The 144,179-nt window shown below is 43.6% G+C and overlaps 6 protein-coding genes and 1 pseudogene across 7 annotated transcripts; all 7 read left to right on the forward strand.

The window, feature by feature from the left end:
• Positions 1 to 2,614: 2,614 nt before the first annotated feature.
• On the forward strand, positions 2,615 to 9,224 carry LOC311128979 (ATP synthase subunit O, mitochondrial-like). Its single transcript, XM_084161207.1, has 7 exons — positions 2,615 to 2,678; positions 3,149 to 3,193; positions 3,389 to 3,499; positions 4,991 to 5,120; positions 7,355 to 7,467; positions 7,576 to 7,662; positions 8,996 to 9,224. Exons 1-7 carry the CDS (start codon positions 2,652 to 2,654, stop codon positions 9,104 to 9,106), a joined length of 624 nt encoding a protein of 207 aa, XP_084017333.1. The 5' UTR covers positions 2,615 to 2,651; the 3' UTR covers positions 9,107 to 9,224.
• A 4,987-nt stretch (positions 9,225 to 14,211) lies between these two features.
• LOC311129206 (carbonyl reductase [NADPH] 1-like) lies at positions 14,212 to 15,127 on the forward strand (annotated as a pseudogene). The gene is made up of 2 exons: positions 14,212 to 14,496; positions 14,749 to 15,127. The product of its transcript is annotated as a carbonyl reductase [NADPH] 1-like (transcript).
• A 547-nt stretch (positions 15,128 to 15,674) lies between these two features.
• On the forward strand, positions 15,675 to 66,417 carry LOC311129441 (protein DOP1B-like). Its single transcript, XM_084161724.1, has 36 exons — positions 15,675 to 15,993; positions 29,914 to 30,088; positions 31,245 to 31,426; positions 31,616 to 31,786; positions 31,937 to 32,126; positions 32,230 to 32,328; positions 32,570 to 32,693; positions 34,431 to 34,540; positions 34,744 to 34,855; positions 40,008 to 40,128; positions 43,840 to 43,959; positions 44,077 to 44,146; positions 44,583 to 44,819; positions 45,326 to 45,669; positions 45,906 to 46,321; positions 46,523 to 46,794; positions 47,096 to 47,248; positions 49,639 to 49,739; positions 50,046 to 50,236; positions 50,339 to 52,041; positions 52,165 to 52,356; positions 52,478 to 52,603; positions 54,217 to 54,351; positions 54,458 to 54,513; positions 54,640 to 54,744; positions 55,681 to 55,747; positions 55,971 to 56,127; positions 56,952 to 57,034; positions 58,729 to 58,988; positions 59,107 to 59,168; positions 59,259 to 59,387; positions 63,168 to 63,304; positions 63,474 to 63,529; positions 63,683 to 63,823; positions 63,931 to 64,063; positions 65,086 to 66,417. The coding sequence occupies exons 2-36, from the start codon at positions 29,951 to 29,953 to the stop codon at positions 65,326 to 65,328; spliced, it is 6,936 nt and encodes a 2,311-aa protein (XP_084017850.1). The 5' UTR covers positions 15,675 to 15,993; positions 29,914 to 29,950; the 3' UTR covers positions 65,329 to 66,417.
• A 741-nt stretch (positions 66,418 to 67,158) lies between these two features.
• LOC311129632 (uncharacterized protein) lies at positions 67,159 to 90,213 on the forward strand (the record flags this gene model as incomplete). The annotated part of the gene is made up of 18 exons (XM_084161981.1): positions 67,159 to 67,191; positions 69,878 to 69,950; positions 71,469 to 71,601; positions 72,015 to 72,247; positions 72,442 to 72,589; positions 72,853 to 72,994; positions 79,348 to 79,476; positions 79,829 to 79,948; positions 83,222 to 83,319; positions 83,522 to 83,629; positions 83,715 to 83,843; positions 84,577 to 84,651; positions 85,398 to 85,425; positions 86,759 to 86,855; positions 87,019 to 87,100; positions 87,273 to 88,071; positions 88,301 to 88,509; positions 88,617 to 90,213. 18 exons carry the CDS (start codon positions 67,159 to 67,161, stop codon positions 88,762 to 88,764), a joined length of 2,784 nt encoding a protein of 927 aa, XP_084018107.1. The 3' UTR covers positions 88,765 to 90,213.
• A 1,686-nt stretch (positions 90,214 to 91,899) lies between these two features.
• Positions 91,900 to 99,173, forward strand: LOC311129633 (chromatin assembly factor 1 subunit B-like). Its single transcript, XM_084161982.1, has 14 exons — positions 91,900 to 91,985; positions 92,476 to 92,608; positions 92,916 to 93,048; positions 94,270 to 94,390; positions 94,507 to 94,610; positions 94,755 to 94,851; positions 95,051 to 95,135; positions 95,253 to 95,346; positions 95,717 to 95,786; positions 95,920 to 96,011; positions 96,131 to 96,290; positions 96,529 to 97,113; positions 98,269 to 98,348; positions 98,602 to 99,173. Exons 2-14 carry the CDS (start codon positions 92,483 to 92,485, stop codon positions 98,721 to 98,723), a joined length of 1,869 nt encoding a protein of 622 aa, XP_084018108.1. The 5' UTR covers positions 91,900 to 91,985; positions 92,476 to 92,482; the 3' UTR covers positions 98,724 to 99,173.
• Positions 99,174 to 121,842: 22,669 nt separating this feature from the next.
• On the forward strand, positions 121,843 to 127,727 carry LOC311129207 (zinc finger and BTB domain-containing protein 11-like; the record flags this gene model as incomplete). The annotated part of the gene is made up of 5 exons (XM_084161512.1): positions 121,843 to 123,495; positions 124,307 to 124,380; positions 124,621 to 124,855; positions 127,361 to 127,648; positions 127,720 to 127,727. Exons 1-5 carry the CDS (start codon positions 123,156 to 123,158, stop codon positions 127,725 to 127,727), a joined length of 945 nt encoding a protein of 314 aa, XP_084017638.1. The 5' UTR covers positions 121,843 to 123,155.
• A 78-nt stretch (positions 127,728 to 127,805) lies between these two features.
• LOC311128953 (uncharacterized protein) lies at positions 127,806 to 135,682 on the forward strand. The gene is made up of 4 exons (XM_084161187.1): positions 127,806 to 129,489; positions 130,265 to 130,474; positions 133,133 to 133,253; positions 133,625 to 135,682. The coding sequence occupies exons 1-3, from the start codon at positions 127,831 to 127,833 to the stop codon at positions 133,232 to 133,234; spliced, it is 1,971 nt and encodes a 656-aa protein (XP_084017313.1). The 5' UTR covers positions 127,806 to 127,830; the 3' UTR covers positions 133,235 to 133,253; positions 133,625 to 135,682.
• The last annotated feature ends 8,497 nt before the right edge of the window (positions 135,683 to 144,179 follow it).

The raw sequence follows: 144,179 nt of genomic DNA on the forward strand, positions 1-144,179 counted from the left end.
CCACTATGGCTGTGTCACTGCGCATCTGTGAGAATGAAAGACGAATTGCTTAAACAATGTGGATCAATCTACACTCAGAACCTAAACTACATACTGACACAGTCTGACAGTATCTTCATACAGGTGATGTTGGGACAACTAGGCCTGTATCAATACATTCTTGAGGTTATATCAGCAAGAATGCACTTATAAGCTTTGTATAAAACTGTCTGAGAACCTGATAAGTAGCCTATTATATGGCCTTGATGAGAAAATATTATTGCCCCACACGTTTACATTTCAGTCATTTAGCAGACGCTCTTCTCCAGAGCGACTTCATACATTTTCGCACTGGTTCCAAACGCCATGCTCTACCAACTGAGCCACACTGCGTAAACGCATTTCAGTTGATTGCTTGTCTGCCAACCTGTGTCTGCTGACGAGGACAGTGAATTTCCACTTGCTATTTATTTTAGATCTGGGAAGAAAATTATTATTATTCTTCTCTGGATTTTAAATGGCGGTTGGCAACCAACTTTAAGGTGCATTACCGCCACCAACTGGACTGGAGTGTGGACCAGAGACAGGGAAGGTCTAAATCCTACCCAATATTCTCGTCTACCTAAGGAAACGAAATACATCATTAAATACTACATCCCCTGAAGATTTCCCCAGCAGTTCACTTAATGTTGGCTCTTCAACCCCATTACTCCTTAAATCTAATAACAATCGCTCCCTTTCCCTCCCATATTGCTGGTACTGAAATAGAACGTGTTCCACTGTCTCCATCTACTCCTGACAATGATCACACCTCCCAGTCTGATGTTTTCCTACCAATTTCAATGTACTATTGAGCCTTGTGATTACACACTCTCCCTTCTCTCTTGACCTGAGGACCTCCCTGCCCCCACCTTTTCCTGGATCTTATACAGGTGTCTTCCCTTTCCCTCCCTTTTCCACAACTGTTGGCATTAGTTTTTTTTAAACTACTGTTTTTATCAACCACTTGGCATCTGCTTTATTGATTGACAATTCCATCTCAACATTAGGATGTTTAAGAGCCTGCTTGGCAAGCATATCCACCTCCTTATTCTCCTCTACTCCCACATGAGCTGGTACCCAGAGGAACATCACAAATACCCCCATCTGTCTCACCCTATACAAGCACTGCAAAACCTCAAACAACACATCCTGTCTGCTCTGAGACACACATGAATTTAAGCTAATCAGTGCTGCAAAGGAGTCAGAGCAGATGACTACCCTGTCTGGCCTCACCTCCTCTGCAGCCAAGAGTATGGCCAGCAACGCCATTGTGTAAACAGATAAATGATCCTTTGCTCTTTTTGTCACTGCCACCTTAAACTCAGGAACACTAAAAGCTGCACCTGTCCTCCATGTTTTAGGGTCCTTAGATCCATCTGTGAATATATTCAAGAAAGCATAGTACTGTGTTCTTAAATGTTCACTTACAACTGAATCTACTCCTTCCTCAACAGCTCTTACCCTCTCAAGCAACCTAGATCTATCGCTGGCTGAGGGAGCAACCAAGCAGTGGAGGCTGCTGAGGGGATGACGGCTCATAGTAATGTCTGGAACGGAGCAAATGGAATGGCATCAAACAAATTCTGCTCCAGTCATTATCACGAGCCCATCCTCTCCAATTAAGGTGCCACCAACCTCCTGTGCAACCAAGGTGGGATAGCAGGAAGACCCACAAAGGGGCTAAACTCCTTCCCAAACAACCCCATCTCTCTCATTGCCTATCCACCCAAAACTTGTGTTCCGATTTCGTTCATGTTCCCATTACTCTAGGACAGGACTGCCCAACCCTGTTCCTGGAGAGCTACCGTCCTGTAGGTTTTTGAACCAACCCTAATCTAGCACACCTGATTCTAATAATTAGCAGGTTGATAAGATGAATCAGGTTAGTAACACCTAGTGTTGGAGGGAAAACCAACAGGAGGGTAGTTGTCCAGCAACAGGGTTGGGCAACCCTGCTCTAGGAGTACCTTTTTTGTAGGATGTGTAACCTTATGACCTTGTAGATTTACATTTAAGTCATTTAGCAGACGCTCTTATCCAGAGCGACTTACAGTTAGTGAATACATATTTCTTCTTTTTTTTAGTCTTTTTTTTTTATACTGCCCCCCCTGTGGGAATCAAACCCACAACCCTGGCGTTGCAAACGCCATGCTCTATCAACTGAGCTACATCCCTGCCGGCCATTCCCTCCCCTACCCTGGACGACGCTGGGCCAATTGTGCGCCGCCCACGAGTCTCCCGGTCGCGGCCGGCTGCCACTAGAGATCCTGGATTCGAACCAGGATCTCTAGTGGCACAGTTAGCACTGCGATGCAGTGCCTTAGACCACTGTGCCACTCAGGAGTACTATTTACCCAATTTGTCATGGTTAGTTGTTGTCTTCTTAACTTTAACGGCATCTCTCCCAACTCTACCTGCATTGCTGCCACCGGGGAGGTTCTGAGTGCTCCACAACATATTCTTAGGGCTTGTCTGAGCTGCTTATCCATATTCTCCACTTCTAGGAAGTACATTTCCAATACATCGACATATGAACTACGTTTCCCATAATGAATATCGCTTCAGAGTGTACGTATTTCTTTTGCGACAGGCTTTCATGCGCAGAAGTTGACCTACAGTCGCAGAAGAAAATGGCAGCATTAGGACTGGGGCTGCAGGTATGACTTTCGGATAAACATGAATGTTATGCGATTTATGGCTGTGTTTTTAATTTGAGAATGTATTTAGGTTATTAATAGGCACAAAATGGATCAATGTGCATTGTTTTGATGCCGCGCAGAATGTGTCTTCAACGCACAACACGCGAGGCCTTTCATGAACTTGACAAGCCCGCTACCGTTAACGTTAGCTAGCTAATGACAGCCCTCTAGCTTGTTGAAAATAGCTGGCTATGCTTATTTGTCACTTTGTTACGGAGCAATGACATTACTGTTAAATGTTTTCCAAAGTCCATAAGACAGGCGAATGACATTGTAGTTTTATTGCAGAAAATTGTGGTCATGATTTTTGATAGTTCAAACCGATTTTGGTAACTAGCAAGCTGACTAGCAGTTAGCTACTGCACTCCAGACTCCAGACGTAATCATTGGCTGATTATGAAGCCTTTATAATCTCTTTCCTTCTGCAGGTGCGTCAATTCAGCACGTCGGTTCTGCGACAAGCTTTGATCAGGGTAAGAATTAAGAAGTCAAACTTGAAATTACCCTTGTTCTCTGATCAGTGCAATATTCCGTCGATGACGGCTCATGTCCTTTGGTAATATGATGTTCACGAACGCCACAGCTTGAGCAATGTAAGTGGTCATTGGCTCTGTGGTTCAAGTTCATGGTTGGTTATTGCTTATGTTTGCGTCCGTTTTCTATTTTAGCCCCCCATCGACGTGTATGGGGTCGGAGGCCGCTATGCCACAGCCCTGTTCTCTGCTGCCAGCAAGCAGAAGAAACTGGAACAAGTAGAAAAGGAGATGGGGACGTTGTCGGTGAGTTATCCAATACACATCTCGCTCCTGTCTTAGTACTCTCTGTCCACTAGTGTGTAATGTGTACAGTGGGGGGAAAAAAGTATTTAGTCAGCCACCAATTGTGCAAGTTCTCCCACTTAAAAAGATGAGAGGCCTGTAATTTTCATCATAGGTACACGTCAACTATGACAGACAAAATGAGGAAAAAAATTCCAGAAAATCACATTGTAGGATTTTTAATGAATTTATTTGCAAATTATGGTGGAAAATAAGTATTTGGTCACCTACAAAAGTTTCTCAATACTTTGTTATATACCCTTTGTTGGCAATGACACAGGTCAAACGTTTTCTGTAAGTCTTCACAAGGTTTTCACACACTGTTGCTGGTATTTTGGCCCATTCCTCCATGCAGATCTCCTCTAGAGCAGTGAAGTTTTGGGGCTGTCGCTGGGCAACACGGACTTTCAACTCCCTCCAACGATTTTCTATGGGGTTGAGATCTGGAGACTGGCTAGGCCACTCCAGGACCTTGAAATGCTTCTTACGAAGCCACTCCTTCGTTGCCCGGGCGGTGTGTTTGGGATCATTGTCATGCTGAAAGACCCAGCCACGTTTCATCTTCAATGCCCTTGCTGATGGAAGGAGGTTTTCACTCAAAATCTCACGATACATGGCCCCATTCTTTCTTTTACACTGATCAGTCGTCCCTGGCAGCGTAGTGTGTTACTGATGGTAGGCTTTGTTACTTTGGTCCCAGCTCTCTGCAGGTCATTCACTAGGTCCCCCCGTGTGGTTCTGGGATTTTTGCTCACCGTTCTTGTGATCATTTTGAGCCCACTGGGTGAGATCTTGCGTGGAGCCCCAGATCGAGGGAGATTATCAGTGGTCTTGTATGTCTTCCATTTCCTAATAATTGCTCCCACAGTTGATTTCTTCAAACCAAGCTGCTTACCTATTGCAGATTCAGTCTTCCCAGCCTGGTGCAGGTCTACAATTTAGTTTCTGGTGTCCTTTGACAGCTCTTTGGTCTTGGCCATAGTGGAGTTTGGAGTGTGACTGTTTGAGGTTGTGGACAGGTGTCTTTTATACTGATAACAAGTTCAAACAGGTGCCATTAATACAGGTAACGAGTGAAGGACAGAGGAGCCTCTTAAAGAAGTTGTTACAGGTCTGTGAGAGCCAGAAATCTTGCTTGGTTGTAGGTGACCAAATACTTATTTTCCACCATAATTTGCAAATAAATTCATTAAATCCTACAATGTGATTTTCTGGATTGTTTTTTTCTCAATTTGTCTGTCATAGTTGACGTGTACCTATGATGAAAATTACAGGCCTCTCATCTTTTTAAGTGGGAGAACTTGCACAATTGGTGGCTGACTAAATACTTTTCCCCCACTGTATATACACTGTCTCTATTAACTAGGGAAACATTAGTTTGTTAGGCACTGTCTGTGGCCACTCATTTTTGACCAGCTCTCTTTCTCTCCATCTTTTCATTCTCTCCACCAGGCTCTGATCAAGGACCCCAAGCTGTCCAGTATTGTGATGAACCCCCATGTCAAGCGCAGCCTCAAGCTGAAGTTCTTTGGTGACGCCATGACTAAGGCGAATCTCTCCCCAATAACAGTTAACCTCATCAGTGAGTCGCCCAGCCTAACTAAGTCATACTGCACAGTGCACTCTTGTTCTGGAAACCGCTGTTGTGTAAGGAAAATAAATGGGGCAGGTTTGGGGAGGATAACATTGTTATTCTGCTGTCAAGAGCCTCATCTACCAAACTACTGCTTCATTTCCTTGTCTTCTGACCCTCTGAAATGTTGAAATGGAAAAAGCTAAATGGATGTCACTCCATACAGTGAGGGTAAAAAGTATTTGATCCCCTGCTGATTTTGTACGTTTGCCCACTGACAAAGACATGATCAGTCTATAATTTTAATGATAGGTTTATTTGAGCAGTGAGAGACACAACAAAAAAATCCAGAGAAACACATGTCAAATGTTATTTCCTCATTAAAATGCAAATCAATGTATAAGTATTTGACCCCTCTGCAAAACATGACTTAGTACTTGGTGGCAAAACCCTTGTTGGCAATCAGAGGTCAGACGTTTCTTGCAGTTGGCCACCAGGTTTGCACACATCTCAGGAGGGATTTTGTTCCACTCGTCTTTGCAGATCTTCTCCTTAAGGTTTCGAGCCTGACGTTTGGCAACTCGAACCTTCAGCTCCCTCCACAGATTTTCTATGGGATTAAGGTCTGGAGACTGGCTAGGCCACTCCAGGACCTTAATGAGCTTCTTCTTGAGCCACTCCTTTGTTGCCTTGGCCGTGTGTTTTGGGTCAATGTCATGCTTGAATACCCATCACGACCCATTTTCAATGCCCTGGCTGAGGGAAGGTGGTTCTCACCCAAGATTTGACGGTACATGGCCCCGTCCCTTTTGATGCGGTGAAGTTGTCCTGTCCCCTTAGCAGAAAAACACCCCCAAAGCATAATGTTTCCACCTCCATGTTTGACGGTGGGGATGGTGTTCTTGGGGTCAAAGGCAGCATTCCTCCTCCAAACATGGCGAGTTGAGTTGATGCCAAAGAGCTCGATTTTGGTCTCATCTGACCACAACACTTTTACCCAGTTCTCCTCTGAATCATTCAGATGTTCATTAGCAAACTTCAGACGGGCCTGTATATGTGCTTTCTTGAGCAGGGGGACATTGCGGGCGCTGCAGGATTTCAGTCCTTCGCGGTGTAGTGTGTTACCAATTGTTTTCTTGGTGACTATGGTCCCAGCTGCCTTGAGATCATTGACAAGATCCTCCCGTGTAGTTCTGGGCTGATTCCTCACCGTTCTCATGATCATTGCAACTCCACGAGGTGAGATCTTGCATGGAGCCCCAGGCCGAGGGAGATTGACAGTTCTTTTGTGTTTCTTCCATTTGCGAATAATCGCACCAACTGTTGTCACCTTCTCACCAAGCTGCTTGGCGATGGTCTTGTAGCCCATTCCAGCCTTGTGTAGGTCTACAATCTTGTCCCTGACATCCTTGGAGAGCTCTTTGGTCTTGGCCATGGTGGAGAGTTTGGAATCTGATTGATTGCTTCTGTGGACAGGTGTCTTTTTATACAGGTAACAAACTGAGATTAGGATCACTCCCTTTAAGATTGTGTGCTCCTAATCTCAGCTCGTTACCTGTATAAAAGACACCTGGGAGCCAGAAATCTTTCTGATTGAGAGGGGGTCATACTTATTTCCCTGATTAAAATGCAAATCAATTTATAACATTTTTGACATGCGTTTTTCTGGATTTTTTTGTTATTCTGTCTCTCACTGTTCAAATAAACCTACCATTATAATTATAGACTGATCATTTCTTTGTCAGTGGGCAAACGTACAAAATCAGCAGGGGATCAAATACTTTTTTTCCCTCACTGTACCTTTTTGGTTTCAACTAGTTACCACAGACAAAGAGAAATTGCGTAAAAATGAATGAAAACCAAAATGTGATTTTTGGTCAATTTAATGTTTGGGTTGGGCATAAGGTTAGCAGTGTGGTTAAAGTTAGGTTTAAAATCACATTTTAAGAGATTGTAGAAATGACTTTGGCAAGTAGTGGCAACCTACCTTTTTTGGTTGGCTAGTTGTAATCATGACTATAAAGTAAATGTCAGCTAAGAGCAATGCTTGCTACTCCCTAATCTTAATTAACTAGTGCTAAAAAGGAGAGATTAGGAGAATTAGAGTATTTTGGCTTTTGTTATGAGAACATCCTCACCCTTATTAATGTTACTGAATGAAAATGCAGTTAGTGCAAATGTTAGTTAATTGTGGCTACTGGCTAGGCCACTGAAGTTTCATTGTGCCCCTCTCTCCTGCTCAGCTGTGTTGGCAGATAATGGCCGCCTGACCGTGACCGCAGATGTCGTTGGCGCCTTTGCAAAAATGATGAGTGCTCATCGTGGCGAGGTCATCTGCACTGTCACCACCGCACATGTACGTAACACCACCATACAAACACTGTTGTGTGTGTATATAGTTGTCAACCCAAGTGCCATATTAGTTATTGTAGTGTTTGATTTGATCTTTGTGTGTGTGACACAGCCTCTGGATGAGGCTAACCTGGCAGATCTGAAGGTGGCTCTGAACGGCTTCCTGGCAAAGGGAGAGACTCTCATACTCGAGACCAAGGTGAGACCCTTTGTGGCACAATAAGGATTTTTTATTTATCTGCCGTCAACTCCTGGCTGGGCTGTAAACTGTAAGAAAAGAAAACGATATACTGGTATTTATTCACAGACTGGTTTTTTTCCCTCCAGAGATGTTTAAATCAAATTGACTTGTTGCGGCTAAAAGGCAGTGAGTGATGACGTAGTGCACATAAATAACTTTTGCGGTTAAATTCCCATGTACTGAATAGAAAATACAAGTTAAATAGGTTTCCATCGCATTTTAAACTCTACTGATGGTTTTGTCACTTTTTTATTTATTTAATTTTTTTATATTAAAGTGCCCACTTTGGTCTTGGCACATGCGCTTTAGCCAACAGCTGATGAGATTATTACTACTTTTTTTGTGAAGCATTTCACTGTTAGTCTACACCTGTTGTTTTACAAAGCATTTGACAAATAACATTTGATTTTATATTATGGACAAAAGAGCAAGATTTTTATTTGTAAACTGCAGTCAAGCATCGATCATCATATCACCAGAATAAGGCCCACGATATTTATCACCCTGTGAAGTTAATTATAATTGATTTCATCTGTAGCCTAATAAACTGCATCCTTGCCGGAGTCAGTCGGAGGACCACACAACAAAGTTTATTTCAATATGATGGTTATTATATCAATAGTTGCGCATAAAAGCGTTTCAACCACCATTTCTCGCGTTATTAATTTTAGACACAAAAAGATCCCACCTTGTCTAGTGTATTTTGTTTTGTTGACATTTATTTATTTATTCTGCCTTAAAGTATTCACACCCCTTGACGTTTTCCATATTTTGTTGTTACAAAGTGGGATTCAAATGAATTTGTCATTTTTGGTCAACGATCGACACTAAATACTTGTCAGTGGAAGAAAAATTCTAACATTTTCAAAAGATTTATGGAAAATAAAACTACACTGAACTAAAATATAAACGCTACAATTTCAAAGATTTTACCTAGTTACAGTTCATATAAGGAAATCAATCAATTGAAATAAATTAATTAGGCCCTAATCTATGGATTTCACATGACTGGGTATACAGATATGCATCTGTTGGTCACAGATGCCTTAAAAACAAAAGTAGGGGTGACCATTTATTTATTTAGGCTAGAACTCTTATTATTCAGAAACATCAAATACTGTCAAACATGAGAAAAATACTGTATGATATTATGTCCATATCGCCAAGCCCTATCTAACACCTGGTATAAACTAAGGATTAGGAGTGTCAGGCTAGCACTAATCTGGAACATGCTGATATGCCTATGGTTTGACTGGTGCTTTAACTTGTATTACTTTTCTCTTCCCTCCAGTCTGATGCCTCCATCCTGGGTGGTATGATTGTCAGTATAGGAGATAAGTATGTGGACATGTCCACCAAGACAAAGATCCACAAACTGACCAAGATCATCAGAGATAGTTAAGTCCATTGCCCCGTCCAGAGAGGCATGGGGATGTTTCTCTGCTTTCTGCCACCTATACAGCGCTATGTCCGCTAAAATCTTGTCTAGTTGTGTTCGTAATAAAATATTGTGTAACATACTTTGTATTTGTAATGTCTTTATTTCTGTGTCCATGTAGACTGGTTGTTGCTGGTGGAGGGAATATAAAATGCCTTTATCAGCTTGGATCATTTATGATGCACTTGATGTACCAGACTATTAGTGACATAATCTCAATTATAAACTGGGTGGGTCGAGCCCTGAAAGCTGTGGTATATCAGACCGTATACCACGGGTATGACTAAACATTAAAATTTTTACTGCTTACACTGGTAACCAGTTCATAATAGCAATAAGGCTCTTCAGAGGGTTGTCATATGGTTCATATACCACGGTTAAGGGTTGTGTCCAGGCACTCAATTTTGCGTCTTTCCTAAGAACAGCCCTTAGTCATGGTATATTAGCCATATACCACACCACCTCAGGTCTTATTGCTTAATTATAAACTGGGTAGTTTGACTCCTGGATGCTGGTATGATGCAAATTTATTTGTTTACTGTTTCTAATTACGACGCTAACCAGTTTATAATAGCAATTAGGCTCCCTGGGGGGTTGTGGTAAATGGCCAATATAAAGTACCACGGCTAAGGGCGGTGTCCAGGCACTCCGTGTTGTGAGAACAGCCCTTAGCTTTGGTACAGTGGTGAGAACAAGTATTTGATACACTGCCGATTTTGCAGGTTTTACTACTTACAAAGCATGTAGAGGTCTGTAATTTTTATCATAGGTACACTTCAACTGTGAGAGACGGAATCTAAAACAAAAATCCAGAAAATCACATTGTATGATTTTTAAGTAATTAATTTGCATTGTATTGCATGACATAAGTATTTGATCACCTACCAACCAGTAAGAATTCCGGCTCTCACAGACCTGTTAGTTTTTCTTTAAGAAGTCCTCCTGTTCTCCACTCATTACCTGTATTAACTGCACCTGTTTGAACTCGTTACCTGTATAAAAGACACCTGTCCACACACTCAAACAGACTCCAACCCCTCTACAATGTCCAAGACCAGAGAGCTGTGTAAGGACATCAGGGATAAAATTGTAGACCTGCACAAGGCTGGGATGGGCTACAGGACAATAGGCAAGCAGCTTGGTGAGAAGGCAACAACTGTTGGCGCAATTATTAGAAAATGGAAGAAGTTCAAGATGACGGTCAATCACTCTCGGTCTGGGGCTCCATGCAAGATCTCACCTCGTGAGGGATCAGCCCAGAACTACACGGCAGGACCTGGAAAATGACTTGAAGAGAGCTGGGACCACAGTCTCAAAGAAAACCATTAGTAACACACTACGCCATCATGGATAAAAATACTGCAGCGCACGCAAGGTCCCCCTGCTCAAGCCAGCGCATGTCCATGCCAGTCTGAAGTTTGCCAATGACCATCTGGATGATCCAGAGGAGGAATGGGAGAAGGTCATGTGGTCTGATGAGACAAAAATCGAGCTTTTTGGTCTAAACTCCACTCGCCGTGTTTGGAGGAAGAAGAAGGATGAGTACAACCCCAAGAACACCATCCCAACCGTGAAGCATGGAGGTGGAAACATCATTCTTTGGGGATGCTTTTCTGCAAAGGGGACAGGACGACTGCACCATATTGAGGGGAGGATGGATGGGGCCATGTATCGCGAGATCTTGGCCAACAACCTCCTTCCCTCAGTAAGAGCATTGAAGATGGGTCGTGGCTGGGTCTTCCAGCATGACAACGACCCGAAACACACAGCCAGGGCAACTAAGGAGTGGCTCCGTAAGAAGCATCTCAAGGTCCTGGAGTGGCCTAACCAGTCTCCAGACCTGAACCCAATAGAACATCTTTGGAGGGAGCTGAAAGTCCCGAAACCTGAAGGATCTGGAGAAGGTCTGTATGGATGAGTGGCCCAAAATCCCTGCTGCAGTGTGTGCAAACCTGGTCAAGACCTACAGGAAACGTATGATCTCTGTAATTGCAAACAAAGGTTCCTGTACCAAATATTAAGTTCTGCTTTTCTGATGTATCAAATACTTATGTCATGCAATAAAATGCAAATTAATTACTTAATCATACAATGTGATTTTCTGGAGTTTTGTTTTAGATTCCGTCTCTCACAGTTGAAGTGTACCTATGATAAAAAATTACAGACCTCTACATGCTTTGTAAGTAGGAAAACCTGCAAAATCGGCAGTGTATCAAATACTTGTTCTCCCCATATATCAAACCCCCTCGGCCTTATTGCTTAAATGTATTCGCTCTTTTGACCTCAACAGATATTAATGCCAGAATGTAGAAATTATTGTTCTCTCTCCTCCGCTCATTCATGGGAATATGCTCTGCCACTTCTTGGTATATCAGTCCATACTATGCGCTCTGCATAGCCAGTGGTGTGCTCCATACTACTTTGTAACAACTTTACATCCACACTGGGAAGTGATATTGTGCATTTGGAAAGTATTCAGACCCCTTGACATTTTCCACGTTTTGTTACGTTACAGCCTTATTCTAAAATTGATTAAATTGTGTTTTTCCCCACAATCTACAAACCCCATCCAACCTGACAGAGCTTGAGAGGATCTGCAGTGAAAAATAGAAGAAACTCGCCAAGCTTGCAGAGTCATACCCAAGAAGACTCAAGGTTGCCAAAGGTGCTTCAAAGTACTGAGTAAAGGGTCTGAATACTAAATTAAATGTGATATTTCAGTTTATTTTTAATACATTTGCAAACATTTCTAAAAACCTGTTTTTGCTTTGTCATTATGGGGTGTGTAGATTGAGGGGGGGGGGGACAATTTAATTAATTTTAGAATAAGGCTGTAACGTAACGTCATTTGAATGAAAAGGATTCTTTATTCACTAGTGACCACAAGGTCATGTGACTGCGTATGACCTGACACAAATTGTTCTGTAAGTTATTTGTAGCCTAGACTTTAGGGGTCACCATACTCCTACAACAGCCTACTGCTTAAATTGCTCAGGTAATTCCATTTTAATGTATGTTTAGATTATTCATATTTTACTCCATACCAGCATACCCCAACAAGTCCTGTCGAGTTTCAGGGCATGCCGGCTAATGTTCTAGGCCAGCACTAAAACAACTGATTAAACTACCATGAACCTTGATTCAAGTTTCAACGTTTATTCACGACGTGCACAGGATACAACCGGTGTAAAACAAAACAGTTTGATTCTTACCTTGAGAGCTCTTTCCCAACAATGCAGTTCGATTCTTACCTTGAGAGCTCTTTCCCAACAAAACAGTTTGATTCTTACCTTGAGAGCTCTTTCCCAACAATACAGTTTGATTCTTACCTTGAGAGCTCTTTCCCAACAACGCAGTGATGATGATAATATAAATAGCAATAGAAAAATAAATACATTTTGTAATTAAAATAAAACCACAAGAACTACAAATTGAGTTAGAAACACGAGAATGCAAGTATATACAGGTCAATGCCAGTACCTTATTCAATATTCAGGGGAACTGGTGTGGTTGAGGTGGGTTTATACATAAAAGTGACTGGTAGTTGGATATACATGTAAAGCGGCTGAAGAGTGACTGGTAGCGGGAATATATACAGTAAATACTTATGGTAATATACTAATGGTAATATATACTGCACATGTAAACAGGAGTAATAGTGACCAGTAGCGGGATAAATACGAATGGCAATCAATAATCAATGGACAGCAGTGTAATGGAGTAATACATGTAATCAATAGTAATTTTAGCAGCAGCGTAGGTTGCGTCTGAGTGGGTAGAGACCTATGGATGGGCATAGAGTCAGTGTGGATAGTCTGAGGGGGAGAGCAGTAGATGTTAGCCATTAACAGTCTTATGGCCAGGGGATAGACACTGTTTAGGAGTCTGTTTGTCTGAGCCTTGATGCACCGGTATGGCCTGCCGGACAGTAGAATAGAGAACAGTCCATGTCTTGGGTGGCTGGAGTTAGTTGAATAAGGTATGCTATCTCAGGGCTGGAGCAACAGCTGACAAACTAGCTCTCTGGATTTGTGATCACTGCTATAAAGTGTTTCATACCTTTAATTAATATTGAGGACATGTAAGTTAAACATATGGTAATGTGTTTTGGGAATTCTACAGCTGCACCATCGAGAGCATCCTGACTGGTTGCATCACCGCCTGGTATGGCAACTGCTTGGCCTCCGACCGCAAGGCACTACAGAGGGTAGTGCGTACGGCCCAGTACATCACTGGGGCAAAGCTTCCTGCCATCCAGGACCTCTATACCAGGCGGTGTCAGAGGAAGGCCCTCAAAATTGTCAAAGACTCCAGCCACCCTAGTCATAGACTGTTCTCTCTGCTACCGCACGGCAAGCGGTACCGGAGTGCCAAGTCTAGGTCCAAAAGACTTCTCAACAGCTTCTACCCCCAAGCCATAAGACTCCTGAACAGCTAATCATGGCTACCCGGACTATTTGCACTGCCCCCCCCACCCCATCCTTTTTACGCTGCTGCTACTCTGTTAAGTATTTATGCATAGTCACTTTAACTCTACCCACATGTACATATTACCTCAACTACCTCAACTAGCCGGTGCCCCCGCACATTGACTCTGCAACGGTACCCCCCTGTATATATAGTCTCCCTACTGTCACTTTATTTTACTTCTGCTCTTTTTTTTCTCAACACTTTTTTTGTTGTTGTTTTATTCTTACTTTTTTTGTTTAAAATAAATGCACTGTTGGTTAAGGGCTGTAAGTAAGCATTTCACTGTAATGTCTGCACCTGTTGTATTTGGCGCATGTGACCAATAAAATCTGATTTGATTTGATTTGATTTGAATTGTATGTTTACCGGTAGCTCAGACTATAGCCCTCAAATTCAAATCTGGACCTTGAAGCCAGTTCCACAGTTTTTTTATATATATTTCTAATCAGGGAAGGGTTTAGAACTGGGACACCAAGGTGTGTGCAATGAATTATCAGGTAGAACAGAAGTCTGAACCTTATAGGGAAATATTTGAATACCCTGCTCTGTAGCTTTCAGAATCTATAGCTTTAGATTTCTCTCTCTGTCTCTCTGAGGTGATGTCTGGCCCACAGGTGGCTCTGGTCACTGGTTCCACGCTGGGCCTGTGGTTAGCCATAGTGCAGGCACTGTGCCAGGGCTTTAAAGGGGATGTGTATCTGAGGGCCTGGGACGTCCAGAGGTGGGCCATGGTTGTGGAGGATCTGCAGAGGGAGGGACTCAAGCCCAGACTCCTCCAGCTGGACATTACAGACCCGGCCAGCATCCAGGCTGCACGGCAGCATTTCATGAAGGAGTACGGGGTCTGGATGTGCTAATCAACAACGCACGCATCGCCCCAAGACAGAACTAGACATTATTATTAATGCGTTAACATTCACTCACACAGTCTATGACACACTGGCTGCCCAATTCTGATATTTTTCCCACATCAGATATTTTTCAGAGCTAATTTGAATGGTCAAAATACCAATTAGTAAAGAAAGAACAAAATTGGGCTGCCTGTCCACACGCAGCCATAGTGCAATAGTTATTGCGTGTTAGCTGGCCTGGGATACAGTGGCATTTAGTGAACGAATAGCTCCCTCTATGTCCAGAAGGTGACCCTGCATCCTTCGGCAGCCAAGTAGAGCACATTCTCTAAACCAACTTCTTCGCCACCAGAGACATCCGCAATGAATTTATTCCTCTCTGTATGTGTTCTCCGGACCTCCAGGCCCTGCAGCAATGACATCGCAGAGGAGGAGCTAATGGCTCTGATGAAGCGCTTTGTTGCCGAGGCTAAAGCTGGAGACCACGTCAGCAAGGGCTGACCAAACTCTGGCTATGGGTTGTCCAACATAGGCGTAATGACTCTTGGTGAAGTCTGACGTTACCTATTCCAACGGGACAAGGACGCCCGCGGAGGGGTTTGACACACCTGTACACCTTATTACAGGTGCAGTGAAATATGTTGTTTTACAGGGCCAGCCATAGTAGTACTGAGCCCCTGGAGCAAATTAGATTTTTCACCTTGTCGGCTCAAGTATTCGAACCAGCGACCTTAGTTACTGGCCCAACGCTCTAACCACTAGGCTACTTGCCACCCTACATTAAACAACCATTTTAATTTGTCTCTCTTTTGTTTGCAGGGCCAGAGTTTAGGTTGTGCACTGAATAGTTAGTATTATTATAGTCTTATCTTTGATTAAACACAAGTCACTTCATTGTCTCAAAAATTACTGTTCAATGTAATAAATGATTGCCAGATAACAAATAAACAGATACAACATACAGAATGTTTGCAGTTATTTTCTTAATCCTCTTTACCCCAGCTTTGACCAAATATCTGACAGTGAAGTGAGAGGTTTGTAAACGTCGCACATCCTGGAATGTACCAACGCCGGGGGTGCCAGTGAGACAAGATAAATCATTTCTGATTTAAACGCCGAACTCAAGAAACAGGTTTACCTAGCACGGCTGAATCGCTTATTCATTAATTGTGAAGACTTTTAACTGACATTGTGAGGGGCGTTTAGCTTGTGAAGATAAATACTGCTCCTAAACTGTCAAGTAGCTCCACACCCCACCGAAGATCAGGAAGTGCGCTCTCCGTGCTCTGGTCGCTCGCTGTGAATCAGCGGAGTTTGGGGATTCCACCTCGTTGCGTTTAGCATGATCTGCTCGACAGAGATGGGAAACGCACCCTTCACCGAACGGTTGGTTGACGGTTTCTCAAAGTTTCAGTTGCAGAACGGACGCTACACTCAGAACCGTTAACCGTCGCCGTTTTGCCGGGATTTAGTGAAATTTGTTGGACGCATTCGAATGGTCAGCTCAAACCTGAGCTTGTTTTTCAGTTGGTGAGTCATTGATGCACCCATATGATGCACCTTGTGTTTTTTGTTTACCGCAACATTAGGTGTCGGTATGGTGAGAAAAAAATTGACGGGGTATAGCCAATGATGTAAGCCTATAAGTCACTGGATATAGCACATTGAAATCACCATATTTACATTTTAATTGGATGTGTTTTCTCCCCAGTTCACGTTTTCCTGTTGTGAATCAATATGATCTAAATATACTGCTAGCCTAATTCCTTTCAGTGTTGCCAACTCCTCAGTAAGGAAAGTAGCTATTGGCTGTCCTAAAAGTCTCTAAATGACGTCATCACCTAATTTGCATAATTGGCCATTTGCATGTAATTGTGATGGAAGCTGTAGGAGAGAGAAATAATGTCGTGGGAGAGACAAAAAGTGAGTAAAAAACAACCTACATTTACATCCCGCCCTGAATGTAAGCCAGGGCGGGATCAGCCAGCGGCGGCTTCCCGCATGCGCGATTCATTTGCAGTCTGGACGCGGAGGGGTGAACATCGCCTGCTCTGACTGCAGCTGGGAGGGACTGCTGCGCGAGGACTGGGTCGCCTGTGAGTGCTTTGGGACGGGGTAACAAGCACCCACTGCTCATTGAGAAGAGTAAGAACAATGCGTGCTTTCATGTCAGAGTCTCCAAAAGTCTCCAATAACACCAGAAAAAGTCGCTAGATTTGTCGCTTTTTTTAAAATGTGTCGCTAGAGGGGTCTAAACTCGCTAAATATAGCGACAAAGTCACTAAGTTTGCAAAACTGATTCCTTTGACTCGGTGGACAACAGGGACATGATGCAGTGCTGCGTTCACGCTATTTTAATTGTTTCTCTGGAACATCAACAACCATTCAATCTGTTATTGCAACATTGTTGCACTGAGTCTGGAGCTGTATAAACAACATTGGAAAGATGAGGAAACAGCAGAATGTTGGGTGGGCCGGGCCACCCACTGGGGAGCCAGACCCAGCCAATCAGAGTGAGTTTTCCCCCACAAAAGGGCTTTATTACAGGCAGAAATACTTGTCAGTATCATCAGCTGTCCAGGTGGCTGGTCTCAGACCATCCAACAGGTGAAGAAGCCAGATGTGGAGGTCCTGGGCTGGCGTTGTTACACGTGGTCTGCGGTTGTGAGGCCGGTTGGATGTACTGCCAATTTCTCTAATTACAATGTTGGAGGCAGCTTATGATCTGGCAACAGTTCTCATGGACATTCCTGCAATCAGCATGCCAATTGCACACTCCCTCAAAACTTGAGACATCTGTGGCATTGTGTTGGGTGACAAAACTGGACATTTTAGAGTAGCCTTTTATTGTCCCCAGCACAAGGTGCACCTGTGTAATGATCATGCTCTTTAATCATTTTCTTGATATGCCACACCTGTCAGGTGGATAGATTATATTGGCAAAGGAGAAATGCTCACTAACATGGATGTAAACAAATTTGTGCATCAAATATGAGAGAGTTAAGCTTTTTGCGCGTATGGAACATTTCTGGGATCTTTTATTTCAGCTCATGAAACATGGGACCAACACTTTACATGTTGCGTTTATATTTTTGTTCAGTATACATTGCCAACAACATATAATTGGATGAAATCCTTTCTCCTTCTTGCTCTCTTTCTCACACACAGACTGAGATGAAATCCCTGATTTGCTCTTTGACCAGGCCATCTTACATAATGCAGTCAGGTCTATAGAGTCACATTCAGAGCCATAGCGCTGCCATGACTCAGTCTTTAACAGCAGTGTCTGTCTCATCCTAGCAGTTCTGGCCTGTCCTATTCATTTAATAGGCCTAGTCTCACAAGGCATAGTCATATGCCATAGTGCTATATGATAATCAGTTTCATAGTGTCACAATCAGGTGACCGATATCTCTGCATTTCCTATTGGGTTTGTCCCCCTAAATCAGCCGGTAGTGAGTCCACCCTCTAAGCAGACAGTCTCCTTTCCCCTTCAGGAGCAAACGTTGCAGGCCTACAAGCAGCACTCCCAGCATGTTCATGAGATGGAGAATGAGTGTCAGATTTTTATTTTTTATTTATTTTACCTTTATTTAACTAGGCAAGTCAGTTAAGAACAAATTATTATTTACAATGACGGCTTACACAGGCCAAACCCGGACGACGCTGGGCCAATTGTGCGCCGCCCTATGGGACTCCAATCACGGCCGGTTGTGATACAGCCTGGAATCAAACCAGGGGGTCTGCAGTGACGCCTCAAGCACTGAGATGCAGTGCCTTAGACCGCTGCGCCACTCGGGAGCCCGATTCTGATAGGCCGCTCCAGGAATTATTTTGTGTTGAAGTGCAACTTTGGGCTACACTGCAATGCATTTGAGTATTTACACGATGTAGCCCTAGGCCTAAATCTCTAAATTTCCTTGTTTGAATTCAAACATTTAGTTTATGACAAGATAAATATTCCAGGATGCTAACTAAACCAGTTTTGTGAAAGATATGTGTATCCACAAAGTTATGTGTTTGCAGAGGGTTTTAGTAGGTCACTTGACAGGCTTGAGGTTGTCCTATGCAAGGCAGCCTGTATTTCTGCACCTGACCTGTTCACATTGCCTAACTACTTGTCTGTCAGGAGAGAACATACCACATTAGCAGAAGGTGGGAGAGTGAGACCGAAAGGAAAGAAAAGAGAATCTGACTGTAGATGTGTGGATGCGTCAGCAGCTGTTATGAGACTGGCCTTTTCAGTAAGTTTTTTCTTTAAGGCAAAGTACTGACCCAGTCTCTTAAAGGAGAGGTTCTGATCCAGGATCTGTATTAAAGTTGAGCTCGTATTATAGGTAGGTCCAAAGTAGGACTGTCCCCGACTAAAACAAATCTTGATTGACCGAAAGTGGTCTGTTCTTTCGACCAATTGATTGGTCTAAAATGTTAAGCGTGTATTTTTCCATATATAGACACACCCTATATGTTTTAATAAAATCAACTATATGCATTGAGCTTGTCTGATGCTTTAAGCTTACTGTTTGATGAAATAAGACACAAATGACTCAAGAGGGAGCCAGAGATCTTGGTCACCAGAAGAAAAATAGATTGTGCGCTCTGCAAACAATGTGTCCGCTCCGACAACGAGAACAGTAAAAGGAATAATAATATATTGAATGCATTAACAGAAATTACAATAACCAAACAAGCATTGTAGATTAGAAATGATAGGAATTAACGGTAAAGACAGCGCCGGAGAAGATGGCTGCCGTTTTACAGCCCTCTAACCAATTGTACTATTATGTGTGTTTTTCCGCGTTATTTGTAATTTATTTTGTACATAATGTTTCTGCCATCGTCTCTTATAACCAAAAAGAGCTTCTGGATATCAGGACAGCGATTACTCACCTCGTATTGGACGAAGATTTTTTCTTCAACGAGGCGGCCGCGAAGGATATCATACAGACACCCGACAAGGCCCAAATCCCCGTCATTCGCATGAGAAAGAGACAGAGATATCGTGGACGTAGGTCGGGGTGCCTTGTAAGGATCCGACGGCGAACGAGTAAACTGCCACTTCCATCAACCCTATTAGCCAATCTTCAATCATTGGAGAACAAATTGGATGACCTAAGATTACGGTTATCCTACCAACGGGACATTAAAAACTGTAATATCTTATGTTTCACCGAGTCGGGGCTGAACGACGACATGGATAACATACAGCTAGCGGGCTATACGCTACATCGGCAGGATAGAACGGCTGACTCCGGTAAGACAAGGGGTGGCAGTCTGTGTATATTTGTAAACAACAGCTGGTGCACAAAATCAAATACTAAGGAAGTCTCGAGGTTTTGCTCGCCTGAGGTAGAGTATCTTATGATAAGCTGTAGACCACACTATTTACCAAGAGAGTTTTCATCTATATTTTTCATAGCTGTCTATTAACCACCACAAACCGATGCTGGTATTAAGATTGCACTGAATGAGCTGTATAAGGCCATAAATCAACAGGAAAACGCTCATCCAGATGCAGCGCTCCTAGTGGCCGGGGACTTTAATGCAGGGAAACTTAAATCCGTTCTACCTCATTTCTACCAGCATGTTAAATGTGCAACCAGAGGAAAAAAAAACTCTAGACCACCTTTACTCCACACACAGAGACGCATACAAAGCTCTCCCTCGCCCTCCATTTGGCAAATCTGACCATAACTCTATCCTCCTGATTCCTGCTTATAAGCAAAAACTAAAGCAGGAAGCACCAGTGACTCGGTTAATAAAAAAGTGGTCAGATGACGCAGATGCTAAGCTACAGGACTGTTTTGCTAGCACAGACTGGAACATGTTCCGGGATTCTTCAGATAGCATTGAGGAGTACACCACATCAGTCACTGGCTTCATCAATAAGTGCATCGATGATGTCGTCCCCACAGTGACCGTACGTACATACCCCAACTAGAAGCCATGGATTACAGGAAACATCCGCACTGAGCTAAAGGGTAGAGCTGCCGCTTTCAAGGAGCGGGACTCTAACCCGGACGCTGATAAGAAATCCCGCTATGCCCTCCGACGAACCATCAAACAGGCAAATAGTCAATACAGGACTAAGATTGAATCGTACTACACTGGCTCTGACGCTCGTCGGATGTGGCAGGGCTTGAAAACTATTACAGACTACAAAGGGAAGCACAGCCGCGAGCTGCCCAGTGACACAAGCCTACCAGACGAGCTAAACCACTTCTATGCTCGCTTCGAGGCAAGCAACACTGAAGCATGCATGAGAGCACCAGCTGTTCCGGATGATTATGTGATCACGCTCTCCGTAGCCGATGTGAGTAAGACTTTTAAGCAGGTCAACATTCACAAGGCCGCAGGGCCAGACGGATTACCAGGACGTGTACTCCGAGCATGTGCTGACCAACTGGCAAGTGTCTTCACTGACATTTTCAACATGTCCCTGTCTGAGTCTGTAATACCAACATGTTTCAAGCAGACCACCATAGTCCCCGTGCCCAAGGACTCTAAGATAACCTGCCTAAATGACTACCGACCCGTGGTACTGACGTCTGTAGCCATGAAGTGCTTTGAAAGGCTGGTCATGGCTCACATCAACAGCATTATCCCAGAAACCCTAGACCCACTCCAATTTGCATACCACCCAAACAGATCCACAGATGATGCAATCTCTATTGCACTCCACACTGCACTTTCCCACCTGGACAAGAGGAACACCTATGTGAGAATGCTATTCATTGACTACAGCTCAGCATTCAACACCATAGTGCCCTCAAAGCTCATCACTAAGCTAATGATCCTGAGACTAAACACCTCCCTCTGCAACTGGATCCTGGACTTCCTGACGGGCCGCCCCCAGGTGGTAAGGGTAGGTAACAACACATCTGCCACACTGATCCTCAACACGGGGGCCCCTCAGGGGTGCGTGCTCAGTCCCCTCCTGTACTCCCTGTTCACCCATGACTGCATGGCCAGGCACGACTCCAACACCATCATTAAGTTTGCCGACGACACAACAGTGGTAGGCCTGATCACCGACAACGATGAGACAGCCTATAGGGAGGAGGTCAGAGACCTGACCGTGTGGTGCCAGGACAACAACCTCTCCCTCAACGTGACCAAGACAAAGGAGATGATTGTGGACTACAGGAAAAAAAAGAGGACTGAGCACGCCCCCATTCTCATCGACGGGGCTGTAGTGGAACAGGTTGAGAGCTTCAAGTTCCTTGGTGTCCACATCACCAACAAACTATCATGGTCCAAACACACCAAGACAGTCGTGAAGAGGGCACAACAAAGCCTATTCCCCCTCAGGAGACTGAAAAGATTTGGCATGGGTCCTCAGATCCTCAAAAAATTCTACAGCTGCACCATCGAGAGCATCCTGACTGGTTGCATCACCGCCTGGTATGGCAACTGCTTGGCCTCCGACCGCAAGGCACTACAGAGGGTAGTGCGTACGGCCCAGTACATCACTGGGGCCAAGCTTCCTGCCATCCAGGACCTCTATACCAGGCGGTGTCAGAGGAAGGCCCTCAAAATTGTCAGACTCCAGCCACCCTAGTCATAGACTGTTCTCTCTGCTACCGCACGGTAAGCGGTACCGGAGTGCCAAGTCTAGGTCCAAAAGACTTCTCAACAGCTTCTACCCCCAAGCCATAAGACTCCTGAACAGCTAATCATGGCTACCTGGACTATTTGCACTGCCCCCCCACCCCATCCTTTTACGCTGCTGCTACTCTGTTAATTATTTATGCATAGTCACTTTAACTCTACCCACATGTACATATTACTTCAACTACCTCAACTAGCTGGTGCCCCTGCACATTGACTCTGCACCGGTACCCCCCTGTATATATAGCCTCCCTACTGTTATTTTATTTTACTTCTGCTCTTTTTTTCTCAACACTTTTTTTGTTTTTGTTTTATTTTTACTTTTTTGTTAAAAATAAATGCACTGTTGGTTATGGGCTGTAAGTAAGCATTTCACTGTAATGTCTGCACCTGTTGTATTCGGCGCATGTGGCCAATACAATTTGATTTTGATTTTGATTTAAATGTACTACTGGTGATATGTAAGGGGAATTTATATATAATCAAACGCAAATAATTCACACAATGAAGTTATGAAACAATGAATGTGCACAAATTGGCGGGAGAGAGCGCATTCTGGAGAGAGAAGTGCATCTGGGCGCTGCATGGCCAATCCGATGTGTGCATTGGTCATGCAGCATTTACGGTGATATAGCCTCTGCAGAAGTTAGGGCATTCATACTTCTTGCGCCTCGCAGAGCAGAGCTGTTGTCAAGGAAGTGAGTTTGTTTATACAGTGTGTACAGCCCCCACCTACCGTCAACCAATCATGTCAATGCGGAGCTATACAGAGCCCTCCGCATTGTTACAACATTTGGGAGGCGCATGGCGATGCGGTACGGAGCTTGATTTGGCCTCTGCATGCCTCTGGAGGCTCCGCAATTGCTTCACACCCTCCATATGGATCAAACATCAATTGGCTTTTAGTCTAGGCCTCCGATGAATTAGTTAACTGAGATGGGCGCAAATATATATAATGGAGGCTGCTGAGGGGAGGACGGTTCATAATAATGGCTGGAACAAATGGAATTCCACCTATTCCGCTCCAGCCATTACCACTAGCCCGTTCTCCCCAATTAAGGTGCCACCAATATCCTGTGAGATATATACAGTGCCTTCGGAAAGTATTCAGACCCATTGACTTTTTCCACATTTTGTTACGTTACAGCCTTATTCTAAAATGGATTAAATAAAAATCCTCAGCAATCAACACACAATACCCCATAATGACTAAGCGAAAACAGGTTTAGAAATGTTTGCACATTTATTACAAATTAAAATACTTATTTACTTAAGTATTCAGACCTTTTGCTATGCGACTCGAAATTGAGCTCAGGTGCATCCTGTTTCCATTGATCATCCTTGATGTTTCTACAACTTGGTTGGAGTCCACCTGTGGTAAATTCAATTGATTGGACATGATTTGGTCTATATAAGGTCCCACAGAGCAAAAACCAAGCCATAAGGTCGAAGGAATTGTCCGTAGAGCTCTGAGACAGGATTGTGTCGAGGCACAGATCTGGGGAAGGGTACCAAAAAAGGTACCCGTGTGCTTAGGGTTGTTGTCCTGTTGGAAGGTGAACCTTCGCCCCAGTCTGATGTCCTGAGCGCTCTGAAGCAGATTTTCATCAAGGATCTCTCTATACTTTGCTCCGTTCATCTTTCCCTCGATCCTGACTAGTCTCCCAGTCCCTGCCGCTGAAAACATCCCCACAGCATGATGCTGCCACCACCATGCATCACCGTAGGGATGGTGCCAGGTTTCATTCAGGCCAAAGAGTTCAATCTTGGTTTCATCAGAACAGAGAATCTTCTTTCTCATGGTCTGAGAGTCCTTTAAGTGCCTTTTGGCAAACTCCAAGTGGGCTGTCATGTGCCTTTTACTGAGAAGTGGCTTCCGTCTGGCCACTCTACCATAAAGGCCGGATTGGTGGAGTGCTGCGGAGATGGTTGTCCTTCTGGAAGGTTCTCCCATCTCCACAGAGGAACTCTGGAGCTCTGTCAGAGTGACCATCGGGTTCTTCGTCACCTCCATGACCAAGGACCTTCTTCCCCGATTGCTCAGTTTGGTCGGGCGGCCAGCTCTAGGAAGAGTCTTGTTGGTTCCAAACTTCTTCCATTTAAGAATGATGGAGGCCACTGTGTTCTTGGGGACCTTCAATGCTGCAGAAATGTTTTGGTACCCTTTCCCAGATCTGTGCCTCGACACAATCCTGTCTCGGAGCTCTCCGGACAATTCCTTCAACCCCATGGCTTGGTTTTTGCTCTGACATGCACTGTCAACTGTGGGACCTTTATATCTTTTTTTTTTGTTTGTCATTTAGCAGACACTCTTATCCAGAGCGACTTACAGGAGCAATTAGGGTTAAGTGCCTTGCTCAAGGGCACATCGACAGATTTTTCACCTATTCGGCTCAGGGATAAGAACCAGCGACCTTTCGGTTACTGGCACAACGCTCTTAACCACTAAGCTACCTACCGCCCCACAAAATGTATATTATATTATTATTATATAGTAAGGTGTGTGCCTTTCCAAATCATGTCCAATCAATAGAATTTACCACAGGTGGACTGCAATCAAGTTGTAGAAACATCTCAAGGATAATCAGTGGAACATGATATTTTTAATACATTTGCAAAAATGTCTAAAACCTGTTTTCTCTTTGTGATTATGGGGTATTGTGTGTAGATTGATGAGAAAAAAATATAATTTAATCTATTTTAGAGTAAGGCTGTAATGTAACAAAGTGGAAAAAGTAAAGGGGTCTGAATACTTTCCGAATGCACTGTATATATTTATTTGCTACTGCTTGACTAAAAAATCTTGGTCAACCAACAGCCTATTGACCAAACAATCAACTAGTCGACTAATTAGGGTCAGGCCTAGTCCAAAGGCTAGTGCTGTGTGAGAGAATGGTCAATTCACATCTTATCTGTTCTGTTATCTGACCAGAGCTAGACAGACTATAGTCAGTCAATTCACATGCAGGTTACAGTCTTACTGTGTGTGTGTGTGTGTGCACGTGTTTGTGTGTAGTTGTGTGGTTGTATGTACCGAAGTAGTAAGTCACAGTTAATCCGTGTAACGCATTCAGTTTGGGAGTGATTTGCAGGATTTAGTGGCTGAGTGTGTGTTAGACAAGGTCGGTCAGGAGATGAGGACATGATGTAAGTTTCTGTCAATGCCACTTCTGCTTACTCGTCAGCTTGGAATCCCCTCTCAGGTGATATAATACTCCTCCCTATAGCTCTCTTCCTCTTTCTCGTGCTCTCTCTCGCTCTCGAACTCTGATTCAAATTAAATCTAATTTTGTTCGTCACATGCTTCGTAAGCCACAGGTGTGGACTAACAGTGAAATGCTTACTTTCGAGCCCTTCCCAACAATGCAGAGAGAAAGAAAATTGAGAAATAATAGAAAAGTAAAACACGTAATAATAGATACACAATGAGTAACGATAACTTGGCTATATACAGTTGAAGTCGTAAGTTTACATACACTTAGGTTGGAGTCATTAAAACTAGTTTTTCAACCACTCCACAAATTTCTTGTTAACAAACTATAGTTTTGGCAAGTCGGTTAGGACATCTACTTTGTGCATGACACAAGTAATTTTTCCAACAATTGTTTACAGACAGATTATTTCACTTATAATTCACTGTATCACAATTCCAGTGGGTTAAAAGTTTACATACACTAAGTTGACTGTGCCTTTAAACAGCTTGGAAAATTCCAGAAAATGATGTCATGGCTTTAGAAGCTTCTGATAGGCTAATTGACATAATTTGAGTCAATTGGAGGTGTACCTGTGGATGTATTTCAAGGCCTACCTTCAAACTCTGTGCCTCTTTGCTTGACATCATGGGAAAATCAAAAGAAATCAGCCAAGATCTCAGAAAAAAAATTGTAGACCTCCACCAGTCTGGTTCATCATTGGGAGCAATTTCCAAACGCCTGAAGGTACCACATTCATCTGTACAAACAATAGTACGCAAGTATAAACACCATGGGACCACGCAGCCGTCATACCGCTCAGGAGGAGACGCGTTCTGTCTCCTAGAGATTAACGTACTTTGGTGCGAAAAGTGCAAATCAATCCCAGAACAACAGCAAAGGACCTTGTGAAGATGCTGGAGGAAACCGGTACAAAAGTATCTATATCCACAGTAAAACGAGTCCTGTATCGACATAACCTGAAAGGCCACTCAGCAAGGAAGAAGCCACTGCTCCAAAACCGCCATAAAAAAGCAAGACTACGGTTTGCAACTGCACATGGGGACAAAGATTGTACTTTTTTTATGAAACAAAAATAGAACTGTTTGGCCATAATGACCATCGTTATGTTTGGAGGAAAAAGGGGGATCCTCTGTAGCTCAGCTGGTAGAGCACGGCGCTTGTAACGCCAAGGTAGTGGGTTCGATCCCCGGGACCACCCATACACAAAAAAATGTATGCACGCATGACTGTAAGTCGCTTTGGATAAAAGCGTCTGCTAAATGGCATATCATATTATTATTATTATTATAGGAAGGAAAATTATGTGGATAAATTGAAGCAACATCTCAAGACATCAGTCAGGAAGTTAAAGCTTGGTCGCAAATGGGTCTTCCAAATGGACAATGACCCCAAGCATACTTCCAAAGTTGTGGCAAAATGGCTTAAGGACAACAGTCAAGGTATTGGAGTGGCCATCACAAAGCCCTGACCTCAATCCTATAGAACATTTGTGGGCAGAACTGAAAAAGCGTGTGCGAGCAAGGAGGCCTACAAACCTGACTCAGTTACACCAGCTCTGTCAGGAGGAATGGGCCAAAATCCACCCAACTTATTGTGGGAAGCTTGTGGAAGGCTACCCGAAACGCTTGACCTAAGTTACACAATTTAAAGGCAATGCTACCAAATACTAATTGAGTGTATGTAAACTTCTGACCCACTGGGAATGCGATGAAAGAAATAAAAGCTGAAAGAAATAATTCTCTCTACTATTATTCTGACATTTCACAATCTTAAAATAAAGGGGTGATGCTAACTGACCTAAGACGGGGAATTTTTACTAAGATTAAATGTCAGGAATTGTGAAACTGAGTTTAAATGTATTTGGCTAAGGTGTATGTAAACTTCCGACTTCAACTGTACATGGGGTACCAGCAGTGGTGTAAAAATACATGAAAGTACTACTTTAGTCATTTATTTAGGGGTATCTGTACTTTTATATTTTTGACAACTTTTACTTTTACTTCACTACATTCCTAAAGAAAATTATGTACTTTTTACTCCATACATTTTCCCTGACACCCAAAAGTACTCGTTACATTTTGAATTCTTAGCAGGACAGGAAAATGGTCTAATTCACACACTTATCAAGAGAACATCCCTGGTCATCCTTACTGCTTCTGATCTGGCGGACTCACTAAACACATGCTTAGTTTGTAAATGATGTCAGAGTGTTGGAGCGTGCCCCTGGCTATCCTTAAATAAATAAAAAACAAGAAAATGGTGCCGTCTGGTTTGCTTAATTTAAGGAATTTTAAATGATTTATATTTTAACTTTAACTTTTGATACTTAAGTACATTTTAGCAATTACATTTACATTTGATACTTAAGTATATTTAAAAACAAATATTTTTAGACTTTTACTCAGGTAGTATTTTACTGGGTGACTTTCTCTTTAGTCATTTTCTATGAAGGTATCTTTACTTTTACTCAATTATAACAATGATGTACTTTTTCCACCACTGGGTACCAGTACCGAGTCAATGTGCAGGAATGAAGTGACAGATAGTAAACAGTAGCAGCAGTGTATGTGATGATTCAAAAAAAGTTAGTGCAAAAAGAGTCAATGCAGATAGTCCGGGTAGTTATTTGGTTAAAGTGGCAATATGTAACTTTTTGGGCGACCCGACCAAATTCTCATAGAAATGTGAGTTATAGATCTATCAGTCTACTTGAAAGCAAATCTATGAAGTGGTAGATCTGTTCTATGTGCACTATGTCTATGCTTCCCGTTCTTAAGTTGTGTTTTTGTACACCAGCTGAAACAACAACATTTTTGGTTATGGAAAATATATTTCAAGTGGTTTAGATGGTACAATGATTCTCTACACTATACTAGCTTATTTTGTCACATAAACAGAAATTAGGCGAACTATTACAACTATTACCTCCTCCCTATATGCTGTCTCATCATCGTTGGTGATCAGGCCTACCACCGTTGTGTCATCGTCAAACGTTCTCGTCTGTGTGTCTGTATCTCTGTCTTTGTCAACCCTTCTGTCTATAAATCCCTAAGCTTGTCTGAGATAAAGGTTTATAGAGAAACAGAGACAGAAATAGGCCTAGATTTAAAGGAGATAGGCCTAGTCAATTATCAAGTCAATCCGTGTGTGTCAGTGTGTCTGCTCAGCTTTTTTCCAGGAAACACATTGAAGATCAATGTTGTGGAGGAGACAGACAGATAAAGAATGCTAGGGCTGGCAAACAAACAAGCAGCCCCTAGCTAGCTCCTGAGCCCAGACTAGAGATGTTGACCTGAGATGGCCCTAATTTAATCAACTGGCTGAGTGTGCCTGTGATCTCAATATCCACACACAGCCTCTAACACACAGACACAAAGAGACACAGAGAGCTAGACTATTACACATATAGAGGGGAGGGATATGTGTTCTGAGCTTGGAGTGTGCGCAGGTATACCCCAGACAGAGTGACTAGGGTAGAGCATATATTGGTAGACCACTTTGTCGTTGACATTTACTCTGACTTGGTTACTGGCTGCCATGTTATTGTTGCTCAGCAGCACCATGTTCTCTCCTGTTTCCATGGATCAAGGGATTGAGTTTTGTAGTGCTTCCTCACTGTTGGTCAGTTAATGGAGGAATTATTTCCAGAGCTAAGCTGACCTGTTACTGTACTGACATGGAGTGACCAGAATGAGACTCCTCACATGTGGCAGTGCTCGTGTCTTTAACGAAACAGCCAGAGAAATCACGATATTGTGTTTTTATAAGCATAATATTCTGTGTGCGTGTGTGTGTTGTCAGGCACGTGTTGGGCAGGCTTGCCCATGTTAAAGCCTCTCTCTCACTCCCAAAGTGAGTCCAGATGTCCAGATGTCTCTGTTGCTCTAATCCGGTCCTGTCTCTGTTAGTACCTCTCTCTCTGCTCTATTACATTTACAGAGTGTACACACACACACACACACACACATACACTAAACAACCTTGCCACTGCAGAGTTAAGACCATGGATCATAATACAGTTAAACTAAATATTTCTGCAAGCTGAATAAAATGTTTTATTGACTTTAAGCCTGTTTATTGCATATCTAGGATGATGTTTCCATTTCAGATCATTCATAGGACTTGTCATCCCACTGGTTGTCATAGCAACCGCCTGTGTGTGTTACTTGCGCCAGGATTCACAAATCATCTCAAGAGTAAGAGTGCTCCCATCTTATTCATCATGATTTAAAAAGCAAAACTAATCCTAGATCAGCACTTCTATCCTGAGACACTTTGTGAATATGGGCCCTGATGTTTATTCCTCTGGGAGCACGTGTAGATGTGGTAAACATTGTGTGCGTGTGACTGTGAGCATATCAAATCACGTTTGCAAGAGACACCCCTCTGCAACATGCTACAAACAGAGATCTGGGTTCAGGGTTGTGTTCATTAGGTGAAATCGTATCAAAATGGTTCAGGTACATGTATAACCTACCTCCATGTTTCACTGTTTTCTACCAGTGTGAGCCTATTTTACATGACCTTGGTGTAGGGATGAATGTCTGACAACAATTCTCTGTTCTGTCTCCCCCTCTCTCCCTTTCCTCCTCTCTGCTCCCCTTCCTCCTCCCCCTTTCCCCAGACACAGGCTGAGCATGCTGGGACGTGAGTGAGGCATCATGGATCCCGAGGAGCAGGAGCTGCAGAATGACTACCGTTACCGTAGCTACGCAGCTGTCATCGAGAAAGCCCTGCGGAACTTTGAGTCGTCCAGCGAGTGGGCTGACCTCATCTCCTCTCTGGGCAAGCTCAATAAGGTATGGATGGCAAGGCTGGTACAATATATTGAGTCTGGAGGTCAGACATCAAGCCACTCTACACTATTGAGTTGCACCCATGATGTGACAGATGAAATTACTTTGTCAGTGGTGCATTCATAGTTGTATTTCTATCCTGATTTGCATTTTCTCAGTGTGTTCGTGTCCTGTCAGAGTAGAAGAGCACTGCTTATTCTTTTGCATTGACGAGATAGCCAGGCCATTGGTCTCTTGATCAGTGTATTGCCATTAGTGTTTTAATAGTTATTTTGTGTATGTTGCTTTGCATTGAGAGCATTTGCATCAGTCTAACAGTTCTGTAAACAAAGCAGGAAGTTGTTGTTGCTACTTTAGGCTAGGCCTAACTGTGAGCCTCAGAAACATATCTAGTCTTGAGTGTCCAATTTGAAGCTCAACAACATACATATTATATGTGGTAAATCTGTGTAAGAGTTCATGGGCGTGTGTATGTGTTCTTCTGCTTGTGTGTGTGTCTGTGTGTGAGTGACTCTCTGGCTCTGAGCCCAGACACTACCTGCAGTCACTTATCCGGCCTTGCTGGCGTTGCCATGGTTGCGTCTGGTTCTGGCTCCACGATCAGTGGACTGTGAGATGGAAAACATTCCCAATCTATCAATTGAGTTTCAAAAAATGAGCCTACATCAGTGTTCATTCATTTAGCCCCCAATCATTAAATGGAGAGGATGATAGTCTATCCCTTTTACTGAATAATGTATTTACCAAACACATTATTCAAACTCTTATTGACCTATCATAAAGTGTGTATAGATTGCTTTTGCAAGCACTCAGTTTCATGTTTCTTGTAAATTGTTCTACTTCAGTAGCCCAGAATACATGGCCTAACTCTCTGTCCCCTGCTCCACCCAAAGGGACTTTGGACAGTAGTGGGTCCCTGCTTGTGACACATTTAGCAAGAAGGATGTTTGCTTAGGAGTGTTATGGTAGAATGGCTGTGTGTTGATCTGTGTGTGTCTTGGTTCTAAAGTAAACAAAGCAAATTACACAGTAACAAGGTAGCATGGTAATTGTACAATAATTATACAATAATTACCAATGAATTACGTATTTCTTTGATATTCATTAAAACACCACTAACAAGCACCACTGGCATATCTCTCTCTGTCCCTCCCCCTAGGCCCTGCAAAGTAACCTGCGCTACTCTCTGCTGCCCCAGAGGCTGATCATTGGGAAGCGTCTGGCCCAGTGTCTGCACCCGGCCCTGCCCAGTGGAGTGCACCTCAAGGCCTTGGAGACCTATGAGGTCATCTTCAAGATCATCGGCACCAAATGGCTGGCCAAGGACCTCTTCATCTACAGGTGTGGGACTCATGCTAACCAGCACTAACCCATTGTGTGTGTGTGTGTGCGTGCATGCATGTCTATTGTCCTGATTTGTTTGAATGCCTATTGACCAATGTTAGTGTGTTTTGGGGGGATTTGTGTGTTGTTCTCCTGTACTGTATGTGTTAGTGTGTTGTATTGATCTCTATCATGTGTGTGTTTTAGCTCGGGGCTGTTCCCGTTGCTGGGCCATGCTGCGATGGCAGTGAAGCCAGCCCTGTTGACGCTGTATGAGCGCTACTACCTCCCCCTACAGAGGGCCCTTCTGCCCAGCCTACAGGCCTTCATCACTGGGCTACTGCCTGGCCTAGAGGAGGGGGCTGATGTCTACGACAGGTACACACACACACACGTAACTGTGTACCAAAACAGAGCTAAAAATAGCTCTCCCATAAATATTGCATAATATAACATATCCTCTTCCTTTTCCCCCTCTCTTAAACTTTGATCTCTCTCCCCTCTCTCCCTTCTCTCCCCTCTTTCCAGGACGGATGCGTTGCTACTGAGGCTGTCTCTGTTAGTGGGCCAGCAAGTGTTCTATGGGGCTCTGTGGGGCAGTGTGTTGGTCAGCCCTCTGGTCCGGCTGCCTGCCTCTCTCTTCATCGTCACACACTTCGACCGCTTCACCCCACCGCGCCAGCAGACATGCATGCTGGGCTATAACAACCGCTTGGTGGTGAGTTGGTGTGTGTTTCCGCATGTTAATGCGAGTATGAGTGTAGGGTTGTGTCTGCCATGTCGGATACGTTGTAGAACCTCTCTCTCCCTCTTTCTCCCAGGTGAAGGCGTTGTGTCTGTCTCTGCAGGACTCTAATGTTCTGGTGCAGAGGAATATGCTGGAGATCCTGCTCTACTTCTTCTCCTTGGCCACCTGCCTGGTGAGCAACATTTCCTCCTCCTCCTCACCTTCTTCTCCTCCTCACCTTTTTCATCTTATCCACCCTGTCCTGCTCCTCCACCTCTCCTCCCTCCTCCTCCTCCCTCTTCCTTCTCTGCCTCTATATTATCTTCATCTTCATCCGCTACCGTTTCCTTCTCCCTCTGCTTTTCTCTCTCTTCATTAACACCTTCTTCCTCCTCCCTGTGCCCCATGTGTAACTGTCCCTGTTGTTCTCTCAGGACCCAACAGAAGGCAGTATTCCTATGAGCAGGGAGGACACAGTCACAGTGGTGTCTGCTGCTTCCCTCACGCTGCTCCGCAGAGACATGTCCCTCAACAGACGCCTCTACGCCTGGCTGCTAGGTAGCTACTGTGGATAGACATGCACCACACACACACACACACACACACACACACATGCAATGAAGTTATGGTTTTGAGTCCTAGTCTAGCAGTAGGCCTGAATATAGTTCACTGTGTAGCTAATAATAGCTTTAGTTGTAGCTAATGTTGTTAAAGTCTAGGTAATACATTTATCCATATAGCTTAAATTCTTTACTCCTTGCCTTTCAGAGACTAAAATGTATGCCTTGGTATTATACAGTGTCTTCAAAAAGTATTCATACCCCTTGACTTATTCAATATTTTGTTGTGTTACAGCCTGAATTCAAAATAGATTAAATTGATTTTTTTTCTCACCCATCTACTTACAAAACATGTTTTTAGAAATGTTTGCAAATTTATTGAAAATGAAATACAGAGATATCTCATTTACATAAGTATTCACACCCCTGAGTCAATACTTTGTAGAAGCACCTTTGGCAGCGATTACAGCTGTGATTCTTTCTGGTTAAGTCTCTAACATTTGCCCATTATTATTTTCAAAATTCTTCAAGCTCTTTCAAATTGGTTGTTGATCATTGCCAGATAACCATTTTCAGATCTTGCCATACATTTTCAAGAAGGTTTAAGTCAAAACTGTAACTCGGCCACTCCAAAACATTCACTGTCTTCTTGGTAAGCAACCAGTGTAGATTTGGCCTTGTGTTTTAGGTTATTGTCCTGCTGAAAGGGGGATTAATCTCCCAATATCTGGTGGAAAGCAGACTGAACCAGGTTTTCCTCTAGGATTTTGCTCCATTCCATTTCTTTTTTATCCTGAAACTTCCCAGTCCTTAACGATTACAAACATACCCATAACAAGATACAGCCACCACTATGCTTGAAAATATGGAGAGTTGTATTGGATTTGCCCCAAACTTTGTATTCAGGACAAAAAGTTAATTGCTTTGCCACATTGTTTGCAGGATTACTTTAGTGCCTTGTTGCAAACAGGATGCATGTTTTGGAATACTTTTATTCTGTACAGGCTTCCTTCTTTTCACTCTGTCAATTAGTTTAGTATTGTGGAGTAACTACAATGTTGTTGATTCATCCTCAGTTTTCTCTTATCACAGCCATTTATACTCTAACTTTAAAAAGTCACCATTGGCCTCATGGTGAAATCTCTGAGCGGTTTCCTTCCTCTCTGGCAACTGAATTACGAAGGACGCCTGTATCTTTGTAGTGATTGGATGTATTGATACACCATCCAAAGTGTAATTCATAAGTTCACCATGCTCAAAGGGATATTCAATGTCTTATTTTTACCCATCAATAGGTGTCCTTCTTTGCAAGGCATTGGAAAACCTCCCTGGTCTTTGTGGTTGAGACTGAGGGACCTTACAGATAATTGTATGTGTGGGGTACAGAGATGAGGTAGTCATTCAAAAATCATGTTAAACAATATTGCACACAGTGAGTCAATGCAACTTATTATGTGACTTGTTAAGCAAATTTTTACTCCTGAACTTATTTAGGCTTGCCATAGCAAAGTGGTTGAATACTTATTGACTCAAGACATTTCAGCTTTTCATATTTAATTAATTAGTAAAAAAGCATAATTCCACTTTGACATGGAGTGTTGTGTGTAGGTCAGTGACCAAAAAAATCTAAATTTAATAAATGTTCAATTCAGGCTGTAAGTCAAGGGGTGTGAATACTTTCTGAAGGCACTGTAAATGACTGTATGTGTGTGTGTGGTGTGTTGCTGTTCACCAGGCACAGACATTAAGGGGGGTATGGTTGCTGCAGACCCTGACCTCTCCATGTCCATGGAGGAACACACAGCCTTCTACTTCAACACCCACTCCAGAGAACTGCTAGTGCAGGTCAGACACACTAACACTACTGTTGAGCAGTTATATAAATAATTCTGTTACAGAGGATTAAAACTCATGAAGGACTTCTCGAAAAACCCCTGCCCTTAAATGCAAGTCACTCATTCAAATATGAAAACAATGAGACCTTGGATTCAGTAAATAACCGGTGGTGTAACCTTGTGTATGTGTGTCCTCTGTTTCTCTGTCCTTAGGCTTTGATCAACATCCTGAATCAGAAGGATGTGGAGGCAGACCCGGAGAGCGTGATTGGTTATCTCCGACCCTTCCGTATCATCATCAGCCTCATGGATAAGCCAGAGATAGGTAGTCACACACACACACACACCTCCCCTCCCTCAGGCCTAAACTTACACACCTCCCCTCCCTTACATTTTACATTTACATTTGAGTCATTAAGCAGACACTCTTATCAAGAGCGACTTACAGTTAGTGCATTCATCTTAAGATAGCTAGATGAGACAACCACATATCACAGTCATAGTTTGGAGGGCCAAGAGACCAGAGGTGGCAGAACAGAGTGGTCGGGTTGGGGTGTAGTGTTTGAGCATAGCCTAAAGGTATGGAGGGCCAGTTCTTCTTGCTGCTCCATTGGTAAGTACCATGGTCTAGGATAGAAGAGGTGAGAGTAGTGGAAGAGAGAGAGCAAAGATTGCGACGGCACATGACCATCTGGGTAGGAGCTGAGTGGCTAGGGTTGGAGGAAAGGTAGACAGTAAAGGAAACTAAGTAGTGATCAGAGACGTGGAGGGGGGTTGCAGTGAGATTAGTAGGCGAACAGCCTCTAGTAAAGATGAGGTCAAGCATATTGCCTGCCTTGTGAGTGAGAGGGGACTGGGAAAGGGTGAGGTCAAAAGGCAAGGAGTGGAAAAAGAGAGTTGGAAAGAAATTAATCTAAGGCAGAGGTTAAAGTCACCAAATACGAAGAGCAGTGAGCCATCATCAGGAAATTAGCTTAATCAAGGTGTCAAGCTCATTGAGGAACACTAAGGACACCTGGTGGGCAATATATTACAACATTGTTAAGCTTGAGTGGACAAGTGACAGTGACTGCATGGAATTGAAATGATAGAAAGTCCTCTCTTTCCTTCCTTGAACAACTCAGCAGAACAGAACCGTCTTTGTTTCGGTGACGATCTTCGTTTTGCGACTAGATCGCTGCTGAGGAAACGGGAGACTGAATTACTAATACTAATTGCTAATTGCTTGCAAAGGTGACTAATTGCTGACTGCCTAGTAGAGGAGAAACCATTCCCCCTCCAATATAGCCACTGATTACGAAAACAACAACAGTCACAAATTGCCCTGCCCCTTAATCCTGGTTGATGTGTCAACAATCATCTGCAAGTTATGAGCAGTCAGCAGTTCACACACCAATAATAATAATATGCCATTTAGCAGACGCTTTTATCCAAAGCGAGTTAGTCATGTGTGCATACATTTTTGTGTATGGGTGGTCCCGGGGATCGAACCCACTACCCTGGCGTTACAAGCGCCGTGCTCTACCAGCTGAGCTACAGAGGACCACCAAGTAGGCTACTGGGAAGACAGGCAGCACTTAAATTAGATGGCCTTAGCTAGCAAAAAGACAGTACTAGACAACAACAACAACAACAACAGATAAAGAAAAATATGATACTTATCACTCCTGGAGATATCATGAGTCCTCTAGCTATAGAATGAAGCTTTGGCCCAAACACACACACCTCCCTCACCTCCCTTAAGCTTTCCGGATGCTTCGGTTCGGCTGGTGACTAGTCGAACTCGGCTAGGCGAACCGAACGAGTGTGCTCGCATACTCCTTTAAAAGACTGCAATAGTATTTACTCAAAATAGACAGAATTAATCTAAGAAAACTCAAGAAATGTCATTCATTTAATTTCTTGCTGAGGACATCTTACATCTATTCAATTTACATCTAACTAAGATGTTTGTTGCAGTATTTCTCAAGTGAAAAAAATTGTATGAAAATGATTAGTCTCTCATTGAATGACAACAAACACTTAATTGAAGAATCCCTACTGTTGACCCATCACTGACGAAGGGGTGTAGACTTCGGCTACCGACTTCGACTTGCCTCTAAAATGTTTTGTGTGCATTAACAGCTGAGAAAACACTTGCTGAAGACCAAAACAAACAAACAACATCACAAAATGTCATCATAATGTATCACATTTATTTATAAAGCCCTTTTTACATAAGCAGATGTCACATAATTCTATACAGAAACCCAGCCTAAAACCCAAAACAGCAAGCAATGCAGATGCAGAAGCAGGGTGGCTAGGAAAAACTCCCTAGAAAGGCAGGAACCTAGGGAGAAACCTAGAGAGGAACCAGGCTCTGAGGGGTGGCCAGTCCTCTTCTGGCTGTGCCAGGTGGAGATTATAAGAGTACATGGCCATTTAAGGCCAGATTGTTCTTCAAGATGTTCAAACGTTCATAGATGACCAGCAGGGTCAAATAATAATCACAGTGGTTCTAGAGGGTGCAACAGGTCAGTACCTCAGGAGTAAATGTCAGTTGGCTTTTCATAGCAAGGGCAGTTCGTCGCTCCAGTGCCTTGCCGTTCACCTTCGCACCCCTGGGCCAGACTACACTCAATCATAGGACCTACTGAAGAGATGAGTCTTCAGTAAAGGCTTAAAGGTTGAGACCGAGTCTGCGTCTCTCACATGGATAGGCATACCATTCCATAAAAATTTAGCTCTATTGGAGAAAGCCCTGCCTCCAGCTGTTTGCTTAGATATTCTAGGGACAATAAGGAGCCTGCGTCTTGTGACCGTAGTGTACGTGTAGGTATGTACGGCAGGACCAAATCGGAGAGGTGGGTAGGAGCAAGCCCATGTAATGCTTTGTAGGTTAGCAGTATAACCTTGAAATCAAGGTTTAACAGGAAGCCAGTGTAGAGAGGCTAGCACTGGAGTAATATAATACATTCTTTGGGTTCTAGTCAGGATTCTAGCAGCCGTGTTTAGCACTAACTGAAGTTGATTTAGTGCTTTATCTGGGTAGCCGGAGAGTAGAGCATTTGAAGTAGTCTAATCTAGAAGTGACAAAAGCATGGATGAGCTTTTCTGCATCATTTTTGGACAAAACGTTTCTGATTTCTGCAATGTTAAGAAGATGGAAAAAAGCTGTCCTTGAAATATTCTTGATATGTTTGTCAAAAGAGAGATCAGGGTCCCGAGTAACGCCGAGGTCCTTCACAGTTTTATTTGAGACGACAGTACAACCATCAAGATTAATTGTCAGATCCAACAGCAGATCTCTTTGTTTCTTGGGACCTAGAACTAGCATCTCTGTTTTGTCAGAGTTTAAAAGTAAAACATTTGCCGCCAAACACTTCCTTATGTCTGAAACACAGGCTTCCAGGGTAGGCAATTTTGGGGCTTCACCATGTTTCATTGAAATGTACAGCTGTGTGTCGTCCACATAGCAGTGAAAGTTGACATTGTGTTTCCGAATGACATCACCAAGAGGTAGAAAATATAGTGAAAACAATAGTGGTCCTAAAACGGAACCTTGAGGAACGCCGAAACGTACAATTGATTTGTCAGAGGACAAACCATCCACAGAGAAGAACTGATATCTTTCCGACAGATAAGATCTAAACCAGGCAAGAACTTGTCCGTGTAGACCAATAAGGGTTTCTAATCTCTCCAAAAGAATGTGGTGATCGATGGTGTCAAAAGCAGCACTAAGGTCTAGGAGCACGAGGACAGATGCAGAGCCTTGGTCTGACGCCATTAAAAGTTAATTTACCACCTTCACGAGTGCAGTCTCAGTGCTATGATGGGGTCTAAAACCAGACTGAAGCATTTCGTATACATTATTTGTCTTCAGGAAGGCAGTGAGTTGCTGCGCAACAGCTTTTTCTAAAATCTTTGAGAGGAATGGGAGATTCAATATAGGCTGATAGTTTTTTACATTTTTCGGGTCAAGGTTTGGCTTTTTCAATTGAGGCTTTATTACTGCTACTTTTAGTGAGTTTGGTACACATCCAGTGGATAGGGAGCCATTTATTATGTTCAACGTAAGAGGGCCAAGCACACGAAGTAGCTCTTTCAGTAGTTTAGTTGGAATAGGGTCCAGTATGCAGCTTGACGGTTTACAGGCCATTACTATTTTCATGAATGTGTCAAGAGATAGAGGATTAAAAAAAACTTGAGTGTCTCCATTGATCCCAGGTCCTGGCAGTTCTGTGCAGACTCAGGACAACTGAGCTTTGGAGAAATAAGCAGATTCAAGTGGAGTCCGTAATTTGCTTGCAATGATCATGATCTTTCCATCTAAGAAGTTCATGAATTTATCACTGCTGAAGTGAAAGCTATCCTCTCTTGTTGAACGCTGCTTTTTAGTTAGCTTTGCGTCAGTATCAAAAAGAAATGTTGGATTGTTCTTATTCTCCTCAATTATGTTGGAAAAATAGGATGATCGAGCAGCAGTGAGGGCTCTTCGATATTGCACGATACGTTCTTTCCAAGCCAGTCAGAAGACTTCCAGTTTGGTGGAGTGCCATTTCCATTCCAATTTTCTGGAAGCTTGCTTCAGGGCTCGGGTATCTTCTGTATACCAGGAATCAAATGTATTGTTACAAAACTAGATCCAGGGTATGACTGTGGCAATGAGTAGGTCCGGAGACATGTTGGACAAAACCCACTGAGTTGATGATGGCTCCGAAAGCCGTTTGAAGTGGGTCAGTGGACTTTTCCATGTGAATATTAAAGTCACCAAAAATGTGAATATTATCTGCCTCTAGCGCCACATTGAGATAGGGTGCAGGCCAGGCAGCAGGCTGTTAGCCAGCCTGCCAGCTTAGTGGAGTCTACCACTAGCACAGTCAGTGTAGTCAGCTCAGCTATCCCCACTGAGACGTGTCTGTGCCTCGATCTAGGTTGAGCAAAACAAAACATGGCGGTGTTCGCCTTAGCAATCTCACTGGAATAAAGACCTCCTCCATTCCTGTCATTATTGAAAGAGATTGTGATATCTCACATCTCAAAATAGGGTTACTTAATGTTAGATCCCTCACTTCCAAGACAGTCATAGTCAATCAACTAATCACTGATCATAATCTTGATGTGATTGGCCTGACTGAAAGATGGCTCAAGCCTGATGAATGTACTGTGTTAAATGAGGCCTCTCCTCCTGGTTACACTAGTGACCATATCCCCCGCCCATCCTGCAATGGTGGAGGTGTTGCTAACATTTATGACAGCAGATTTCAATTTACAAAAAAAAAAGACTGTTTTCGTCTTTTGAGCTTCTAGTCATGAAATCTATGCAGCCTACTCAATCACTTTTCATAGCTACTGTTCACAGGCCTCCTGGGCCGTATAAAGCGTTCCTCACCGAGTTCCCTGAATTCCTATCGGACCTTGTAGTGATGATGGTGGTCTCTCAGGTCCTCTGGTGGTGGGCAGTGTGTAGTGATGATGATTGTGATGATCTCTCTCAGGTCCTCTGGTGGTGGGCAGTGTGTTATTGGAGGCGGTGAGAGCGTTCTATAGCTACTGCAGAGAGATGCTTGGAGAGGAGTCTATCACCAGCACTGGCCTGACAGGCAACCAGCTAGCCAGGTGAGAAGACCGGAGCGGAAGAGGTACAGTGCCTTCAGAAAGTATTCACACCCCTTGACTTTTTCCACATTTTGTTGTGTTACAAAGTGGCATTAAAATTGATTTAATTGTCATTTTTTGTCAACGATCTACACAATACTCTGTAATGTGGAAGAAAAATAACATTTGTAAAACATTTCTGAAAAATAAAATACTAATATCTTGATTAGATAAGTATTCAACCCCCTGAGTCAATAACTTTTGCAGCGATTACATCTGTGAGTTTTTATGGGTAACTCTCTAAGAGCTTTCCACACCTGAATTGTGCAACATTTGCCCATAATTCTTTTCAGAATTCTTCAAGCTCTGTCAAATTTGTTCTTGATCATGGCTAGACAACCATTTTCAGGTCTTTTAAATTTTCAAGCAAATTTAAGTCAAAACTGTAACTCAAATTTTCAAGCAAATTTAAGTCAAAACTGTAACTCGGCCACTCACGAACATTCACTTTCTTGGTAAGCAACTCCAGTGTATATTTGACCTTGTGTTTTAGGTTATTGTTCTGCTGAAAGGTGAATTCATCTCCCAGTGTCTGGTGAATAGCAGACTGAACCAGGTTTTCCTCTGGGATTTTGCCTGTGCTTAGCTCCATTCCATTTATTTTTTATCCTGAAAAAATCCCCTTGCTTCTACATCTGCATTGCTTGCTGTTTGGGGTTTTAGGCTGGGTTTCTGTATAAGCACTTTGTGACATCTGCTGATGTTAAAAGGGCTTTATACATTTGATTAATTAACAATTACGAGCATACCCATAACATGATGCTACCACCATTATGCTTGAAAATTTGGAAAGTGGTACTCAGTAATGTGTTATAATAACACTTGTTATTCAGGTCAAAAAATTAATCGCTTGGCCGCATTTTTGCAGTATTACTTTAGTGCCTTGTTGCAAACAGGATGCATGTTTTGGAATATTTGTATTCTGTACAGGCTTGCTTCTTTTCACTGTGTCAATTAGGTTAGTATTGTGGAGTAACTACAATGTTGTTGATCCATTCTCAGTTTTCTCCTATCACAGCCATTAAACTCTGTAACTGTTTTAAAGTCACCATTGGCCTCATGGTGAAATCTCTGAGTGGTTTCATTCCGCTCCAGCAACTGAGTTAGTAAGGACGCCTGTATCTTTGTAGTAACTGGGTGTATTGATACACCATCCAAAGTGAACTTATTTAGGCTCGCCATAACAAAGGGTTTGAATACTTCTTGACTCAAGACATTTCAACTTTTCATTTTTATTACACTGAACAAAAATATAAATGCAACATGTAAAGTGCTGGTCCCATGTTTCACTTTTCATTTTTTTTTTTTTACATACTCACAAAAAGCTTATTTCGCTCAAAGTTTGTGCACAAATTTGTTTACATCCCTGTTAGTGAGCATTTCTCCTTTGCCAAGATAATCCATTCACCTGACAGGTGTGGCATATCAAGAAGCTGATTAAACAGCATGATCATTACACAGGTGCACCTTGTGCTGGGGACAATAATCGGCCACTTTAAAATGTGCAGTTTTGTCACACTGCACAATGCCACAGATGTCTCAAGTTTTGAGGGAGTGTACAATTGGCATGCTGACTACAGCAATGTCCACCAGAGCTGTTGCCAGAGAATTGAATGTTCATTTCTCTACCATAAGCTGGAGTGTTTGTCTGTAATAAAGCCCTTTTGTGGGGGAAAACAAATTCTGATTGGCTGGGCCCGGCTGCCCAGACATGTGAAATCCATAGATTAGGGCCTAATTTATTTATTTAAATTGACTGACTTTCTTATATGAACTGTAACTCAGTAAAATATTTGAAACTGTTGCATGTTGCGTTTATTTATATTTGTAAAAATTTCAAAAAACATAATTCCACTTTGACATTATGGGGTATTGTGTGTAGGCCAGTGATGCAATCTCAATTTAATCAATTTTAAATTCAGACTGTAACACAACAACAGTTGGGAAAATGCCAAGGTGTGTGAATACTTTCTGAAGGAACTGTAAGTGGAGAATGAACTGATATACACTACCGGTCAAAAGTTTTAGAACCCCTACTCATTCATGGGTTTTTCTTTATTTTTACTATTTTCTACATTGTAGAATAATAGTGAAGACATCAGAACTATGAAATAACACATGTAGTAACCAAAAAAGTGTTAAACAAATCAAAAAATATTTTATATTTCAGATTCTTCAAATAGCCACCCTTTGCCTTGATGACAGCTTTGCACACTCTTGTCATTCTCGCAACCAGCTTCACATGGAATGCTTTTCCAACAGTCTTGAAGGCGTTCCCACATATGCTGAGCACTTGTTGGCTGCTTTTCCTTCACTCTGCAGTCCGACTCATCCCAAACCAGCTCAATTTGGTTGAGGTCGGGGGATTGTGGAGGTCAGATCATCTGATGCAGCACTCCATCACTCTCCTTCTTGGTCAAATAGCCCTTACACAGCCTGGAGGTGTGTTGGGTCATTGTCCTGTTGAAAAACAAATCATAGTCCCACTAAGCCCAAACCAGATGGGATGGTGTATCACTGCAGAATGCTGTGGTAGCCATGCTGGTTAAGTGTGCCTTGAATTCTAAATAAATCACCGACAGTGTCACCAGCAAAGCACCCCCACACCATAACACCACCTCCTCCATGCTTTACGGTGGGAAATACACATGCGGAGATCATCCGTTCACCCACACCGCGTCTCACAGACACGACGGTTGGAACCAAAAATCTCCAATTTGGTCTAATGTCCATTGCTCGTGTTTCTTGGCCCAAGCAAGTCTCTTCTTCTTATTGGTGTCCTTTAGTGGTTTCCTTGCAGCAATTCGACCATGAAGGCCTGATTCACACAGTCTCCTCTGAACAGTTGATGTTGAGATGTGTCTGTTACTTGAACTCTGTGAAGCATTTATTTTGGCTGCAATTTCTGAGGCTGGTAACTCTAATGAACTTATCCTCTGCAGCGGAGGTTGCTCTGGGTCTTCCATTCCTGTGGCGGTCCTCAGTTTCATCATAGCGCTTGATGGTTTTTGCTGCTGCACTTGAAGAAACGTTCAAAGTTCTTGATGTTCCGTATTGACTAACCTTCATGTCTTAAAATAAAATGTATGCTAAATGGCATATTAATTATTATTAATTAATATTAAAGTAATGATGGACTGTCGTTTCTCTTTGCTTATTTGAGCTGTTCTTGCCATAATATGGACTTGGTCTTTTACCAAATAGGGCTATCTTATGTATACCCCCCCTACCTTGTCACAACACAACTGATTGGCTCAAACGCACAAATTCACTTTTAAGAAGGCACACCTGTTAATTTAAATGCATTCTGGGTGACTACCTTATGAAGCTGGTTGAGAGAATGCCAAGAGTGTGCAAAGCTGTCATCAAGGCAAAGGGTGGCTATTTGAAGAATCTCAAATATAAAATATATTTTGATTTGTTTAACACTTTTTTGGTTACTACATGATTCCATATGTGTTTGATGTCTTCACAATTATTCTACAATTTAGAAAATAGTAACAATAAAGAAAAACCCTTGAATGAGTAGGTGTTCTAAAACGTTTGACCGGTAGTGTATAAATGAATGGTATTTATTAGGAATGGTTGTCCTTATATCCTAAGATTTTCCTAAAAAGAGAATGACATGATAGTGACTGAGTGGATGTGTTTTGGATTGTGTTTTCTGTGCAGTAAAATAAAAGAAAACAAGAACGCGTCAGAGATCATAAAGACAGTGAACATGCTGGTGAGCTCCATGAACAGTGAGTTCCTGTGGGATTACATGACCTGCCACTTCTGCACCTGCCTCAGGTAACACCTACTGTACCTCCTCTGGAATAGTCATAGTGGCTTAACTGTTATAAAGCATATTTCTCAAACATTGTTTAACTGCTCTCTCTCTCTCTCTTCCTGTCTGGGTTTCCAAAGTAACCCAGCTGCTCCCTCTGTCACAGAGATCTCCACCCTCATCATATTTCTAATGGATGTCATCCCTCTGGTACACTCTCTCTCTCTCTCTCTCTCTCTCTCTCTCTGTCTCTCCCTCTCTCTCTCTCTCTGTCTCTCCCTCTCTCTCTCTCTCTCTCTCTGTCTCTCCCTCTCTCTCTCTCTCTCTCTCTCTCTCTCTCTCTCTCTCTCTCTCTCTCTCTCTCAACCTCTCTCTCTCTCTCTCTCTCTCAACCTCTCTCTCTCTCTCGCTCTCTCTCTCAACCTCTCGCTCTCTCAACCTCTCTCTCTCAACCTCTCTCTCTCAACCTCTCTCTCAACCTCTCTCTCTCAACCTCTCTCAACCTCTCTCTCTCTCTCTCTCAACCGCTCTCTCTCTCAACCTCTCTCTCTCTCTCTCTCTCTCTCTCAACCGCTCTCTCTCTCAACCCCTCTCTCTCTCTCTCTAAACCTCTGACTGGTCCGTTTCTCTGTGTCTGGACCAATAGGAGCTCCATGCTGACATCCAGTCTCAGTTCCTGCCCCAGATGCTGGGCCGCATGCTGCACGTGCTCTGCACCCACATGACCTCCCTGGACTTATCGGAGCTCACGCAAGGCCTGCACGCCTGCTTTAAGGTGCTCAGTAAGATCCAGATGCCTGTGGCTTATATGGACATGGAGGAGGAGTCACAGACACAGGAAGTGGAGTCACAGGCACAGGAGGAGAGCTTCGAATATGTTCAGGTCAGACTGTGTGTGTGTGCAGTGGTTCAGATAAGCTGTATTGAGAGTAGAATAAAAATGTGAGTTAGGAATGCAGCACTACAGAGGTACTTCAGAAAGGACATGCCCTTAGGTCAGGATGCTTACTGGGAGGTGACCTGTCTGACCGAGGGATAACATTTCTGGTAGGGTTAGCTCCTGGTCATGCTGTACATCTTGATTTTAGATCCTGACTGTACACAGGCCGGCCAATCACATGCTTCTCATTTCACTGTCCATACAGATGTAATAGTTTTTTTGCCATGTTCTGGAGTCCAGCTGTAACATTGACCTGTCTGTCTGTCACATAGACACAGCTCCCACTGATCTCTAGCTTTGTTCAGTCACTCACTGGCCCGTGATGGGGTTCATGGATATTTGAGAAGTTTAAGGACAAGGAGATGGTTCTTTAACAGTCATTTTAGGTCATACTACTCTCTCCCTCAATGGTGATATTCTGGTTGGATCATACATTTTCTACCCTACAGAACGTGGACAAGGAGAAGGATGAGGAGGATAATGATGAAGATGGTGGTAAGGTCAACGGTAACCATGACAACGCAGAACCAGAGGAAGAGCCTAAGCTGAATGGGGACATGGAGCAGGAGACTGGTCCAGTAGAGGGAGAAAGCCCCTTCCTGCCCCTTCGGTCTGAAGACAGCGGATTGGGCATCAGCGCCTCGCCATCAGAGCTGCACCTCCTACCAGGGTCGGGCCTGGGCCCTGAAGGGGCGGGGATCGTGAAAGGGGGCGAGGGCGTGTGGAGGAAGGGGGGCAGTGTGGAGACCATAACCCAGTATTTGCAGGATATCCTGGCCTTCATCACCACCAGGTAGAGAACATTATCACATAAGGGAAATATAATCATCAATCAAAACAACTTGATCAACTCTAACAAACGTTCTTATTGTCTCTGTCTCTTTCTCTCGCTCTCTCCCCTCGCTCTCTCTCTACCTCTCGCTTTCTTTCTCTCGGTCTCTCTCTCTCCCGCTCTCTCTCCTTTCTCTCGCTCTTTCTCTCTCTCTCGATCTCTCTCTCCCTCTCCCTCCTCCTTCTCTCCCCTCCCAGGTACCTGCTGGTTCAGGTGGAGGACGTCAGGGGGCAGGAGGAGGCTGTACAACCAGACCCCGTTGCCCTCTCCCCTGGTCGGAAATCCTCGTTCCGGGAGGGCCCTCAGATCACCACCAACCAGATCAAAGACAAGTTAGCCGAGCTCTTCACCCCCAACAAACACAAACCACGCTCCACCTTAGACCCCCCTGTCCTAGAGCCCCCTACAGAGAGGAAGAAGGGGCGAAGGTGTGCAGGAGGAGGGGTGGACTGGGGGGCAGGGTACAAGCCCCGGGGCAGGGCAGAGATTTCGGAGGAGTGTCGACAGGCGTTCACGGCAGCGTGCCACCTTCTGTTGGAGTCTACTACCTTCCCCCTGTACCTGAGTGAGGAGGAGAGCCATGGGCTCTACAGCGATATGTTCAACCATACAGGTGAGGTCACAGTATAAACTTTTACACAATAATAGTTGTTTACCCATACCCTAACACGGCTTACTAACAGGGTTGATTTGACCACTTTATGATGGGTAAAGTCAGCACCCTGATATACTTTCCTGATCTTGACTCATTTAAACATATTGAATTTGAAGTCACCAAAACATGTTTTTCTCTCTCTTATGTGTTTCTCTTCAGGCAGTGACGTAGACAGCCTGCCTGTGTGGCTGAGGTCCTTGATGACTCTGTGTTGCCTGTCAAGGGACTACCACGTGCAGCACACGGCCGTGTCGTCTCTGCTGGAGCTCATCAACCACTCCCAGTCCCTGGCCCTAGTCATCCAGGACAAGACCAGGCGCTACCATGCCAGCGACGCTAACCCCCTCAGCGGGCAGCTTCAGATGGTCACTGTGCCCCCTATCTACCCAGGCCTGCTTAGCACCATCGAGCAGGGCACAGATTTCTACCAGGTCAGAAAACAATTGTCTACAATGGCAGGGGGCTTGTATTACTGCCACATGAAGAGGGAACATATGAGGGGGCCTAGCTGGTCCAACGTGTTACTTTATAATATGATGAAATCTGTACATTTCCTTACTGAGGATGTTATCTGTAACTCACTTGTACAACAGCATCATCACCTTTTATGTCCGCTGCCTATTACCTCACCAGATCAGGAATGTTCGTTATCTGATGCTGCCGCCTTCAGTTGATCCAAATGAACACCAATCATCCTCACCTCTAACCTTTGACCTTTGTGACCCCATGCAGCGGGTGGCCCAGGTGCTGTGGGGTCAGCTGGACGTGGAGCGCCGAGAGCAGCACACCTCCTGTGTGGAGCTCTTCTATCGGCTCCACTGCCTGGCCCCCTCCGCATCCATCTGTGAGGACATCATCTGCCAGGCTTTATTGCACAGAGACAAGGTACAGAACACACACTAACAAGTTTTACTGTAATTTCAAGACAAACTGTTTACTGCACGCCTACAGCAAAGATCCATCCTATACCCCAACAGCAGTGGTCGGCAACAGGCAGCCCACAGGCCAAAACCGTCCCACAAGTGATTTGTTTTGGCTCTCCAAAGTTTTTTGTAAAAAAATTAAAAATCACCTGGAATTCATCTAAAAATGTGTTTAATTTAGGAAATCTGTTCCCGGTATTTTACAAATGTTCCACTCAGGGAATAAAACACTTTTCTCCCAGGTAATCCGGTATTTCCCGCCAAAACTGGAAGTGTCATTCTAAAGCATATAAAGCATATAAATATGTCTGGATTTGATTCGAGCTTTGATCAGCAAGAAAATTCAAGACTGATACTACCTGATACTAGCCATACACTACAGACATTTTATGAGCCCTACATTAAAATACATTTTATGAGCCCAAGCCCAAAGAAGTCCAAATTATTGTGCCGTTATCCAATACATAGCCTATGGTGACTCCCTGCTTAAAAAAGGTAAAATAAAATATATAGGCTACCGCACATTAAGAACGACAGAAAAACATATAAGCCCATAGATGTAGCTTTTCTGTCTTCGGTAAATAAGTGAAACAAGCTCCAGTAGGCTCATCTTTTTGATTGTGGACTGTATTACTGTATTGTATTATATGGACTGGAATTACATACCTCGTTCAAACCATGTAGCTGGGAGAGCACATTAGATGCTGGTGCAGTACAGACCGCCTACAAAATTACAATTATATGCTAGCGAATTTGATTTACATTTTGAAATATAATAGGGCCTATTTTACATTTTCATAGTTAGTAGGCTGATGCATAGGCCTATATAGGCTACCTTTCATAATAATTCCCCTAATGATGCGCAACGTGCGCATTAGCCTACCTCCTCTTTCTCTCTCTATTGTTGCTTCATTCATTCCTTGCTTTCAACAGTTAAATGAAATAATTTTTGTTGTCTTCATCATTGTAATGACATGCTTGAATAATTTAGGACAATAATAAAATGCATATGACTTTCTTTCACTTCTCTTCAAGAAGATGAAATGGTTATGTGTCTGAATAATTAACTGCTATAGTCTACCACCATCACACGTTCTCTCTTTTCTTTCTATTGGCTGCTGTATTTAGCATTCAGCAAACAAGAGCTTGCATCCCTCTTCCAATAGTCTATTAGTATAAGAAATGCTAAACAAAAATGTCCATCAAGCTATTCTAGTCTAGCTTTTCCTGGGACTCCAAGAGCTAAGGAGTGTTTTTTAAGGAGAGAGGCCAGCGGGGCGCAGGTGCGTATTGAGCAAGAGGCTGCTTATAAGTTAGAAGCGTATGCATAACCCACCATTCATTAGCTAAATATAAGACTATACTGCATTGAATTTATTACCTGAAAGAGGTAGGCTAGGACATCTATCTATCTATCTATCTATCTTGAACAGGATTATCTATTTTGGATGCAATTTGATTGGAATTAATGGAGAGAGAAAATGACAGAGTGCTCAAGTGCGCACTGATTTAAAGCAATGATATTCGAGTGTTAGGCTGTGTAAAACTCTGCAGCTGCAAATATCCAAAAATTATCTTTAGGCTACAATTAAAAAGTAAGGTGGCCCCTTGGTGATGTGTAAATTAGATGCGCATTCAGTCCTTATATTATATACTGTAGCATAGGCTTTTCTGTAGTAAACGTAGGCCTACCTGTCACAAGAAAAAAAGTTACTATGATAAGATAATACATGTATTGTGAACTGCACTCCATAGCCTAATGAGATGCGCTGTCTGTCCCCACCCTTAACGTTGATGATTGATCATGCAGAGAGAAGGCCGAAGAGAAGCCAGATTTAGACATCGCATGTAATTGAACAGTTCCATTTCACGTCATGCTGTTCATAGAAGTCATTTCTTATAATTTACCGGTTTCTCGCAGTTATTTATTCCGGGAAAAGGAAGTGGGTTTTTGCAGGAAATCTCAGTAACCCGGTTCCCGCTATTCAACCCTAGTTCCCAAGCATTCTCACAAATAAAATAAAAAAAGAGACGTGATCGTGTCTCAATGTAATCAAGGTATGAAATGATCATTATTTTCAAATACAATCTCATTTTGCGCTTAGTTGTGGTCAATTTGTAGTGTATAAATTATAATTATGTTCCGGCCCCATCCGCTCCGACAACAATCTAGTTGCCTACCCCTGCCCTACAGCATCCCTAACACATTTAAAGAAGGCACTGTAACTAAGAAAAACAGCCCAGTTTTACATATTCACACCTTACCCATGCTCATGTGATATAACTAAGAGCAAGTTATCCTGTGTGTTTAACTAACATGTAAATGACGTTGTGTGTGTGTGTGTCCCTCAGGCTGTACGGTTGGAGGCCCTACACAGGTTCTCAGTGCTGTGGCACCTGACCAGGGACATCCAGTCAAACCGGACCATGTCTCTGAACCGCTCGTTTGACCGGTGAGTACAGAGCTGGAGTGGTCAGTGGTTTACTACTACATTACTATTTACTACCATGGTGAACCTGTTCTCCTTTTCCTCAGATTGCTGAGATGGACTGTGTATCTCTCTCCTTCTCCTTCTCTCGCTCTCTCCTTCTCTCACTCACTCACTCAGTCACTCACTCAGTCACTCACTCACTCACTCAGTCACTCACTCAGTCACTCACTCACTCACTCAGTCACTCACTCACTCAGGTCACCATTTAAGATGATGTGTGTGTGTCTCTCAGCTCTCTATGACTGACTCTGTGTATCTCTGTCCCAGGTCTCTGTGTGTGGTGGTGGACTGTCTGAACAGCCCAGATGGTTCTGTGAGTGCTGCAGCCCAGTGCTGGCTGGTCAGGGCTCTCTCCCTGCAGGACGTGGTCCGCATATTGGAGCCTGTTCTGCTGCTGCTGCTCCACCCCTCCACCAAGCGCTGCACCATCCAGAGTGTCAAACAGAACCTCACCGCAGGTATGTGTGTGAAGTGGTGATTGTTGGAGTGTTTAGGGATGTTGCTCTCCTAGTGTGTTTGTTTGTGTTTTGATATGCTCAGAAACATCTTTCTCTCTGTAGGTCATCTGAAAGGTTTAAACAGCAGAAGTCGAAGCACCACCAAGGGTTACACGGACGCCATGGCAACCAGCACCCAAACAGATGAGGGTACACTGGGTCACATGATCCTGGTGGACCGGGAGGCCCTGTGGGGGGAGCTAGAGCATGACCCGGAGACAACCAAACCACCGGCCGACTCCACGGGGGTGTCTCGCAGCGATAGCGAAGCGACAGAGGAAGAAGACGAACCGGAGGAAGAGGCGGAGGAGGAAGAGAGCGAACACACCGAGTGGAGCGGCGCCCAGGTCTCCACGGAGAACTCTAGCTCTAGCTCCGCCCCTTACGGTAGTAGTGTAGAAGAAGGAAGTGTGGTCAACGGCCTGAGGAGGGTGGAATCGGAATACACGCAGGCGTCTGATTCGCTGTCGAGCGAGGAGGAGGAGGACCTGGAGCTTGAAGCCATGGCTCGGTCACGTCTCCTCAAACAGAAGCGTGAGAAGCGGGAAGCCATCGACTCTCTTTTCCGCCATGTTCTGCTGTACTCTGTGGCCGGCGGCTGGCCCCGTCTGCTCCACGGCCTGGCCCTGCTGGACAGCCTGTTGAGGAGCAGTGCCCAGCAGCCTCTAGTGGATGCCCTCTCCTCCACCTCCCTGGACACCAGCTCAGCTGCACACCTCAATCTGGTCTCCAACCTGCTCCAGCGCCACCAGCAGGCCCAGGACGGAAGAGGCTTCTACGGACGCCTGCTCTCGCCAACCTCTTCGCCCTCCAGTCCCCTCTCCCTGCTCATCGAGCTGATGGTGTCCCTGTGCCTGAGGTTCCTGCGCTCCTACTATCCGTCCTACCTCACCCTGGACCCCAGGGAGCTGCAGGGGAATAGGGAGGTCCAGGTGAAGAGCGTGGGGGTGCTGACCCGCCTGGTGACCCAGCTGGGGATCGTAGTGCGGGGCCAGGGAGACACCTCCACCCAGGGTGAGGCTGGGGTCAGCCCGGAGCCCATCTGCAAGCTGCTGGCCGGGTGTAAGGTGCAGCAGTACGCCCTCCTCACCCTCTCAGCCTCCATGTACATCAGCCAGAGAGGAACGGAGAAGGGCTCTGCCATGGGGGGTGTAGATCTGTTAGATGAACAGGTGGATCTGTCTGAGGAGAGCCTGGTGAATCTGGGAGGGGGAGGGGGACAGGAGCAGTACCCCTTACAGATGGAGCTGCTCAAGCTTCTACAGGCCCTCATCGTCCTGGAGTACCACGTGTGGCCAGGGGGGTCTGGTTCGACCTTGCACCCCGATGAGCCCCGTGACACCCCTGCAGCCACCCCTGCCTCCTCAGCACTAGCGCGGGAATGGCAGACAGCGGTTCTGTTCCAACAGTCCATCAAGGCAGCTCAGTACGTCAAGACCCAGCCCATCACAGCCCAGGGGATGTTTGTGTCTGCTGCAGCCCGGGCTCTGCAGCCGCAGTACGGCTATGCCATGCACCCCCACTGGGTGGCGCTGCTTTGCTCGTCTCTGCCCTACCTGGGGCGCTCGCTGGGCATCATCGTGGCTCCGCTCATCACTCAGATCTGCAGGAACCTGGACGAGCTGGTCAAACAGTACGATCACGACGGGGGGAAGGCTACACAGAGTCTGAGTGGCAGGAAGGAGAACATCGCTCCTGATTATCCTCTCACCCTACTGGAGGGACTGACCACACTCACTCACCACTGTCTACTGGACAACAAGAAGGTGAGTCACACACACCCATGCAGTCTGCTGATTTGGCTACATGTAGGTGGATCACTGTGCCACACACTTGGACAAAGAGTTGAATGCAGAAAACGTTTAAATGTTTCCATCCCTCCCTCTCAGTCCCTGGTGGCCTGTGACCCTGCAGACGTCCGGAACGCCCGCAACGCTGTGATTGAGGAGCTGCCGCACATGCTCAGTAGCATGGCTCTGCTGTGGGGTGTGGTCAAGAGGGAGGAGTCCCAAAGTAGGGGCTCAGACTACGCCCAGACCGCCAGACACACCTCCACTTCTGTCTACTTCAGGAGCTCCAAGGTTTGTATGTATGTGTGTGTTCTTATGGACAGTAGTGCTGTGATATGTTTTGCATGTGCATTTGTGTGTCACTCTCTTACGGTACTGCTCATTGTGTGTGTGTTTATGTGTGTGTGTGTAGACCCTGAGGCAGCGAGTGTTGGAGTTCCTGACTCCTCTGACGGGGCAGTATGGGGTGCAGTTAATGGCATCAGTGGGAGTTGTGTGGAGCAGCCGGAGGAGCAAGAGGAGACACACCAAAAACAAAGTGAGTGCTTTAAAAAAAAATATATATTTTGCAACAAGCTTGTGGGACTTGTAGGCAACACACACACACAAGTACACTACATTACCAAATGTATGTGGACACCTGCTCGTTGAACATCTCATTCCAAAATCATGGGCATTAATACAATTAAAGCCTTATTCTAAAATGTATTACATAATTTTTTTCCGTCATCAATCTACACACAATACCCCATAATGACAAAGTGTAAACAGGTTTTTAGAAATGTTTGCAAATGTATTAAAAAACAGAAATGCGTTATTTACACACCTGTCTATATAAGATCCCACAGTTGACAGTGCATGTCAGAGCAAAAACCAAGCCATGAGGTCGAAGGAATTTTCCGTAGAGCTCCGAGACAGGATTGTGTCGAGGCACAGATCTGGGGAAGCGTACCAAAACATGTCTGCAGCATTGAAGGTCCCCAAGAACACAGTGGCCTCCATCATTCTTAAATGGAAGAAGTTTGGAACCACCAAGACTCTTCCTAGAGCTGGCCGCCCAGCCAAACTGAGCAATCGGGGGAGAAGGGCCTTGGTCAGGGAGTTGACTAAGAACCTGATGGTCACTCTGACAGAGCTCCAGAGTTCCTCTGTGGAGATGGGAGAACCTTCCAGAAGGACAACCATCTCTGCAGCACTCCACCAATCAGGCCTTTATGGTAGAGTGGTCAGGCGGAAGCCACTCCTCAGTAAAAGGCACATGACAGCCCGCTTGGAGTTTGCCAAAGGGCACTTTCAGACCATGAGAAACAAGGTTCTCTGGTCTGATGAAACCAAGATTGAACTCTTTGGCCTGAATGCCAAGCATCACATCTGGAGGAAATCTGGCACCATCTCTACGGTGAAGCATGGTGGTGGCAGCATCATGTTGTGGTGATGTTTTTCAGCGGCAGGGACTGGGAGACTAGTCAGGATCGAGGGAAAGATGAACGGAGCAAAGTACAGAGAGGTCCATGATGAAAACCTGCTCCCGAGAGCTCAGGACCTCTGGAGCAGGTGAAGGTTCACCTTCCAATAACACAATGACCCTAAGCACACAGCCAAGACAACGCAGGAGTGGCTTCGGGACAAGTCTCTGAATGTCTTTGAGTGGCCCAGCCAAATCCCGGACTTGAACCAGATCGAACATCTCTGGAAAGAACTGAAATTAGCTGTGCAGCGACCCTCCCCATCCAACCTGACAGAGCTTGAGAGGTGTGCCAAGCTTGTAGCGTCATACCCAAGAAGACTTGAGGCTGTAATCGCTGCCAAAGGTGCTTCAACCAAGTACTGAGTAAAGGGTCTAAATACTTCTGTAAATGTGATATTTCTGTTTTTAATTTTTAATACATTTGCAAAAATGTCTAGAAACCTGTTTTTGCTTTGTCATTATTGGGTATTGTGTGTAGATTGATGAGGGGGGGAAAAAAACTATTTAATCCATTTTAGAATAAGGCTGTAACGTAACAAAATGTGGAAAAAGTCAAGGGGTCTGAATACTTTCTGAATGCACTGTAGTCTACCTTCTGTCAAACACCACTGTTTACATGACAACAAGAGGGTGACACACAAAGTAACCCCTCTCTCAATCTCAATCTCTATCTTTCTCTGTAGATCTTACCTGTGGCCAGTGAGTCTCGTCTGACCATCGTGGATCTGGTGAAGTCCCTGGAAACGCTCCGCACAGACAATATCTTGCAGATGGTCAAAGAGGTGGTGAAAAAACCCCACCAGATCAAACGAGACCAGGTACACACACATAAACCTAAATATTTGACTGTTTAACCCAGAGAGAAATTACATGGTGGTATGGTGGTACTCTGAAGGTCATTTGTTTCCTTTCTCTGTGTGGCAGAAGTCCACCCTGGTAGACATCCCCATGCTACAGTTCAGCTACGCCTACATCCAGAGGTAACAAACTACAACATCAACACAGAGATTCACACTGTCATGTAGTTAGTAATACACTTCAGTTCTTGCTTATATGTGATAGCATTTAAAAATGTTTCACCTTCCTCCTCTCTCTGTGTGTGGTAGTATTCCGGCTCAGGCTCTCCAGGAGAACGTGGCGCCCCTCCTCACTCTTCTCAGAGAGTCTGTGCAGCTCAACCTGGCCCCGCCCGGACACTTCCTGCTGCTGGGGTGAGTCAGCAACTTCCTGTCTGTCTGACATATCTACTGTCATTTGATGTCCAATGTCTATAAACCGTTATCAGCAGTGGTGGATAAAGTACCCAATTGTCACACATGAGTAAAAGTAAAGATACCTTCATAGAAAATGACTCAAGTAAAAGTGAAAGTCACCCAGTAAAATACTACTTGAGTAAAAGTCTAAAAGTATTTGGTTTGAAATATACTTAAGTATCAAAAGTCAATGTAATTGCTAAAATATACTTAAGAATCAAAAGGAAAAGTAATTGCTAAAATATACTTAAGTATCAAAAGTTAAAGTATAAATCATTTCAAATTCCTTATATTAAGCAAACCAGACGGCACTATTTTCTTGTATTTTTTTTTACAGATAGCCAGGGGCACACTCCAACACTCAGACATAATTTACAAACAAAGTATGTGTGTTTAGTGAGTCCGCCAGATCAGAGGCAGTAGGGATGACCAGGGATGTTCTCTTGATACATGCGTGAATTGGACCATTTTCCTGTCCTGCTAAGCATTCAAAATGTAACGAGTACTTTTGAGTGTCGGGGAAAATGTAAAAAGTACATTATTTTCTTTAGGAATGTTGTGAAGTAAAAGTTGTCAAAAATATAAATAGTAAAGTAAAGTACAGATACCAATACAAACTACTTAAGTAGTACTTAAAAGTATTTTTACTTTACACCCCTGGTTATCAGTCATTAATCTCCGGTCATACAGATTTATTACTATAGATATTGTTCCCAGCATATCACTCTCTGTTTGAAACAATGTTTCTCCTATATGTTATTTCCAAACATAAGTAGAACACACATATCATAGATATGCTTTGGTTTGATACTGTATCAGAATTAACAAGATATTATTGCACTCTGGTCTACCAATCCAGAATTGTACTGTTATTTTAATTCTCTCCTACCACAGGATCCTCAATGACTTTGTAAACCGGCTCCCCAACCTGGACAATAAGAAGGACACCAGGGACATGCAGGTAAGACATGGAGCACAGTATCACAATCCTGGCTTAAGCCTAATTTGCACCTTTCTCTTCCACACCATCCGCTAGGTCTGTCCGCACGGACTCAGAAACCCCGCTCTGCGGACCTGTGCGAAAGGGAGCGGACGTTTGATTGAAGCGAAAGGTGTAAATTAGGCTTTAGTGTGAGTTTGAGAGGGTACAGTGTGAGATACATGATGATGGTGATACTATGTAGGAGGTGACCCAGAAGATCCTGGAGGCTGTGGGCGGGGTGGCGGGGTCGTCTCTGGAGCAGACCAGCTGGCTCAGCCGTAACCTGGAGGTCAAGAACCAGCCCCAGGTGTGTCCTGAGACAGAGGAGCCATCCGACGAGCTGGACCTGGACCTCTACGGTAACCATGGATACCACACACACACACTCACCTGGAGACATCCCTGGTTTCTATCAGGAACAGACTAAAGCCTAGTTTACACCTTGCGGTCTGGTAGGTCCGCTCTAAAGAAATGATGCAATATCGAATGTCCACTCCTGTCCCTATATATCCACACTTTTCCAGGACACTTTTCCAAGAAGGTGCGGACTGGAGCGGACATTCAATTGACATTCGATCGAAGCAGAAGGTGTCAATTAGGCTTCAAACAGGCTCAGAGCTGCTAACATCCTAAACCCTCAGGGCATGACTCTCCTTGGTAACCAACCCCTGACCCCCTTAAGCACGTTCCACATTATTGGCTGAGAAAAGCCAGAGGGCCCACCTCAACCAACAGTCTCCTTTCCTCTTGATTCTCTCCTCATCTCTCTTCAGGTCTACATTAGAGTGGACTGAGAGTGTCCACAGACCTATAATGTAACCATGGAAACACCGCACTTCCCCTCTTAGTTCCCCAGTGTAGTGGTCCAGTGAGGAAGAAGGACACTTCCCCCAAAAGTGCATTGGAAGAAGTGCTTCTCTCCTCTGCTGTTACCATGGCAACCAGACTGGTTCCTGCAGTGATGTAAGAGCCCTGCAGCTTCACTGGCAGCAGTACTTCATGGTTAGACTCAGGATGTGGTCTGAAGGATGAGATAGAGTTCCTTCCTGCTACCCTGAGGAGGTTAAGTCTTGGGTTGGCCCTCAGGGCAAGCACTATAGAATTAAGTCATACATATTTATGAGTAACAACTCACTTCTGTCCCCGTCTCCTTCTTTCTCCTCAACTTTCTTCTCTTCTCCAGACTCTGTAGCTCAGGCCAGCACCATGGTCTCTTCCTCAGCTCCCTCTGTATACAGTGTGCAAGCCCTAGCGCTATTGGCAGAGGTAAGTGTGTTCGTGTGCGAATGTGTGCAACTATGGTTTTCACACCTATGTACAGTGGGGGAAAAAAGTATTTAGTCAGCCACCAATTGTGCAAGTTCTCCCACTTAAAAAGATGAGAGAGGCCTGTAATTTTCATCATAGGTACACGTCAACTATGACAGACAAATTGAGAAAAAAAAATCCAGAAAATCACATTGTAGCATTTTTTATGAATTTATTTGCAAATTATGGTGGAAAATAAGTATTTGGTCACCTACAAACAAGCAAGATTTCTGGCTCTCACAGACCTGTAACTTCTTCTTTAAGAGGCTCCTCTGTCCTCCACTCGTTACCTGTATTAATGGCACCTGTTTGAACTTGTTATCAGTATAAAAGACACCTGTCCACAACCTCAAACAGTCACACTCCAAACTCCACTATGGCCAAGACCAAAGAGCTGTCAAAGGACACCAGAAACAAAATTGTAGACCTGCACCAGGCTGGGAAGACTGAATCTGCAATAGGTAAGCAGCTTGGTTTTAAGAAATCAACTGTGGGAGCAATTATTAGGAAATGGAAGACATACAAGACCACTGATAATCTCCCTCGATCTGGGGCTCCATGCAAGATCTCACCCTGTGGGGTCAAAATGATCACAAGAACGGTGAGCAAAAATCCCAGAACCACACGGGGGGATCTAGTGAATGACCTGCAGAGAGCTGGGACCAAAGTAACAAAGCCTACCATCAGTAACACACTACGCCGCCAGGGACTCAAATCCTGCAGTGCTAGACGTGTCCCCCTGCTTAAGCCAGTACATGTCCAGGCCCGTCTGAAGTTTGCTAGAGTGCATTTGGATGATCCAGAAGAAGATTGGGAGAATGTCATATGGTCAGATGAAACCAAAATAGAACTTTTTGGTAAAAACTCAACTCGTCGTGTTTGGAGGACAAAGAATGCTGAGTTGCATCCAAAGAACACCATACCTACTGTGAAGCATGGGGGTGGAAACATCATGCTTTGGGGCTGTTTTTCTGCAAAGGGACCAGGACGACTGATCCGTGTAAAGGAAAGAATGAATGGGGCCATGTATCGTGAGATTTTGAGTGAAAACCTCCTTCCATCAGCAAGGGCATTGAAGATGAAACGTGGCTGGGTCTTTCAGCATGACAATGATCCCAAACACACCGCCCGGGCAACGAAGGAGTGGCTTCGTAAGAAGCATTTCAAGGTCCTGGAGTGGCCTAGCCAGTCTCCAGATCTCAACCCCATAGAAAATCTTTGGAGGGAGTTGAAAGTCTGTGTTGCCCAGCGACAGCCCCAAAACATCACTGCTCTAGAGGAGATCTGCATGGAGGAATGGGCCAAAATACCAGCAACAGTGTGTGAAAACCTTGTGAAGACTTACAGAAAACGTTTGACCTGTGTCATTGCCAACAAAGGGTATATAACAAAGTATTGAGAAACTTTTGTTATTGACCAAATACTTATTTTCCACCATAATTTGCAAAAAAATTCAGAAAAAATCCTACAATGTGATTTTCTGGATTTTTCTTTCTCATTTTGTCTGTCATAGTTGACGTGTACCTATGATGAAAATTACAGGCCTCTCTCATCTTTTTAAGTGGGAGAACTTGCACAATTGGTGGCTGACTAAATACTTTTTTTCCCCACTGTATGTGTTTCTGTATATGACAGACCCTCTTCCTCTGCAGGTTCTAGCCCCTCTCCTGGACATGGTGTATCGCAGTGATGAGAAGGAGAAAGCCGTCCCTCTCATCTCTCGCCTCATGTACTACGTCTTCCCCTACCTGAAGAACCACAGTGCCTACAACATGCCCAGTTTCGGTGCGGGTGCCCAGCTTCTGAGCAATCTGAGTGGGTACGCCTACACCAAGAGGGCCTGGAGGAAAGAGGCCTTTGAACTCTACATGGACCCCCTCTTCTTCACCATGGACGTCTCCTGCACCCCACAGTAAGATTGTGTTTGTGTGTGTGTGTGGCTGTACATTACATGTAAATATTGACATTATCATCAGATAACATGTCAAAAGAAAATGACTGTTTGACCTCCTGACCTCTGTTTTCTATAGCTGGAGGTCCATCATCGACCACCTGCTGACCCATGAGAAGACCATGTTCAAAGACCTCATGAGTAAGTAGAGCCACCCAACCCTGTTTGTGTGTGTGTTCGTGCGTGTGTGTGTTCGTTCGTGTGTGTGTTAACCCTGTGTGTGTATTGCAGGCATGCAGAGCAGTTCTCTGAAGCTGTTTCCCAGTGCAGAGCAGAAGCCCATGTTACTGAAGCGTCAGGCCTTTGCCATGTTCAGTGGAGAGTTAGACCAGTACCATCTGTACCTGCCCCTCATCCAAGGTGGGTGTGCTTCTTGTGTTTCTGTGTATTTATTTATTTGTGTGTGTGACTGAATGCTTTGCATGAACATTGCTGCTGTGTGTCTGAGTGTGTAGACAATGACATGTGATAGAGAATGTGAGTGTGTGTGTGATATTTTATGAGGCCAATATGAATCCTTCATTTACAGTATAATGTAATTAGGGATGGGCATTTTAAATTATTTCAGTATTCTAATAATATCATTATATTTTTTGGGATTTCCGGATAGTCGAAATACATGTACAATTTTGTTAACTTTACAAAAATAAAAATAAATCAATGGAGACTTGCTCGTGCGACTCGATAGAGCCGGTGCGCTGTGCTCTGCTTGTTTCAGCAGAAGGGTGTGGGAGGGGCGAGAAGGGAGCAGGGGCCGGTGTGTGTGACAGCAGAGATCTGTATGTAATGACGAGATGCTCATGCTCATTATCCCAAAGGCGGGCGACAAGCTTAGGTCCAAAATAAGCCCATAGAAAAGCATTGGGCTTATTTTGGACAGGTTTTGGCGAGAGTGAAACCTCTGTGCGTATGTGTGTCCCAAACAGACTTGCGCTAGTTAGACAAACTTGTTGCTGCCATAGGTTATCTATCATACCATCTGGTAGTGCCTGTTTTGACTGCATCAAATTGTTGTAAAGAAGCTAGGTACAGTAGCCAGCTACACTATATATACAAATGTATGTGGACACCCCTTCAAATTAATTGATTCGTCTATTTCAGCCACACCCGTTGCTGGCAGGTGTATCAAATTGAGCACACAGCCATGCAATCTCCATAGACAAACATTGGCAGTAGAATGGCTTTACTGAATGGCTCAGTGACCTTCAACGTGGCACCATCATAGGATGCCACCTTTCCAACAAATCAGTTCGTCAAATTTCTGCCCTGCTAGAGCTGCCCCGGTCAACTGTAAGTGCTGTTTTTGTGAAGTGGAAACGTCTAGGAGCAACAACGGCTAAGCCGCTAAGTGGTAGGCCACACAAACTCACAAAACGGGACCCCTGAAGCGCGTAAAAATAGTCTGGCCTCGGTTGCAACACTCACTACCGAGTTCCAAACTGGCTCTGGAAGCAACGTCAGCACAATAACTGTTCGTCGGGAGCTTCATTAAATGCGTTTCCATGGCCGAGCAGCCGCACACAAGCCTAAGATCACCATGCGCAATGCCAAGCGTCGGCTGGAGTGGTGTAAAGCTCGCCACCATTGGACTCTGGAGCAGTGGAAACGTGTTCTCTGGAATGATGAATCACGCTTTACCATCTGGCAGACCGATGGACGAATCTGGGTTTGGAGGATGCCAGGAGAGCGCTACCTGCCCCAATGCATAGTGCCAACTATAAAGTTTGGTGGAGGAGGAATAATGGTCTGGGGCTGTTTTTCATGGTTCGGGCTAGGCCCCTTAGTTCCAGTGAAGGGAAATCTTAACGCTACAGCATACAATGACATTCTAGACGATTCTGTGCTTCCAACTTTGTGGAAGGCCCTTTCCTGTTTCAGCATGACAATGCCCCCATGCACAAACCACGGTCCATACAGAAATGGTTTGTCGAGATCGGTGCGGAAGAACTTGACTGGCCTGCACAGAGCCCTGACCTCCACCCAATCTAACACCTTTGGGATGAATTGGAACACCGACTGCGAGCCAGGCCTAATCGCCCAACATCAGTGCCGACCTCACTAATGCTCTTGTGGCTGAATGGTAGAAAGTCCCTGCAGCAATGTTCCAACATCTAGTGGAAAGCCTTCCCCGAAGAGTGGAGGTTGTTATAGCAGCAAAGGGGGGACCAACTCCATATTAATGCCCATGATTTTGGAATAAGATGTTCGACGAGCAGTTGTCCACATACTTTTGGTCATGTAGTGTAAGTTAGCCATCTAGCTAGCTAATGTAGCAAGGCTAATTGAGGCTATTTTTCTGCGCTCCCGGTCCAATGTTTCCTTTTTATGGGACACACTCTTAAAAACTGTAAAATGTAATGGTCTATCCTTGTAGGCTATGTAGCAATGTCACAGATACATTTATTTCAGTGGCGGTCAGTGCCGTTTAAGATGAGGGAGGATTATTTTAATTTTTTTGATGAGCATGGTCTTATTTATATTACAGCATATTGGATGACTGTCATTTATATTCCATTCACCCAGTTCAATGTAACAGCCATAGGTTTAGGCTACAACATGATACTTACATTTTCCCTATACCCATCATGAGGTTGCTACAACCTAGCATATGAATGAAAGTTTACAACGTAGGCGCACACAGGTCGAGAGAAAAATCTGAGGCTGACATTGACACATTCAATACTGCCTTGCACACTCTTGCCTGCATCTAGCTGATCTAGGGTGTAAAATGTATGTACTCACTAACTGTAAGTCGCTCTGGATAAGAGCGTCCGCTAAATGACTAAAAGGTAAATGTAATCATTAGTCCAACAGCAAGAGTTTCTATTGGACAAATTCAGGTATGTTTATCCCCGTTTCGTTCAGTTTGCTTCCGTTTACATTTACATTTTAGTCATTTAGCAGACGCTCTTATCCAGAGCGACTTACAGTTAGTGAGTGCATACATTTTTCATACTGGCCCCCTGTGGGAAACGAACCCACAACCCTGGCGTTGCAAGTGCCATGCTCTACCAACTGAGCTACAGGGGACTTTTAAGAACGTTTAAGAAACGTTTTTCAACAGAATCGGCAGAATGAATACACCCCTGATCACGCGTAAACACAGTTCACTTTCATAGCAGCCACGTTGTATTCCTTCTCGCATCTATGCGCTTGCCTCCTCTCACCTTTTCCCTTCGCTTGTGGACTTCAATGCACAACACATCAGCTGTATGTGACCAGGCAACAAAAACGTTCCAAGCCAAACCATTTCAGAACTGCTACACAGTCTACATCGTTGTCACCATATTAGCTAAAGTAACGTCATAGTCAACATACTGTAGCTAATAGAACTAATGCGTTAGTAAACCCGATACAATCATGCAGTAACGTTATGGTGTACAGTCAGCACTTACACCAGCGGGCCCCGGTGGCAATAAATTAGTCAAACCAAAAGTTTACCTTGACTTGGAAGAGTTCCAGTGTTGTGTTGGATAGTCATAGCCAGCTAGCTCTGTTTGAGCAGGGTGTTTGAGTAGGCTAAACTAGCTAGCTGCATTTGGTAGCTAAGTAAGTGAAACTGAAAGTGATTTTTTTTAAATGACATTTTGATTGGGTGGACAACATGTCAGTTCATGCTGCAAGAGCTCTGATAGGTTGGAGGATGTCCTCCGGAAGTTGTCATAATTACTGTGTAAGTCTATGAAAGGGGGTGAGAACCATGAGCCTCCTAGGTTTTGTATTAAAGTCAATATACCCAGAGGAGGACGGAAGCTAGCTGTCCTCCGGCTACACCATGGTGCTACCCTACAGAGTGCTGTTGAGGCTACTGTAGACCTTCATTGCAAAACAGTGTATTTTAATCAATTATTTGGTGACGTCAATAGTTTTATCTAAAAAGGATAACTTTTTTAATGTTTCACCATTTTTATTTTATGAAATTCACTGAGGAGGATGGTCCTCCCCTTCCTCCTCTGAGGAGCCTCCACTGATTTATTTCATTTCAGACAAAGCCTTTTTTTTTTTTTAACAACGCCTATTTAAAGAAATGAATACTCTCCTAAGTAATCGAATACTAATGTCCGTTCAAATATTTGAATATTCGAATAACCGTACCCATCCCTAAATGTAATGATGATGTCTCCTCCCATCCTCCCTCAGAGCGGCTGACAGAGGCTCTGCGTATGGGTCAGACGCCCTCCGTCTCTGCTCAGATATTTCTGACGTTCCGTGTTCTTGTGCTGCGGATCTCCCCCCAGCACCTCACCTCCCTCTGGCCAATCATGGTCACAGAACTGGTGAGGAACAACCCCCACCCTGATGACATCACTTCCTGTCACTGTTGATTTTTTGACAGACATGCATTGTTTTCAGCAGGGTTGAGGTGGCATGTAAAAAGAAACAGTGTTTGTTAGTGTTTGTCCAGTCCTGTCTTCTAATGGTGTGTATCTTCTCTCTGTTTGTCAGATCCGAATATTTGTTCGGCTGGAGAAAGCCTTGTTGGAAGAAAAAGAAGTGTCAAAGTGAGTCAGTCTAACCATCCATTATTTTATCTACATGTATAATGTCAATGTATCAGGCAGTATCTCATGTGAATATCTTGACTATGTTTCATTCAGACTTATTGTGTTGTCTCATGCTTTTTCTCTGTTCTCCTATCTGTCTTTCTCTGTCAGGTTGACTAAAGTTGTACGTGGGGCCATGGGGAATGGGCCATTGGCTTTCCCCCAGCCAGAGTTGGACATGTACCTGTCTGCCTGCAAGTTCCTGGACACCGCCCTGGCCTTCCCCCCAGAGAAGATGCCCCTCTTTCAGATGTAAGAACCTCACCGGCTTAATATCTGCTTAGCATCTATATAGGGTGTGCATAGAATGATTACAATTCCATTCCATTCTCTCTGCTCGTGTGTGTGTGTGTGTCCAGGTATCGCTGGGCCTTTGTTCCAGAAGTGGATATGAGTCGCTACAATGGCCCAGAGAATAGTCTCCTGGAGGGAGAGCAGGAGTGCAAACCCCATATTGTCAAAATACTAGAGGCACTACACCAACGTTACGGGGTAAGAGAACACCCTATCTTGCACTGACTCTATGCACACTCACACTGACACACAAAATTCACACACATTCACATATGTACACTACATACATAACACACACACGCATACCGACACAACACAAACACACATACACACGCACACACTTTTACACTCATCATATGCTGCTGCTACTCTGTTCTTTATTTGACTCCTATTATCTATCCTGATGCCTAGTCACTTTACCATGCCTTTATGTACATACAGTATCTACCTCAAATACAGTATATATACAAAAGTATGTGGACACCCCTTCAACTTTGTGGATTTGGCTATTTCAGTCACACCGGTTGCTGATAGGTGTATAAAATCGAGTACACCGGCATGCAATCTCCATAGACAAACAATGGCAGTAGAATGGCCTTACTGAAGAGCTCAGTGACTTTCAACGTGGCACCGTCATAGGATGCCACCTTTCCAACAAGTCAGTTCGTCAAATTTCTGCCCTGCTATAGCTGCCCCGGTCAACTCTAAGTGCTGTTATTGTGAAGTGGAAACATCTAGGAGCAACGATGGCTCAGCCACGAAGTGGTAGGCTACACAAGCTCACAGAACGGGACGGCTGTCTCGGTTGCAACACTGACTACCAAATTCCAAACTGCCTCTGGAAGCAACGTCAGCACAAGAACTGTTCGTCGGGAGCTTCATGAAATGGGTTTCCATGGCAGAGCAGCCGCACACAAGCCTAAGATCACCATGCGCAATGCCAAGCGTCGGCTGGAGTGGTGTAAAGCTCGCCACCATTGGACTCTATTATTATTTCTTAACTATGCATCATTGGGAAGGGTTTGTAAGCAAACATTTCATGGTTAAGTCTACACCTGTTGTATTCAGTGCATGTGACAAATGAAATTGGATTTGATTTGAACACACACACCGCTATGGAGGAAGAGAACACATGTCCATATATTAACCATGATAACGACCTGACTCAATCATGCGGTCCCATCGTCCCTTTCTGATGAGCTCATGTCTTTTCATTCCAGACGCTGAGCGAGGAGTCGTCTACGGAGCGTCTGAAATTCCCCCTCCTCACCCGTCGCTTTCTCACCTCAATCACCCAGCTTGTTCCCTTCCTCCATACACTCTGCTGTTCCTTCCAGGGCACTTCACCCAGCAGCCCTGCAGACTACCCCGTGACAGACTACCCTGCAGCCAGTGCCGACCAAGTCCTGAAGAGACTGGAGCACATCACTGAGGGAGAGTTCCTAGACTCCATGGACAGTTAGAACTCCACTAAGGTTCTAGTTCTTAGAATGCAGAGGAAATTAGAACTGGAACCATAGAAATGGAGTGTGTAGAATGGGCACAACCACTGAAAGCAATGTTGTATTGTAGGCAAATGCCAGCTAAATTGTCATCTTTTGGGATGTTCTTTTGAATGTTGAATTGTTTACCTTACCTGGTTGAGATTTAACACTCCATGTCTATATAGGATATTCTACATTTGAGATACTCTAAAATAATGTAGAATTAACTGACCCAAACTGGAACAGAATGGCAGTTATTGGGCTCTCTCTGAGTACAAGTCTGAATGTGCTGACTTAAAATAAGAGTAGTACTGATACTAGCTAGCTTTTAGAGGTGCCACTGGTCATAAAAGAAGCACCACTGTAAGAAAGAGAGGGACAGCAGTACTGACTACTAATTCCATTCCATTGCTCTACAAAGCTCTCCATAAACCTGCTCCCTCCTATTAGCATATTTTGTCTGTCTGACTGTCAGAATGTAATGTATTCCAATGAGACAGGAATAGATGAGTATACCTGCTGGTCAGTGACTATGGGACCTCTAAGGCCCTTAGTAGAGGATGGTTGATTTTTTTATGTTTAAAAAGCTCTGCTTGTCATCAATCATGATGTCACAGTTTTATTTGTGGGTAAATTATTTGTTTTTTGTGTACACGGCAAAACCTCTAGATGTCTAATATAAGTTAAATAACGTGTGTCATTTTGGTATTTTTTCATTAGAAGTCTTCAAATTCTGTCTATATTTAGGTGTTTTGGGGAATGTTTGGACTTATGGTGCTTTCAAAGCAACTCGGAATCTCCGAAATTTGACTTGGAAACTGGTTGTAGAATGATGAGGCCCAAGTTTCTAGAATCAACCAATAGGAAGCTCTACGCAAATAAATGTAAATTAACTCAGATGTTCGGTTTCCGACTTGTCATGAATGCACCATTACCACTCATCATAGTTTTATTCTTCAAATGTGAATGCTTAACTAAATTATATGAATGTTTGATCTCCTGAAAATGATTACTTGTTAATATCAGAATTAATATAATGTTCTGTAAATAAAAACAACCTAACCCTAAGAGTCAATAGCATATGTATGCAGGTTTTATAACTGTTTATCTAGGGAGGCAGGCGTTTGTGTTCTGGGTCAATGCCAGTGTCTCTCTTTTAAATTAATATCAATTGGTTCATGAATAAACAGATACATTAAGTTATTCTTCAACACACCAACAATGTGTTCAATTTGATTCACCCCGCTACACCTACCAAACGGCGCAAACGTTCCTCAAAGTCTCATCCAGAACGTTTTGGGGAAACGTGTAGTTCAGTACAAACCGTTCCGCAACGTAGCAAATGTTCAATCGAGCTGAATGCACCCCTGACTTGTCCCACATGCTGACCTCAGTACAAACCGTTCCGCAACGTAGCAAATGTTCAATCGAGCTGAATGCACCCCTGACTTGTCCCACATGCTGACCTCTGACATCACCTACTAAAGAAATTACCTCGATAATAGCATTTTCGGCAGTTAAATAGAACAAAACGTTATAAAAAGCAATCTATTAATATGGTTCCTGAACACTAATTTGTTTACGAGCATGATAGCTTTACTTTTAGTTGATGGAGCTTGTTCACCATTAGCCAATCGGCATTTTTCAACGCGTTCAAAGCACGTGAATGCATTCAACTGGTAATTACCACCTTGCCACTTGGTTATGAACGCAGCATTATTCTTCGACACACCCGCTCCGCCTAGCTGGGTGGTGCCCTCGCGCTAGGCTTGTGCACGTTGGCGACGACTCTTCTGCATTTCGGAGAAGATGGCGTCGCAGAGAGGAGTACCTACAAGTAAGGTAGGCGTAACATGATTTTTTACTTACAGTATCTAGGTAACGTTACAGCCTGTTGACATTGTAGCTATGTAGAAGTAAATTGATATGCAGTTGCTTCTGATTTAATTTTTTACTTATAAGTATGGTGATTTCACTAATCATCGAAATCATAGCAAGTTTTTAGGGCTCAATCAGTAGTATTGACCTGATAAAGTGAAGTCCTGTTGAAAAATTGTTAAATACCATTTATATTCCTAAAACATTAATTGAAAATGATACTGTTGCTGCTTCCATGGCTTTTTGATTTATGGCCTAGTGTCCAAGCACCGGTTTTAGATGTGCAAATTAATCATCAATATGCTGAAATAAATTGTGATATTTTGAAGAGGAATACATAAAAGTTACTGCCTACACACACGTCTCACACTTGTGTTCAGATTATTTGTATTTTGTTAAATTAGTAGCCTACCTTCTAAACTGCACACGCAGTAATATTTAACTTACCAAGCGGTCACTCAAGACTGGAATTGATAGCGCGGGCAAATAAATCGGTCACATTGATATTGTGTTGAAGTCAATGGAACTGGGGCAAAACCCCTGCGACATGTACGGTTTGCACGCTTCTAACAGACAAACTTCAATGAACTTGGGTATAGGCTACTACGTTTGTCTGTCAATAGATGACAACCTGTCGTAGCCATGTATCAATTTATATCTCTGTGAGAACATTATTTCGATAGATGGCCAGGAACAACACGTTTTTGACTGGATAATTTAAACGAATCACCACCTCATATAGCTTTCTAGATAGCGACAGGGGTTGGCTTTTATTTCAACGATAGTTTAACCCTCAAATCCATGGGTTCATGTGAGGCAAGGAACTTTTTAAGGGAGGAGCGCCCGATTTTTTTCTAGCGACAGTGGTCTGAAAATGACAGCTACGTTCTAATGCCGCATTCAAAACAACTGGGAACTCTGAACTGGGAAATCTTCGACTTCAGTGCGTTCAAAACAACTGGGAACTCGGAGGAAAAAAACGAGCTCCGACTGGGAAAATTAGTTTTGAACGGTCATCCAACTCGGAATTCCAAGTCGGAAACACGGGCCTCTTTCTAGAGCTCCGTCTGTCCCACCTGAAGATCACTGACATCATGATTCGACCTCGTTTCTTTCTGAGTTCCCAGTTGTCCTGAAAGCACCGTTTGTCCCACTTCGGACTGGCTCATATGACAAATATATTTTTTAAGCAATCGATTTTGTGAGATCGTGATGACTATAATCATTAATACTAACAACATCACCAATCTGAGGTAAAGGGGATGTGTATTTCCTTTAATTCGTGTGTGGTGAAAACGTTAGTCTGTGTAATGTAGTAACACGTTCTGTCCACTATAGGGAAATGAGCGTAATACAAATAATAATAATAATATGCCATTTAGCAGACGCTTTTATCCAAAGCGACTTACAGTCATGCGTGCATACATTTTTCGTGTATGGGTGGTCCCGGGGATCGAACCCACTACCTTGGCGTTACAGGCGCCGTGCTCTACCAGCTGAGCTACAGAGGACCACATACAACATAATTAAATGTTAAATTAATTCAATATTTAAATATATGATGATAGTAAATGTAGCACACTCACACATTATTTCAACAATTACATATATTTATTACTACTTTAACCATGGAGAGAGTAAAAAAATGTGTTTCCAACACCAGGGTTGTGGGTTCTATTCCCACGGGGGGTATGAACAATTAAAAACAGAATGTTACTCACTAACTGTAAGTCGCTCTGGATAAGAGCGTCTGCTAAATGACTAAAATGTAAAAATGTTTTGTGGGAGGCAGTTGTTGATGTGTTCAGAGGGTCCGTGGTCCGAACCCAGGTTGGGGCGAGGAGAGGGACGGAAGCAAGACTGTTACATTGATGCTGTTACATTGATGCTGTTGACCCGGATCACTGGTTGCTGTGGAGAACTAGGAGGTCAATGGGGGGGTGAGTGTAACCGGTGTGAAATGGCTAGCTAGTTAGCGGTGCACGCTAGTAGCATTTCAATCGGTGATGTCACTCGCTCTGAGACCTTGAAGTAGTTGTTTCCCTTCCTCTGCAAGGCTTTTGTGGAGCGATAGGTAACGATGCTTCGTGGGAGGCAGTTGTTGAGCTACTCCAGGAAGTGACGTTGCAGGCTAGCTCAGTGTTGCCCCTTCAAATTGAAGGCCGACCGGGGTTCTGCAGTCTGCCATTAGCAACTAAATTATCCTTATAACGTATTCAGTGTGCGATTTTAAAATAATCGGTTCAAGGACATACATCTGGTGTAATATAAGCAATTATTGGTACCATGATTGTCTTTGATTTATAGATTTTTGTACACAAATATTGGCCACAAATATTGCCAGTGTATCGTTTGTATTTGAAAAATTGTTGTCTATGAAACTTAAGTTCCAAATGTTTCCAAAACCGTATCGCAAGCGTTTTAGACAGAGCGTTTGGGCAGCGTCTGAGTGTCTGGGTATTTGCGTCTGACGGCATATAGGACCGTGGAATGACCCAATGTAATGCAATGTAGTTGGAGTCATGATAAGGACAATAGTAGGCCTAACATAATCTAGGAGGAGGTAATATGCTAAAAAAAAAAAATATCCAATTTTATGTCGGCAGCATTTGTATAGGGTAACTCTATTCCTCTGCTCCTCCCTTTACAGCTATGTCCCAAGTTCCTCCACACAAACTCCACCAGCCACACCTGGCCCTTCAGCGCCATCGCTGAACTAATAGGTGAGTCATCGTCATTAGTCATATTGTCCAATCACAAAACCAGTGTTTTCCAACCTTTTTTAACCCAGGCACACCTTGATGGGATAAACAAATTCTAAGGCACACCTTAAAAGTCCCAATTAATTAATTAATTAATTAATTGGTAATGACCTCCCTGCAAACAATAATGAGTCGTTAGGAAATGGTCGCCTAAAGTCGTCAGGACGTTGTGTTATGGTCCCCTGGAAGTTTTGTCTATTTCCAGCTTGGTCCCTAGGATGTTCTTGGGACGTTGTGTCATGGTCCCCTTGTGGGTTTGTCTAGTTCCTGGTTGGTCCCGGGATGTCATCGAGGACGTTCTTGGGATGTTGTCATTGTCCCCTGAAGGTCCACCGAATGTTCTTTGGAAGTTGTCATGGACCCCTGGAGGTTTTTGCCTTGTTCCCGGTTTGTCCCAGGGACGTCGCCTGATGGTCGCAAAAATGAAATCAATGAGAGAATAGTCTGATTAACTAATAACTAAAAAATAAACTAAAAAACTTTCTGTGTCCCTGTATCTCACACTCTTGACTTCTTTCCATACCCCTCACTTTTCCTAACCCATCACACTATTTCTCTGTATTTTTACCTCTACCTTGGATTCAAGCCTACTCCAGACAGAATAATGGAGAGAGGGGGAGCTAGACAATAAAAGATAGTAGTACAAAGATGTCGGTAGGGAGGAAAATTGAAAAAGAGATGGCTGAATTGATAGAGGGATTGATTTGAAGATAGTTGGGGAGAGTGGGAGACCAGACCACATGTTTGTGTTAGCCTAATGTCAGTGTCATGAGGATGTAGCGTCTGTAGAAGAGGCTGGGGTTGCATCCTCCGTGACAGCTGTCCCAGGCAGGCTGTTCTAAAGGAGAAAACACATTGCACCGAATGACGGTCTGCCTTTCGTTCGCCGTTCGTTCAGCGGGGTGTGATTAAGGGACCAACCGCCGGTAGGCATCAACATTTTCAGCCGTTTCTACATGAAGAATCGGTTTGCACTCAATATGCAAATTAGCGCCATCACTCTGTTCAAAGGTATGTACTCTCAGCCTGCAAACGCTACCAGTGTGTCCAAGCCTTAATGGTCCACATTGCACAAGCAACAAAGGGAGACATCACACTTTACATCACACTCTATCACACTTTACATTACACCATTTTGAATGTTGAATTTCTGGGGCGTCTAAAACCCTGGTGGTGTGGTAGTTTTCCACAGCAGTAGCAACACAGCTGGCAGATGGAGGGTTTGGCTTGGACTGCTATGCAGGTTTAGCGTGGATGTGTCGGCTTGGCCATAGTCTTGTTCTCCATTGAAAAGCAATAAGGAGGTGGCATGGGTGGTCTAGTATAGGGTTTTATAAACTACACTATGAAAGGGACTGGTTATTTGCATAGCAAAGTACTATAATAGCAATACTCTTGTGTCAAAAAGTAATTTTCATTGTATACTGTGTATGCATCTATGCTTACATCCTCTATCTCTATATCTATATCTTTCACCAGACAATGCCTATGATCCTGATGTCAACGCCATGCAGTTCTGGATTGATAAGACCCAGATCAAAGGTCAAGACTGCCTCATCTTCATGGACAATGGAAATGGATTGGACTATGAAAAGATGCACAAGATGCTCAGGTAGGGACAGTTTTTCAACGACTACCACTACTTTAGCAGGGTGAATCAGGTTAGATATAGACAAAAGTCCTGCAGAGACCACTCCCTTGGGACCATCACGAGACGTCCTGACCACTGGTACATTGATGAATGTTCTGAGAACATCCTAAAAACGCTCTGACCCGGTCCTCAGTAACGTCCAGGGAACTAGGCAAAAGTCCCTTAGAGAATGTTCCCTTAGGACAATTATGTTTATGTTTTAAAGACTGGAAAAACAAATGTTCAGCGCATGTCCTGAAAACATCCTAAGAGATGTCCCTGGAACAAACCAGGGACAAGTAAAACATGTTAATGTTCTTATGCTGTGCTATAAGAATGCAAGTTTACGATTGATGTACACAAAAATAGCATGTTTCTCTCTTTTTCTCTTTCAGCTTCGGTTACAGTGATAAGAAAGTAATATGTGGCAAGCACCCGATTGGTCTCTATGGTAACGGCTTCAAGTCCGGGTCCATGCGTCTGGGGCGAGATGCCATCGTGTTCTCCAAGTTGCAAGACGGAGACACTATGCAAGTAGGCATGCTCTCCCAGAGCTACCTGGGACAGATCAAAGCAGATGAGATCATTGTGCCCATCATCTCCTTCCAATGTGTCCCACACAGCCAGTATATCCTTTTATAGAGAGACTATATACATACATACACACACAGTGCCCAAACTGTCATCACCTTCAAACAGGTTGGATTTAGATGTACATGTACAGTGTTATTTTATAGTGCCAACCTTAAATACTGTTAGGTATTTAGGTCTATCTATCTTTTGTGTTGTCCCTGTGTGTGTTGTCCTTGACTTCCGGTGCACTCTGTGTGAATGAGAAGCACAAGGCTAGTCTGCAGGACATCCTGCGCTACTCTCTCTTTAATACGGAGAACGAGCTGCTCGAAGAGCTCGAAGCCATCAGCTCCACAGGCTTCTCAGGAACACGCATTATCGTCTGGAACCTGCGCAGGTCAGACACACATACACACATGCATTCTCTTCCCTTTCCATCTCCCACAACTATAGGGTTTCGCTATGTGGAATTTTACTTTCAAATGTCACTTCTCCCTCTGCCTATGTGAATGCCCTTGGTAGAATTTTAGGTTTCACTTCTGTTTTCCCCATAATCAAAACCTAAAATTCCACCAGTAGGGGCCCTTTTTGAAGTGTGGAGCAAGTACAACTGTTGAGTAAGAGCCTATACAGTAAGTGTTTGTTTGTTAATGTCCACAGGACGTTAACAGGACCAACAGAATTTGATTTCACAACATCCAGCGACGACATCAAAATCCCGTTGGATGTGTTAGAGAGCACCAGTGAGCAATACAGACGGTCAGAGTTGCTCACAAAACCAGAGAGTTACTACTCGCTACGTGTAAGTGATGACTGAGTATACTTATTATAATGTTATATTGATTTACCAAACAGCATTTTGCACAACAGATCATATCTTGAGCTTGTAAGGTTGACTCAAATACAGTGCCAGTGAAAGTCTACACACCCCTTGGACAGTCTTCACATTTTGCTGCCTTTAAAATTAAATCTGAAAAGGGATTATTATTTAGATTTTCTTACTGATCTACACAACCTCCTCCACATTTTCAAAGTGAAAGAAAATTATATACACTTTTCCAGATTAACCCTATATGCATAACCATGCTAGCAATTGAAAGGGAAATGTTAGGAAATTATGGGTAAACTATTAGACCAAAGGTGAGGACATAGCTCACAAGACTGAATTCAAACATTACGCTTTAAACCTAAACTTAGAACGTACACTCTCATCAAAGAAAACTACACACCTTTAACCATGTCTGCCTGAACCTAACAAAAAGCTAAAGATCAGTTTGTGCACAACTCAGATCCGCTCCCTCCCTCTGGCTATAGAGGTGGGTAGATTTAAGCGTGCGTGAAGAGGAAAGAATTTGCCTGCTGTGTGATCTTGGGGAAATCGAAAACATTTTACATTTACATTTACATTTTAGTCATTTAGCAGACGCTCTTATCCAGAGCGACTTACAGTTAGTGAGTGCATACGTTATTTTTTGTATTTTTCATACTGGCCCCCCGTGGGAATCAAACCCACAACCCTGGCGTTGCAAACGCCATGCTCTACCAACTGAGCTACATCCCTGCCGGCCATTCCCTCCCCTACCCTGGACGACGCTGGGCCAATTGTGCGCCGCCCCATGGGAAAACAAAGTCCATTTAGTGTTTTATTGCTCTCTGTATGACGATCTGAGACGTTATGTTGTTGTACCATTTTTGTTGATAACCCTGAAGTATTCTGGTTACGGGACGAGCAGAGGCTTGAATTTCGTTTCAGACAGGGCATGCTTGAGATTGCTCAGTTTCTTCACAATGCCTGGAGGAGAAATAGAAATGTACTGTTTGTGTAGTGTGGCTAGATGGTAGCTGTACTTGCCATGATCATTGTATGCATGTCATTTGTAAAATGTTATTTTGTTCTGTAGTGTCTTGAAAGACCATGTGGGCTGGGCACCGGTAGGTGTATGACACTTAAATACATAATATCAATACACTGTTGATTTTATGTACATTTTACATTTACTGTACTTTTCGCCGCATTTGTTGATAACGAAATCAGAAAATACTTTTGATACATTGAGTAACATGATGAGAATATTCCTGGAAAATGTGGTTTAGGTGCAATATAAGACAACAAAAATGACGAGTTTGAGTGAGAGGGCAAAAACAATGGATATACTGTACTTACTATATATATATATATATATATATACAGTGGGGGGAAAAAAGTATTTAGTCAGCCACCAATTGTGCAAGTTCTCCCACTTAAAAAGATGAGAGAGGCCTGTAATTTTCATCATAGGTACACGTCAACTGTGACAGACAAATTGAGAAAAAATAATCCAGAAAATCACATTGTAGGATTTTGTAATGAATTTATTTGCAAATTATGGTGGAAAATAAGTATTTGGCCACCTACAAACAAGCAAGATTTCTGGCTCTCAGAGACCTGTAACTTCTTCTTTAAGAGGCTCCTCTGTCCTCCACTCGTTACCTGTATTAATGGCACCTGTTTGAACTTGTTATCAGTATAAAAGACACCTGTCCACAACCTCAAACAGTCACACTCCAAACTCCACTATGGCCAAGACCAAAGAGCTGTCAAAGGACACCAGAAACTAAATTGTAGACCTGCACCAGGCTGGGAAGACTGAATCTGCAATAGGTAAGCAGCTTGGTTTGAAGAAATCAACTGTGGGAGCAATTATTAGGAAATGGAAGACATACAAGACCACTGATAATCTCCCTCGATCTGGGGCTCCACGCAAGATCTCACCCCATGGGGTCAAAATGATCACAAGAACCAAAAATCCCAGAACCACACGGGGGGACCTAGTGAATGACCTGCAGAGAGCTGGGACCAAAGTAACAAAGCCTACCATCAGTAACACACTACGCCGCCAGGGACTCAAATCCTGCAGTGCCAGACGTGTCCCCCTGCTTAAGCCAGTACATGTCCAGGCCCGTCTGAAGTTTGCTAGAGTGCATTTGGATGATCCAGAAGAGGATTGGGAGAATGTCATATGGTCAGATGAAACCAAAATTTAACTTTTTGGTAAAAATTCAACTCGTCGTGTTTGGAGGACAAAGAATGCTGAGTTGCATCCAAAGAACACCATACCTACTGTGAAGCATGGGGGTGGAAACATCATGCTTTGGGGCTGTTTTTCTGCAACGAGACCAGGACGACTGATCCGTGTAAAGGAAAGAATGAATGGGGCCATGTATCGTGAGATTTTGAGTGAAAACCTCCTTCCATCAGCAAGGGCATTGAAGATTAAACGTGGCTGGGTCTTTCAGCATGACAATGATCCCAAACACACCGCACGGGCAACGAAGGAGTGGCTTCGTAAGAAGCATTTCAAGGTCCTGGAGTGGCCTAGCCAGTCTCCAGATCTCAACCCCATAGAACATCTTTGGAGGGAGTTGAAAGTCCGTGTTGCCCAGCGACAGCCCCAAAACATCACTGCTCTAGAGGAGATCTGCATGGAGGAATGGGCCAAAATACCAGCAACAGTGTGTGAAAACCTTGTGAAGACTTACAGAAAACGTTTGACCTGTGTCATTGCCATCAAAGGGTATATAACAAAGTATTGAGAAACGTTTGTTATTGACCAAATACTTATTTTCCACCATAATTTGCAAATAAATTCATAAAAAATCCTACAATGTGATTTTCTGATTTTTTTTTCTCATTTTGTCTGTCATAGTTGACGTGTACCTATGATGAAAATAACAGGCCTCTCTCATCTTTTTAAGTGGGAGAACTTGCACAATTGGTGGCTGACTAAATACTTTTTTCCCCCACTGTATACTACCAGTCAAAAGTTTGGAGAAACCTACTCATTTAAGGGTTATTCTTTATTTTTACTATTTTTTACATTGTAGAATAATAGTGAAGACATCGAAACTATGAAATAACAAATGGAATCATGTAGTAACCAAAAAAGTGTTAAACAAATCAAAATATATTTTATATTTGAGATTCTTCAAAGTAGCCACCCTTTGCCTTGATGACAGCTTTGCACACTCTTTGCATTCTCTCAACCAGCTTTATGAGGTAGTCACCTGGAATGCATTTCAATTAACAGGTGTACCTTCTTAATAGTTATTTTGTGTGTTTGAGCCAATCACTTGTGTTGTGACAAGTTGGGGGTGTATACAGAAGATAGCCCTATTTTGTAAAATACCAAGTCCATATTATGGCAAGAACAGCTCAAATAAGCAAAGAGAATTGTCAGTCCATAATTACTTTAAGACATGAAGGTCAGTCAATACGGAACATTTCAAGAACTTTGAAAGTGTTTCTTGGCCCAAGCAAGTCAATTCTTCTTATTGGTGTCCTTTAGTAGTGGTTTCTTTGCAGCAATTCGACCATGAAGGCCTGATTCACACAGTCTCCTCTGAACAGTTGATGTTGAGATGTGTCTGATACTTGAACTTTGAAGCATTTATTTGGGCTGCAATTTCTGAGGTTGGTAACTCTAATGAACCTATCCTCTGCAGCAGAGGTAACTCTGGGTCTTCCATTCCTGTGGCGGTCCTCATGAGAGCCAGTTTCATCATAGCGCTTGATGGTTTTTGTGACTGCACTTTCAAAGTTCTTGTAATGTTCCGTATTAACTGACCTTCATGTCTTAAAGTAATGATGGACTGTCGTTTTGCTTTGCTTATTTGAGGTATTCTTGCAATAATATGGACTTGGTCTTTTACCAAATAGGGCTATCTTCTGTATACCCCCCTACCTTGTCACAACACGACTGATTGGCTCAAACGCATTAAGAAGGAAAGAAATTCCACAAATTAACTTTTAAGAAGGCACTCCTGTTAATTGAAATGCATTCCAGGTGACTTCCTCATGAAGCTGGTTGAGAGAATGCCAAGAGTGTGCAAAGTTGTCATCAAGGTAAAGGGTGGCTATTTGAAGAATCTCAAATATAAAATATATATTTGTTTAACACTCTTTTTAGTTTTGATGTCTTCACTATTATTCTACAATGTAGAAAATAGTAAAAAATTAAGAAAAACCCTTGAATGAGTAGGTGTTCTAAAACGTTTGACTGTGTGTGTGCGTGTGTATGAACAGCCAGCAAGCAAGCATTCTGAAAGTATTCAAACCCCTTGACTTTTTCCACATTTTGTTACAGCCTTATTTTTAAATGGATTAAATAAATAAAAATCCTCATCAACCTGCACACAATACCCCATAATGACAAAGCAAAAACAGGTTTTTAGAAAATCTTGCAAATGTATTAAAAATAGGAAACAGATACCTTATTTACATAAGTATTCAGAACGTTTGCTAAGAGACTCGAAATTACACTCCGGTGCATCCTGTTTACATTGCTCATCCTTGAGATGTTTCTACAACTGGATTGGAGTCCACCTGTGGTAAATTCAATTGATTGGACATGACTTGGAAAGGCACACATCTGTCTATATAATGTTCCACAGTTGACAGTGTATGTCAGAGCAAAAACCAAGCCATGAAGTCGAAGTAATTGTCCATAGAGCTCCGAGACAGGATTGTGTGGAGGCACAGATCTGGGGAAGAGTACCAAAACATTTCTGCAGCATTGAATGTCCCCAAGACACCGTGGCCTCCATCATTCTTAAATGGAAGAATTTGGAACCACCAAGACTCTTCCTAGAGCTGGCCACTCAGCCAAGTTAAGCAATCGGGGGAGAAGGGCCTTGGTCAGAGTTCCTCTGTGGATATTGGAGAACCTTCCAGAAGGACAACAATCTCTGCAGCACTCCACCAATCAGGCCTTTATGGTAGTGGCCAGACGGAAGCCACTCCTTAGTAGAAGGCACATGACAGCCCGCTTGGACTGTGCCAAAAGGCACCTAAAGGAATCAGACCATGAGAAACAAGATTCTCTAGTCTGAAACCAAGATTGAACTCTTTGGCCTGAATGCCAAGCGTCACGTCTGGAGGAAATCTGGCACCATCTCTACGGTGAAGCATGGTGGTGGCAGCATGCTGTGGGGATGTTTTTCAGCGGCAGGGACTGGGAGACTAGTCAGGATTGAGATCCTTGATGAAAACTTGCTCCAGAGCGCTCAGGACCTCAGACTGGGGCGAAGTTTCACCTTCCAACAGGACAAAGACCCTAAGCACAGAGCCAAGACAACGCAGGAGTGGCTTCGGGACAAGTCTCTGAATGTCCATGAGTGGCCCAGCCAGAGCCCGGACTTGAACCCGATCAAACATCTCTGGAGAGATCTGAAAATAGCTGTGCAGCGATGCTCCCCATCCAACCTGACAGAGCTTGAGAAGATCTGTGGCGTTGGGCGGCTGCTGATTCGAATCCCCAAGCTGACAAGTTAAACATTTGTCGTTCTGCCCCTGAGCAAAGCAGTTAACCCACTGTTCCCCGAGCGCCGAAGACGTGGTGGTTGATTTTAAGGCAGCCCTCCGCACCTCTCTGATTCAGAGGGTTTGGGTTAAATGCAGAAGACACACTTCAGTTGAATGCATTCAGTTTTACAACTGACTAGGTATCCCCCTTTCCCTGAGAAGAATAGGTGTGCCAAGCTTGTAGTTTCATACCCAAGAAGACTCCAGGCTGTAATCTCTGCCAAAGGTGCTTCAACAAAGTACTGAGTAAAGGGTCTGAGTACTTATTATGTAAATGTGATCTTTTTTAAATATTTCTTTTATATACATTTGCACAAATTTCTAAAAACCTGTTTTTGCTTCGTCATTATGGGGTATTGTGTGTAGATTGATGATGAAAAGCAATAATTTAATCAATTTTAGAATAAGACTAACGTAACAAAATGTGGAAAAAGTCAAGGGGTCTGAATACTTTCCGAATGCACTGTATGTACTTCTATATGTTTCCCTAAGAGTTGTGCAAGATTGGTTGAATCTTATTTAAAATTATTTACAGCTGTAATGGCTGCTAAAAGTACTTCCACCAAGTATTCATTCTGGGGTGTGAAGACATGCAATCAACACATGTTCATTTTTTATTAATTTGGAAAATGTAGAGTAGGTTGTGTAGATCCGTAGCAAAAAAATATCTAATTTAATCCCTTTTCATTTAATTCTAAGGCATTGTGAAGACTATGCAAGGTGTGTGAACCTTATCCTTTGACAGGTGTTATCATTTTGTATGTGTGAAATATTTCATACTTTGTTTGTTTATCAATGTGTTTTTGTGTGCTCAGGCATACTGCAGGATTCTGTACCTGAAGCCCCGGATGCAGATCATCATTCGAGGGCAGAAAGTGAAGACTGAGCTCATCTCCAAGAGCCTGGCCTACATCGCTAAGGACCATTACAAGCCCAACTTTGTGGTATCCTTCCTCACCCTGGAGCCTCTGTGGATGGCTTTAGTGTGTGCGCGTGCGCATGTTGTCACATCCTCGAGACAATACTTTTGTTTACATTTGGAGGGAAAATAGTAATAGGCAAATATGGGTACTATGCTCTATATACATGACATACCATCAGTCACTGCCATAGACGAAACACTTTAGAAGTTTGCAATAATCAGTTACCTATCTTTAGCTAATATTAGTTCAATGCATTCCATAGTTAGATGTTCAGGTACAACACAGTGATACAATATGGTATTTTTCATAAAGGGAAAAGTATATTTGCCACTGCTCTCCATCCTGTTTGAGTTGTCCTTAAGTCCTATACCAGAACAGCCGCATCCCCATCACCTTTGGTTACAACACCAAGAGCAAGGACCAATACGGCATCATGATGTACCACAAGAACCGCCTTATCAAAGCCTATGAGCGAGTTGGCGTTCAACTCAAGGTAGAATAGTGTATGTGCATGTGCCTGTGGTGATTGTGCATGTGCATAAGAAAAATGACCGCCATCCATTGTGGTACTCTGATGCTTCCATTGTGGTACTTGCGTTCGGACAGTATTCAGACCCCTTGACTTTTTCCACATTTTGTTACGTTACAGCCTTATTCTAAAATGGATTGAATTGTTTTTTTCCCTCATCAATCTACACACAATAACCCATAATGACAACGCAAAAACGTTTTTATTTTATTTGTGCAAATGTATAAAAAAAAACGGATATCACATTTGCATAAGTATTCAGACCCTTTACTCAGTACTTTGTTGAAGCACCTTTGGCAGCGTTTACAGCCTCAAGTCTTCTTGGGTATGACACTACAAGCTTGGCACACCTGTATTTGGGGAGTTTCTCTAATTCTCTGCAGATCCTCTCAAGCTCTGTCAGGTTGGATGGAGAGCATCGCTGCACAGCTATTTTCAGGTCTCTCCAGAGATGTTCGATCGGGTTCAAGTCCGGGCTCTGGCTGGGCCACTCAAGGACATTCAGAGACTTGTCCCGAAGCCACTCCTGCTTTGTCTTGGCTGTGTGCTTAGGGTTATTGTCCCATTGGAAGGCGAACGTTCACCCCAGTCTGAGGTCCTGAGTGCTCTGGAGCAGGTATTCATCAAGGATCTCTCTGTACTTTGCTCCGTTCATCTTTCCCTCGATCCTGACTACTCTCCCAGTCCCTGCCGCTGAAAAACATCCCCACAGTATGATGCTGTCACCACCATGCTTCGCCATAGGGATGGTGCCAGGTTTCCTCCAGACCTGACGCTTGGCATTCAGGCCAAATAATTCAATATTGGTTTAATCAGACCAGAGAATCTTGTTTCTCATGGTCTGAGAGTCCTTTAGGTGCCTTTTGGCAAACTCCAAGCGTGCTGTCATGCGCCTTTTACTGAGGAGTGGCTTCCGTCTGGCCACTCTACCATAAAGGCCTGATTTAGTGTAGTGCTGCAGAGATTGTTGTCCTTCTGGAAGGTTCTCCCATCTCCACAGAGGAACTCTGGAGCTCTGTCAGAGTGACCATCGTGTTCTTGGTCACCTCCCTGACCTTGCAAGGCCCTTCTCCCCCAATTGCTCAGTTTGGCCAGGCGGCCAGCTCTAGGAAGAGTCTTGGTGGTTCCAAACTTCTTCCATTTAAGAATGATGGAGGCCAATGTGTTCTTGGGGACCATCAATGCTGCAGAAATGTTTTGGTACCCTTCCTCAGATCTGTGCCTCCACAGACAATTCCTTCGACCTCATGGCTTGGTTTTTGCTCTGACATGCACTGTCAAATGTGGGACCTGATATAGACAGGTTTGTGTACCTTTCCAAATCATGTCCAATCAATTGAATTTACCACAGGTAGACTCCAATCAAGTTGTAGAAACATCTCAAGGATGATCAATGGAAACAGGATGCACCTGAGCTCAATTTCGAGTCTCATAGCAAAGGGTCTGAATACATATGTAAATGTGCAAACATTTCTAAAAACCTGTTTTGGCTTTGTCATTATGGGGTATTGTGTGTAGGTTGATGAGGGGAAACCATTAATTTAATCCATTTTAAAATAAGGCTGTAACCAGAGGTGGGTAGTAACGAGTTACATTTACTTGAGTACGTTTTTGAAAAAATTATACTTCTAGGAGTAGTTTTAAATCACTATACTTTTTACTTTTACTTGAGTAGATTTGTGAAGAAGAAACTGTACTCTTACTCCGCTACATTAGGCTACAATGAGGTCGTTACTTTTCTTTTTACCTCTTTGGTATTCTACGCGTCATTGTCTTTATCCCCCCGCATATACCTTATTTTAATGTTTTATTTTGACAGAGAGAGAGAGACTTCCGCTAAGGCTCTACCACGTGACTGTGTTTCACCAATCAAACGTAGTTGTGCAGTCACGTTACCATACTCAATCTCAGCGGCGGGACGGGTTAGCTTTACAGTCGTAGCAACACAAAAATGTCAGAATTAGCCGTCGGCAATGCAGACACAGACGAGGAGGAACACCCGCACCCCTGGCCTCATATTGAAAGCATGTTTACCTTAGTAAAAGTGCGAAAGAGCAGCTACATTATGCGGTGTCTTCTGTGTCTACCAAAACAAACAGACATTTCAGCATTCAAGAACTCAACATCTAACTTGAGGAAACTAGTAGCGGTAAATTTCCTAAAAAAAAAATTTTTTTGCTGTGGATAGGTGAATGTTTGTCTTTTAGGTTACAAGTGTGACTTTATTTTGCTGACTTTTCTTGTTAGATATTGGAACTGGAAGTAAACATAATGCCCCATCGACATCTACATCACTCTCCTCTGATGCCTTTTATAGAACATGCATTCAGCTTAATTTGTGTTCTGGGATACTAGGCCTGCAATATTGTTTTATTTGGCCATCTATCATGGACTGGTGCTTTTTCAGTTGATGTGTACTGCTGCTCTTTTCCTCTGCTCAGTGAGATGTGCAGTGTGGCCTAATCACAGATCAGAGTATTAATTTCTAGGCACACAGAAAAAGGGCTGTTACTTGCCATACAATACAAAGGTACTGAGTTGGCCTAATCAACACCTATTGATTATTTTACATTGACCGCTTCCTTCTGGTGTGCAGTTTTCTGTTCAGCATGCCTGGTATGAAATGTTTGTGTGTTTCCTTCTGTTGTTCTGTCACTGTGGAGACACTGTGGAGACACACACACAGTTTATGGGCTGCCTCGTTCTAGTTCTGCCTGGTAAAAAAAGTATAAAGGTTTGGAAATTTGTGTTACTTGTGCTTATTTATTTTTTATTATTTTATTATACTTATTTTACTTATTTTATATAAGTACTTGAATTTACCTGATTTGTTTTAATTTAAGCTATTTTGTAATTTATTTTAATTTATTTTATTGATTGGATGAACTATAATTTGCCTAAAGATGATTATTTTGTATTTTTGTCTGTCTGATTGTTGTCTTGTGTTAAAAAATAAATCAGACGTTACTCAACAGTTACTCAGTACTTGAGTAGTTTTTTCACCAAGTACTTTTTTACTCTTACTCAAGTAATTATTTGGATGACAACTTTTTACTTTTACTTGAGTCATATTATTCTGAAGTAACAGTACTTTTACTTGAGTACAATTTTTGGCTACTCTACCCACCTCTGGCTGTAACGTAACAAAGTGGAAGAAGGGAAGGGGTCTGAATACTTTCCGAATGCACTGTATGTACTCCATCACTGACCCAATAACCACCTCTACCCCCCCCTCAGGCCAACATCCAAGGTCTCGGGGTCATTGGGGTCATCGAGTGTAACTTTCTGGAGCCCACCCACAACAAGCAGGATTTTGACAACACTGACAAATACAGGTAAGGACACCTGACAAATACAGGTAATGAGGAGAGTGCTCCATTCAAGAACATGTCCTAAGGAACTGTTTCCCACTGAATAAAACAAAACTATTTTGCGGCCATCTGCCCACACTCACTTTAAAGATGGTGTACTTTCAATAATCTAGCTGAATAAATCAGCACTAGGTGAACTGTTTTATTTCTTATTTTCTTTGTGCAGGAAAACCATCAGCAACTTGGGGGTAAAGCTGGAGGACTACTGGAAAGAGATACGCTTTAAGAGAAACAAAGAAGATCCTAACTGCACCGTACCAGTGGAAGACACCATGTAAGTAAAACACTCCTCTGTTTTCCTTTCCTATGTCTCTCCATTCCTCCCTTACTGGTTCTTCTGTGTATCTCTACACCCATAGGAAGCGTCCGGACCAGACCTGGGTGCAGTGTGGCACCTGCCTGCGCTGGAGGAAGCTGCCAGATGGGATTGATTGTAAACGGCTCCCAGAGGAGTGGTTCTGCCACATGAACCCTGACCCCCAGTTCAGGTGTGTCCCAAACCCACCTAGATCAAATAATAATACTTATAACAGGTGTTATAAAATACACTGAGTATACCAAATATTAGGAACACCTTCCTAATAGTGAGTTGCACCTGCCCTTTTTGCCCTCAGAACAGCCTCAATTTGTCATGGTGTGGACTACGTGTTGAAAGCATTCCACAGGGATGCTGGCCCATGTTGACTCCAATGCTTCCCACAGTTGTGTCAAGTTGGCTGGATGTCCTTTGGTTGGTGGACCATTCTTGATACACACGGGAAACTGTTGCGCGTAAAAAACCCAGCAGCGTTGCAGTTCTTGACACAAACCGGTGCGCCTGGCACCTACTACCATACCCCGTTCATAGGCACTTAAATCATATGTCTTGACCATTCACCCACTGAATGGCACACATACACAATCCATGTCTCAGTCGTCTCAAGGCTTAAAGATCCTTCTTTAACCTGTCTTCTCCCCTTCATCTACACTGATTTGAAGTGGATTTAACAAGTGACATCAGTAAGGGATCATAGCTTTCACCTGGTCAGTCTATGTCAAGGAAAGGGCAGGTGTTCTTAATGTTTTGTATACTCAGTGTATATTGTCTGTTCCCCCCCAATGTGTATGTGGCACAGTGTGCATGCCTACTTGCCAACTGGTGTGCATGCATTTGTATGTGTGCTTGTGTGTGTTGACGTTGCCACTACAGTATATGGCATTCAGTATCCCTTACCTTTCCAGGAGTTGCACGGTAGAGGAAGAGCCTGAAGACTCCAGTGATGACCAACCTTCATACCAGAAAACCCACAAGCAACAGTGAGAACCCTACCATATACTGTATCAATGATGCTGCATCTAACTATATTTGTAATGCATAACTGAACATGTAGGCTATTTGCAGATAATGGACCTTGAGGCTGAAACATGCATCGTTATTTTGTCTATGCATGGAGTGAAAAAAAAACGTTAGACCTTCCGCGAAATGCGACATGTTTACCATACTGGTTCACGGCACAAGTTGCTTGAGTTTTCATGATGCTGAGAGTTTTCCCACCACAATACTTACAGTTGGTAGAAGCCAGGCCATTTATTCTAGTGAGAAACATTAGCATTCCTACCGACCGTTTTACTCGACGCAGGTTTAAAAAAAATTATGTAACATGTAGCCGACAACACGGCCAAATAGCCGACAACTGCGTGTATATGTTTCAACTTATTTACTATCAAACGCAAAATAGCTAGCTGGCATAGGTAACAGCATGCTTGCAGTCATCTGTCAAATCGCATGTGTATATAAATAAGGATGAATGAGCAGGTGTTCAGACTAGAAAAGTGTAAAGCCCAAAGAAAACTTGACAGATTCATGTGCAAGTGAGCTGTTGCCTTCATTTTACAACACAGTAGGCAAGACGTTAACATTGTATATAGGCTATTCTATAGAATGTATAGAATGTCAGCAGGTGAGATTAATGCAATTACTGCTTTTCATGTTAAATTTAATTAAATCTCAATGGTGCCAGTGTGTTTTTTCTATGTCAGTCAATCTGTGTTCTGTTTCACAGTGAAAGGAACACCAAAATGAAGCAACAGGTCAGCAGTCTGTGTGTCTGTCCATCAGTGTAAACACTATATATACAAAGGTATGTGGACACCCCTTCAAATTAGTGTATTCGGCTAGTTCAGCCACATCCATTGCTGACAGGTCCATAAAATCGAGCACACCGCCATGCAATCTCCATAGACAAACATTGTTAGTAGAATGGCCTTACTGAAGAGCTCATTGACTTTAAACGTGGCACCGTCATAGGATGCTACCTTTACAAAAAAAGTCAGTTTGTCAAATTTCTGCCCTGTTAGAGCTGCCCCGGTCAACTGTAATGCTCTTATTGTGAAGTGGAAACGTCTAGGAGCAACAATGGCTCAGCAGCGAAGTGGTAGGCCATACAAGCTCACAGAACGGGACCGGCGAGTGCTGAAGCGCGTAGCTCGTAAAAGTCGTCTGTCCTCGGTTGCAACACTCACTACCGAGTTACAAACTGCCTCTGGAAGCAACGTCAGCACAATAACTGTTAGTCGGGAGCTTCATGAAATGGGTTTCCATGGCCGAGCAGCCGCACACAAGCCTAAGATCACCACGCGCAATTCCAAGCATCGGCTGGAGTGGTGTAAAGCTTGCCGCCATTGGACTCTGGAGCAGTGGAAACACGTTCTCTGGAGTGATGAATCACGCTTCACCTTCTGGCAGTCCGACGGAAGAATCTGGGTTTGGCGGATGCCAGGAGAATGCTACCTACCCCAATGCATAGTGCCAACTGTAAAGTTTGGTGGAGGAGGAATAATGGTCTGGGGCTGTTTTTCATGGTTCATGCTAGGCCCCTTAGTTCCAGTGAAGGGAAATCGTAACGCTACAGCATACAATGACATTCTAGATGATTCTGTGCTTCCAACTTTGTGGCAACAGTTTGGGGAAGGCCCTTTCCTGTTTCAGCATGACAATGCCCCCGTGCACAAAGCAAAGTCCAGAGCCCTGACCTCAACCCCATCGAACACCTTTGGGATGAATTGGAACGCCGACTGTGAGCCAGGCCTAATTGCCCAACATCAGTGCCCGACCTCACTAATGCTCTTGTGGCTAGAATGGAAGCAAGTCCCCGCAGCAATGTTCCAACATCTAGTGGAAAGCCTTACCAGAAGAGCGGAGGCTGTTATAGCAGCAAAGGGGGGACCAACTCCATATTAATGCCCATGATTTTGGAATGAGATGTTAGACAAGCAGGTGTCCACATACTTTTAGTCATGTAGTGTATGTCACATCCTGGTTCATGATTATGTTATGCCCACAAATGTTTTGTTCTCGCTTACATTTTGTGTACCCTACCCAAACTACCCTGTTGTGTACGTGCTAATGCCGTGTGTGTGTCAGAATGAAGATGAGCAGAAGAAGGCAGAGCAGATGAATGCGCTGGCTCAGAAGAACAAGACTCTGAAGCACCAGAGGATCTCTCACCTCACAAAAGCAGGTAAGTCTACTGTACGAGCTGTGTGTGCATGTGTGATGTTGATGGGGATGTTTTTAATAATATAGGTATTGATATAAATGTGTGTGTCTCTTCATAGGGACCAGCCCTTCCTCCAAAAATATGTCCCTCATCTCTAGCGTGTGCTCTCTGTCTACCCCTCCAGCCCCGTCAACCCCTCCAGCCCCGTCAACCCCTCCAGCCCCGTCAACCCCTCCAGCCCCGTCAACCCTTACGACCCCTTCAAGGTAGGCCCACTGTCTGAGTGGTAGTGTCTCTCCTCCCTTGTATGCGCTCTCTCTCTCTCTCGTAGTGTTTGTAGTTCATATCATTGCCACAGGGGACAGAGACATTTTGTCAATAATCCTCATTATTAGTTCAATAGTGCATCATGTGATAACCCCCATACCCCCTCTGTAGAATGAAGAGAAAACTGGCCATGACCCCTGAAAGTGAGACAAAAAGACCCAGGGTGAATGGTTTCCACAACAACACCCCCATGGAGACTGCATCACCGGCTGCAGAGACATCCATGTCATCCACGTCAGTCGTCATCCCTATTGACGATGACGTTATGATCTTGGAGACCAACAGCACCCCTATTCAAAATAAGGCAACCTTTGACCTTGCAACGGTAAAATCAGAGAGCAGGGCCATGGAGACACCTTCTGGTACTGGCAACATTAAGACCAGCTGCACAGGAACAAGCTCTGTGGAGATGGGAACTGCAGTGACCAACTACTCCCCTCCACCACCTTCCTCAGAGCAGGTGAGCATCACCACCCAGACAGAGATACGGAGCAAAGTGAAGTGCGAAGATGAGGAGGACAAGAAGAAGAGGGAGCAGGAGGAAAAAGGTAGAGACAGAACCGAACCAGGCCCCTCCACACCAAGCCCATCCTCTGCTGGCCCATCCACACCAGGCCCATCCTCTGCTGGCCCATCCTCTTCTGGCCCATCTGCCCCAGACCCATCAGACCATCCTATGCTTGACTTCCGTAACCTGTCAGAGGCCCAGGAGCAGCAGGACCAGCTGCTGGAGCTCATGCAGGCTGCAGCCCACGAGAGGGACCAGTTCAAGGAGCAAGTCAACAAGCTGACCTCCCAGCTCCATGACCTAGAGGGCAGCATGCAGAGGCTCTCCCAGGCCACTGTGAAGAGCGAGCACTGCCACCAGGCCTGTCAGACTGAAGAAGGAGAGCAGTCGGAGAGGATGAAGGTCAGTGACCAACTGGCCATCTTGTAGCCTCATATAGATTTGTATGTATGCTATTGATATTTAATAAGGAAGATTTGCCCAGCAGCTGTCGGTACAGTTAGTATTTGGGAAATGGACAATGCAGTGTGCAAAAGAACATTGCCAGGGTGTCTATCTGATATCTTCTTCCTCTCCACATAATCTTTTTTCATCATCCCCTCTGTGTCCCTGCTTGCTCCCCAATTTACAGGTGGAGATTATAGAGGAGGAGAGGGGTAACCTCTGGTCCCTTTGTGAGACGCTGCAGCAGGACGTGGTGGAGCTGAGGAGAGAGAAACAAGAGTGGGAGAGAGAGAAACAGGAGAGAGAGGCAGCTCAGGCAGCAGCTGCCCAGGCAGAGAGGGGAGATGGAGAGGCCACTAGTGCTGCTAATGGCTCGACCTCGGAGACGCCCCAGATGTGAGGATAAGATTTTCAGTGTGCGAAATAACTTTTGTTTCCTTCAGTATTCATTTGACAGTGTACATGTTGAACAATCTGTCTGTTTTTCTGTCTCTCTCTCTCAGACTGAGGGAGCTTCGGAAGAGCGTTGGTCGTCTCCTGGTCACGTTTGTCCCAGCGCTGGACCTCGAACAAGTAAACTACGACTGTTCAGTCATTGACGAGATCCTCGACCAGGTTCTTACTGACGTGGAGTCCATGGGGCCTGTGTAGGGGCCTGTGGGCAGGATATGGATGGAGGGGTTGTCATCCATCTAACTCTGTAAGGCGAGGCAGACATGGGGATAGTCACAGATAATTCCTGCCTCTCCTTTTACCTCAGGTTTCTTACACTTTTTAAACTTATTTTACAAGCGAAAAAGGAAATGAACACACGACCCCATAATGACAAAGTGAAAACAGGTTACATAAGTATTCTGACCTTTTGCTATGAGACTCGAAATTGAGCTCAGGTGCATCCTGTTTCCATTGATCATCCTTGAGATGTTTCTACAACTTGATTGGAGTCCACCTGTGTAAATTCAATTGATTGGACATGATTTGGAAAGGCACACACCTTTTGAAGGTCCCCAAGAACAAAGTGGCCTCCATCATTATTAAATGGAATAAGTTTGGAACCACCAAGACTCTTCCTAGAGCTGGCCGCCCGGCCAAACTGAGCAATTGGGGGAGAAGGGCCTTGGTCAGGGAGGTGACCAAGAACCTGATGGTCACTCTGGCAGAGCTCCAGAGTTCCTCTGTGGAGATGGGAGAACCTTCCAGAAGGACAACCATCTCTGCAGCACCACCAATCAGGCCTTTATGGAAGAGTGGCCAGACGGAAGCCACTCCTCAGTAAAAAGCACATGACAGCCCACTTGGAGTTTGCCAAAAGGCACCTACAGGACTCTCAGACCATGAGAAACAAGGTTCTCTGGTCTGATGAAACCAAGATTGAATTCTTTGGCCTGAATACCATGCGACACGTCTGGAGGAAATCTGGCACCATCCCTACAGTGAAGCATGGTGGTGGCAGCATCATGCTGTGGGGATGTTTTTCAGCGGCAGGGACTGGAAGACTAGTCAGGATCGAGGGAAAGATGAATGGAGCAAAGTACAGAGAGATCCTTGATGAAATCCGCTCAGACTGGGGTGAAGGTTCACCTTCCAACAGGACAACGACCCTAAGCACACAGCCAAGACAACGCAGGAGTGGCTTCGGGACAAGTCTCTGAATGTCCATGAGTGGCCCAGCCAGAGCCCGGACTTGAACCTGATCTAACATCTCTGAAGAGACCTGAAAATAGCTGTGCAGCGACACTCCACATTCAACCTGACAGAGCTTGAGAGGATCTGCAGAGAAGAATGGGAGAAACTCCCCAAATACAGGTGTGCCAAGCTTGTAGCGTCATACCCAAGAAGACTCAAGGCTGTAATCGCTGCCAAAGGTGCATCAACAAAGTACTGAGTAAAGGGTCTGAATACTTATGTAAATGTGATATCAGAAAGTATTCACACCCTTTGACTTTTTCCACATTTTGTTGTGTTACAGCCTGAATTTAAAATGGATTACATTTAGATTTTTTGTGACTGGCCTATACCCAATACCCAATGTCCGTGGAATTATGTTTTTTGTCATTTAAAAAAATTAATAAAAAATGAAATGCTGAAATGTCTTGATTCAATAAGTATTCAACCACTTTTTTTTTTATGGCAAGCCTAAGTTCAGGAGTAAAAATGTGCTGAAGTTGCATGGACTCTGTGTGCAATAATAGTGTTTAATATGATTTTTGAATGACTACCTCATCTCTGCACCCCTCAGTCGAGCAGTGCATTTCAAACACAGATTCAACCACAAAGACCAGAGGTTTTCCAATGTTTCGCAATGAAGCATACAGCAATGCTGCATTCAACCGCACTGGTGATCCATGCAGTGCCACATATTTTAAGTTTCAATGTTACAACAACCTAGCTACGTTTTAGTTATTTGGAGTTACTATATACTTTTTGATTAGGGTCACAGTATATTATGCACATCTGCAAGCATAGCACCAAAGGCTGGACAAATATAATTGATCTCTTCTTTTGTTTTAATATGTTAAATGCTATATGCAGCATCCTATGTACATAAGTGAACATTATAAAGAGCCATATTTTTTTCTAAGAAAACAATGGCCAGTTTTGATCGCAGTTGTATGCAAGGTTTTTTTGTAAAAACAAACATAATATGCTATGTCTGGCCCATGCACTGATTGAGTTTGACACCCCTGCACTAAAGTAATATTGCAAAACATTTAGCAAAGCAATTCACTAGTTGTCATGAACACAAAGTGTTACGTTTAGGGCAAATCCAATACAACACATTACTGAGTGCCATTCCATATTTTCAAGCATAGTGTGACTGTATCATGTTATGGGTATGCTTGTAATTGTTAAGGACTGGGGAGTTTTTCAGGATAAAAAATTAACGGAATGGAGCTAAGCACATGCAAAATCCTAGAGGAAAACCTGGTTCAGTCTGCTTTCCACTAGACACTGGGAGATTAATTCACCTTTTCACAGGATAATAACCTAAAACACAAAGCCAAATCTACACTGAAGTTGCTCACCAAGAAGACAGTGAGTGTTCCCGAGTGGCCGAGTTACAGATTTGACTTAAATCTACTTGAAAATCTATGGCAAGACCTGAAAATGGTTGTCTAGCAATGATCAACAACCAATTTGACAGAGCTTGAAGAATTTTGAAAAGAACAATGGACAAATGTTGCCCAATGCAGGTGTGGAAAGTACTTAGAGACTTACCCAGAAAGACTAACAGCTGTAATCACTGCCAAAGCTGCTTCTACAAAGTAATGACTCAGTGGTGTGAATACTAATGTAAATTAGATATTTGATTTTCAAAAAAGGTGCAAAAATGTCTAAAAACATGTTTTCACTTTGTCATTATGCGTTATTAAAATATTTAATCCATTTTGAATTCTGGCGGTGACAACAAAATTTTGAATAAATCAAGGAGAATGAATACTTTCTGAAGGCACTTTAAATAGGGCTTCCCCACCTCCTAATTCCCAATTTACCCTAATTCTCAAACTAAATTACATCATGCACTTACAATGCCTTGAATGTCTGCATATATGTTGTTATTCTAATATAATGCCAGTTGAAATCTCTTTTGAATGTCAATTTGCAGACTCCTTGAAATTACCCAGACTCGAGAGGTTGTGTGCTGTCTGCCACCATTTGGATTACTCTGGTATTACAGCACCGGAATCATCTTTGATGTTGCAGGTTCTCCTACCCGCCCCCTTCCCCACTCAGCCTATCACTGTTGACCTCTACCGGAAGTTATGGACGAACTCTACGCGGGAAACCAATGTTCGTTTTGTCTGTGCTGTCTGCTTGTGAACTGGACTCAGCGCGGGACGCATTAGAAAAGTGAAACAGCGGAAAAACAGGTAGACCGAGATAAATGCATATGTATGCATATGTTCTGGATGCGTATCTGAGTAATTCAATATTTAATATAACATTAACACTGTTCATGAGGGCGTCGCAAGTGGTTTACTTCATCACAGAGCTAGCTATTTGAACTAGTTAACTAACGTTAGCTAGCTAGAAATTGAGCTAACTTAGCTCTGGCTAAGCTAACGAACATGTTGGCTTTACTAAGCAAAATTGCTAGTAGGTACTGCGCTACAATGAATAATGAGAGCAGAGCACTTGAACGTTGCTAATGTCCTAACTTTCTTCACTGCCTTCTCATTTACAAGTGACTGTCGGTGTCAACAACACAACAGCTGTTTGTTATAATAATAATAATAATAATATGCCATTTAGCAGACGCTTTTATCCAAAGCGACTTACAGTCATAGTTCAGTTGCTAGTTATAGCTAGTATCTCTAGCTGACATTCTACTTTACTCTTTCTCCCTTCCCCAATACTTAGTAGCAAGATGAAGGTGATAACATGTGAGATTGCGTGGCACAACAAAGAGCCTGTCTACAGTCTGGACTTTCAGCACAACTCAGAGGGCCGCATACACAGGCTGGCCACTGCAGGAGTGGACACCACTGTCAGGGTGAGTACTAGCTAGCTGTTTAAAACGACCACATTGTTCAAATCAAAGTTTATTGGACATGTACACAGATTTGCAAATGTTATGGCAGGTGCAGCGAGACATCTCGCTCTCTCTCACACACACACACTTACATATTTACACACACACTGTGAATACTTGTATGTATTAGTAGAGGGCCTTTTTCTCTCGCTCTCTCACACACTGCATGGTAAGGGCCCAATGTAGTTATGCATTCAGAGACAATGACCTAACGTGTGTAGTGGCTCTGTGTGATGCTGTAACGTGTGATGTTATTTCCTGTGGTCAGCTGTGGCGTGTGGAGATGGGGCCTGATGGGAAGGCAGTGGTGGACTTCCTGTCCAACCTGGCGCGGCACACCAAGGCCGTCAACGTGGTGCGCTTCTGCCCCAACAGCGAGCTGCTCGCCTCTGGAGGAGATGGTGGGTCACTATGTAGCAAACTTATATAACAAATAAAATGGAACAAGGGTGATCAGCGTCTCCAATGCTGAAGTGCATAAAGGTGTCGGAATTCAGATATGACGTCATGGTTTTACCACTATCCATGGAGTTTTAAAACTATGGCGCAACATGGTTCCCTTTTTCAAGCTTGAAGCTTAAATTGGGATCATGTTTACTGTGCTTATGACGATACAAAAAAGGAGTAACAGAGAGCAATGTACAATACGTAAACTTGGCAAACAAGGCATTTGTGGTAAGTGCATGGAGGCCGCCATCTTTTTGCACCTCCGGGATTGTAATCAATTGATGCCAACACAACAATAATATGCTATTTTTTGATTTTACCAGGTTTGTCTTGTTGAGATTAACAATCTCTTTTACAATAGAGACCTGGCCAAAATGGCAGCACACAAAGTTGCAGACACATTTACAACATAAAATACAAAGCACTACAGCTTAAAAAACTAATGTACACATTGAACAGTAAGATGGTTTGAGAAAGTGTGGTGAAACTAGGGGTCAAAACATTGATGCCCCCCACTTCATTTTCCATCATAGTGTTTAACCTAGCTAATTTAAAGGGACGAGCTCCTGTAATTTCAGGACCATTTTAAGCTTGTTCCAAGTGGAAGGGGCAGAGAACTGGAAAGCTTTTCCCCCTATCTCTGTATTGGCCTTAGGCACAATCAACAAAACACAGTTGTGAGTCGGGCGATAGTTTTTCATTTGACTGCTCGATAATGTAGTTACACTAGTCAAATGTGAACTGTCTCAATATGGCCTTATAAATAAAAACGTACCTCTGATTTAATCCCCTGAAGAGCTAAGGAAGGCCAGCCCGCTCGCATATAGAGGGTACAGTGATGTGATAGCTTTGGAGTTATTAACAAACTCAGCACCCCATGGTACAGTGTTCATTATACGAATTGACACCACAGGGGAATACATAAACAAGATATCACCATAATCAATTACAAGCACAAAAGTAGTGCAAACAAGCCTCTTTTATTGCTTCAAAAGAAAAACATGACTTATTACGGACAACAAAAAAATCCAGCTTGTGCCTAAGCTTTTTCACAAGACCTTCGATGTAGGATCTTTCAAGAAACCCAAGTACTTGTAAGTTGCTATGATAAGAGAAATTCAGTCCACAGTGTATGTTTTTCCATGTGTGTAATGACTGTGTTGACTGTGTAACAGATGCAGCCATCCTGCTGTGGAAGCTGAATGACAGTAAGGAGCCTGAGCAGGCCCCGTCGTTCCAGGAGGAGGAGGATAGTCAGCTCAACAAGGAGAGCTGGAGCGTGGTCAAGACCCTGAGGTGAGACCCTCTAATCGCTGCCCTTATCTACAATACATGGTCCCCTCCCTGTAATATTTTGATATGTGTTACTTCATAACCACATCTGTGTGTGTTGTTTAAATTGTGTTTGGTAGGGGACACATAGAGGATGTGTATGATATCAGCTGGACCCGGGATGGGAACTTCATGGTCTCTGGTTCTGTGGACAATACTGCCATTATGTGGGATGTCACAAAGGGTAAGACGTGTGTGTGTGTGTGTGTGTACACAGTGTGTCTAAATATGTCTGTTGAGTAGTACCTCTGTTGTCTATGTTTATTCTCGATGAATGCATGTTGTTCATTAGTTATAACACAGGTAGTAACTGTGTTGTATTTCTTAGGTCAGAAGCTGTGCATCTTTAATGACCATAAGAGCTATGTGCAGGGAGTGACCTGGGATCCGCTTGGCCAGTATGTGGCCACACTCAGCTGTGACAGGTATGAACACAACACACACAGCCACTGGTTCTGTGTGAAAAGCCATTTAGTCTCTCCCTTTATCAGTGATTAGTGGGACTAACATGTAAACAATGAACCAGCATCGACTGGTAAACAATGCTAATATGATTGATTGCTAATCTGACTGTCAACTCTCTCCCTCGCGCTCTCTCTCCCTATCTCTCCTTCTGTCTCTCAGGGTTATGCGTGTGTACAGTACTCAGAGCAGGAGGAAGGCCTACAGTGTCAGTAAGATGAGCTCTGGGTCAGCTGTGGAGGGAGAGGTCAGTATGAGCTGAGTGGACGATCTCCCATACACACACATTTACACTCAAACTAAACACAATCATACACACACTGAACACTCATTGATGTGATGGTGTTTATTTGTTTGTGTGCAGGTGAAACAGTACCGAATGTTCCATGACGACAGCATGAAGTCTTTCTTCAGGCGACTCACCTTCACACCGGACGGATCCTTTCTGCTCGCCCCAGGTACACACACACACACAAACAATTACTCTGTGCATTCGTCTGGTGACTTGAAACAGGAAGAAATTGTGTCCTGTGCTGCTGTCATATCCTGTGATGATATCCTCTGTAGCTCAATTGGTAGAGCATGGCGCTTGTAACGCCAGGGTAGTGGGTTCGATCCCCAGGACCACCCATATGTAAAAATGTATGCACACATGACTGTAAGTCGCTTTGGATAAAAGCGTCTGCTAAGTGGCATATTATATTATTATTATATTATATGATGTGGAAGTCATAGGTGACATCCTGTTTAGCCCATCTCCTTTCTCTCTCTGTCTCTGTCCTTCCTCTGCGTTCTCTCTCTCCCCCTTCTCTCTCTCTCTCTGTGTAGCGGGGTGTGTGGAGGCAGGGGAGAACGTCACCAACACCACCTACGTCTTCTCCAGGAAGAGCCTCAAGAGGTCATTGCTGCCAACCAATAACCCTCTGGGGACAAAGATTTATTGAAATTAACTGAGACTGTCAAAGCCTGGAGTTGGCTTCTGTGTCTGTATCAGGATGGTTATAACCTTTATCTGCCTTTCTGTATCTTAGGCCCATAGCTCACCTGCCCTGCCCTGCTAAAGCCACCCTGGCTGTACGCTGTTGCCCTGTCTACTTCGAGCTGAGGACCAAGAAGGGAGAGGGTAAGGACACACACAAATAGCTATTCACCCAAGATGTAAAAAAAATGATAGCTAACTCCCTTCCTCTCCTCTCTCTGCCTTCCTCACCACTCCTTTCTCCCTTCCTTCCTTCCCTACAGATGGCAGTGCCCAGCCCCTACCTAACACGTTTGGCTTGCCCTACAGACTGGTGTTTGCTGTGGCATCAGAGGACTCCATTTTCCTCTATGACACTCAGCAGACCCTACCCTTCGGCTACGTGTCCAACATCCACTACCACACGCTCAGCGACCTCACCTGGTACACACACACTCTCTTGAGGTGTCTTGTATTGCTCTGTTTTTGATGAGGTAGAAGATGCCCTTGATCACAGATCTAGGATCAGATGACCCAATCCCAAACTGCACTGAAAAATATCTGACCCTGTATCAGTGTTTAGGGGTAACTTCTAACTACTTGTGATAATAAGTTGTTGTGGTATTGTTACAGTCTGTGTTCCATCCAGTCTATTTAGTGATGATGTCAAATGCTGTTGTAGGTCTCGGGACGGTTCCTTCCTGGCGGTGTCGTCTACAGACGGCTACTGCTCCTTCCTGTCCTTCTCCACTGGCGAGCTGGGCACCCCCCTGAAGGAGCCCCCCGTCCTGGAGGTCGTCACCCCCGGCAACGGTCCCGAGAAGAAGGGCAAGAAGGCTGCAGCGGCTCGCACGGTGTCCCCTGTCCCTAAAACCACAGAGAGCACCGCCACTGTCCACCCCATCCCTAAAGAGACCCCCAGCACCCCCCTCTCCTCCCTCACTTCCCATGCCACCCCCCTGGTCCCTGGGGGTGGGGAGAAAAATAACCCTGGAAAGGCCAAGCCCCAGCCCCGTAGGATCACCCTCAACACCCTGGAGGGATGGGGCAAGCCCAGCAACCCCAAAGCCCCTGCTGCTAATGCCCCCAAGACCCCCACCACAGCCAGCATCAGCGCCCCCTCCACCCCCCAGCAGCCTCGCCTCACTCCCTCTACCCCCAACACCCCCCTCACCCCCTCTACAGCTCAGCCCTGCCTCACCCCAAAGGCCCAAAGAAGCAGCGGTAACACCCTGGGCCCCAGCACCCCTAAAGGACCCGTCCCCAGGTAAGAGCACAGACACAAGATGTCATGGCTTTTTTATCTACAGACCATTGTGTGTCTGTATTTGTGTAGGCCTGTGCTTGTGTCTAATCTATGTAATGCATGCCTGTGAGTCAGAGTTTGGCCATTGTTGCGTATATTACGTGAGAGTGCGTTTCTGCATGTGTGAGTAGCTTTTGCATGCTAATGTACCTTGATCCTGGTTGAATCACTCATGTGAGCCACCGCTAGAATCAAAGGTTAGATGAAACCCTTCTCCCTGTAATGGCTGCCCCTGGTCCATAAGCTCATTACTATCCTGTTCTCAACCATGGTGCCATTACCTAGATGCTAAAAAGAGCTAGCCTGAATGTAGTCATATCCGGGTGTGTAGACTACACTCTCTCTAATACAAGACTATGGTATGTAAATGTATGTAAATCCCTGAACTCCCATTCAAATGGCCGGTGGTGAGTGGAGCCAGACAGACTGACTGCCTGGGACCTACACACAGCTACTACGTCACTGCCAGATGATCACTGGATGGAAGGGATCAGTTAGACAGGGAGAGGCTGGTGGGAGATGGAAGCACCAGCCAGGACATCATGCCTAGTGTAGGGAAGGACATTGAACCATTTCTCCCCTACTGTTTCCATTTATTGGAAATGTGCAGTATCTAGGAATCTCTATGCATGTTCTGAATCCACATTGTGGATGATAAGTCATTTGTTGACATTGAGTGTGCGACAAAATAATAAGAGAGCTTGCGGCATGTGTTTGGTCGTTAGTTACTGTCTGTCAGAACAAAACCCTGTCTGGCATTCAAGGTTCGTTGGACCCCCACTGTTAATCAAGTACCGATTATCCTGAAAGGCTGCCGGCAGACAAAAGATGGGCAGTGTGTGTGTGTGTCCGGTCATTATCAGTCTGAGGAGATTGAATGAGGAGAGAAAGAGCAGAGGTGGGAAGAAGTGCAGTTAGATTGTTATTATTTGCAGGTTTAGTTTTTCCCTATGAATCCTAAATGAGGTGCAAGTTTTTCTTATGTAGGCCTACATAATAGCCATATATTGGAATTCTGCTGTTGTCTCAGATAGGACTTATTCCTCAGCCACCTACTCAAGAGCTGGGTAGAATCCTTCTCTAAGTCACTGTTCTCTCTCTACCTTCTGTTTTCAGACGGATATCTCTTACTCCCGTCGTCTCCAGATCTCCAGCTGCCTTCACCACACCCTCCTCCACGGAGAAAGCCAAACATGGTCAGTACATCCTGCAACAACCAACACAGGGATTGGCCAAGCACTTTACAACAAGGCCAGGGATTGGCTATGGACAGTGTTATATTTACCGGTCTTTGTAATGGGGTCTGCCTCTGTGCACCCAACAAATGAAACACAATTAACATCTGAGTATACTAAATTATGTAATATCCTATTCCTAAGAACGTTTTATTCAGTCCAGTGTTCTGCCTATGATTGATTGCATGTATTTTGGTTCATCTTTGCCCCCCAGAACGACCCTCTCCCCCCACCGAACCTGTGTGCCAGCCCCCAGAGTCCAAACGGCCCAAGACCAGCACCCTGTCAGCCAAGACCGGGGTGGCTCCAGCCTTAGGGGCCACACCCAACCCCTAAGGACCCCTCACTGCCAAGTGGTGTCAACATGCAACTCACGTATTATCATCCTTCACAAACTTTCGTCGGTCTAGCCTATAGAACTGCATAGAGACTGGTGTCTTGACCTAACTTACACTCACATGCTCACAAGAGTTCACAGAGCAAAGACTGGTGTTTCCTCCTAATACAATTTTCTGTATGTTTTTGTAGCTTGACGCCCTGAATTCTTCTGTAGCTCATTTTGGTGGATAACCAGGTTGTTGTTTAAGGGATAATGCCAGAGAAGCCGGTGTTTGGAGAAGATATTGCCACGGGTGTTGTAAGTCCCGAGACGAAGTCGAGGGCCGGCAAACCGTGCCAATATATATCCCCCAAACACCGGCTTCGAGGGCATTATCACTTTTATACCACAGGTTACCAACATATTCAAATAATGGTTGACATATTTTCATTAAAAATGTTATTTTTATGAATTTGTTCATACTATTTCATCCTTCCATAAGATATAGTCCTGACACAAATCTAGGGTTGCTACCCAAGCTGGCTGGTCGTTCGTTCTATTGGTTCGGTTGCCAGAGATGCGACCCAGTTGTTCAGTCTTTTTGTTCTGTATCTGTGGTCGTTCGTTCTAAATATTCCATTGACTAACTGGCAACGTTCAAATCCCTTGCTTGCTAGCTAGCCAACTACGGCTAACTTACAGTCACACCAAACAGTTCAGACAGAATAACAACAGTAGCTGCATTTGCATTTGTTTAAGGTGTTTTCTAGTGACATTTATTTGGATACATCCATAACAATGAGCTAATGAGGCGCGATTTCGCCTGGCATATAAAATGTACTCTCTCGTCAGGACATTTTTGTTCAGAGGAGCTAGCCAACAACACAGCTAACACAATCACTTCAAACTGAAGCTGGAAAGACTGCAAACTAGTGTGGTGTCCGAACAACGATGCTGCGATGATGTGTTGATAAGAAATCCGCTGACACTGTACTTGATTATAAAGGTTTATTATATCAAAGATTTCAGCATCAATTTACAGACTGCAGAATCTGGAGAGCAACGAAACCAATCCCAAATATGATTACTCTCCCTCCTTTTGTTAAAACATGGTATATATATCCTATGCTTCATGTAACATAAGATGGCGTGATTTGAATAGACCAATCCCTGGCCTCCACATATCCGAATCTCCACTGTTTTAGGGGGCCCCTATAGTAACACTTTCCAGATGTTTCAGCAAAGTAGAGTAAAGTTCATCTAACCAACAATATGAAAACCTCAGATACTGCATATTTCCCCCCTTCGAGACTAATTAAGTCTCGAAAACAAAAAGAATAGGATTATGACAAATAACAATTTTTATTACATCAGGCTTCTTGTGTAACTTTAGCAATAAAACCAAGTTTATGGAGTGTGAACAAATTGTTATGGAGTGTAAGAGCGAAAAACCTGTCTGGCAGCTTTCTTTCCAAATATCCATCAATCAATCAAGACAGGAAAATTCTCTCACGGCCCCTCTGCCCCAGGCGACCACCTAAGTACTCCAGATCAATTTATAAATCTTTATCAATGCATTTTAAGCTATGATGCAATCGAATACACGTGAAAGCCTCAGAAAACAAAATCAAATCAAAAAATGTCCACATTCAGGCTGGTCGACCCATCGGACCCTCCCGTGGATTCTCTCTGTCCCTGCCTAGACCCAATATCCCTAAGCGTCAAAGAAAAAAGAAAAACATCTGAGGTCCCCACATGTACCCAACAACAGAAAACATCATTCTTAAAAAAATTAATACATAAAGAATGACACAAATTATGTATTACACATGCAAATATGTATCAGTGCAGACACTGGAATGTAGTCCACTACACTGCAGCTCCTCAGCAGTGTCGACATTCAATGCAACGTCGATGATGGAATCTGAACATTTCCACACCGTCCTTGTTCAACTTCCTCCAGTCCATTCATATTGTCCATGTTTGAGTATTTGAATCCCACTACACATTCCCCATATGCTTCTGGAAGAAAAGAAAACACCAACCAGTATCTTTTGCAAAGCAACACATAAAAAATTAAAACATCAATATCAAAATAATATATAAAAATGAATCACATTCCATTTCCCCCCTTTGATTCATAAGAAAACACTAAATATCACAACAATATGCAAAGAAATGTGAAAATTATCACACAATCAGGTATTCAAAATGAATATCTATCCATCAATACTCCATCCAGTACCACTTGTTCATCTCCATCTAGATCAGTCACGGTTAACAACGGCATCGGAGTGTTGTCTCCAGGCATCACAACTCCAACCCATCTCAATATCATAGCCTTCGCAAAAGTCAATAACAAAGTACAACAGCAAAACATCGCACACAGCCCTACAAGAGCTGCTACTAAAGCTGAACTACCACTGCTCCCACTGGGTTTCAAAACACCATTAATTTTTTTCACAAATCCCTTGACTTTGTGGGTGATAAACTGCTCCTAGACGTTGCTTAATTCCCAATTTTTGCAAAATCAATTTCACAGATTTATCCACAAATTCTTTCCCATTATCTGAGGATATTCGATCGGGAAGTCCCCACCTGCTTATGACTTCTTTACACAAGAACTTGGCAACCGACTGAGCGTCTTTTCGCTTGGTTGGACAGGCCACCGGCCTTCGTGAAAATCTATCCACAACCACCAGCATGCATCTTTTCCCTTCAACTGGTTTTATCATATCAACAAAGTCGATAACCAACTCACGCATAGGACCTCTCGGTGTTGGAATGTGACCAGGAAGAACAGTCACACCCCTGCAAACATTATTTTTCAGACAGATTGTGCACCTGCCTATGACATAGTCAACCTGTTCAAGCAAATATGGTGCCCAAAAACCATACTCCTTTGATCTTTCTGCTAACCTCCCCACTTGCAACATGAGCTAACCCATGTGCTTCCTGAATCATCAGACCTAATAGGTCTAGAGGCGCTACTATCAACCCCTCATGGTTTCTCCAAAGACCCGTAGCATCTTTGACGGCACCTCAGTCTAGCCATAACTGTTTGTCAATCATAGAAGCAGCTTCCTGCATCAAAATCACATCTTTAAGCGTAATTTTGTCTTCCAAGTCCACTCCATGAGTGACCAGAAAAACCTTGCCCAATTTGTCCGCTCCTGTGACGGCTTTTGCAGCTTCATCAGCAGCTTTGTTCCCTTGTGTGACTTTTGACACATCTGTTTTATGAGCTGCACACTTAGCTATCGCTATCTCTTTAGGCTTCATCATAGCATGCAACAGTTTCATTATTTGTGATGTTGTATCGGAGAACCATCCGTTTTCTTAAACCCTCGACCTTTCCACACTGCTCCAAACAAATGACATACATTATGTGCATATGCAGAATCAGTATAAATCGTCACTCGCTTTCCTTCTGCTAACAAACACGCTTCTGTTAGCCCCACAAGTTCAGCAAGTTGTGCGGACGCAGGCTGTGGTATTACTTCAGCCTTTTCAACAACAAATCCAGTTCCTTGGGCTTTAACTACTGCATAGCCAGCACACAATTTATCTCCCACACGATAACAAGACCCATCAGTCCAATACTCCAGGTCTGCCTCACGTAATGGAAGGGCTTGCAAATCTGATCTAAGCCTTGAGTATTTCTCTGCTTCTTGAACACAATCATGTGGCTCACCATCCTCTGAAGTTGGCAAATTCTCAGCTGGATTCACCGTATCACACCTCACTAGGGTGACATCTTCCTGCTCTAAGAGCCTATGATAATCTCTGAGCCTAGGCATAGTCAATGTATATTTTTCATAGTTCAGAAGATTTCTGAGACTATGATGGGTAAGAATTGTTACTGGGTAACCCATCGTAACAGATGATGCTTTGTCATACATTAAATATACTCCCACCATTGCTCTGTAGCACAGTGGTAGCCCTAGTTCTACTTCTGAATAGGCAGTAGAGTAGTAGGAAATAGGTTGAGGATTCGTCCCTGTACCTGTCGGCTGACAAAGAACTGCACATGCATATTTACCTCCAGTAGAAGTAGACACATATAGCAAGAAATTCTTAGAGTAGTCTGGTAGTGTGAGTGCTGGTGCCTCTTGTAACCTCTGTTTGATCGTTTCAAATGCTACAAGGCCTTCCTGTGTCCAGGAAAGATTGCTATGGAGTTGACCATTCCCAGTATCTTTAACCATAGCTCTCAAAGGGCTATGCTAGTTTGACAGGACCTCAACCCAGGCTGAAGAATAACCAGCAATACCTAGAAATGTCATCATCTCTCTGACAGTTCTAGGCTTCGGAGCCTTACGAATAGCTTCCAATTGACTGTCAGAAATGCTTCTGTGTCCATGCGTTATTTTCTGACCTTCTCCTGGCAATATTGCAACTTTTTCTGTGAAACCTTATGTCCCTTTTCTGCCAATATCTGTAGCATGTTTCCTCATTCTGTGAACAGATAATTATATCATCCACGTACTGAATGACAGTGCTTTGCAATATCTGATCTATCCCTACCAAATCGTCCTTCAGTACTTTATTGAAAATGTGAGGACTATGCTTGAACCCTTGTGGTAATCGCCTGTACTCATAGAACTGTCCATTATATGTGAACCTAAATAAACCCTGACTTTCTACACTAAGTGGAACACTAAAAAATGCGCCACATAAGTCTAACACTGTGAAATGTGTCGCATCAGGAGGAATTTGGGCTAACAAGGTATGCGGGTCTGGCACTTCTGCTGGAAAATCAGTTACTACTTCATTCACTGCTCTCAAATCATGAACCATACGATAAGTCTCATCGGGTTTCTTCAAAGGCAACAAAGGCGTGTTACTCTGAGAATTTTTTATTGTCTTCAAAACACCTGCTTTCGAAAGTCCTTCAATTAGTGGTTAAATCCCTTGGATTGCTTAATCTTTCAATGGATACTGATTCTTCCAAGGAGGTCTGGCTCCTGGTCGAAGTTCAACTTTCACCGGTTGGGCTGATTTCACAAGTCCAATATCGGTACTGTGTTGAGACCACAAACATTCTGGAACTTGTTGCAACATCTCCTCTTTCATAGGGTCTGAATCCATCTTCGCACTGCAAATAGATTCATGTGTCATCCGTACAGCTTGTGGCTGTCCTTGTCCTTGAGCCGAAATCATGATTTTGAGAAATCGCTGATCTTCACTCCTCCAAATCGCCAAATTCCCTTTCATCGGTACAAAAACAGCTTTCTCTGCTTCTGTCATCATTTCTCCTATATGCTTCTGCTCATAGTCTTCAGAAACCAACAAGGTCACATGTGGCACACTCTTCTTAATCTCAAATTCTTTATCCAGATAATCGTCTGTGTTTATCTTCATAGCTGCTACTTGTGGTCCTAAAATTATGCAACATGAGCTGAGTTGAACTTTCTTTGGTTGATGACTCAACCATTTCTCTGAGTTCGATTGGGCAGCATTCTTTAAATACTTGAGCGTACAATGAAATGGATATTCCGGAAGCCTCGCATCTGGCATGTTTGCCACAATGAATTTCTCCCATATCCTAGCCGGCTTCAAAAAATCTGCACTGAGATTTTCAATCCAAAATACTGAAGAAGAGTCAATCTCTGTCGTCATCAGCAATTGGTAAACCGTTTCTTTTGGCACTTCTACCAGACAGCCGTCTGGCGTACATTTTATTGTACAATTCAATCTACACAATGCATCTCTTCCCAACAATGCAATAGGTGTATGTTCCGATACCAGTATGGGTATTGTAGTTTTCTGATTTTTATAGCAGAGCTCAATTGGTTCCGTAAGAGGAATCAGCTGTTTCACTCCCTCAAATCCGATTGTCAGAATCAGTTGATTGGACATAGGGAGATGTGTAGCATCTTCATGCCGAACACAGGTGAAAGCAGCTCCGCTATCCGCCATCACTTCCAATGGTCGGTTGTTTACTTTCACCTCAATTGTTGGATCTTTTTCCGGTCCTGATGCTACCAGCTGACACCCCCCTTTCGGATCTTCTGGGCACCTCTAGAATCCTGGCTCCGGGCCCCTATAAGGGTTCACCGGTCCTCCAGATGATCTTGACTGGCCCCTGTATCTTCCTCTGAAATTTCCTCTGGTGTTTCCTCCTGGCCCATTACACTCACGGGCAAAGTGACCAACCTGTCCACAATTATAACACACTTGAAGATTGCTGGAAGTATGGATTAAATCTTCTTCCTCTTCCTAAGCCTTCTCGTCCTCTTCCTCTCCAATTCTGTGTCTGTCCGGAAACTGGCTGTGGATATGAAACAACTGGTACCAATAGTGGTGGCTGGGACAATTGCGGTTGGACCTGGTTTGGTTGAAGCTGTGGCAGTGATTTGTTGATTTGGTGAACACTGATTCTGCATAACCAAAGCCTGTTTCTTCTCATTCTTATTCTCCACCAGTTGTATTTGATTGAGATTTCTGAGAGTTTCTTGGTCCTGTTCTTTCTGGTTGTGTTCCTTTTTCCTGTATACAGTGGGGGAAAAAGTATTTAGTCAGCCACCAATTGTGCAAGTTCTCCCACTTAAAAAGATGAGAGGCCTGTAATTTTCATCATAGGTACACGTCAACTATGACAGACAAAATGAGGAAAAAAATTCCAGAAAATCACATTGTAGGATTTTTAATGAATTTATTTGCAAATTATGGTGGAAAATAATTATTTGGTCAATAACAAAAGTTTCTCAATACTTTGTTATATACCCTTTGTTGGCAATGACACAGGTCAAACGTTTTCTGTAAGTCTTCACAAGGTTTTCACACACTGTTGCTGGTATTTTGGCCCATTCCTCCATGCAGATCTCCTCTAGAGCAGTGATGTTTTGGGGCAGTCGCTGGGCAACACAGACTTTCAACTCCTTCCAAAGATTTTCTATGGGGTTGAGATCTGGAGACTGGCTAGGCCACTCCAGGACCTTGAAATGCTTCTTACGAAGCCACTCCTTCGTTGCCCGGGCGGTGTGTTTGGGATCATTGTCATGCTGAAAGACCCAGCCACGTTTCATCTTCAATGCCCTTGCTGATGGAAGGAGGTTTTCACTCAAAATCTCACGATACATGGCCCCATTCATTCTTTCCTTTACACGGATCAGTCGTCCTGGTCCCTTTGCAGAAAAACAGCCCCAAAGCATGATGTTTCCACCCCCATGCTTCACAGTAGGTATGGTGTTCTTTGGATGCAACTCAGCATTCTTTGTCCTCCAAACACGACGAGTTGAGTTTTTACCAAAATGTTCTATTTTGGTTTCATCTGACCATATGACATTCTCCCAATCCTCTTCTGGATCATCCAAATGCACTCTAGCAAACTTCAGATGGGCCTGGACATGTACTGGCTTAAGCAGGGGGACACGTCTGGCACTGCAGGATTTTAGTCCCTGGCGGCGTAGTGTGTTACTGATGGTAGGCTTTGTTACTTTGGTCCCAGCTCTCTGCAGGTCATTCACTAGGTCCCCCCGTGTGGTTCTGGGATTTTTGCTCACCGTTCTTGTGATCATTTTGACCCCACGGGGTGAGATCTTGCGTGGAGCCCCAGATCGAGGGAGATTATCAGTGGTCTTGTATGTCTTCCATTTCCTAATAATTGCTCCCACAGTTGATTTCTTCAAACCAAGCTGCTTACCTATTGCAGATTCAGTATTCCCAGCCTGGTGCAGGTCTACAATTTTGTTTCTGGTGTCCTTTGACAGCTCTTTGGTCTTGGCCATAATGGAGTTTGGAGTGTGACTGTTTGAGGTTGTGGACAGGTGTCTTTTTATACTGATAACAAGTTCAAACAGGTGCCATTAATACAGGTACCGAGTGGAGGACAGAGGAGCCTCTTAAAGAAGTTGTTACAGGTCTGTGAGAGCCAGAAATCTTGCTTGTTTCTAGGTGACCAAATACTTATTTTCCACCATAATTTGCAAATAAATTCATTAAAAATGTGATTTTCTGGATTTTTTTCTTCTCAATTTGTCTGTCATAGTTGACGTGTACCTATGATGAAAATTACAGGCCTCTCTCATCTTTTTAAGTGGGAGAACTTGCACAATTGGTGGCTGACTAAATACTTTTTTTCCCCAGCGTAGATCCACTTGATGGGCTATATGATCTGTATAGATACCTTTTGCCATGCTTCCAAGTCCAACCACCTCTGCCAGTTTGCTCTTTACTGGTGAGGGCAGCCCCATCTGCAGTTTAGCTCGCAAAATTGACTGCTCAATTTGGCTCACATCTGGATCATTTCCGGTAATATTTCTCCACACTTGATGAGCTCTTGACACATAGGCTCTCGGATTTTCTTGTTGTCCTAGTGGGTCAATCAGAATGTTGTCAGGATGCACATTTGTTGGAAACGTATCTTTCAGTGCTCTCCACAGCCGATTTCTACTTGCAGCTAACAACTCAGAATCATTCACCGCAGTCTCCACATATCGATTAAGTCCAGCTCTCTGAAAAATTTATTCCATACCTGGAATCCCAAGGAGATTAGCCAAAAGTATCTTAATGTCTCCTATGGCAGACTGTGTTCCCACCGTAATTTCTTCCAAGTTTGAAATCCAAGGATGTGCTCCATCTTGAAGAGTAGGCAGCTTCTCAAGTATATCTGACATATCGGTATTCTGCAAAGGCTTATACTCCAGGTTCTGTCCTCGGATTATCACTGGCATCATCTTCTTACTTGTGCTCCATTTTCTTACTTGTGCTCCATTTTCTATTCGTATACTTCCTCTGACATTTTTGGGATCCTTTTTTCAGCAGTTTTTCCTTCTGTATCTTCAGCTTCTCGAGTTGTTCTTCCAATTCTCTTACTTCTAAATTATTAGACTTATTCAAGCATGATATGCATCGATCCATATCTCTTTCTATTTCTTCTGTGCTAGTCATTGCAGGATAAAATCCTCTTGAACATGAAGCACCTTTAATCTCCAAATCTTCATCGCTGTCTCCATCTTCACTTTCATCAGAGGTCAGATCTCTTGTATCCTTCTTCTTCCAACTTCCATCACCCCTTCTTTCCGCTCTGGCCAACCTCCGTCTGATCACAGGGTCATATCCATCCATGATCTCTTCTGAATCACTCTGATCATCATCTTCAAATTCCATCCTCCTGAACCTCACTCTACCCTTAGTTTCCAGACGTGTCGTTTTCTTCTTACTTTTGGAGTTTGGATTCATCTTTATGGTCGTTTCTGCTTGTCCTCTCTCTATTCGTTCATCTTCATCTCTGATGCAATAATCACCCTCCTGAATGATCACTGGAAGCTGAGGATAGATGTCCTTAAACTCTACTTCTTCCTCGTAAGGTGGGGGTCTTTTAGCTGAATCCGTATGTGAGAAAGGTGTATTGACTTTTGCCATTAGTTTTTCTGTTACCTTCGCCTCTTTAGCCATTTTCTCTATACCTCTGTCTCTTATCTTTTGTATCTTTTATCCGTTTTTGTCCCTCATTTTCAAACAACTTAAGAACACCCAGCTCTCTTTGTCTCTTTTCTTTACGTTGTTCCCCTTTTTTCCGCTTCTTTTGATCTGCCTTATACGTGGACACAAGCACTTGCATTTTTTAAATTACGTCTGGGTTAAGAGTCCCTTCCACTGGCCATGGTTGTTCAATGTCAGGCCAATGTTTATGCCATTTTCCAGATAACCTTGCAATACCATTAACTAGAGGGTTACTCTTTTGTACTACATCAACAGGAGTAATTACTTTCGTAGTTTTGATGTCCTTTTTCCGCATTGTAACCACTCTTTTATATTCTTTTATTATTATTATTTTAAACTAATTAATTTGTAAACCAGAAAATACTTTAAGCTATGTAGCTTATCTTTCCCTCCTATTTTTTTTATTTTTTTTATTCTACCAAATTATTGATTAGTGGCAGTCTTACCACATCCGATAAAGAAAAGGAAAGGAAACTAGTCAACTTCAGAGCAATCAAAAAAGAAAGACTTGTAATCCAGCAACACTACAGCACCCACAGACCAATTGCTTAATAAGCACCCAATCACCTTAATTTTACAGAATAATCTCAGTGCTGGATTTCCAACACAACTCTAATCAAAACAACCCATGCACACCAAAAAATTTCAATGTGCAATTCTCAATTACATCAATTGATCAGTCTGTTAAAAAGTCCCCTGCCAAATGGTCACAACATTAAATATTTTAGGCATACACAAACAGATAAATGCCCTTTTATCGAGAAATGTGTTTATAATATCCTGTAAGGGAAAGTAAGTTTGTGGATATAACAGTACTGGCCTTAATTGGACTGGATCCGGTCAGCACCTCCTCTCTCTCTGTCTCCTCCTCCTCGTCTCTCACACCACAGGAGAACAAAAGAAACAGACTACAATTTAGTATTTTATGTACTCACTGGGTTATTTCAACCATACAATACAGATATTAAACTATTGGAGTAATCATCATATATGTTTTCTTAGTCAAGCAACAGCCGCTTAACAAACAGAATACTTTATTCGTGTGTACTCAAATCTCCCCCTCCTTCTCTTCGCAGCTATAAGTTTGCGTGTCACAGCAGCTCAGTGCAGGCAGGGGAGTGGCATATTCGTTCTGTGTAACTGTAAACTCCTAGAACTCCACACATGCGCAGTTCATTTATTAGTGTGACTTCAGAGTGAGATGAGCACTCCCGCAAGCAATTTTTCTCTAAGTCAAACAGCAGACAGACCAGCTGTCTCTCCGTTCTTTCCAACAAACCACATTTACCACACAGACAACAGTAAAACTGAACAAAACGCACAAACCAACACAAAACATAGAACACAAATCCTACTTCGAAGTTACTTAACTTTACTTTAGTCTATTTTCTCTCTCCTCTTTCTTCACCCATTCTACTCCAATCTGCAGATTTATACTTATTTTCTTATCCATTACAACTCTTCTCTATACAATCATAACGTCCTCCCGGGGGCTCATAGATTTTAACAAATATGAAAACGTTCTCTCAAATGGAGACTCATAAGGTTTTAACCGTAATTAACAGATTTCCTTACAAAAAACTAACACCCCTGTTCTCAACCAAAACATATACAGTGGGGAGAACAAGTATTTGATACACTGCCGATTTTGCAGGTTTTCCTACTTACAAAGCATGTAGAGGTCTGTAATTTTTGATCGTAGGTACACTTAAACTGTGAGAAACGGAATCTAAAACAAAAATCCAGTAAATCACATTGTATGATTTTTAAGTAATTAATTTGCATGTTATTGCATGAAATAAGTATCTGATCACCTACCAACCAGTAAGAATTCCGGCTCTCACAGACCTGTTAGTTTTTCTTTAAGAAGCCCTCCTGTTCTCCACTTATTACCTGTATTAACTGCACCTGTTTAAACTCGTTACCTGTATAAAAGACACCTGTCCACACACTCAAACAGACTCCAACCTCTCCACAATGGCCAAGACCAGAGAGCTGTGTAAGGACATCAGGGATAAAATTGTAGACCTGCACAAGCCTGGGATGGGCTACAAGACAATAGGCAAGCAGCTTGGTGAGGAGGCAACAACTGTTGGCGCAATTATTAGAAAATGGAAGAAGTTCAAGATGACGGTCAATCACCCTCGGTCTGGGGCTCCATGCAAGATCTCACCTCGTGGGGCATCAATAATCATGAGGAAGGTGAGGGATCAGCCCAGAACTACACGGCAGGACCTGGTCAATGACCTGAAGAGAGCTGGGACCACAGTCTCAAAGAAAACCATTAGTAACACACTACGCTGTCATGGATTAAAATCCTGCAGCGCACGCAAGGTCCCCCTGCTCAAGCCAGCGCATGTCCAGGCCCGTCTGAAGTTTGCCAATGACCATCTGGATGATCCAGAGGAGGAATGGGAGAAGGTCATGTGGTCTGATGAGACAAAAATAGAGCTTTATGGTCTAAACTCCACTCGCCGTGTTTGGAGGAAGAAGGATGAGTACAACCCCAAGAACACCAACCCAACCGTGAAGCATGGAGGTGGAAACATCATTCTTTGGGGATGCTTTTCTGCAAAGGGGACAGGACGACTGCACCGTATTGAGGGGAGGATGGATGGGGCCATGTATCTCGAGATCTTGGCCAACAACCTCCTTCCCTCAGTAAGAGCATTGAAGATGGGTCGTGGCTGGGTCTTCCAGCATGACAACGACCCGAAACACACAGCTAGGGCAACTAAGGAGTGGCTCCGTAAGAAGCATCTCAAGGTCCTGGAGTGGCCTAGCCAGTCTCCAGACCTGAACCCGATAGAAAATCTTTGGCGGGAGCTGAAAGTCCGTATTGCCCAGCAACAGCCCCGAAACCTGAAGGATCTGGAGAAGGTCTGTATGGAGGAGTGGGCCAAAATCCCTGCTGCAGTGTGTGCAAACCTGGTCAAGACCTACAGGAAACGTATGATCTCTGTAATTGCAAACAAAGGTTTCTGTACCAAATATTAAGTTCTGCTTTTCTGATGTATCAAATACTTATGTCATGCAATAAAATGCAAATTAATTACTTAAAAATCATACAATGTGATTTTCTGGATTTTTGTTTTAGATTCCATCTCTCGCAGTTGAAGTGTACCTATGATAAAAATTACAGACCTCTACATGCATTGTAAGTAGGAAAACCTGCAAAATCGGCAGTGTATCAAATACTTGTTCTCCCCACTTCAACTGTGAGAGATGGAATCTAAAACAAAAATCCAGAAAATCACATTGTATGATTTTTAAGTAATTAATTTGCATTTTATTCCTCTATTTTATTCATTTTTCCCTTTAATTTTATTCAAGCCAAATTTCCCTGGGCCCAGTGTTATCAAATCCTTTTTTCCTTTGATCCTTTATTATATTGACACTCCCCCCTGTTTGCGTTGTTTCCAACGCAAACAAACTTTAGAAATTTAGAACGGAATCTCATCACACAACAATCACAGCATGGCACACACCGGTTCTTCACGGTGCATCCCCTCAACGCACACACAGCTACACGAACTGACGAGCGCCCAAAGTTGTGAGAAAGCTCACCTTACCTGCCGGCCTCTGGAGCGGGAGTCAGTTCGGAGCCCATGATGGATCGTTGAAACAGACGCAACTCGCCCCAAAATCCTCGTCGCCAATTTCTGTGGTGTCCGAACAACGATGCTGCGATGATGTGTTGATAAGAAATCCGCTGACACTGTACTTGATTATAAAGGTTTATTATATCAAAGATTTCAGCATCAATTTACAGACTCTGCAGAATCTGGAGAGCAACGAAACCAATCCCAAATATGATTACTCTCCCTCCTTTTGTTAAAATATGGTATATATATCCTATGCTTCATGTAACATAAGATGGCGTGATTTGAATAGACCAATCCCTGGCCTCCACATATCCAAATCTCCACTGTTTTAGGGGGGCCCTATAGTAACACTTTCCAGATGTTTCAGCAAAGTAGAGTAAAGTTAATCTAACCAACAATATGAAAACCTCAGATACTACACTAGCTTAGTTTCATTTGACCTATTTTCAATTGACATTTCTTTGTATACATTCATAAAAATGATGCCAGCTGATTCATGATTTCGACTGGCTGAGAAACGCTGCCATGTCTGTCTCGTCCCGACCCCCTACAAGTTCATTACTATAGGACAGCTGGAGATCAAATTTGAATATTGAAACAATGTTGCAAATGTCGGAGAGACGGACAGCAAGGTTTATACAAATCTCCACTGTTGAAAACAAAATGTTAGTCTAAAAGAAATGTGAGATAATGTCTAGCTTTTTATAGTGGAGGTCGAGTTTAGAACTTGCCTGGCAGGGCTGATGAGACAGTGGATTGTGCAGTCAGATGGAACAGAGTAAATAGGCATTTTAACGTCATATATTTAGTCCCATGAATGTACCCAGGACCCAGGTGGTACATCTAAAAGATCCAGTCCACCTAAAAAACTGGAGACCCCTTATGTGTTGTGATGCCAGAATTCTAGCAAAATGCATAGCACATAGAATTGAAAATGTATTGTCGGATATTATTCATCCTAATCAGACAGGTTTTTTACATGGACGATACATTGGAGATAATATAAGACAAGTACTGGAAACAATAGAACACTATGAAAAATCTGGGAAACCAGGTCTGGTATTCATAGCGGACTTTGAAAACGCCTTTGATAAAGTATGACTTCAATTTATAAATGCCTGGACTATTTACATTTTGGAGAATCTCTTATACAATGGGTTAAAGTTATGTATAGTAACCCCCGGTGTAAAATAGTAAATAATGGCTACGTCTCAGAAAGTATTAAACTGTTAAGAGGAGTATAAGGTTGTCCACTATCGGCATATCTATTTATTATGGCCATCGAAATGTTAGCTATTGAAATCAGATCCAATAATTAATATCAAGGGGCTAGAAATACGTTCAAATCCAGGGAATTCGGAGGGCAGAAATTATTCAATATTAAAGCATTGGACCTCTCACTAAAGGCTTCAGTCATACAAAAACTATACTTCACACATGCAGTTACCAAAACTATATGGAAATGTCAGCTCTATCCAAAATTACAACCAACTGATTGCAGCGTTACCGCAAAAATGGAGGAGGCAAGTGGAACGGAGAGAAGGTAAGGAACTTGGCTGTCGGCCCTGCATTAAAGACCAAAGGTCTTGGTTAAAGAAATATGTGATAAATAAACTATGCAGGTTTCATTTAAGGACCAAATAATTGACAGCTGAGCCATACAGGTTGCAAAATAGTTGGGAAGAGATTTTCGATGTAACAATTCCAAGGCACGTGGTTTATGAACTTATACACAAAACGACGCCAGATTTAAATTATTATCCAAAATTCTTGCAACCAACAATGTTTATATACAGTGCCTTCAGAAAGTATTCAGACTCCTTGACTTTTTCCACATTTTGTTACGTTATAGCCTTATTCAGTTTTTTTGAAATGTTTGCTAATTAATTCAAATGAAAAAAACAGATACCTTAAGTATTCAGACCCTTCGCTATGAGACTCAAAATTGAGTCCGTAGAGGTCCGAAAAATTGTCCGTAGAGGTCCGAGACAGGATTGTGTCGAGGCACAGATCTGGGGAAGGGTACCAAAAAATCTGCAGCATTGAAGGTCCACAAGAACACAGTGGCCTCCATCATTCTTAAATGGAAGAAGTTTGGAACCACCGTCCTAGAGCTGGCCACCTAGCCAAACTGAGCAATCGGGCCAGAAGGGCCTTGGTTAGGGAGGTAACCAAGAACCCGATGGTCACTCTGACAGAGCTCTAAAGTTCCTCTGTGGAGATGGGAGAACCTTCCAGAAGGACAACCATCTCTGCAGCACTACACCAATCAGGCCTTTATGGTAGAGTTTCCAGACGGAAGCCACTCCTCAGTAAAAGGCACAGGACAGCCTGCTTGGAGTTTGCCAAAAGGCACCTAAAGACTCTTAGACCATGAGAAACAAGATTCTATGGTCTGATGAAACCAAGATTTAACTATTTTTGGTCTGAATGCCAAGCGTCACGTTTGGAGGAAACCTGGCACCATCCCTACGGTGAAGGATGGTGGTCGCAGCATAATGCTGGGGGGATGTTTTTCAGCGGCAGGGACTGGGAGAGTAGTCAGGATCGAGGGAAAGATGAACGGAGCAAAGTATAGAGAGATCCTTGATGAAACCTGCTCCAGTGCGCTCACGACAGACTGGGGCGAAGGTTCATCTTCCAACAGGATAATGACCCTAAGCACACCGCCAAGACAACGCAGGAGTGGCTTCGGGACAAGTCTCTGAATGTCCTTGAGTGGCCCAGCCAGAGTGCGGACTTGAACCCGATCGAACATCTCTGGAGAGACCTGAAAATAGCTGTGCAGCAACGCTCCCCATCCAACCTGACAGAGCTTGAGAGGATCTGCGGAGAAGAATGGGAGAAACTCCCCAAATACAGGTGTGCCAAGCTTGTAGCGTCATACCCAAGAAGACTCGATGCTGTAATCGCTGCCAAAGGTGCTTCGACAAAGTATTGAGTAAAGGGTCTGAATACTTATGTAAATGTGATATTTCCGTTATTTTATTTTTTATAAATTAGCAAAAATGTCTCAACCTGTTTTTGTTTTGTCATTATGGGGTATTGTGTGTAGATTGATGAGGAAAAAACAACAATTTAATCAATTTTAGAATAAAGCTGGGGTCTGAATACTTTCCGAAGGCACTGTATACACTACCGGTCAAAAGTTTTAGAACACCTACTCATTCAAGGGTTTTTCTTAATTTTTACTTTTTTCCACACTGTAGAATAATAGTGAAGATATCAAAACTATGAAATAACACATATGGAATCATGTAGTTAAACAAATCAATATATATTTGAGATTCTTCAAAGTAGCCACCCTTTGCCTTGATAACGGCTTTGCACACTCTTGGCATTCTCTCAACCAGCTTCACCTGGAATGCTTTTCCAACAGTCTTGAAGGAGTTCCCACATATGCTGAGCACTTGTTGGCTGCTTTTCCTTCACTCTGCGGTCCGACTTATCCCAAACCATCTCAATTTGGTTGAGGTCGGGGGATTGTGGAGGCCAGGTCATCTGATGCAGCACGCCATCACTCTCATTCTTGGTAAAATAGCCCTTACACAGCCTGGAGGTGTGTTGGGTCATTGTCATGTTGAAAAACAAATGATAGTCCCACTAAGCCCAAACCAGATGGGATGGCATATCGCTGCAGAATTTTGTGGTAGCCATGCTGGTTAAGTGTGCCTTGAATTCTAAATAAATCACAGACAGTGTCACCAGCAAAGCACCTCCACACCATAACACCTACTCCTCCATGCTTTACGGTGGGAAATACACATGCAGAGTTCATCCGTTCACCCACACCGCTTCTCACAAAGACATGGCGGTTGGAACCAAAAATCTCAAATTTGGACTCCAGACCAAAGGACACATTTCCACAAGTCTAATGTCCATTGCTCGTGTTTCTTGGCCTAACCAAGTCTCATCTTCTTATTGGTGTCCTTTAGTAGTGGTTTCTTTGCAGCAATTCGACCATGAAGGCCTGATTCACACAGTCTCCTCTGAACAGTTAATGTTGAGATGTGTCTGTTACTTGAACTCTGTGAAGCATTTATTTGGACTGCAATTTATGTGGCTTGTAACTCTAATGAACTTATTCTCCAAACGAGCTTCAATGCCATACAACAATCCTTCAGTAGCCTCCAACTGCTCTTAAACACTAGTAAAACTAAATGCATGCTTTTCAATCGAACGCTGCTGGCACCCGCCCACCCGACTAGAATCACCACTCTCGACGGGTCTGACCTAGAGTATGTGGACAACTACAAATACCTAGGTGTCTGGTTAGACTGTAAACTCAACTTCCAGACTCACATAAAGAATCTCCAATCCAAAGTTAAATCTAGAATCGTCTTCCTATTTCGCAATAAAGCCTCCTTCACTCATGCTGCCAAACATGCCCTCGTAAAACTGACTATCCTACCGATCCTTGACTTCGGCGATGTAATTTACAAAATAGCCTCCAACACTCTACTCAGCAAATTGGATGTAGTCTATCACAGTGCCATCCGTTTTGTCTCCAAAGCCCCATACACTACCCACCACTGTGACCTGTACGCTCTTGTTGGCTGGTCCTCACTACATGTTCGTCGTCAAACCCACTGGCTCCAGGCCATCTATAAATCACTGCTAGGCAAATCCCCGCCTTATCTTAGCTCATTGGTCACCATAGCAGCACCCACCCGTAGTCTGCGCTCCAGCAGGTATATCTCACTGGTCATTCCCAAAGCCAACACCTCCTTTGGCCGCCATTCCTTCCAGTTCTCTGCTGCCAATGACTGGAACGAATTGCAAAAATCTCTGAAGCTGGAGACTCTTATCTCCCTCAATAACTTTAAGCATCAGTTGTCAGAGCACCTTACCGATCACTGCACCTGTACACAGCCCATCCGAAATTAGCCCACCCAACTACCTCATCCCTATATTGTTATTTATTTTGCTCTTTTGCACCCCAGTATCTCTATTTGCACATAATCTCTTGCACATCTATCATTCCAGTGTTAATACTATTGTAATTATTCTGCACTATAGCCTATTTATTGCCTTACCTCCATAACTTGCTACATTTGCACACACTGTATATATATTTTCTGTTGTATTTCTGACTTTATGTTTTTTTTTTTACCCCATATGTAACTCTGTGTTGTTTTTATTGCACTACTTTGCTTTATCTTGGCCAGGTCGCAGTTGTAAATGAGAACCTGTTCTCAACTGGCTTACCTGGTTAAATAAAGGTGAAATAAAAAAAATAAAAATAAAATTATCTGCAGCAGTGGTAACTCTGGGTCTTCCATTCCTTTGGCGGTCATAATTAGAGCCAGTTTCATCATAGCGCTTGATGGTTTTTGCAACTGCACTTAAAGAAACGTTCAAAGTTCTTGAATTGTTCTGTATTGACTGACCTTCATGTCTTAAAGTAATGATGGACTGTCGTTTCTCTGCTTATTTGATCTGTTCTTGCCGTAATATGGACTTGGTCTTTTACCAAATAGGGCTATCTTCTGTATACCCCCCTCTAACTTGTCACAACACAACGGATTGGCTCAAACGCATTAAGAAGGAAAGAAATTCCACAAATTAACTTTTATGAAGGCACACCTCTTAATTGAAATGCATTCCAGATGACTACCTCATGAAGCTGGTTGAGAGAATGCCAAGCGTGTGCAAAGCTGTCGTCAAAGCAAAGTGTGGCTATTTGTAGAATCTCAAATGTAAAATATTTTGATTTGTTTAACACTTTTTTGGTTACTACATGATTCCATATGTTATTTCATAGTTTTGATGTCTTCACTATTATTCTACAATGTAGAAAATAGTAAAAATATAGAAAAACCCTTGAATGAGTAGGCGTTCTAAAACTTTTGACCGGTAGTGTATATGGAGGATACAACCATCCCAGCTCTGCAGATTTTGCTGTGATGAGACAGAATCATTAGATCACATGTTTTGGTACTGCCCATATGTAGCGTGTTTATGGTCGCAGGTTCAGGAATGGCTGATGAATTGCAACATTTTACCTGCTGCAAACTCTTCAAATAGCACTGCTGGGTGATTTGAAAAGTCATAGTCAATCGATCAATAATATAATAATACTCTTAGCAAAAATGTTTAGCATTAATTTACAATCTGTAGAAACTGTAGGCGCTAAATAGGTTATGTTGTATATTTGTATGTTTCCAATTCATAATTAATTTCTGTTATGTGTGTTTGCTACTAATCCCCTGTCATGTGTGTTACCTCCTCTACAGGCCAATGGAGAATACAGTTAAAGGCATACATGCTCCAAGGCCTACTGGGAGTGGCTGGAATGGCAGCACACAGTCTTTTGACCACCAGACCATGTTTACCATGCTGTTTGTTTCTTTAGTTTGAATGATCAGAATTCGTTTTGTTAGAATTTTCTTTACATTTTTGTATCCAGAAGACTTGAATCAAACTGCACATTGGATTTGTATGCCTCAAGACTAACATTTTGCCACTCTCCATTGTTGGTGAATGATTAGAATGGAAATTGTATTAGGACAACTATATTGGACAATTTAGCCACTACAGAAACTGAGAATAGAAAGGTTCAGAACTTTTGTGAAACAGCACAGCACAGTGGGTAAATATATGGCAATTAGAAATCAAAACTGGATGGTCTTCGGCGATAGATGGGAGGGGTTGAGGGTAGCTGAAGGATGGGACTAAAAACAAACAAAAAAGATAACTGATGTCAAATACTCTACATGGCCTAAAGTATAAATCATGAACCAGGGTGTGACATACACTACATGACTAAAAGTATGTGGACACCTGCTTGTCAAACATCTCATTCCAAAATCATGGGCATTAATATGGAGTTGGTCCCCCCCTTTGCTGCTATAACCGCCTCCACTCTTCTGGGAAGGCTTTCCACTAGATGTTGGAACATTGCTGCGTGGACTTGCATCCATTCAGCCATGAGCATTAGTAAGATCGGGCATTGATGTTGGGCGATTAGGCCTGGCTCACAGTCGGCGTTCCAATTCATCCCAAAGGTGTTTGATGGGGTTGAGGTCAGGGCTCTGTGCAGCCCAGTCAAGTTCTTCCACACCAATCTCAACAAACCATTTATCTATGGACATCACTTTGTTCACGGGGGCATTGTCATGCTGAAACAGGAAAGGGCCATCCCCAAGCACAGAATCGTCTAGAATGTCATTGTATGCTGTAGCGTTAAGATTTCCTTTCACTGGAACTAGGGCCTAGCCCGAACCATTATTCCTCCTCCACCAAACTTTACAGTTGGCACTGTGCATTGGGGCAGGTAGCGTTCTCCTGGCATCCGCCAAACCCAGATTTGTCCGTCGGACTGCCAGATGGTGAAGCGTGATTCATCACTCCAGAGAACGTGTTTCCACTGCTCCAGAGTCCAATGGCGGTGAGCTTTACACCACTCCAGCCGACACTTGGTGTTGCGCATGGTGAACTTAGGCTTGTGTGTGGCTGCTCGGCCATGGAAACCCATTTCATGAAACTCCCAACAAACGGTTATTGTGCTGACATTGCTTCCAGAGGCAGTTTGGAACTCGGTAGTGAGTGTTGCAACCGAGGACAGGCAATTTTTACACGCTACGTGCTTCAGCACTTTACGGCCCCGTTCTGTGAGCTTGTGTGGCCTACCACTTCACGGCTGAGCCGTTGCTCCTAGACGTTTCCACTTCACAATAACAGCACTTACAGTTGACCGGGGCAGCTCTAGCAGGGCAGAAATATGACAAACTGACTTGTTGGAAAGGTGGCATCCTATGACGGTGCCACGTTTAAAGTCAATGAGCTCTTCAGTAAGGCCATTCTACTGACAATGTTTGTCTATGGCGATTGCATGGCGGTGTGCTCGATTCTATACACCTGTCAGCAACGAGTGTGGCTGAAATAGCCAAATCCACAAATTTGAAGGGGTGTCCATATACTTTTGTATATATAGTGTATGTTGAACTACAAATAATAAGAAAGTGGAGTTGGATTGGACACACCCTACGAAAACTGTCCACCAACCACTCGCCCTCCATGAAATGGAACCCCCAAGGGAAAAGAAAGAGGGGTTGACCCAAAAACACTTAAGAGGAGAGATTTCCAGTCAGAGATGACAGAAAAATGGTGGATAAATTTAGACAGTTCACTCAGGCCGTTTACCATTGAAAGACATGGTCAGTTCCCGTCTACTTAAGGGGGTGGCTCTCCCATAGACACCAATGTGATAGCAGCTGGGTCTGGTCTACTTAGTTAATTGACTTCCATAGAAACAGAAGAAATGAGGGAGTGGGCTGTTTCGCTTCCTCTTCCATCTCTGATGCCAGAGAGCAGCCACAACTGGTGCCACCTGAAAAAACTTTCCCCGGCCCGAACCAAGGGGGATGAAGGACATTTGTGAATGGCCTATGCTCCTTATAGGAGCCAAGTAAGTAAGTAAGTAAAGTAAGACAATTTATGAACATCTTTAAAAATGGTAGTTACATCAGGTTTTCAACTAAACGTATCCATCTACCAAAGTGCTGGGGATACCTGACACCTGGCAGACATTTATGTTAAACAATTGGACATGTGAAAACAAGTATCCTATTGGCCTATCCAGAACAGTGTATGAAGGAAGGAAAATGAGAGGAAGCCGCTATATACCCTTGAGACACACCGATTGTCTGACTCTGCGATGATATTAGAATGCCTGAGAGAGGAGGAGGGGTTGATGTGTCCTTGTGAAAGTCACATTGCTTGTTCATGTGTTTATAGTAATAGTTTAACTATTCACAAACCCTCATGAACAAGCATATGAGAGGCAGACACATCCTCTGTAGACATGGTTTCATTTCACACATAGGGAGTTCACAGAATCAATTAAACACCTCATCTTTCAATTAGCTTGTTTTTCTGTAACTGGGTGGTTACTTGGTCTTGGACGTTTCTGGGTAGAGGTTGCCCTTTGACACATACCCAGGATCATCTTAAAACCACTCTCTACCATTTGTTTTCAGGCAGATAACTCTGACCTCTGTCGTAGGCCGATCTTCTACTGCCACTCAAATCTTCACCACACCCTCCACCCTCCTCCATTGAGAAAGCCAGCATGGTCAGTATATCCTGCAACAACCATATGTGAGGGAACAATTTACCAATCTGATTAGACAATAATAAGGCAGCAAGGTGATGAGGCGCTGCCTCTTGCCCAATTGCAGATTCATAACACCTTAAAGGTGAGCATTTAGAGCTTTACCACTTGAACAGATCACTTGTCTTTCCAACCACAGGTGAACGTACACAAGAGTAATTTAGGGCAGACTCTGTCATTAGAACAGTGATGTATATTTTGCCTCAATCACTTTTTTTGCTTGCTGCATGTCATGCTTTGGAAGAAGAAGAGGATGATGATGATGATTAGGTGAAGGACCACAGTCTGTTATATAGTCAGGTGCATAGCGCTTGGTGTGTGTATTTGTTTATGTATGGTCCACTCTGGTCTTATGTCAAACAGTAAGTATGAAAAATGCCTTATCATAGCTATGTACAACTGGAAGCATATTAATGTGACTGTAACGCCAATAATCCTTATGATAAAGGTTCTAAATTCAGTGATATTAAATTAAATACTGCTACTCCTGCCTTCCAGTTTGGGGGCACATACAGTATCCAAACTACAGCATATAATGCATTCACATTAATACACTTTGTGGGTGAAGTGCATTTATAAAACATGTTTTTATTTATAGCCTATCGCAGATGAATAACTGAACATCTTGGTCTCTGATCACATTTCTCGGTCTGAATGTATAAACCGAATAATCTAAGAATATATGAATTCCCTAGAGAGGTATTGGAAGATATCTGAAAAGTAGCGGAATTGATCCTTGTAAAAATACTGCCAATACTGGCGTCAACAACCTATCTTGATGCATGAAAAAACAACATCTGACTGGCAGTTCCAATAGCCAATCGCATTGTCTATGGTCGGGGCTCTTTAAAGTGTCTACTAATAGGCATTGAGGCAAAGATGCTGCGAGTGTTAGAACGAGGTTAGGTTGTCATGTGGTAACCAACAGAAGGTTACGAGTAAAAAAAAAAAAAAAAAAAGATTATTTGATAATCTGACTGGTTTTGCGTAAAGGGAAGAGATATGGAATGAGTCAGATACCACAGATGCGAGTCTTGTGTTGTTTTTGGAGCCATTATTTTGACGTTTTTAATATTCGTTGTGATCGGCGAGACACCTCGCTTCACGCGGTCGTTCAACTCGCGATGCTGGACAGAGAGCTGCATCATCATGTTGCTTCCGAGTTAGCGAAAGAAATCACAAGTTACACCAGGGGGATAGTGAGTCGTAGTCATTTAGCTACAGAGGCTACCTGACAATTGCAATTGTAAGCAGAAAAGGAGGGATGTATTGGCTACATCTGTTGATTTGGCTTGTTGGCACTTCAGCGATACATTGTCGCGCCCGATGATGTGAACTAAAGAAGATAAGTAACTGGTTACATTGTAGCCTATCATTAGTGTTTATGCCTGGGATTGGCGCGATATTCCTCATTTGTTGGGTGGGTGCGATTGTAATTAGCCAACATTTTGATTATGGGCACAGAGTGGTTGAATTTGGGATAAAGAAAAACCAAAGGGCATTATTTTTCAAACAGAACTTTGCCACTGAAACAGGCTAATCTATCCAGACCTAGCCTACGTCGTAATCATCTGGATATAGGCTATTATTCTTACAGTTCATATGTACTGTTATTGGCGCCATCATCATCAAGTGACCTCTTGGACTTGTCAAGGGAGTGCACATGTTTAGTGTCTGTTGGATTACAACATTTGTGTAGGATAGCCTATCGACTCAGACACTGGACTCTGCTCGGATTATAATCATGACCCTGGAATGTATGGATAATCGCCAAAGAGATGCTGACTTCATGGAACTATGCTGGTGACATTTCTCCTATTCTAACAAATAGTTGACATAGTATTGTGCTGCTGACTGTTATTGAATCGGATACGTATTGATTTTAGTGGGAAATTGTGCCACTGTCTCAGTACTTGATATGTTTTAACCACACAATGGAATACAACATAAATAGCCTATCCAAATAGGTTGCCAATAGGTTAATTTCAAAGTTGCACAGGTCTTTTGCATCCTATGTGTTCCTGAACCGTCGGTAATCATTGGTCACAATCCACTTATCCTGTCACCGCATCCTCGTGGAGTTCATGTAGTGATACTTGACAACTTTGGGTCGAGGAAACTTCCAGCCGTGATGCACAGAAGGCTCCCTCCATTGTAATCTCCAGACTGTTGCAAAAAGGTGACGCAGCTTTTGTTTTTGCTGTTGGACAGCGGAGAGAAAGAGGGATTGACTCAATAAGGAAAAAGTAGGCTACAGCAGATAAAAACGCCAGGCTAAAATGGCCGGCGACTGCAACTATAAGATGCATTATGTGAATGATGACACATTTTCTCCATCCAAACCTTTACGGGACCAAGTGCGGGTGCTCGCGGTGGAGCCCGACGCCCCCAGCGTTCTGCAGGGGAGTGGGTCCGTGTATTGCTCGCCAAACTTCGAGATGATTGATGGGCTGCTGTACCGTAAGAAGTTGGAGAGAGGTTTCATCCACTACCGGGAGGTGCTAGACGAGGACCGACGGCTCGGGGCGATCGCCACTTTCCACGGGCGGCGGCCAGGCACGTGCCACCACTCCCTGGAGGACACGTACAGATCAGTGGCCGAGAACTACTGGTGGGAGGGTGAGTCTGGTCGGGTGGGATGGTTGGTTATTATCGATCCCCCATTCAGTTAAGCCTATACTCGATTGATTTCTCTGTGGGTTAGGACTGATGGTTGTCTATATTTACTGTCACTTTCTTTCGTCTCTTTCTCCTTCTCTCTCTCTCTCTCTCTCTCTCTCTCTCTCTCTCTCTCTCTGCCTTTCTCTTTCTCTCTCATTCAGACCAACTTTCTATCTCACTCAATTAATTTATCTTTCTAGCTGTTCCTGTCTGTCTGCCTGTCTAACCACCTTCTCTCGCCCTGTCCTGTAGGTTTCAGTGAGTGTAGCCTGATGTCTCTGCTGGACTTCTCCTACTCCTCTACCCTTTTTACACAGGACAATGATTAAAACCACTTAGGTTGCTCCCGAAAGTGGCCTTTAGGCCAAAAGAATTGGGCTACACCTCATCTTATCACATTGTAGACTGTTATTGTAATGTTCTTGTGAGGCTTAGTATAGGCCAGGGTTTCCAAACTTCTCTATCCTCCTATCTTCTGGTGAGATGATGTATTCCTCTATTCTGTAAAGAGGGAAGTCCCCTCCTCTTTACAACCAGAGAGACCTGAAAGAGAAGTTGAACTGCAGGCGTTAGAGGTGTTATTATATTGCAACATAAGTCAGATTGATGCTGTATAATGTTGAATAAATACTGGTCTTGTTTTGCGGTTAAAAAAACAATTACCCTTTTGGTGGTCAAAAACACTGCCTGTGTAATGTGGTTTGTTTCGTTAATATAAAATCCATTATGATGATCATTGCAATAACGTACATGATTGATCCTTCCTCAGGGATGTACTTCCAGATCCGAGACTTTGTCCGGGGATGTCCAGCGTGCCTGGAGCAGAGGAACAAGAGACCCGAGGTAAGAGATGGAACCATAGAACATCAGCTGATGATCATCCTGATGTGACGGCACTGATACTGAATAAGGATGTTTTCACTCATGTCATTCTCTCCCATCTCTCTGCCACTCACACGTTTGCTCTCTTTCACACTTCCTTCTCTCACATTCTCTTTCCTTCAATCACTTTCTCACCCTCATTCCCACGTTATTGGTGACTCTGTTCTACTCTCGCTCATGTTAATTCGCTCTCTCCTACAGAAGCGTGTGGGCGAGAGGCGTCTCTCTCAGACGATGATGTCACACAGCCGTGACATGCTGAATAAATTGAGGAGCCAGCGGGAGGCGGGGCTGTTCTGTGACATCACTCTGAGGACTGACGGACGCTCTTACTCCGCCCACAAGGCGGTGCTGGCAGCGGTGAGCGAGTACTTTCAGGAAGTGTTCACTGAGATGGACTCCGCCCCTAGAGCCAGGTCTGACATCGACCTCACAGGTACGAGATGGACACACACACACACACACACACTTTTGTATCTGTTTCTGTTTTCCTGCATATACTCTGCTCTCTCCTTTTGTGGATGCCCATGTTGTTTTGTCATGGACATGACAGCTACTGCTCTGAAAAGGAACTTAACAGCACTTTCTACCTCACGCTCTTTTCCACCTTTTCACTCCCTCATGTTTGGTCTCTCCTCCCACTGTTTCCCCCCTCTGGTCTTCTCAACATATGTCATTTACAGAAGTTCAATCAGTAAGGCTGGTCTGAATGCTCATTTAACTTCATCCAGTCAGCATAACATAATTCACTTTGTTTCCTATTATACAGGTATAGTGGGAATGGAGACAAACGTATCATCATCAGCATAGTCTTGTTTCTTCTCCACTTTCCTATTAGCCATGTGTGGAATGTCATTCACCTATTTACCTTATAGCCTATAAGCACCGCACAATAATGCTCATACCTCAAGCTTGCTGTTTAACCTACAGTGAGGGGAAAAAAAGTATTTGATCCCTTGCTGATTTTGTACGTTTGCCCACTGACAAAGACATGATCAGTCTATAATTTTAATGGTAGGTTTATTTGAACAGTGAGAGACAGAATAACAACAAATAAATCCAGAAAAACGCATGTCAAAAATGTTATAAATTGATTTGCATTTTAATGAGGGAAATAAGTATTTGACCCCTCTGCCAAACATGACTTAGTACTTGGTGGCAATCACAGAGGTCAGACGTTTCTTGTAGTTGGCCACCAGGTTTGCACACATCTCAGGAGGGATTTTGTCCCACTCCTCTTTGCAGATCTTCTCCAAGTCATTAAAGTTTCGAGCCTGACGTTTGGCAACTCGAACCTTCAGCTCGCTCCACAGATTTTCTATGGGATTAAGGTCTGGAGACTGGCTAGGCCACTCCAGGACCTTAATGTGCTTCTTCTTGTGTCACTCCATTGTTGCCTTGGCCATGTGTTTTGGGTCATTGTCATGCTTGAATACCCATCCACGACCCATTTTCAATGCCCTGGCTGAGGGAAGGAGGTTCTCACCCAAGATTTGACGGTACATGGCCCCGTCCATCGTCCCTTTGATGCGGTGAAGTTGTCCTGTCCCCTTAGCAGAAAAACACCCCCAAAGCATAATGTTTCCACCTCCATGTTTGACGGTGGGGATGGTGTTCTTGGGGTCATAGGCAGCATTCCTCCTCCTCCTCCAAACACGGCGAGTTGAGTTGATGCCAAAGAGCTCGATTTTGGTCTCATCTGACCACAACACTTTTACCCAGTTCTCCTCTGAATCATTCAGATGTTCATTGGCAAACTTCAGACGGGCCTGTATATGTGCTTTCTTGAGCAGGGGGACATTGCGGGCGCTGGAGGATTTCAGTCCTTCACGGTGTAGTGTGTTACCAATTGTTTTCTTGGTGACTGGTCCCAGCTGCCTTGAGATCATTGACAAGATCCTCCCATGTAGTTCTGGGCTGATTCCTCACCGTTCTCATGATCATTGCAACTCCACGATGTGAGATCTTGCATGGAGCCCCAGGCCGAGGGAGATTGACAGTTCTTTTGTGTTTCTTCCATTTGCGAATAATCGCACCAACTGTTGTCACCTTCTCACCAAGCTGCTTGGCGATGGTCTTGTAGCCCATTCCAGCCTTGTGTAGGTCTACAATCTTGTCCCTGACATCCTTGGAGAGCTCTTTGGTCTTGGCCATGGTGGAGAGTTTGGAATCTGATTGATTGATTGCTTCTGTGGACAGATGTCTTTTATACAGGTAACAAGCTGAGATTAGGAGCACTCCCTTTAAGAGTGTGCTCCTAATCTCAGCTCGTTACCCGTATAAAAGACACCTGGGAGCCAGAAATCTTTCTGATTGAGAGGGGTTCAAATACTTATTTCCCTCATTAAAATGCAAATCAATTTATAACATTTTTGACATGCGTTTTTCTGGATTTTTTTGTTGTTATTCTGTCTCTCACTGTTCAAATAAACCTACCATTAAAATTATAGACTGATCATTTCTTTGTCAGTGGGCAAACGTACAAAATCACTGTATGGGCTCCCTCTGGCAATTATCACCTTCCTCTCTCTTAAATCTGTATTTAGGTCAACTTACCCATGTTCTTTCACTTGCTGTTTTTTCAGCAACAGTTTTTGACAACCATCCACCTCCCCACCACCACCAGCTCAACCTGCCCTCATATCATCTGGCTCCGAGGATTTTCTCTCGCAGACAAGGCCATTCCCCAAACAATTTAATAAAATGTCATATTGCATTCCTTTGTTGTTAATTCAGTTAAGACTAGATTGAACTGTCTGTGTGTTAGGACTGATGGTTGTCTGACGGTTGTGCCGATATTTACTGTCACTTTCTTTCGTCTCTTTCTCCTTTTCTCTCTCATTCAGACAAACGTTCTATCTCACTTACTCAATTAATTTATCTTTCTAGTTGTTCCTGTCTATCTGCCTGTCTAACCACCTTCTCTCTCCCTGTCCTGTAGGTTACAGTGAATCTAGCCTGATGTCTCTGCTGGACTTCTCCTACTCCTCTACTCTGTGTGTGTCTGAGGAGGACCTTCCAGAGGTCAGCACTATGGCCCGTCACCTGGGCATGTGGCCTGCCGTGGAGGCCTGCTCTGCCCTCCAGAGGGAGCAGGGGGACCATGCCGCCCAATACCCCACCACAGAGCACCCTGCTCTGGGCTTCTCATCGCAGATCCCTGGGTCTCCCCTGGAGCTCCACCACCACCAGAGGGACAGGAAGAGGAATAGGGGGTTGGCTGGAGAGGGCAGGGAGAGGTTGGCTGGGGGGAGAGGGGTAAGGGGGGTGGTTGATGGTTTCAGACTGATTCTGGATCAGTCCGATGAATCGAGGGAGGAGAGCCCGACCAGACGGTCACCCCGTCGCCCCCCCGGACCAAGTCCCCTCCCCCCAGGGCAGAACGGCATCCCCCTCAGCCCCACCCGCAGGATGAAGCTCATGGACTTCAAATCTCCCTCCTGTAAAATAACTCCTTCCCCCCCAAAAAACGTATCCTCCACCCCCCGAACCCGAAACACCCAATCCTCCTCTTCCTCCTCCTCGCCCCACACACACACGCGTCTTCTCCGCTCTACTCCCGGGGCCGCCCAGGAGGTCCAGAGACTGCTGCCCAGGACAGAGAGCCATCGGGGCCGAAAACCACACCCTGTCCCCCATCCTGCCTCCAGCTCCTCCAGACAGAGGGCTGGCTCTGAGTCCCCCATAGTGAGGGTGAAGCAGGAGGAAAAGGAGGGGGACGAGGATGAGAAAGATCATTTCCGAGCGCTGGAGAAGTACCGCCTGATGAACGTGCTCGGGTTACAGAGGACGTCCCTCCTCCCCAGACCAGAGGATCTGATTGGCTGGAGGCAGAAGAAACGCTTGCGGAAGTTGAAGGTCAATAACTATTCGCTGACCAAGAGGAGGAAACCTCGCCCCCAGACGTCAGGGGGGCTTGCGTTCGGGGAGCTGCCCCTGTCACTCCCCCTCTGTACCCCTGCCAAAGCCCACTTCCTGAACAGGATCATAAAGACGGAGCCTGAGTATCCAACCAGCATGGAGGACATGAGACTGAAGAGACCCAGGCAGCCCCGGCGGTTTCCGCCCAGTGACAGGAGCATGCGCAGTAAAGTAGCGTTACCGGACCTGCTACAGCCCGTGTCCAGGCTGGCCTATGGAGGGAGGGATCTCAGGCGCGCTGTCAGGGGTGTTGAGGTCAGCCACCCCCCTCCACGCCTCCCATCCCGTTCTGGGAACACCAGAGTTCCAAATCCCAAGAGGAACGTCTCTACAGTCCGGATCAAACCCGAACCTGCTGACTACGCCATCTCAGCACTGCCCCTCCCCTCAAATGGCCGACGCCCAAACACACCCCTCCCCCCTCCCAGGGCCCACCCCAGGCACAAGGTTACCACAGAAACTGTCAGGGCGCTCCGCTACAACAGCGGGCGTCCGATGGCCAAGGATAAGCTGAAGCGGAGTGGCATGAAAGAGGCTGGGAGAGCCCAGCGTAAGCCAAGAGAGGAGAGCAGGAGGACAGGGAGCAGCCAGGGAGTGAGGGGGATCATGGAGAGAGGGCCTGGAGCTATGAGCAGCAGGAAGACGAGCAGCATCCTCAGCCTTGACCCTGTTCCTCCTCCCCTCCACAGCCATCCTCTGTACAGGGTCATCAAGGAGGAACCAGCAGACCCCCTACCCGTGGCGGGGTCCTTCTCCGAGCCACCCTCCCCAGAGCTGGGCAAAAGGCAGGTTAAGCCCCCAGTCAAGCTCCTAGACCCAGGCTTTCTCTTCAGCTTCTGTCGGCCGGCAGGAGGGCCCATGTTGGGGGTGAAGAGGGAGGAGGAGAGTGTGGATATCTGCCTAACACGGTCTGTCTCAAGGGGAGAGAGGTTTGGTCCCGGGGGGGCCCCAGCCAGGGTCCTGAGGGCCAGAGGAGGCCCCCCCACTCTTAACAGGGCTAAGAAGGAGAGGGAAGAGAGCAGTGTAAGCCAAAGTCCAACCCAGAGGCAGGGGCCACCAAGAGCTGTCAACTCTCACCAACACAAATCCCCCCACCTGGATAGAGCCACAGGGTCAAAGGGTGTTCGCCCTGCACGGGACATACCAAAGGTAAACACCAGGGGAGGGGGAGGGGTGTCATAGTGTAGCTTTTCTTGCACGTTCTCCTATGATTTGGGCAAGTTTTAATATTTAAAAAAGTGGGCTGCTGCTCTCCTCAGTCCTCACCTTATATCTGTCACATGTACTGACATGAAAACATAAGATGGATGAACGAAATGGCATAGGTCTACTAACTTTCACATCTCCAAGTCTCTGAAATCAGTACAGATTAAGGAAAGGAGGCAAGGAAAGGAAGCCAGGATGAAACTATTGAGATGCAGCCTTGCTTCCCTCCACAGTGGAGAGTAGAGGGTAGGTCAGGAGTGGGTGAAGTTAACTGTTATCTCTCCATAACACCATTCATCAGACTGAGGATTCAGTTAGCGGTTAAACGGGCTGAACCAATCTCAACCCTGTCTGAGGGGGAGGGTGTTCTAATCATCAGCCACACTTTTGTTTTTCTTTGGGAACTAACTGGAGCAAAAATGTTAACACTTTAATGCTCTCTTAGATTATGTTGGGAAAAGTCTGATCTGGGCTAGGATTACATTCTTCTTTTGGAGATTGTAAATTGAGTTTGATAACATTCCATATTGATTGCTCTCCGCCGACACATGCATAGATCATCAAGCTAAAATATGTAATGTAAATGGTGTAATGACCATGTAACTGGGTGCTTGTCCAGCAAAAAAGAGCATTAGGGCATCTTAAGAAATACGTGTTCCCGAATGTTATCTAACAGAATGGAATCGAATTGATTCTGTTTCTCCCTCTCTGTCTGCAGAAGCCAGCTAAGCCCCTGCCTAGCCGAGGCCCCGCCCTGTTGGACTCGATCCGCCGGGCGCGGCTAAAGCAGCTGCGGGGTCCTCTCAGTCAGGCCCCCAAGGCCAAGTCGTCCCACATCTGCCTGCAGTGCCGAGCATCCTACAAGGACTGTAACGCCCTCATCATGCACCGCATCAGGCACATCGAGGGCAAGCACTGGCCCTGTCCTGTACGTACTGCAACTGTTACTGTCTTTGAACATTCCCCTCCCTCTCTGTGTGTTGTAGCTGTGTATTGAAATATATGTTGGCTCTGTGTTGTAGCTGTTTCCTTATACATACATACATACATACATACATACATACATACATACATACAGTGAGGGGAAAAAAGTATTTGATCCCCTGCTGATTTTGTACGTTTGCCCACTGACAAAAAAATGATCAGTCTATAATTTTAATGGTAGGTTTATTTGAATAGTGAGAGACAGAATAACAACAGAAAAATCCAGAAAAACGCATGTCAAAAATGTTATAAATTGATTTGCATTTTAACGAGGGAAATAAGTATTTGACCCCTCTGCAAAACATGACTTACTACTTGGTGGCAAAACCCTTGTTGGCAATCACAGAGGTCAGACGTTTCTTGTAGTTGGCCACCAGGTTTGCACACATCTCAGGAGGGATTTTGTCCCACTCCTCTTTGCAGATCTTCTCCAAGTCATTAATGTTTCGAGGCTGACGTTTGGCAACTCGAACCTTCAGCTCCCTCCACAGATTTTCTATGGGATTAAGGTCTGGAGACTGGCTAGGCCACTCCAGGACCTTAATGTGCTTCTTCTTGAGCCACTCCTTTGTTGCCTTGGCCGTGTGTTTTGGGTCATTGTCATGCTGGAATACCCATCCACGACCCATTTTCAATGCCCTGGCTGAGGGAAGGAGGTTCTCACCCAAGATTTGACGGTACATGGCCCCGTCCATCGTCCCTTTGATGCGGTGAAGTTGTCCTGTCCCCTTAGCAGAAAAACACCCCCAAAGCATAATGTTTCCACCTCCATGTTTGACGGTGGGGATGGTGTTCTTGGGGTCATAGGCAGCATTCCTCCTCCTCCAAACACGGCGAGTTGAGTTGATGCCAAAGAGCTCGATTTTGGTCTCATCTGACCACCACTTTCACCCTGTTCTCCTCTGAATCATTCAGATGTTCATTGGCAAACTTCAGACAGGCCTGTATATTTGCTTTCTTGAGCAGGGGGACCTTGCGGGCGCTGCAGGATTTCAGTCCTTTACGGCCTAGTGTGTTACCAATTGTTTTCATGGTGACTATGGTCCCAGCTGCCTTGAGATCATTGACGAGATCCTTCCATGTAGTTCTGGGCTGATTCCTCACCGTTCTCATGATCATTGCAACTCCACGAGGTGAGATCTTGCATGGAGCCCCAGGCCGAGGGAGATTGACAGATCTTTTGTGTTTCTTCCATTTGCGAATAATCGCACCAACTGTTGTCACCTTCTCACCAAGCTGCTTGGCGATGGTCTTGTAGCCCATTCCAGCCTTGTCTACAATCTTGTCCCTGACATCCTTGGAGAGCTCTTTGGTCTTGGCCATGGTGGAGAGTTTGGAATCTGATTGATTGATTGCTTCTGTGGACAGGTGTCTGTTATACAGGTAACAAGCTGAGATTAGGAGCACTCCCTTTAAGAGTGTGCTCCTAATCTCAACTCGTTACCTGTATAAAAGACACCAGGGAGCCAGAATTCTTTCTGATTTGAGAGGGGGTCAAATACTTATTTCCGTCATTAAAATGCAAATCAATTTAAAACATTTTTGACATGCGTTTTTCTGGATTTTGTTGTTGTTATTCTGTCTCTCACTGTTCAAATAAACCTATCATTAAAATTATAGACTGATCATTTCTTTGTCAGTGGGCAAACGTACAAAATCAGCAGGGGATCAAATACTTTTTTCCCTCACTGTATACAGGCCCGTCTGAAGTTTGCCAATGAACATCTGAATGATTCAGAGGAGAACTGGGTGAAAGTGTTGTGGTCAGATGAGACCAAAATCGAGCTCTTTGGCATCAACTCAACTCGTCGTGTTTGGAGGAGGAGGAGGAATGCTGCCTATGACCCCAAGAACACCATCCCCACCGTCAAACATGGAGGTGGAAACATTATGCTTTGGGGGTGTTTTTCTGCTAAGGGGTCAGGACAACTTCACCGCATCAAGGGACGATGGACGGGGCCATGTACCGTCAAATCTTGGGTGAGAACCTCCTTCCCTCAGCCTGGGCATTGAATATGGGTTGTGGATGGGTATTCCAGCATGACAATGACCCAAAACACACGGCCAAGGCAACAAAGGAGTGGCTCAAGAAGAAGCACATTAAGGTCCTGGAGTGGCCTAGCCAGTCTTCAGACCTTAATCCCATAGAAAATCTGTGGAGGGAGCTGAAGGTTCGAGTTGCCAAACGTCAGGCTCGAAACCTTAATGACTTGGAGAAGATCTGCAAAGAGGAGTGGGACAAAATCCCTCCTGAGATGTGTGCAAACCTGGTGGCCAACTACAAGAAACGTCTGACCTCTGTGATTGCCAACAAGGGTTTTGCCACCAAGTACCAAGTGTGGTCCTCTGTAGCTCAATTGATAGAGCATGGCGCTTGTAACGCCAGTGTAGTGGGTTCAATCCCCGGGACCACCCATACGTAAAAATGTATGCACACATGACTGTAAGTCGCTTTGGATAAAAGCTTCTGCTAAATGGCTTATTATTATTATTATTATTATTATTATTATTATTACTAAGTCATGTTTTGCAGAGGGGTCAAATATTTTTTTCCCTCACTGTATGTATATATATATATATATATGTTGGCTCTGTGTTGTAGCTGTGCAGTAAGACATTCTTCAGGATGAGGAATGTGAAGAACCACATTCGGACCCACGACCAGAGGCTGTATAAGTGTCGCGGCTGTATGGCTGTATCCTGAGACCTGACTGGGGAAGGAGGTGAGTGTCCCTCTGTCCTGCTTAAGAGCAAGACACAATAACCAACGTCGGATGTGTGCAGTAGCTCACCTGCTGGTGTCAACTAGCTGTGGTGCTTCAACATGTAGAATAGTCGGGAAATGAACAGAAAAATACGGCTGATGTTCTGTAGTCGGAGGCGACAGGACGGCCTTCCGCTGCTTTAAACTGTTTGATGGCGCCGTCTGTTTTGTCCTTTTTAAGCAAGTGTAAATGGTCAGCACTGCTCCTACCAGTGAAGATGATTGTATTTGGTAAATAATTCTACAATATGCCTTTATCACTGATTTCCTGTCAGTCGTGCATTGTCGGACTAACTCTTCAGTTCCCTAATTGTCCTGTTTGTGTTTTAGGGTTAAAGCTGTCTACATTGACTGACGTGATGAGGAGAAGCACATTGTTGAACTGCAAGCTTGTACATACAAAGCATCAGTCCACATCCAAACACAAGGCTCCCAGGAGAGATGTAATTACTATGACGATGATGTTCATGATTATTGTAGTAATTCTTGATTGTTTAATGTTATTTAAAAAACCAAACGTAAGTTCTTCTTTGCATTTTAGGTAGTTACAGGGGTTTAAACTTGAACGTTACACTCAGGGGGTGGGGAATCTGTGAGGTCACTGTATTTAAATGGTCGACGACGTCACAGTATGTAAACTAGAATTGTGTAGAATGGAAATTACGGAAAATTATGATGATGATAATTATTACTACTATTGCTATCAATATTTTTCTATGTATAGACTGAATCTTTGAGTGCACCTATACCATAGCTTTGTTGTAAACCTAAAATACATTGATGTAACGGAGGGGTAGCCGGAGAGCAGTCCCAGGTGAAAATACTTGAAGGTTCACAGGGGTTGATTTGGAGATGGAGTTTGGAGAGTGTCTCTTAAAGTCTGTAGATGAGGGGAAAAGTTGAGTGTCCTTCTACTCTCTTCTTTGGTGTTCAGAGATGGTATGAGTTGGCTAGTATCGCTTTATGTATCGGTTCTCTAGTCTCACCTTTGTCCAGGGTCAGGGATTGGGAAAGGGGGTTGGGAGGGGGGAATAGGCCCAATCACAAAAGGACCTCTAAACACTTGATTGATTGAAGCAATATGGAGAAACTTCCCGATAGCAGATCAAAGGGAAAGGTAGATGTATTATCATATTGCTTATACATGTCATATCCTCTCAGATCTCCACAAGTACATAGGGTCTAGGGGTCCATTTGGGAATGGGCCCATGAGTTTGCTAGTTTGGGGTAAGGGGGTTCTATGACATCCCTGCATGTTTGATTGCAGGTCTGTTTCCTCCCCTTGTCTTTTCTAATGTTACTATATATCTATGAAAGGGAAAACTGTCAGGTCTAAATGTGAATCTCTGAAACGTGTAATCAACATTACTTTCTCAATACTGAAGTTTTCATCTGGATTATATACCGTTTTATTTTGGCTCGGTAGTCCAGAATGTTTTATTTGAAATGATACAATGACTATGAGGTTAAAGTGCAGACTGTCAGCTTCAATTTGAGGCTATTTTCATCCATATCGGGTGAACCGTTTAGAAATGTACAGCACTTTTTGTACATAGTGCCCTAAAATATTGGGACAAATTCACTTGTGTATTAAAGTATTCAAAAGTTCAGTATTTGGTCCCGTATTCCTAGCATGCAATGATTACACCAAGCTTGTGACTCTACAAACTTGATATTTGTGTGTCTGTAACTTTCTCACTCATCATTATTCACGATTAATTCAGGACTATCCGTAATCATGGTAGCATCCACATGAATGTAGAAGTGTTTAGAAATATATTTTAATTTTACAAAAGAAGTGACCCCAAAATGACACAATATATTATTTACCATTCATTTCTATTGGGCACAAAATAATCATAAATACAACCAAAACAGCAAATGCATCTAACAAGTCTGTAGAGTCCCAAGCTTGTTGTAATCATTGCGTTCTAGGAATATGGGACCAAATACTCAACCTTTGACTACTTTAATACACGTATAAGTGAATTTGTCCCAATACTTTTGGTGCCCTAAAATGGGGGGACTATGTACAATAAGTGCTGTAATTTCTAAACAGTTCACCCGATATGGATGAAAATACCCTAAAATGAACGCTGTCATTGTTTGATTTCAAATCCAAACTTCTGGAGTATAGAGCCAAAAGAAGAATAAATGCTTTACTATCCCAATAATAATGGAGGGCACTGTATATGTTTCTCCTTTTTTAATTAAACTAGGATGTTTGGCCTTTTTTTTTATATTTAAGAACCTCCCTCGTACTGAATGCAACGCGTGCACATACTATGGAGACATTGAAGATGTTCCGAATTAGATTTTAAGTCGGATGATTAAGACTCCTTTGGTGACCTGTAAAAAGAATGATATGGAATAAATGTTTGCCTTTTACATTTTTGCCTTTCCTCTTTGAAATTAGAATCGTTTTTCACATATTTGTTTCTTTGTTGTCTGTATTCTGTTGACTGTACAGTAGACAGAGTAGCTATATACACTGAGTGTACCAAACATTAAGGACACCTGCTCTTTCCATGACATTGACTGACGAGGTGAAAACTATGATCCCTTATTGATGTCACTAGATGAAGGAGAGGAGACAGGTTAAAGAAGGATTTTTAAGCCTTGAGACATTTGAGACATGGATTGTGTATATGTGCCATTGAGGGTGAATGGGGGGAGGTTCCAAGTAAATATTAGGAAGGTGTTCTTAATGTTTTGTACACTCGGTGTATAACACTTCATTCTTGGGCAATGCATGTTTGATAAATGCATCAGCTTGGACATATATATTGAAAACCTTAGGTATTTACCCAGTTAAATAGTATTATAAGTATTATACATATTTCAGGCACATCCTCATGGTCCTACTAACCATAGTCTGTCCTCTCTGTGCTTGTCCAGAGGGTTAGGAGGAACGATAGAAGGCAGGAATCTACCAGTGACGGTCACTCATTCATTTACTGTGCTTATCATTCAAACAAAATTCTGTGATGTCACAGGCGTATTCAGATAGATATGTAACCATGACTCGTGTAACACCAAGAACATTATCAAGCAGTACCTGATACTACCACAAGACGCCAGCCAATACTAGGTAGTGAGAATTGGCCACTGGTGCTGTGGGTGCCTCTGCTAAATGATTAAATAATTTTCTTGCATCTAGACTCTTCTAAATGGCCTCCTGTAGATCTGAATGGTTTGGATAGGTGTATGTGTCAATAATATGGTCATAGCTAATAAACAACAGACTTACACCAACCCAGTTCTTTCAGATCTAAAAGGGCCCCTTGTCATGAAGTGTCTAAGGCTAGGGGGTTATTTCAGACTGGGTATCAGACAGTATCAGTAACATAGTTAGCCCTTACTCATTGGATGTGAGTATGTAGTGTATAAGTGTTATGTAAACCGAATTGCATGTTTATAAAAAAATGTCATCATCATGTTGAAACCATACCAGAGAAGGGACAGCATAGTGTGCAAAACTGTTTATAATAGTGTTCATTCATTTCCTCCTGATGAAAGCACAACATTATACCATTTCATACTTTACCATTGTCTATCACTTCTGGGTAAAAATTAAGTACCTTACTGTGATTGTTTTCAATTAAAGTGGTCAAAATTAGCAATTTCTCAGGCAATAATTTTGATGGTACTGTCTGGGAGTGGTCTGCGTGGGTAGGATAAAACATAAAACTAGCTGTTATTGGCAGAGAGGTTTGGAACTTATTGGTCTATTAACATATACAGTACCAGTCAAAAGTTTGGACACACCTACTCATTCAAAGGTTTTTCTTTATTTTTACTATTTTCTACATTGTAGAATAATAGTGAAGATATCAAAACTATGAAATAACACATATGGAATTATGTAGTAGCCAAAAAAGTGTTAAACAAATCAAAATATTTTAGATTTTAGATTCTTCAAAGTAGCCACCCTTTGCCTTGATGACAGCTTTGCACACTCTTGGCATTATCTCAACCAGCTTCACCTGGAATGCTTTTCCAACAGTCTTGAAGGAGTTCCCACATATGCTGAGCACTTTTTGGCTGCTTTTCCTTCACTTAGCGGTCCAACTCATTCCAAACCATCTCAATTGGGTTGAGGTCGGGTGATTGTGGAGGCCAGGTCATCTGATGCAGCACTCCAACACACTTACACAGCCTGGAGGTGTGTTGGGTCATTGTCCTGTTGCAAAACAAATGGTCCCACTAAGCGCAAACCAGATGGGATGGCATATCGCTGCAGAATGCTGTGGTAGCCATGCTGGTTAAGTGTGCCTTTTGAATTCTAAATAAATCACAGACAGTGTCACCAGCAAAGCACCCCCACACCATCACACCTCCTCCTCCATGCTTCACGGTGGGAACCACACATGCGGAGATCATCCGTTCACCTACTCTGCGTCTCACAAAGACACGGCAGTTGGAACCATATATCTCAAATTTGGACTAATCAGACCAAAGTACAGATTTCCACCGGTCGAATGTGCATTGCTCGTGTTTCTTGGTGTCCTTGAGTAGTGGTTTCTTTGCAGCAATTCGACCATGAAGGCCTGATTCACACAGTCTCCTCTGAACAGTTGATGTTGAGATGTGTCTGTTACTTGAACTCTGTGAAGTATTTATTTGGACTGCAATTTCTGAGGCTGGTAACTCTTATGAACTTATCCTCTGCAGCAGAGGTGACTGGGTCTTCCTTTCCTGTGGCGGTCCTCATGAGAGAGAGTTTCATCATAGCGCTTGATGGTTTTTGCGACTGCACTTGAAGAAACTTTCAAAGTTCTTGAAATGTTCCGGATTGACTGACCTTCATGTCTTAAAGTAATGATGGACTGTCGTTTCTCTTTGCTTATTTGAGCTGTTCTTGCCATAATATGGACTTGGTCTTTTATCAAATAGGGCTATCTTCTGTATACCAACCCTACCATGTCACAACACAACTGATTGGCTCAAACGCATTAAGAAGGAAATAAATTCCACAAATTAACTTTTAACAAGGGATTAATTAAAATGCATTCCAGGTGACTACCTCATGAAGCTGGTTGAGAGAATGCCAAGAGCGTGCAAAGCCGTCATCAAGGCAAAGGGTGGCTATTTGAAGAATCTCAAATATGAATTATATTTTGATTTGTTTAACACTTTTCTGGTTACTACATGATTCCATATGTGTTATTTCATAGTTTTGATGTCTTCACTATTATTCTAAAATGTAAAAATAAAGAAAAACCCTTGAATGAGTAGGTGTGTCCAAACTTTTGACTGGTACTGTATATATTTGATATGCTGTAATATTTTAACACATTACCTAGCAGCCAACCTGCTTGCACCAATCCCATGCAATTACAGTAAAATACTTGTACAATACAAACCCCGCCTCCCCTCAATTAAATTAATTCATTACAATTACCATGAAACGATTACAGTAAGAGTATTTGTACCACAAAACTGATTATGGTCACATGCTGTACTGTAAATGTACAGCATTATACTGGCAGCAGAGTTGCCAGCATATTACTGTAATTACACAATACAGCTATGTTGCTGTAATGATTACAGTAGGATCATTTACAGTATAATGCCGTATCGTACAATACAGCACCGTTTTTCTTTCTGTAAAACATTTTACAGCATCCCTGTAAAATTACAGTATTTAGCTGGCAACTCTGCTGCCAGGATAATGCTGTAAATGTACAAGGAAAAGTTGTACAGTGTATACCTGGCCATTTCTAGCCCTGTTTGGAGCAGAGGTGAATCTATTTGGAATGTAGAGATGTGTAGACATGTAGAAATGTGTTTTGTAGCGTCCGGGTTGACCCTTTTTGCATTCTCAAGGTTCCATGGCTCCCTCTGGTGACGTGACACTTAGTAATTCTTCATCTGAAACTGGATGTGTGGCTTCCCACAAACCAGCAGGAACTATGGGAAGACGTTGAGGACGAAGGTGGTCCAGAATAACAACGGGCCCCAGGAGGTGAAGGAGACCGTTCAGATCACAGTGGGACCAGAGTGTGAGAAGATCATTAATGGGAACGAATGGTGGAGAGGAAGGGTTCCACATAGTCTGCAATTCTGGCCTTGAGGACGACACCCCTGCCTGGTATATTTAACAGATTGAATTATCATAATTGTTAGCTTCTCTGCTATACTTTTTGGTAACTTTTCACCACTGTGATGACTCTAAAGCAGCAGTTCCCAAACTAGGGGTCGCGACCCCATGTGGGTTCGCCTGATATGAAAATGGGGTCGCGGGAGACTTTACAAAATCCTGAGAAGAAAGAAAAATATATAATATCGTCTTTGTATCTCAAAATCATTGTAATGTGGTTAACCTTAAACATCTAAATGATAATTATTCAAATCTTAAAAGATAAAATTCAACCAGAGAGCACTCTTAGATCATGGGAAAAGGCAGCACTTGACCGTTGCACTTGAATCATTCCCATGGTGAATGGCTAGGCTATGAAACCACACACCATTGCAGAGACTTTGATATTACAGGACGCGATTGATATGGTGAAAACAATGAGTGGGTAGGCAGAGGCACAGAAACTCACATCAATACCTTTGTCAGATAACACTGTTAAATGAAGAAGTTATGCTATTGCTAGCAATCAAGAGGAAACTGACTGAACAACTCAAACGCCCCAGTTTATGCTCTCCAAATTGACGTTAGCTGTGAGGGCTGAGATGCCCATGTATTGACTTTTATTCGCTATACATGTCGGGGGATGCTATTCACAAGGACATATTGTTCTGTCTCACGATTCCCGAAAATGAAACGGCACAGGGGATGTTCAGTGTGCTGCGTGGTGATATTGACGAAAAACCGATTCCATGGGATCGAATGGTGTGCTTTTGCACAGATGGGGCTCCATCTATGGTGGGACGGCGGGCAGGCCTCTGCATGCACTCTAGTTATGAATGTGTCTCCCTCTGCCATATGGACGCATTGTATGATACCCCGAGAGCAACTGGCAACAAAAGAGCTTAGCGCAGAACTCAGAGATATACTGCAGCAGGTAACTTCGATTGTAAAGTACATCAAACCACATTCATTGGGTGCACGCCTGTTTGCAAAACTATGTAGAGATATGGGATCAGAGCATGACAATTTTCTATTTCATATCGAGGCTCGGTGGTTATTGAGAAGTGTTTGAATGTTTTTTTTGCATTGAGAGAGGAACTGTTGTCATTCACAATGGATAAGCGCATGTGTGGCTTTTTAAAGTGTGGCGCTCTCCATGGCATTGAAAAGCACACGGTTAGGGTTCGGCCTATAGGGTCGACACTGTCCACGACAGGTGGCGCTGAACAGACGGCTGCGTTCTCTAGGATCGTAGGGCCAGGCAGGCCATCTTTAGAGTAGTAGTACTTTATAGATCCCAACTTAGGAAATTGTTTTATCACCATCTCCTAATACGTTACTTCCTAAATGCTGTGCCACACCCTGTCCAAATACAACCGCACAGTCCCAGTCATCACATGATGTATACAGCCTCTTCAACTGTTAACATCATCACTATCAACAGCTGGATTGGCATACTCTGTATGGCAATCATCATCAATCAAATCAAATGAAATTGTATTGGTCACATACACATATTTAGCAGATGTTATTGCGGGTGTAGTGAAATGCTTGTGTTCCTAGCTCCAACAATGGGGATGGGAATCTGCTGAAGATGACGATGCTGCTCCTGCTGATGATTTCCATAGGAGTATGACAATCCAGCTGTTGATAATGATCATGTTAACAGTTGGAGAGATGATAATGTTCATGATAATGATTGTTGTGTAGATACCATATATGCAAACACGCCATGTGAATCGGACTGAAACCTGAGGATGTATAGTTGGGGTTCACTACTACATTAAGTAGTCTCGAAAAATCCATTCATTTTTACAATTAATATTCTGTTAATACATACCATCACTCTATAGGTAACCTTACGGTTTCCAGCGGCTGCATGCGTGTGCCTATGAGAGTTAGGGGAGCAGAGTAGAGAACGCCCAGGAACAGCTGACTATTTAATACATGTCTAGTGGGGCCCCCACATTCTCAGAGAGAGTGGGAGAGAGAGAGAAATAGGTCAGAAGGGGTAAGGAGTATGTGGGTGGGAGGTTAAGAGCAGAAGGGGGAGGGGGAGGGGGAGATGCAAGAGAGGGAGAGAGAGAGAGACAGAGGGGCTGTCTTGTTTGTTGCTTGTCAGCAATTGCTTGAGACAAGCTTCCCCTCCATGTGTGAAGCTCCTTGGCAGGAATGTGTGGACTATACCAAGTGGAAGCCAGGAAGGGGGTTCAACAGGGGAAACGGACTCCAACTGAGCAGCCAGTGTGTGGCTGAAGTGATTCCTCTACGCTTTGATGCTGCCCTGGTGTGGTGTACATCTTTGTGTGTGTGTGTGTGTGTGTGTGAGAGAGAGAGAGAGAGTGAGAGGTTGCAGGAGTGTTCTCTATGGATATGTGCTCTCTTTCACAAGCGGCAACAAAGAGAGGGAATGAGACACCCCTTTCTCCCCCTCCCTCCTCTCAGGAGAAAGAAAAGGGAAAACGGAGGGAAAAAAGATGATGAAACCCAAAGTGTTCCTGTAGACCGTGTGTGCATGTTTGCGTGTGTACGATACAGAGACCGAGAGATAGACATTCTTTGCTCTCCATCTCTTCAAAAGAGTCCAGACACACACTGCCAGGTGTGCATCTTGCTTTGTGTGTATTTTGCATGTGTGCTGTGTCTGTATTTGTTGTGTGTGTGCTTTGTGTTTTCAATATGTGTGTGTTTGTGTAAACACCAGCATGTGTCTCCCCTGTTCCCCAGTAGGGGTTGTAATAGTCTTGAGAACGTGTGTTGTCGTGCTGTGGCTGTGGCTGTGGCTGTGGCTGTGGCTGTGGCAGTGTAGCCTGTTGCCTTCCCGCTATCCACTCCTCTCCCTTCTACATCAGTAAGAAACACAGACAGAGACATATTCCCACTCTCTTTCTCCATCATTTTCACGGCAAGTAGGATCTTTCCTTCTCAGAGGGAGCACCCATGGTGGAATTTATCTGACATCAGAAAGGGAAAGACAAATTCCTAACAATCTAAATGTGTTATTTGTTAATGAAGGAAAAAATGAGTTTGATTCAATTAAATCAACCACTTTAAAAGCCCACATTGAATGGAGTCTTCCCTAATCCAATCTCTTCTCCTCTCCTCTCCTCTCCTCTCCTCTCCTCTCCTCTCCTCTCCTCTCCTCTCCTCTCCTCTCCTCTCCTCTCCTCTCCTCTCCTCTCCTCTCCTCTCCTCTCCTCTCCTCTCCTCTCCTCTCCTCTCCTCTCCTACCCTCTCACCCTCTTTCTCTCTCTCTCTAAGGAACATTTTGTGTATGTGTGTTCACACACACACACACACACACACACACACACACACAAAATAGAGGTTCATGTTGGCAGTCACAGAGGTTTTATTTCCAGACGGAATATTTTTTTGTGTGGAAAAGCAGTAAAGTTCCAAAATGTCCAGTCAGCAGTACGCTACGAGCAGCAGTCTGTTTCTACTCTACAAGGATCAGAAACCCCTGTTCCCTTTTCATTGATTGCACTTATGGTTTTAAAAGAGTCTTTAAAAAAGGATGTGTAATTATAAGTTAATAACTGAATAATGTTGTGGATGTGGAAACGTGTTTGGGTTAAGGAGTGTATACGACTGGGGTGCTGGATGGTTTGGTAGAGAGGAGACAGTAATCACACCTACCTCTGACTGCTGCAGCTGTAAGTTGGTGTGGAAGCTGTGCTGACCTGCTTTGTGTCTCTCCTTCAGGAGACTCAGCTCTGAGAGAGGTGTAAGAGAACAGAGGTGAATGGATGGAAGGAGAGGGGAGGACTGATAAAGGGAGGGATGATGGAGTAAGAGGAAAGGGCATTATCATGTGAGGGGAGGGAGGGATGGACAGAAGGGGAAAGGAGCGATAGAGGGAGTGGGGGAAGGAGGGAGGGAGTGAGGGAGGGAGGGGAGGAGCGGTGATCTCAGGGGTTTGAAGCACATTAGTATTCATGGGGAAGAGGAGGCCACAGACAGCACAGAAACACACAGGAGCCAGACTGAGAGCAGGAGAATACCACACATGCACACGTACGCACACACACACACACACACACTTTTTTCTGCATGTATTGACGTGTGTGTGTTCAGCATGCATGGATACATAAAACATGTACAGTGCCTTTAGAAAGTTTTCACACCCCTTTTCAACATTCAGTTGTGTTACAGCCTGAATTTAAAATGGATTACATTGAGATTTTGTGCCACAGATCTACACACAATACCCCATAATGTCAAAGTGGAATTTTGTTTTTAGACATTTTTACAAATTATAAAAAATGTAAAGCTGAATTGTCTTGAGTCAATAAGTATTCAACCCTTTTGTTATGGCAAGCCTAAATACCTTCAGAATTAAAACATTTGTTGTCTTGTAAGTAAGCATTTCACGGTAAGGTTGTATTCGGCACAAGTGACAAATAACATTTGATTTGATAAGTCACATAATGTTGCATTGACTCACTTTGTGTAAAATAATAGTGGTTAACATGTTTTTTGAATGATTACCCTTTCTCTCTACCGCACACATACAATTACACACACATACAAGGTCCCTCATTCGAGTAGTGAATTTCAAGCACAGATTCAATAATCACAAAGACCAGGGAGGTTTTCCAATGCCTCACAAAGAAGGGCACCTATTGGTAGATGGGTAAAAAGGAAAAAAGCAGACATTGAATATCCCTTTGAGCATGGTGAAGTTATTAATTACACTTTAGATAGACTATCAATACACCCAGTCACTACAAAGACACAGGCGTCCTTCCTAATTCAATTGCCGGAGAGGAAGGAAACCCCTCAGGGATTTCACCATGA

Source organism: Coregonus lavaretus (genome assembly GCF_964263955.1).
Source record: "Coregonus lavaretus genome assembly, chromosome: 5".
NCBI lineage: Eukaryota > Metazoa > Chordata > Actinopteri > Salmoniformes > Salmonidae > Coregonus > Coregonus lavaretus.

Coding starts and splice junctions, on each gene's coding strand:
- LOC311129441 (XM_084161724.1), top strand. CDS start 29,951: ATGGATCCCGAGGAGCAGGAGCTGCAGAATGACTACCGTTACCGTAGC. Junction 34,541..34,743: donor CCAGAGAACTGCTAGTGCAG/GTCAGACACACT, acceptor CTCTGTCCTTAG/GCTTTGATCAACATCCTGAA. Junction 63,530..63,682: donor GAAGAAAAAGAAGTGTCAAA/GTGAGTCAGTCT, acceptor TTTCTCTGTCAG/GTTGACTAAAGTTGTACGTG.
- LOC311128953 (XM_084161187.1), top strand. CDS start 127,831: ATGAAGCTCATGGACTTCAAATCTCCCTCCTGTAAAATAACTCCTTCC. Junction 129,490..130,264: donor CTGCACGGGACATACCAAAG/GTAAACACCAGG, acceptor CTCTGTCTGCAG/AAGCCAGCTAAGCCCCTGCC. Junction 130,475..133,132: donor GCAAGCACTGGCCCTGTCCT/GTACGTACTGCA, acceptor TCTGTGTTGTAG/CTGTGCAGTAAGACATTCTT.
- LOC311129633 (XM_084161982.1), top strand. CDS start 92,483: ATGAAGGTGATAACATGTGAGATTGCGTGGCACAACAAAGAGCCTGTC. Junction 95,136..95,252: donor GGTCAGCTGTGGAGGGAGAG/GTCAGTATGAGC, acceptor GTTTGTGTGCAG/GTGAAACAGTACCGAATGTT. Junction 95,787..95,919: donor TCCAGGAAGAGCCTCAAGAG/GTCATTGCTGCC, acceptor TCTGTATCTTAG/GCCCATAGCTCACCTGCCCT.
- LOC311128979 (XM_084161207.1), top strand. CDS start 2,652: ATGGCAGCATTAGGACTGGGGCTGCAG. Junction 3,194..3,388: donor TGCGACAAGCTTTGATCAGG/GTAAGAATTAAG, acceptor TTTCTATTTTAG/CCCCCCATCGACGTGTATGG. Junction 5,121..7,354: donor AATAACAGTTAACCTCATCA/GTGAGTCGCCCA, acceptor TCTCCTGCTCAG/CTGTGTTGGCAGATAATGGC.